Below are 143,084 nucleotides of genomic sequence, written 5' to 3' on the forward strand. Positions count from 1 at the left end.
ATGCCAATTCTGTTCTATAAATACACTTACAAGGCTCGGTTTCTGGCATGGCTCATAAGCCAGGACTAGCTGCCATTCCCCTAGAAGCTTCCAAAAAGTACCTTGAGCAGGGAAGGCCTTTAGAACAGGCGGCTGGAATCCCAAGTCCAAGGCTGACTTCCCTGCTCTGGACCCAGCGGGCGTTCCTGCGCGGGGCTGTAATGCTGATATTGTCCACTAGAGGGGGGACGCGTTCCAGGCCCCAGGGGAGCCTCCGCTGTTGCTCCGACAACTTTATAAAGCCCGCCCGGCGGAGCAGCGGCCGATCACTGCTCAGACTAGCGGAGCTGCTGGGACCTCCACAGAACATCTTCCGAGCGCTGCCCAAGGCTGACCGAGGTGAGGTACCAAGACAGGAACTCCCATTGGGGCACAAGCTTGCATCTTGCCTCCTGATCTGATCCTCCTGGAGAAGTCACCCCCGAGACACCGGGCACCATACCGCCTCTTTCTGTATGACTCCATCCGGACTTGGCTGGCAGTGGGGACAAGCTCTGAGGGGCTGCCTGGGTCTCGGGTCAGTGGCAGCAGCTAGCCCTCCAGCCACCATGGCGAACGCCAGGAACTGAGCCTCTCTGCAGCCTAATTGGAGGCACTCAGGTGAGTCTCAGCGCTAACTCTGTCCTAGCACCTGGGCATGGCTTCCTGAAGGTGGCCCGGAGACACGGGCACCGGCTTTGGGTATCCTCAGGACATGGAGCGGGGTACTAGGCGCTGGGTGGGGAGGTCCTAGCTGTCAGCCTTCGCGGGTCTGCTGGGCCCTCACCCAGCTGCCTGGGCTGGCCATGTGAGCCTGCCTCTGGGTGCTGGAGGAAGCTATTGCCCTGGTGGCAATTCTGCCTGGCTCGTGTCACAGCTCAAGAGCCTATTCAGGGAGCAGATGGCACAGGTCGCAGTCCCTCTACGTGTGCAGAGAGTGCGTGTGCATGCGTGCGCACGTGTGCCCAGCGGCGGAATGTATGAAGGAAGAGCTTATTTATAAAACATCTGCGCCTCTCCGGCTCTGGGTTATGATTTAGAGTAACCAAGTACAGTCAGAGGAGGAAAGGGCTTAAAACCTACTTAGCAATTCTCTCTCCAGAGAGGGCCACTTTCATGGTGATTTTTTAATTTGGTTTTGATGAGTTACAAGCCCTGTAGCGTTAGAAGATGGAACCCCAGAGACACCGTGTCTACAGCAGCAAGGCTCAGGCCACCCCTCAGCAGGAGACCCAACTGAGTCATGCTGCTGCCCAGAGGGGGACTTGGAGAGTCAGGGTCCAGCTCCCAGCCAGGCTCTGCAGTCACGGTTGCCTTTGCAAAGCGACCCAAGCAGCACAGTTGCTGGGGCTGGCAAAGTGCGAGGGAGGACTCAGGAACCTGGAGTGCCCCGTACCTGGCTGCTTGGCTGGATCAGAAGATGCTGGGGGTTGCTGGTTCTCACCGGACTCCACCACCAGCTCGCACAGCCCTCCCACGTGCTCCGTTCCACACGAGGCTCGCCAGGGCCGAATGGCTGGCAGATATGTCCTCCCCAGCACAGAGGTGATGGCCTGAGGCTGATTGGGCAAAGTTCCCCAGGGGTAAGTGGTGGTGCCAGGATAGGACCCATGTCCTCTGAGCCTCCACTCCCCACAGGTCCCTTGGGTGTCCACACCCTGCCTATGTTTCTGTGGCCCTGGTCTCCTCCCTTCCAGCTCTCTTGGCTCCAGGGGTCCCACCTGGCCTTCTTCACTGCCTCGTCTTGGTCCCTAAAGGTGGCCACCAAAAGGGACTGATACATGCTTCCTGGACGAAGCAAACTCAGGCTGAGCCAGTGCCCCAGGGTGGGATCACCCCTCTGATATCCATCAATTCCTGCTTCTCTGGGCCTCGGTTGGCTTATCGGTAGAATGGGAATGACAGATGCCACCTGCCCCCTCACAGTGCTCGTGGGAGGCAAGGAAGGTCCAGGCATTTGTGTGGAGGGGTGGGGAGTTGGGGGGTGGGCGTTGCTCCATCATCACACTCAGCAGTTAGTCGTGCAAACTTTTCCCAAAGGCTGTAAGACCAATGATCAGAGGGTCCAAATTCCTGCCCCCCATTCCCCAAGAAAGAAAAACAGCCCAAAATAAAACCTGGGGCAGACAGAACATTCTTAGGTTTCATTCCCAAGTAACAAACATTAGCAGAGTTGGCTAAGCATTTCCAATCTCATCGCACTCACATCTGGCCTCCTGCTTAGCCCAGCCCCTCTCCCCAGCAGGCTCCCAGGGCTCCTGCTCCACCAGCTGAGGGGTGGGGAGGGGGCCAGGGAGGGGCTGCCCCTACAGACACATTCCAGATAACAGCTCGCATTCCAGCTCTGGTCCAAGGGCTGATGGGCAGAGAGGAAAGGTACAAAGGCAGATGGGGAAACTGGTCCAAGCCCGGCTCCGCACCTCCACCCCCGGCACGCAGCGTCCCCATGGGCCCTGGGCGGCAGCTGCTGTTGTCTTTGGCAGAGAGATCTCTCAGAAGAGACACTGGCCTCCTGCTTCACAGCTCCCCAGGACTGAGGCCAGAGGGAGGGGTGCCGCACTGAGTGCTTGTGAAACGAGGGAGGGTCCCCTGAAGCTTAGCAGCAGTGGAGCTGCCCAGGGCCCCACCTAGAGGTCCTCCCTGGGTGGAGGACTTGGATGGAGGGTCAGTATAGTGAGACTTGCAAACTGGACATGACTGCAGCCTGGAGGAGCTGGGCTGGGAGCCGTCTCGGGGTTCCTGGGAACCCCTGGGGCAGGGAGGAGAGATGCTGGCAGAGCTGTGAGCTCCCCTCTGCCCACCTCCCACAGGCTGGAGGAAAGGCCTACAGGGTCTGGGAACACCATCACTGTGCGTGCCTGTGTGTGTGCACGTGCGTGAACACGTGTGCAGGGCGTGTGGCATCCCATTACTAGACGAGTCAGGAGCAGAAGCTCCATCCATCCCTCCTGGGTCATTCAGGCCTCCTCTCAGCCCTGAGCCCAGAGGTCTCTGGAGACAAAAGTTAAATTGTGGAAATAGGGGATTTGTGTTTGCTGTGCCCGGCAGAGGGATCCGGCCACCCTCCTCCTTCACTGTCCCTGTTTATTGGAGCGGGGCGGATGCCTCCTCTCCCACCTCCCTCTGAAGAAGCACTGCTGGGCGGCTCCCTTGGGTCAGCATTGCCACCTGCCAGGCCCTGCCCTCTCTTCCTGGCGGTAGACACCTGGCCCAGTGCTCTGGGCCTCAGGGTTGAGATGACTCCATGCTGGGCCTGGGACCCATACATCCTCCTGGGAGCTTTTAACTTCCAAATAATTCACTTTTTAAAAGCGGATTTGGGGGTTCAATATCCAGAGAGTCAAAGGGCATCAGTACCGAAGGGCAACACAAACCGATGGCTGGAACTGAGCTGAAAGCAGAGGACCATTTGTAAAATCACCGAGCGGATACGTGGGAAAAGCGTATCAAGTACTTTGTGTAAATAAATACTTTGCGATCTGGCCGGGCAAGTGAATTCTTCTTATTACATAAAGAATGCGAACGTATCGGAGAAAACCCAGAAAATCCAGCAAACAAAAATAAGCACGAAATCCCTGCAATCCCCACCAGAGGCTCATAATACTTCTCTCCTGCAGAGAAACCCAGAACAGCTCCGCCTGTCATCTCTCCAGTCACGTCCTCGGGACGTGTGTCGATAGCACAAAATGGGATCGTTGTGCACATAGTGGAAGCGGGGATGGTTTACTTCACACAGCATAGTGTTACCCCTTGTGATGGGTGCGTTCCTGGACCTCCACGGGGTCCACCCAGAGCCTCAGCAATCCAGCCTCAGGAGGCCATCCAGACCCCGGAGCTCTGCCCCGGTCTAAGGCTGCCCAGGCCTCAGGGTCTGGGGGACCCCACCAAGACTGCCTGCTCCTCAGGCTCCCATGGGGGTGAATCCCTGCTATGGTCCCCTGAACCCAGCTCCCCTCGCCAGGCTGGGTTTCGGAGCAGCCCTGGTCTCCGCTATGTTGGCTGATGGTCTCTGTACCCCATTTTGTGTCTCGTTTCCCCGCATTTCCAACACAGGGCAGAAGCCCGTCTCTCTGATGTGTCCGAGGCTCCGGAAGCTTGCAGCTACTCCACTTAGATCAGGAGGATCAGTTCTTCCTGGCACGGCTCTTGGTGCCCGCCTGGCCCCCCGCCCCAGCGCAGGGCTCCAGCACCACCCAGAGCTGTGGAAGGAAGGGGATGGATTGCACGATCAGAAAGGTCCAAAGAGCCTTGGCCTCCCCAAGCCAAGGAAGCTGGGGAAGGGGCATCAGGGTCCTGAGGACCTGGTGGATGATGCCTGTTGATGAGGGAGGGTCCCAGCATTTAGGGTCTGGGTCACCGGGTGGGCGCCTTGCTCTGCGCTTTCATTTCTGTCTCCACTTTCAGCTTACTGTCTCTCTCTCCCCTGAACCCTCCCTCTGCTCCCCGCTCACTGCCTCAGGACGCCATGGAGAACAAAGCCATGTACCTGCACACCGTGAGTGACCGTGACTCTGGCTCCATCTTCGAGGAACCCTTCGATGGCAGGAGCCTGTCCAAGCTGAACCTGTGTGAGGAGGGTGAGTACCTCGGGCGGGGTCTTGGGCACATGCTCGGCCCTGATCCCTCCACCCAACCTTTGCCTGGCCCCAGGGTGCTGCTGATCCCACTCCTAACACTGCGTAGGTTGAACTTCACTCTCAGGAAGGTGTGTTTACTCGTGGATGCATCTAATGCACCTGTGAGACCAGCCAGGTGCGACCTGTTTTACAGGTGAGCTAGCGGAGGCTGAGAAAAGCATTGAGCATGATGCAGCTCATCAGTCACAGACAGGCCCCAGCACTGAGTCTCCTGCCTCCTAGGGCAGCCCACTTCCCTCTCTGCCATCCTCTCCTCTGAGTGAGGCTGGGGTCAGGCAAAAAGCATCTGAACCGAGGAGCCCAGACCCTCCCAGGTGAGGACCATCCAATCCACTTCCCGAAGCGTTTGCAAGGAGGGAACGCATCTCTCCAGTGTACACATCCTCCCCCAGGTCTGAGGCCCGCCTGGCTCATGGAGCACCCCAGTGACCCAGATGGCACTGCGTCTGTGGGGGCTGGTCATTTGCTAACATGCTGGAGAGTCAACTGGTGCAACTTCTTCCAGAGGACCTCAGGGCACCTTGCCACAGACGACTCCTGTGCATCTAGCACAGAGCTCAACACTTAGTAGGTGAAGCCCAGAGAACCAGAGGAGCCAATGGTGTAAACCACAGTCTGAGAGCTGGAGAAAATGAGATGAGATGTCCCAGCTCCAGAAGGCAGGCAGGAAGCAAAAAGTGAATTCCTCCACCTTTTCTACCTTCAACTGATTAGACATGGCCCACCCACATGGAGGAGGGCAGTCTGGTCTACTGAGTTCACCAATTCAAATGCTAATCGCATCCAGAAACATTCTCACAGACACACCCAGAAATGAGGTTTTACCTGGGTACCCCATGGCCAATCAAGCTGATGCATAAAATTAACTATCCTAGATGCCTTTATTCACCTGTTTTCTCGAGCACCATGTTTCATTGTGCTCCATGCTGCCAGCTGCCTTTGTCTTGTAAATTGCTCAAAATTAGAAATGCCTCTCCCTCCTCCAACCTTGTCTTTCCTTCCACAAGGTGCTTAGTATAGGAAGGGAGGCTGGGTGGCTCAGAAAGGCAGAGGTGGGGACAGTCCCAGCAGGGAGAGGAGACAGGAGGTTTGATAACTACCCACCATCAGAGCTCTTCCTCTGGATTGTCAAACACATTTTGAGGAAGCCCTACAAGGGCTTCTGATCCCAGTGGAAGGAACTGGCACGGGGACAGTTACTCATCATGTAAAGTAAGTAAAAACATGTATGATTATTGAAGTCAAGCAGGGTGAAGCCTTTCTGGTAAAAGGCCTTAAAGACGGAATACAGTTTTATAAGAGAAGAGGTGGGTGGGGAGAGGTTTTACTGGCTGAGCTGCACTGAGCCAGACAAGTATTTCTGTCAAGTTAGTGACACCTAGGAGTGGGGAGGACATAGCTTAGTGACAGAGCATATGCTTAGCACGCACATGAGGTCCTAGGTTCAATCCCCAGTACCTCCATTAAAAAAAAATTAATAAAATAAAATAAAACAAAACCTAATTACCTACCCTCCCCCAAAAGGAAAAAAAAAACAAACCAAAAAAAAATGACAGCTGGGAAGAGAGGAAGACCCCCGGGAATCCGGGTCGTTAGCCGGGGCTCAGCACGGCCCATCAGCACATCAGCAAAGGTCACGCTGGCTTTCACATCCTTGATCTACTCTCTTTCCCCACTGGCCCATCAGTAAAGAGGCCTAGTTTGGCAAGAAAGAATTGGGGTACAGCACAGAGGGGTAACTGGAGGACCACCAGGGCCAGCCTGCAGTGCCAATGGGGGAAGGGCAGGGGAGCCCCGGGGGGTGGGGAGAGGCCTGGGGGGTGTCATTGGGTCATCATTCCCCATTCCCTTGACCTCATCCCCTTTTCTGAATCCAAGATTTAAAAAAAGACCCTTTGGACCAGAAGGACTGAAAAATAACATTAACCCCAGCTACTGGGCTTTCAGGGCCCCCAGTCCTGGGGAGATCTGGTCAAAGGGCAATTTTAGGAGTCCAGCAAGTGTCCTCAGGGGCCCCCTGAAGCTGGCACCCCATAAAATATGGACAGCAGAGTTTGGAAGATGTGGGCTGTGTGTGACCTGACCGGGGCACAGCCCCTCCCCTCTCTGGGCCTCAGTGTCTCCATCTCAGTGCTATTTTGGGGCAGAGGGGATGTCTCTGAGGTCCAGTCCGGTCCTAAAATTCTCTGCACAGAAGCAGACTTGGTTGTTGTATTTGAGGTGTGGTCCCACCTGGGTGGGACCAGTCTTGCAAAGCCCAGGTGGGAGTAAAATCCTAGGCACTGACCATGACCGAGGAGGCTCTGACCTTCACAGCGGGCCTGCTGGCATGCTCTCCCACTCTCTGGGGCCTCTGCTCCCCAGAAGGATGCTTTCTTGACAGACGCTGTGTCTAGACCCTCCTGGCTCCCCTCTTATCTCCTTCCAGCCTTTGCTCAAATCTCACCTCCCTGTCAGGGCTTCCTGTACCCTCTGCACACCCAGGCCCCCTTCCCTGCTTCTCTCTTCCCTTTTTCCCATAGTCCTCACCCCCTCCACACACTATGTCGCTTTCTTATTTATTATGTTTGTCATTTTCTGTCTGTTCCTCACGAGAAGAACACAGGCTGGACAAGGGCAAGCCTCTCTGTTCTGTGAATTGGTGCTTCCCAGCCTGTCGCATAAGGATCTGTTGAATGAACAAACACAGGGGTCCTTGAAATCTCAAGGTGGCAAAACAAAGATTTTCTAAATCTGATTTCCAAATTGTCTGGTCCTCCTCCCCACTTCACTTCCTGGATGCCAGACACAGGGTAAGGGAGTGAGGACCCCAGAAAGACCGAAGTGTTGAGATGAAACCACCACCTAAAAGCTCATAGCTTTCTGGTTTGATTTTTTCCCCTCCCCTTTCATTTCTAAGGGGGAAATGGTGAGCTCCTACTTGGGGAAATTCAAGCCAGACGGATCCGTTTCCCCAGCACTTTGCTGCTTTGGTCCTCATTTCTGGAGGTTGGTGGGGAAAAAGGGCAGGGAGAAGTGGGGAAAGGGAGGGAGACCCTGCCAGCCCTGGGGCCTTGGGGAAATTAAGTCAGTGTCATCTGGGGCTCCAAGTCCCTCCTAGGATTTTCCCCTTGAAAGCAGGGAGATGGGAGGAGAGGTGGTGCCCCCTCTTGGTCCTGGAGATACTGGGATCAGGGGAAGCAAAGTGGCAGAACTGCAGGCCAGATATTCAGCTATGACTCAGGTGTTAATGCAGGTGGGACTTTTAAGACCCTGAGGTGTAAACACGTTACTTATAGTCATGCACAGGCAATGACTTCCGCCTCTCCTCTCCCTGCCTCCTGTCTTCTGTCCTCCAGCCCTGCCATCCATCCCTTCCCTTCCATTCACGCACCGGCTGAGAAGGGAGCTGGGGGCTATTCTGAGCTTCGGTTCCCTGGTCCCCTCCACAACAGGACACCTGCCCTCTCCCACGTGGTGCCTCCACATCCTTCCAGTCTCTCTCCCTGGCTCCCCTCCTCTATGGTGACGCCTTCGGGATCTCTTCATCCTCAGGACCTCCGGCTGGGTCACCTCAGCACCCTGCCTCCTTCCTGGGTCTGAGCTGTCAGCATCTTCACTGCAGCCCCACTGTGGGTGGGAAGGCGCCAGGTCATCGTCACCGCCGGGTCTCCAGTGGGATAGCACGTGTTCCACCCATGTCACTGGAATTCATGGGTGGGCTCATTGCAGAATGTGACCTCCAAGGTCCTCTAGCCAAGCGCCCTCTGAATGCGATGCCCACTGACACCTCCCTTTGAGCAGAAACCCGAACAGGGGCCAGCTGGGCCTGCAACCCCTCCCCCACCCCTGGGCCTCCTTCCCCTCCCCCACCTCCCTGGGCCTGCCTTTCTCTTCCCGCCACCGGGACAGCTGGAGCCTCTCCAGTCTGGCGCCAGGAGGTGGAGTGCTGGGCGGGGACAGGTGTTTGGCTGGGCCTGGCTCCTCCACGGCCCCTTCAGCGGGCCAGAGAGAGGTGTTAGTGTCAGAAAAATACTGCAGCCATGCTCACCCCGTGGCCTCGGGCCTCCACCACGCTCCTCGCGTCATCCTGCGGCCCAGATGGGAGGCCCACGGAGGTAATGAGTTGCACATGCTCCTGGCCATGCCCTGACGCCTGCAGTCAGGCTGCTTGCTGAGTTGAGGGCCTGAGCTCCCCATTCCTGCGTTCCTGCCCCATAAAATGAAATTATTCTCCTTGGGGAACCCCCACATCCACTTTCTCATCAATCAAATCTCTCCGGTTCCTCTGGCGGAGTGGAGGGCTGCCGGGCAGCGGCCCAAGGGTAGGAGTGGATTTCCTGGGAGGGTCTGGCTGGGCCTCACAGAGGGTCCCCGCCCTCTACAGGTTGGAGAATCAGGCACCAGAGCAGGGGAGCAGAGATGTTAACTCCTGTGGTGCTGGGGGCGCGGGGGCTCTCGGCCCTGCTAGGTAACAGCTCTGCTCACTGTGGGCAGAGAGCCAGGTAGGGTCCTGGGTCTCTCTGGCCCCAGGGACCTTCCCTGCATGAGAGAGGAAACAGCCCTGGGAGGTGCTGAGAGCCTGGACGTTGAACTTCGGCAGATCTGGGCTTGGTGTGAGGTGTCTTCTGTCGCCTCTCCAGTCCCACGCCGTCACTCAGGCTCTCTGCCTGCGGGGAGCCGGTGAAGATGGGGAGTCGGGGTATTTATTCCCCAGCTCCTGCCCTGCTGTGTCCTTCCACCCGAGGTCACAGCCCCTTGTAAGCCGCCCTCCAATCAAGAGTTTTCTCCTTTTAGACTTGGTAATTGCTGCCCCCCGCGCTCTGGGGGCCTGGGGAGGTTACAGCTTCTCCGGCGCCTGTGGTATCTTACACCATGGCCACACTTTGGCACATATTCCCTTTATTAGACCCTGTGAAGTTTCTAATGTGACTGGGGCGATCTCTTTCTCTGGGGCCCTGACCCTCGAATCCCCAGCATCCTCATCTGCAAAATGGGAATAACGTCACTCACTTCGCGGGACCTGTGGGAGAACAGGGTGATGTAACCCTAGAAAAGTCCCTTGGACTCAGTCTACCCTCCATATGCTCGTAGTGCACCACAAGGACAGGGGGAGGCTAGGGGGCACCGAGCAGCTAGTGAGTAGGGTCCCCCCGGGAGCACCCACTCCACGTCTCAGAGACCCTCACCTGGACAGTGTTTTAAGGCTGGTTCTCACCTTCTGTGAAAGAATGCAGAGTTTTGGCTGGTGGGCTTCCCCGTGAAACCTGGGTACTTGAAGAAATCGAGCAAGTTCTTTTAGTCCTATTCCCCGAATGGCAGAATCTGTAAGAAATATTCTGGGTCCTGAGGGTACCTGGCTCTGTGCAGGTGTGCCTGCCCTTCCCCCACCCCCATCAGAGGCAGTAGGTCCTTGAGGTTTGCTGTCAGAGGAGGGAGCTGAGGGGTGAGTTACACTGCCCCTGGGTGGAGGCTGGCATTTAGTGCAGACTACACACAGCCTCACTCGCCCCAGGCACCTGGGGCCACACTTAACACTGGGACTGTCTCGCCTTCTCCATGGCGAGGGTGGCACTGCCAGGTGTCGGGGAGCACACTCAGGGCCAGGCTCTGAGTCTGACCCTGCAGCTTTCAGGCTGTATAAGCCCCACAGAGTCAGCCCTCCCTTCTCTGGAAAATGGGATAATAGTGGCCCCTGACTCAGGGCTGTTGCCAGGGCTACATGAGTTATCCCACATTAAGGCCCGCAGTGCCGGGTATACACTGAGTGCTCAAAAATGTTAGATCTTAGGGTGAGGGTCACTGTGGCCCTTCGGTCTGCCCGGGTCCACCCCGCGGCCCACCCACGGCATTCCCGTTCCTCCATAGGCTGTTTTTGGTCTCTGGGACAGTGAGCTGGTTCCCACCTCATTCCAGGTTTGTCTGTGGTGATTCCTGGTATCAGATAACAAGCAGCATGACTGAGGCCCCACATGAGTCTAGAAGCCCTGGCTTCCTTCCGCATCTTTCCTGGGCTAATGGCCCGGCCCCCCCAGCCCCTGTCAGCCTGTCCCTTCACACGTACCCTGAGTTGTGTGCTCTCCTTGAGACCAAACACCATGTGCCTTGGATTCATCCAAATGTCCCCAGTGCTCAGCCTGTGTCTTGCCCGCGGGAGGCGCCTCTGCTCACTGAATGACTGAACACATGCCTGTTCACTAAGTCGGGATGTGCCAGGATGAAGGAGGGCTGGGAGAGATGAGTTTAAGACACGAGGAACTGTGACGTCATTCATCCAAAAGTGGCACCGCTTTACGGTTGCTGCTGGTGCTAACAGAGATAAAAGGACTTGGTTCCTGTCCTCAAGGGGCATAAAGTCCCCTGAAGACACAGACAGGTAAACAGACCCTGCATTATAATGTGGTTAATTTTCTAATGGAAGTGCAGTTAGAGGCAGAATCTCGCAGTCTGCCCTGTAGCGACAGGTGCTGGAGAGGCAGCAGTGTGCCTGTTAGAGGGTCCGGGCAAGGTTTCCGAGGCCACAGGAAGCAGCATGGAGCTCAGGTGTGGGGGGAAATGAGCGCTCACTGGTCGAGCTCTGCTGGGCCAGGCACTGTTTTGAGCATTTTACAAGTATCAGCTCATTTGAGGGACGAAGGAGGGGAGGGCATGGAGGGGAGGGCGTGGGGAGATAGTGTATGACATAAATCAGTGAGGTTTCAGCATTTGGGGAGAGGGGCCAGGGAATGGGAGTCTGATGAGAAGGGAAGGATGGACTGGAGATGGGAGAAGTGGTGGAAAGGCACTGGGGTCCATACTTCGTAGGTCCTGGTGAGGTCAAGGAGTGCTGAGTCAGCATTCTGGAGGGAGGGCACCGGGAGGATGGAAAAGATCACCTTGGACGTGTGAAATTGGGACTGAGAAAGGGTTTCAATTATTGGTAAAGCCAATCGAACTGTAATGTGAGCCAGCCACGTGTGCAATGTTACATTTTCTAGTAGCCGCACAAAAAGGTAAAGAGACACAGATGAAATGAATTTAAATACAGGACTACATTTTATTTAATCCAGTATATCCCAAATGTTATCCATTTGATATGTAATTGATGAAATTGATGGAGATACTGACACATTTTCACTTGTGTGTATTTTGCATTTTGAGCCTATCTCATTTTTGGCCGCATTTCAAGTGCGTCAGGGTGGACGTGACCTCCGGGGAGGAGGGAGGGGCAGGCAGAGTGAGAACTGGAGCTGGAGAGAGAGCTGGACAGTGAGCCCGGAGACGGGAGGGGAGCAGGCGTCCCTTAGCAACAAGGAGACGTGTGAGAGCTGGGGAGAGAAGGTTCTGGAAGTAGCAATGAGGAGCAAAGAAAACCATCCATCGCACCCCTAGGCTGGCTGCCTGAGCCTAGGAGAGAGAAATTCACACTCGAGAAGACAAGGGAAGCAGGCTTCTGCTAGAACAAGAAAGTAAAAGAAACATTGGAGCAGAGGTTGAGGAAATCATCTTTTTGGATGACTGGCTGGGAGGTCCGAGGCCACAGTGAGAAGGTTTCAGTAGCTGGGGAGGGAAACCAGGTCCAAAGAGGATTAACAAGGTTGTCTGGGGGGTTACAGTGGGTGATGGGGAGCCCTGGGGCTTCTGTGGGGCTGATAAAAGCCAGGCTGAGGACTCAGTGAGGTTGGTGGTGCTGGACTCAGGCAGAACTCCTGGCAAGAGAGCATTCATGATGGGGTCTTGCCAGGAGCACGCAGAGTCCAAGCGCCCACTCCCCAGCTCTGACAGTGGTGTGGGGGCCAGGGGAGGGGGGCCTCGTCCTGGGGCGCCAGGAGCTCTGGACACCGATTTGGCTCTTGTGGAGGCAGGGAGATCGGGGAGGCCAGGGGAGGAGGTGGGTGGGTGGTGCGTGTCTAGTAGCAGTGGTGACAAGTGGTCCTGAGACAACAGCGCCCCTTGATGGAGCGCACGGCACGGGCAGGCTGTGCTCAGCGCTTCAACACATCATCCCCGGTAAACCTCAGAATGTATTATTATTCCCAGTTTGTCAATGGGAAGGTGAAGTTTCAGGTGAAGCCAGTTACCCAAGGTCACCCAGCTGGTCAGAGGCAGGGCCTTGAACCTCCCCCTGTTCACTGCGGTTCCAGTCCCTGGAGACCCTGTGCCTTCAAGAACCAGGCTGGCGGCGGCGGGAGGGGCTAGGAGAGCGGAGTCTTGGAGTTTGTGGTTTCAGAGGTGGAGACACCCTGGGCAATGACGAGGCTGGGGTGAGGCTGTGGGAAAAAGTGGCTCTGAAGCAGGAGACAGATGGAATGAATTACTCTAAGAGGTGGCGCTGGCAGGAAATAGATATAAATGGAAATAGGTTTGGACAGGACACAACGACAGGGCCTTAAGTGGCTTCTGAGGGAAGCCTGGGACACTAACCTCTACAGGACATCAGGTCAGAGAAATTCCCGCCCTCTCCAGTGCCCCCTCCCATCCGCCTCCTGCGGCTTCTGGCCTGGAATCAACCTCCACATGCAGAGTTCAGCAGTAGGATTGGGAAGATAGAAACAGAGCCTTGAAGAGGGGGCCCAGCAAGGTAGGGCCTGCCCGGCCCCTGCCCTGCAGATGCAGACGGCTGGTTACCATAAGGCCCAGCCACAGAGTGGATGGGGGACAGTGATGGTCCAGCCTTCTGCACAGTGTTCCGAAGCCCACCTGCTCCCTCGTGCCTGCTATGTGGCTTGAGATTGAGTTCAAGTCAAGATAACCCAAGATGTTCAGAGCGGGCAGAAGAGGCCTTGTCTTTAGGAAGCCCTGTTAAGAGAGGAGGCTGCAGGGAGGGGCTGGCACTCGGGATGGGTTAGCTTCCATCACCAGGGTCACCTGGGGAAGCACGAGGAATCTAAATGATGGAGGAGGGACTCGGAAGATAGGATGTGCCAGAGACCCGAAGGGGGCAGATGGCAGCAGTCAGGTCTGGAGGGGCAGATTACAGTGGGTGATGGGGCGGGGGAGGCTGGGGACAAGCTCCCCGTCTGAAGGGTGCAGGAGCCGTTTGGCTGCACTGTGCTCCCGGCATGTGGGTTCACAGAGCACTCTTCACTCTTCACTCTTCAAAGTGTGTCTGTGAAAACGATCTCATAGTTTGTCCACCAGTAAAAGTGAGCTCGATCTTGTCCCTTTGTCCGATGAGTTCTATCTTGGCCTCTGGGTTCTCCAGACCCCTTTGGACCTCAGTATGCTCTGCCAAAGTTAGGGGTTCGTTTCTTCTCTCTAGAGCTTCGGTGATCTCCCAACCCTGACCTAAGGGCATCTATTAAAATGTGAATGTGACATCTGAAGTATTCTGAGCATTTCCAGGGTGTCCAGGGGGAGCTGCCTTTCACATGTAGGTTTACGTGGGGGGCACTGAAGGCTGCTGATGGACCAGAGGTGGGAAAAGTGGAAGTGAAAACAGCCTGCCTGCTTCAGGCGCCTCCAAGGCAGCTGCCCGGGACCCCCGGCTCGTTGTCTGTGTCCTTTCCCTGCCCTCTGCAAATGGCCCTGCTGGTAAAGGAGTTCTGTTTTGTGATCAGGAATATAAAAATGGTTGTTCTCGCCACTCTGTTTCTAGATTTCAAAGTTTTCAAAGCCTCAAAGTTATTTGTAACTAGTTTAGGTCCTAGATTTTAGGAGACAAGGAACCTTTCTTGGAGGGGCAAACTCCATCACCAAAGGAAACCCTGAAACAGAACCACACCTGGACACAAAGGTGAGCTGTGTGGTGAAGAGGAGGATGGTTCCTATCCCGTGCTCCCTGGCTGCAGATCCTGTCTTGGGGTAAAGCAGAGATAGAGCAAACAGCCCTGGGGTTCTCCCTGGGGTGGGGTGGGCCTAATGCAGCCTTCCCCTCCAGGATGCTGGCCTCCCTGGGCCTGAAAGAAAGGGAGCTGCCTGTTTCACGGCTGGACTGAAAGGGCAGTGGAGGTGGAGTCTGAAAGCCAGCAGCCTTAGCTACTGCATGTTGCTCAAGAGATGGTTGCTGAATGATTGCAAGAACTGCCCTTCTTCCTCTGACATTCCCCCCCTGTACCCCATCTCCAGACCTCACATCTCCTTTCTGTGAGGCTAAAAAAATCCCAGATCTGCCACTTGCTTTGGGCAACCACTTTACCTCTCTGGGGCTCAGTTTTACTGGCTACAAAATGGGAGTCATAAAACTTATCTTCATGGTTATTTTCATGCTTAGAACAAGTATATCTAAGTGCTCAACCAGAGTAGGTGCTTGGGGAGTGGCAGCTGCTCCTCTGTTGCATTCCATTGTTGGACTGCCCAAGCAATTTCAAAATGTAGGTTTTCTTACTATTACTTACATTGAGCAGGAGATGACTGCCATTGAAAAGAGAGTTTGTTACTCCCAGGTCCTAAGAGGAGGGAGGCATCGTGCCACAGCACAGGGTGGGACACACGGGAAGGCACCAGTGTTGGTCAGGAGCACAGGAGTAAGGGGAAAACGTGGGCAAGGGTCTTTATTGTGGTTTCCTGGGGAGGGAATGGGTGAGGCAGGGGAAGCAGAATTGGGGTTTCATAGCCTGAATCATTCCAGCAGGCCCTGGGGCTCAGCGGTGTCCCTAGTTGTCTGGTACCTGGCCCTGGGGTGATGAGGGCAGATGGCAGGAGGCCAGAATGTGAAAGCCTGATGAAAGAAGTGGTTGTGGGCTCTGGCCTGGTTGATTTGCATTCAAAGTCTTGCTTACAAGCAGTCCTTTATTGTCTTTAGGACTGGCCAGCCCTGGGGTGGGGGCAGTCTCTCCAAAGCCCGCAAGACCCCAAGATGTCAAAGCATCAAATACAGAAACCAGAATTCATGGTTATTACAAAAGCCGAAGCAATGGCTTGGAGGGCCCAACAAATCTGGGTTCAGTTTATTAGTCTCCTTTATCTACAATCAGCCATGTGAACTGAGTATCTGCTATATGCCAGGGCCTGTGGGATCCAGAGAAGAATTACAGACCCTGCTCTGAGTCTGACACTCGGTAAATCTGTATTTTTGAACAACTCATTGATGGGTGCCATTCCGTTCACATGATTAGCTATATCATCACTGGCCGCAATTTCCCAGCCAAGCTCTGTCCCTGACAACTGTTGGTTCCAGGCCTTTCTGGGTGTTGAGGGTTCAGTGGGTCTGAGGTCTGTCGTCTCTCATATACGTCTGTGGCTCAGCCTGCTCTGCCTCCTGGAGGCTCCTGAGCCAGGAGGCGGCAGGGACAGTTCCAGCCAAGCCAGTACAGGTGGCATGGGCTGGAATCTTAGTCTGTCTTCCAAACCAGACACTCGGATGGCCCTTCCAAGTCAATTGGTGGTGGGAGCTGGGGAAGTGAGACAGGCGGGTACTAAACTTCTCCATCCCTACCCCGAGCGGTGACCAGTTCAGCACAGCAAGGAGGACCAGGGATGGGCCGGAGGTGGCTCTAACGGCCTGGAGAGAGTAATGATTTACAAATGGAAATTGTTGAGCCCTGGCTTCCACGTTGCAAACACGTCATCAGATGATTTATATCCTCTGATAAAACGCCAGGAGAGGAGTTGGGAGTCTTTTTGAGACGGGTCCAGGGCCACTCTGTTGGAGGGGGGGCGACTTTTGGCCCCAGTTTAGGCTGAACCCCGAGCCTGCTGTTGTGTTGAGTCTCTCTGCACTGAGACAGCATTTCTTCCAATCCACGCACTACCTGTATTGGGCCAGAGTACAGGCATCCTCCACCAGCCACAGGACTCTCTTCTTTCCGGGGACCCCCTGGTTCTTCTGTTCCTCCTGGGTTGCGGTGACCGGCCAGCCCTCATCTCCCCTCCCACCTGGCTTTCTCTCTCCATCCCTCAGCCCCGCTGCAGAATAATAGGCACACCAGCCAGAGCCCCTTTCCTACTGCTGAAATACAAGCACACAAGCCCCTGACTGTTTTTAAGAATTTTTATGCAGAGTAACTTGAGAAATAGATAGGGATTGAGAATAACAACTATTGCGGGGAAGTTACAAAAGTACAAAATATCTCTAGGAGGACTTGGAGAAACTGTGCTAGGTCATCGTAACATCTAACTTGAATTAGCTCCTTCATCCCTCCTGCCATCCCCCCTCCCTTTCTTAGAAATGGGATCCCATCTGATCTTGCAGAAGACCGCAGTCCCCTTTGTCTGGCGCCGTCTGCCTCCAGCACTCACCAGGTGTGTGGTCCAACGGGGCGGAGATGATTGTTTGGGACCCTCCCAGACTCACATCAGATGAAACCGCCCTGCAATACCCACCCCCTCCTCCTCTTCCCTTTATTGAGGGAAATAAACAGAGGTCCTCATTAAAGCCAGAGGTGGTGGCAGCTTCAAAGACAGAGGTTATTTGGGGCTGCCTATTACAATGTGGGGAATGAGTAACCGGAGTTAAGATGATGAAGTCAGCCTTGGGAGGGTTTCACAAGATTCTTGGATGAGATGAACTCCAAGGCCCCTCCTAGCAATAAAACCGCATCTCCACCTGCTGTTTATGAGCTGTGGGACCAAAGAGAACAAAAGAGAGAAAGAGTGTCTGTTGTTGTGAAAACTCCATTAGGTGACAATTGAATCATTTTATCCTGCTTTTTAATGTTGTTTAGACCTAGGTTCTTGGGAAATAAGTAAATACTCACTTTTTTTGTCGGGGGAGGGGAGGTAACTAGGTTTGTTTGTTTGTTTGTTTGTTTAAGAGAGGTACTAGGGATTGAACCCAGGACCTTTTGCATGCTGAGCATGCACTCTACCACCAAGATATACCCTCCCCCCAGTAAATACCCACTTTTTTCAGAGGCAATTTGTGAATATTCTTTTTAAGTGGGAGGAAAATAAATTCAAACAGATAACTCCCAAAATGTCCTAAAATTATGATTAAGACATTGAAAAAAATCAGTTTTTCAAAGGAAGGCTAACTGATGCAGGGGCTAGCTCAGAATGCTTTCTCTTCCTCTTACAGCCAGTATAGGACAGACACAGGCTTTGAGTTTGCCCCCACAGAGCCACAAACCCATGCATTCCCCGCCGGGGAGTGTCAGGGACCCTCCCCACGCCCCCGCCTGATACAGGACAGGGAAGCTGAGACCCTCAGGTTCTGACCCTCCCACCCGAATGTGGCGCTGACATTGGAGAACCATCTCCCAACTCATCCTCAGCTTAACTGTCTGGGGCTGAGTGGTTTCCAGATAAACTTGCCTTTTCTGTTCTTTCATCCTTGCTCCCAAGCACCTCTCCACCCTCAGCAGACAGTATTTTAGCAAGAGTTCTTTAGGGAGTACTCTTGTTCTCATGATTAAAAGGAACTCTTCAGAGTTTTAACCTCTGGGAATAATAAAATAATTTGAAGCAACCCCCTTTTGAATGTGCCCTATTAAAGAGAAATCAATGTTTAAAGAAAATTAAACCAAACAACAAGGTCCTACTATATAGCACGGGGAACTATATTCAATACCTTGTAATAGCAGGAAATGAAAATGGAAAAGAATATGAAAAGGAATATATACATTTATAGATGAATCACTATGCTGTACAGCAGAAATTAACACAACATTGTAAATCTACTATACGTCAATAAAAAAGTAAAAAATAAAAATAAATTAAAAAATTAAACCAGCTCTGATAATAGACTTCTCATTGATTTTTTCCAAGAATGTGTCTTCACGTTCTGTTTTGATATAAAAGCCTTACTCCAGAACTATGCATCTCGGGGCCATAGATGTGTGATTTCATCCTTGAATCAGAATCAGAACGTCCAGGATGGGACTCGGGCCCCTGGATGGCTAAGAAGGTCCATGCATTACTATGCTACTCAGCCTGGATTGAAGTGTCAATTCCTTTCCAGTGAATTGCTCCCACAGTTTCGCCAAATGGGCACTAAGTGGCAATTCGAAGTCATGGGTGAACAAGGAAAGCCAAGATTTTGTTTATTTTTTCAGAGCAAAATTTTGCTCAAAAATATGTTTTTTTTTTTTTTTGTCAGCCAACAAAAATGTGTCAACAATTTGCATAAGGCGAAGAGCCAGTCTTTACACCAAAAATAAATGGCTTACACATGTCTTTGCTCTTACAAAGGACCTTATTGCAGTTCTGCTCTGTGCTGGTTGAGGTAGGGAGATGGTGACAGAGGACCTTTATACGAGTAGGGCAGGCAGAGCTGTGAATGGACAGCTGTGAATAATGAGGTTAGTGCCGGAGATGAGGGTAAGGTTCTGACGTGGTTATTTCAATGGCACTTAATCCTTAACATTCTACCTTCCAGATTATTCTATACCTTGAACATCTGAAAAGTTTAGTTTTGCTTCTCTGTAAGTGAAATCTTCCATGGGGTGCATCACCCTTCCCCCTGCCACTTGTCACTGAACTGGGATTTAATCACTTTTACTAAAGTCAGTGACTCTCAGAATGTGACCATACACAATGCAGTGGTATTCCAGATGACTTTGACATACGGGTGTAAGTTTATTATTTTAGTAGTTAGGTATTTATTTTAATGTGTAATAGGAAGACACTAATTTTCCACTCATGAAGATGATATAAAATTTCCTTCTTACATTAATTTAAGTTAAAAAAAAAAGTGGAGCAAGAAAAATAACAGCCCAGGGACAGTCAGCTACGGCAGAATGTGCAGCCTCACGTGGACGGGGTTTCTAGCGGTGGGGAAGCCGCCCATCTGACTTCTTGTAGCCATTCACTAGGAAGCATGGCTCCACGCTGAGATAAACATCTCCCAGCCCGCCAGTCACTTTATACTTTTTTGTTTGTTTGTTTCTGATCACTCTCTTGGAGCCACTGTTCTCGCCAAGTTTCTTGAGCCTTCTTCTCTTGGCTTCGCGATCTCCTGAGATGCCACCCTCATTTGCGGAGGCCATTGCAAGATGGAAAAACTTTCCCTTGGATCTCCTAGGTCTTGGAAGATTTGTTGTTGTTTTGTTGTTTTGTTTTGTTTTGTTGTTGCCATTTTCTCCCTCGATCTGGTCTTGTGTGTGACCATGTCTGCAAACAACGACTATGTTTAATAACTACCAGCTTTGTCTGGTACTTTCTTCAGAACTGTTCTCACATGGAGGAAGAAAGTTTTCTTCTTAAAGTCACAGTTTTCAAATTTATAATAGCTGTAAATCTGACGGCAATGCTGGAGAGAAAGATGACAGATTTCAGCCCATTTCCAAAGGCCTATCCCTCAAAGCCCTGCTGAGTTGCTGCCTCCTCCAGGCAGACCCAGGGATTACCTGCCGACAAAGAAGGAATCACTGCCTCTGCAGTGCCACACTTTGTGCCGTATCGCCTTTCTACACCTCCATCATTCCCACCTGTGTAATAGTTACCCATTTATACGTCTTCTTCCCCTTGACATGAGCATCTGAAAGGCAATGATTGTATCTTCATCTCTCACTCAACAAATATTTTTTGAGTGCCTACTATGTGCCAGGTACCGGTCTAGGAGCTGAGAGGTTGGATGCAAACAATGTTGACAAAGTCTCTGCATCATGTAGCTTGTTATCTTTGTATTTCCCAATATCTATCAAAGTGTATTAGTTATCTCCTGCTGTGTAACAAATTACTCCAGACTGTAGCAGCTTAAAACAGCAAAAATTTACCTCAGCTCGTTTCTTAGGAAGCCATGAGTGTACAAGAAAATTTAAGATTTTGTTTATTTTTCAGATCTCAAATTTTGCTCAGAAATATATATATGTATAATCCAATCTGGCAGAAATCTGGGAGCAGCTTAGCTGGATAGTTCTGGCTCAGGGTCTCTCATGAGACTGCTGTCAAGAGCTCAGCCAGGGAGTAGTCATCTGAAGGCTTACTTTGGCTGGAGGATCTGCTTCCAGACTTATTCACGTGGCTGTTGGCTGAAGCCCTCAGTTCCTTACCGTGTAGCCTCTCCATAGGGTATTCATGACAGAGCGTCTGGCTTCCCCCCAGTTGAATATTCCAAGAGAGAAAAAGAGAGCAAGAAGGAAGCTGTAGTGTCTTTTGTCTCATCTCAGAAGTGACACAGTATCACTTCTGCCGTATTGGCCACACAACCCAATCCTGGTATAATGCAGGAGACTGCAGTGGGGGAAGGCACTGTCTGGGGCCATCTTGAAGGCTGGCTACCATAGTAGGGCTACCAAAAAAACAGTGGGTGTTCCATAAAACTCTGTTGGAGTTTATACCCCAACAATCTGTAAGTCAAAACCTTTAGTTGTTGTGTGTGTTTTTTTTTTAAATAGACTAATTTTACAGGCGTTACAGGTTTACAGCAAAATTAAGTGGAAAGTACAGAGAGTTCCCAGGTACCACCTGCCCCCACACATGCACAGCTTCCCTTACAACTGACATCCCCCACTAGAGAGGTACATCTTTTACCACTGATGAGCCCATGTGGACGTGTATTGCCATCCAGAGTCCATAGTTTACGTTAGGGTTCGCTCTTGGGGTTGTGCATTCTGTGGGTTTAGACAAATGTATCATGACATGTATCCTTCATTATAGTCTCAGATGAAGTTTTACTGCCCTAAAAGCCTTCCGTGCTCTGCCTATTCATCCCTCCCCACTCCCAGCCCCTGGCGACCACTGATCTTATTACTGTCTCCATAGTTTTGCCTTTTCCAGAATGTTATATAGTTGGAATCAAAAAGAAAGTAGCCTTATCAGATTGGCATCTTTTACTTAGTAATAAGCACTTAAGCTTCTCCATATCTTTTCATGGCTTGATGAATTTCTTTTACTTTTTTTTTTTTTTTACTTTTCTCTTACTTTTTTTTTTTTTGACAAATAAATAAGCATACCTTTTGCCCTGGTTTTACCGACTGTATTATTTTGGAGTATTTTTTAATCTTCCACTGAGTGTAAGTAATTTGAATTACTCAGCTAACATGCTACTGTCACATTATATTAAAAGGTCAACAAATGTGTCTTGGGTGGACTTGATCACTTGTCTTTCTCCTAAATTGTCCGCTTGCCCTTACAATCATATCCTCTAGCCATCTTGCCAGCACCATTCAGGAAAGTTCTGCTTGTCTAACCATTTGTGGAAAATCTCTCTTTGAAACACTTGCTACATTCTATTTAGAACAGATTTTGTTTAATGTACAAGGAATCAAGTCTTATTAAACGGACTGAGCTCTCTCAGAGGAAGGTCTGTGTCATGTGTGTTAGGTGACAAAGGGACCTGTCACCAGTGGGTGCTGGCTATTAAATTGAAGCTTCAGGTAGAGGGGAAGGAACTACTCTTTTTTTGAAGGGGGAAAAATAGAGCTATATCATTGCAGTTCGCTCCACTCTTACAATGAATGAGCAACACGCTTGTAAACGACAGAGCAAGATGCAAGCCAGCCGTATTCTCAGCTGTGTGATTTTCCTCCCCTGTTCTGCCAACAATTGAGAGTCAGTACAGACTGGACATTAAAGGGATGGTGTTCTAATTAGGGAGTAAAGGAAAAGTAGCCTTGCCTTTGTGACTGATTAGGAAAATGTTTTCATTCCTGGAGGAAGGAAGCAGTCTTGATTGTTTTGGTTTCCTCCCTAAGGTGAAAATTTAGGAGTTTGAAATTTATAAATGTTAGCCACTATATATAAAAATAGACTTAACAAAAAGTTTCTGCTGTATAGCACAGGGAGCTATGTTCAATATCTTGTAATAACCTTTAATAAAAAAATATGAAAACAAATATGTGCGTGTATATGCGTGACTGGGACATTGTGCTGTACACCAGAAACTGACACATTGTAACTGATCGTACTTCAGTTAAACAAAATTTCAAATGGAGTGACAGTTAGCAGTAATCTGACACTTTACAAATCTTGAAGGAGCCTCATTAGTCAATCTGTGAATGTATTTTGTTTGCAGTTAATCCTTAACTGTCTTAATGTTCAGCTCACTAAATGGACTGCCTCAAGCTCAGGCAAAGTATAATGTCTTGTTGTGCCCCCACAAAAAAAATTTATACGCAAAAAAAAAAAATCAACATTTTTTTTTGAGAGAGAAGGACTTGTTTTTATAATGAACAAGAAATATGAGAGTCCACTGAAACTGGAACAGTTAACAGAATATGGTTGAATTTAATTAAATCTTCAAGGGAAACAAAGAGGGTGAAACAAAGCTAATGAAAAGAGAAGCCCGAGATGGTTTGGGATAAACATAAGGATAATGGCATTTCAGCGTGGGTATCTTGTGACCCTCCCAGAAGTTAGGCTGCCATCATTCTCAGCAACATCTCAAGAGGAAGCATGGCTTAGAGCAGAAGAGTTGGAACAACCATCGTGATAATGACACTAATATTTGGATAATATACGAGGCTATGGTTACTGCTCTGACTCTCAAGGGAAATTAACTTCTCTCTAATGAGTTGCAACCAAACAGCCAGCCAGCAGCTTTCATGAGAAAAGGGAAAAGACAAATGGCTATGAGAAGCCTGCAGAGTTAGGAGAAAAATAGGTTATAGATCCCAGTGTGTGGAAAGGGATAGAAAATTCTAGGAAAGAAGATTTAGGGTGAGCTTAGAAAGGTCAGATTAATTTTTCGAAATTTGCTAACATTTAAGGGTTGATGCGAATGGTAATTGAATTTGTATTTCTCGACGTGTTCCAAATCGTACCCGATGTTTTGTGGAAATATTATGTAACAGTTCTATTTAGCTGTTTTAACAACAGTATTTTCAATAAAATGGAGTAAGTGAGGGGGAAAATGTGCCTCACTTAACAGTACCTCTGGAGAGCCAGGGTATCAGTGTGGTTGCCACCCTTCCCCTCGTGGTCACCTAACTTCCTGAAGGCTGTGGCGGTCGTGATGCTACCTGAGAGGTAATAAGGCTACCTCCCTTGCAAACCCAAAGTTACCAGGGATCGCAAGCCTCATACCAGCTTTACAAACGTCTTCTGAATATCCATTATTTCCACATTTGCTGTCAATCTTTTCTGGTTCCCACACTAGCCTCCACATACAACGCGCTCCAGTTGGCAGCACTTCTCCCTTGCAGAGGGTGGAGAGTGCGTCACAGCGGCATGCATATTTGAAAAAATGCCCTCCATTGATTCTTACCTGCCATTCTGGGCGATCCTGGTGGGACAGCATCCCTCCCTTTCCACTGTCAGCAGACAAAGCAGGTGGAGTTTGGGAGAGCTTGCTGGCCTCTGTGCTGGCCATCTGAGAAGGCTGCCTTGAAGGAGAAGTCCAGCTGAAAGATGACTGAGAGACAGGGCACCTGGGTCCTCATCCACAGTTCGCCACTAACAACTGACATCCTTTATCTGTGAACTGAAGGGGTTGGACTAAAAGATCCGTGAGCTCCAGTAGAGCTCTGATGTTTTGCTGTTCCATTTTGGCCAGAACCTGATAAGCCTTGAGTGATTTCACAGGATGAAGTTATGTACTGTGCTCTCCTGTCAATCTAAACCCAAGGTTGTCAACAGGTGGTCAGATCTGGCATGTAAATGTGTTTTGTTTACAGTCCCTAGTGGTTTGTTTTCTTTTTGTCTCCCCCCCCCCAATTCATTGTCAACGCTTAAAAATAGGGAGATGCCTCCAAATCACTCTGGCTTGTGTTGAAAATTTTGGCTATGGCAACATCCGGCCCTCGTTCCTACATGGAGATGGCTTCCAGGCTGGGCATGCGCTGTTGGCATCCCCAGGCTCACCTGGCCCACATCCTTCCTTGGCCGCTGTTGGAAGCTGGAGTTTGCAGCCTCTTTTTAAAATTCTCTCCAGAGTCTCCTGGTCACACGGGACATGACGCTTTGTCAAGGACACATACTCGAGCCTATTAGAGCTTTTCCTCTGCTGCTTGGACTGGCTCCGGGAGGGTGGGTTATGTGGCCACGGGAGCTGTGGGCACGCCTGTCTGGCGAGTTCGTGCACACAGAGCTAGAAGCGGAAAAGCTTTGTCGTGGTTCTGAAAAGCTCCCCGGTGTTGCAGCTGCGTCACAGATGTGCAGGTGCATGGGAGGCTCCAGTGGGGGAGGGGAGAGGTGAGACCAAATGAGAAAAAAGGCTTTGGGGGTTTTCAAATGTCTTTTTTCCCTCCTCTTCTTCCCCTTTCGGTCTAGGTCCTTGCCACAAACGACGGGTGGGTGGCTGCTGCACCCAGCTGGGCTCCCTGTCGGCCTTGAAGCACGCCGTCCTCGGGCTCTACCTGCTGGTCTTCCTGGTCCTCGTGGGCATCTTCATCTTAGCAGGTAAGAGCATCCTTCCTGTCCTGGGCTGTAAGGATGCAGAAGGAGACGAGCAGGAGGTGAGAGCAGGTAGGAACTGGAGAGCCAGAGTGGCTCTCCATTCCCTCCTTCAGGAGCCCAAACACTGCCCTTCTCACCATGGAAACCACGGAGGAGGAAGCGACTGGTCTTTCTGAATAGGCTTGATTCTGAACAGCATTGCCTGTTTCGTGTGGGATGAGGAGCTGGCAGGGGCTCCGTGAGCGGGAAATCTCTGAGTCCAGGAGCAGAGACCTAGCTGCTCCCAGTGGCTTTTGATTTTCTTGCTTCATAATGTGACACCGTGCATTACACTGGGTCTCCCTGGAGTTCTGTGCTGTGGTTTGAACTGGAAGGGCTGGGCCCCTTGGCCTTGGGGTGTGATGAAAATAGTTATGGGACACTTTGTCGCTGAGGCTAATCAGGGTCATGGTAAACCTGCTGCCCTTTTGTGATGATGGTGTTTGGGATGGTTTTGTCCCAGTTCAGCAGGATTCTTCTCCCTGGTTTCTGTCTGCAAGATGGGCTGGTGATGGGCTGGAGTTTGGGACACATTCTCTAGCCAGGAAGAAGCAGAGCTCACAGGACTAAGGAAGGGATCAGATTGGGGGTCCCATGCTTTGAGCAGCCCAGCTCATGTACATTGTCCCACCGTGATGGAGATGGTGGAGCAGATAAGGACAGAAGCTGTGATGGTCTCTCCTGTCTTCCCTCCAGAGGGAGGGGTGCTCAGTTCCTACCTGTCTCAATGAGGGTAGGTAAGGCTCGACACAGTAAAACCATCAGTTTATTTCAGCATCGCTCATCTTCCGTGAGTGCCTACTCTGTGCCAGGTTCCTCGTTAAGACTGGAGACACAGCTCAATAAGCTCCAGGGGCTCCACTTGGGGATCTCTGGGGGTCTAGGGGATGAGGCAGGGGCACAGAAGTGGAGTCCTGTCTCAAGGCAGAATGAGGCAGGGACTCTGATGAGGACGACGATGGTGACCACAGGTGCTGCAGTGACCCAGAGGAGATGCACACTGAGGAAGAGTGGGTGTTGCATGGAGGGGCGGGAGGTGGTCGGAGGAGGGCTGCTGGTCAGGCAGAGCTGACTTGCAGTGTGGAGGCCGGGGTCCCTGAGTTACCTCTAGGGCAGGAAGATGGAGGCTGAGCCCTTACAGATGACCCCTCACTAGAAATCCTGAGAAAGGTGCCCAGGACCTCCCTGGTCTCATCTCACTTTCGGTCAAGTGAGGATAGTCACTGGGCTCCTGTGACGGGGTGTTCAGTGCTGCCTTCACCCTCAGATTTCCACACTCAGGGCAAAGGGCATCGCTAGGGGTGGTGTCTGTCCCATCGACCATCAACCATTGACCTGGGGAGGCAGCCAAGAGCAACAGCGAGAGAAACTCATGATTCATCCGAGGGACCGAGGGATGATGTCCAGCCAGAGGATGATTTGAACATGTTCTTGGGCTGCTCAGTGAGAGATTGAGATCTGGGTTTTGTGGGTTTGGCAGCCGTGACCATAACAAATTTCCAGAATTTTTGGAAAGTGTTTCAGCCCAGCAAGAAAGCTGGGCTGTGGTATTACAACTACTCTGCTGAACAAGAATTTTTAGGTGAAAGAAGAGGGTCTGGAGGAGATAGCCAGGCTGGTGGGGACCCCGGAGCAGGTCTCTGGAGGCCTGGAAGGGCATCATCTCTCGGGAGGAAAAGACTGGCAGGAAAATGAAAGTTCTCTGTCTGAAGGACTGCCACGTGGGAAAGGGCGGACGTAGTCTGTGTGGTCTCAGAGGTGAATGGGTGGATTTTGTAAAAAGACAAGTTTCCATTCAAAACAGGGGAGAGTTTTTAACAAGTAGAGCTGCCCAGCAGGATGCAGAAAGGCTTTTCTCCTGGCTTGGAGGTTGAATGGGATTTACAATGACATCCTGAAAGTTTCAGGAAGAAGGGCGGAACGTGGTTTTCTAATCTAATAGAAACATCGCCCTGCTTCCTTAGCTGTTCCATGGGGAAACCTGGGGAGGATTTTGATCTTTATAATTGCCTTTGAACTTGAAGTTTATGAGGACCAGATTGCCTGCGTGGAGTGAAGACTTGGGATGGATTGGAAGGGATCGGATGAAACAGAGCATTGTACTTTATCTCTTAGCTCTGTGGCCTGGCCGCTGTCCCCGTCCCAAGTTCTTCTCTGGGAAACCATGTTGGCCTCTGGGAGAGGCTTGGTGAGGGTAGCCAATGACAGACTGTAGTCACCAGCTGCCTCTCCCCTAGGGAGGGGACTTGGGTATGCGGTGGACGGGTCTGGGGTTCCTCAGGGAGATCCGGTCTGACCTTAGGTAAGAAGTTTCTTCAGACTACCTTGACTGAGGACCTCCTGGGATGCTCCTTTTTGGAAAATACCAAAATGGTAGGGAGAGCTTGCCTGGCCTTCTGTTAGGTGTCCTGCTTCCTCATTTGGGGCAGAACATGCTCTCCAGAGTCCTTCTGAGGTCACCTTGCACAGGAGGTACTATGGTCAGAATTGTGTCCCCTCCACGTGGAGGATGGACCGAGGGGTTTCTCCAGGGTCACTCTGCTAAGGGCACTAATCCCATCACGAGGGCTCCACTCTTATGACTGAGTCACCTCCCAAAGGCCCCACTTCCTAACACCATCACTTTAGGGGTTAGAAATTCAACATATGAATTTGGATGGAACACAAACAGGCAGTCTATAGCTGGGGAGTAAAAAGAATCATGAGATGTGATTCCTGCTCTGGGAAGATTGAAAAATCATAACACACAGACACATTAGGACAGTATGACGTAGCTAGTGCTCTGGGCCAAGTTCTGCAAAGGAGCCTTATTCTCGCGAGCTGGAGGGTTGGGGTGGCCTCAGTGGGGAGCGCTGAACACTGGGTGACTCCAGTGTCGTTTGAACCAATCACCCCTTTTCAGATCACCTTGTTCCAGCCAGTCCATCCCCGACTTTGCACTCAGAGAACAGTGTGTGCCCAGAGCCCACATCCAGTTATACAGCAGGTGGCTGATACCACGACACATCCTGGAATTGAGAGCGTGATGCTCAGGCCTTTACTGGGACACCTGTCAGACACAGCGCCCTGAAAGTCCATTCCAGGCTTATCGCTTACTGTGAGGGAGCCCTTGAGGGTGTTCGTCCCGTGACACAACGTCGACTAAGAGGACCCATGGGGAAATGATTTTCTGTCTTATTCTCGGAAGGAGAAATACGATTCCTGAGGAATTAGTTTGTTCTCACCTGAAGGAGACCGTAGCTCTGAAAGTAATCAAGATCACTTGCAAGGAAGTAATTGATGCCAATGGAGAGATAGTTGTCACCCCCTTGGTAAGATGTGTGAATCTGTAGACAGTTCAGATGGAAAGCTGCAGACATCTCCAGTTCACCCACAGCAAGTGTGTAGACTTCCAGGAAAGTGTTTTCGTGTTTGTCTCATGCCTTCCTCCGTTAGTGTCTCTGGCTTGTTCTTCCTTTCACTCGTTCTCCTCTGCTGTTATTTTAGTGTACTTTATATATCCTCGTAAACTGTCATGATCCTTGTTGGAACAATAAAGGGTGTTATGCCCAGTTTTTGTCTTCGAAAAATAATTCTGCCTACCGTATTCAAGTCTGCGGGTGCGTGATGGTTTTTAAGATGTGAATGGCTGAATGAATGAATGAACATATGATAGAGACAATGTACCGTGGAGAGGATCTTATTTGTGGAAAAAGATGGTTATTTCAGTCTTAGCCAAGCATCTAAATGACATGGTAAATGACAGAGTCAGCAAGGACCTGTGGCTCATAGAAGTAGATGTGTAATTAATTGTATTAAGACACACACGTCGTGGTATAGACTATCGGCATGACAGCGTTTAGGGAGAACGTTAGGACAGGCAGGCTCATGCAGTTCTACCTTAAGCCAGTTAACTCCATGGACTCCGAGGCCAGCCCGTTTGCATTTGAATCACCCGTTCTCTGTGACCGGCTTTGTGAGGCTGGCCAAGTTACTTGAACTTTCTGTATCAGAGTTTCTTCTTCTGAAAAGGGGAGAAATGATTGCACCTGCCGCATCGGGTTGTTATGAGAGTTAAAGAAGCTGACACGTCTAAAGCACTTAGAGACGTGCCAGGCACCCAGCGAGCAGGGTGAAGGCAGGAGGATTGTTGTTACTGTAGTAGCGCTAACCCTGTGACCACATTATTTCTCTTGCTCTCTCTTGGTTTTCTTTGCAGTCAGTTAAGCTTGATAATATAAACTGAGAGTTAGAAAAACTTGGGTTTAGTCCCGGCTCATCCATTAACATCCTGTAATCATGGGAAAAATCACTTTGCTCTCTGAACCTTAATACCCTCATTTGTAAGATGAGCAGGTTGGACTGGATTAGTGCTTCTCGGACTCTTTGGCCGTGACCTATATTAAGAAATGTATTTTACAGGACAAGTAGCTCACGCACAGGTACGTAACTGAGATGATCTTAAATGTCTGATGGATGCTGATGATTTTCTAGTCTGTTTATTTTTTTAAGAATGGGCACCACCCGTATGTTTATTTCATGACCCACAAATGGGGTACAAGCCAAAGGCTGAAATTCAATGGGCTAAATGATAGTTCTGTTATTCTGTGTGTCTTTCAAACATTCTTAAGACAATAGCGATGTTCTATTTTGAGAGTAAACTCCTGGGTTCGAGGGCAGGTTGTGCCTCTGAATATTTCTCTAATCTTGGGGCAAATCACTTAACCTCTCATATCCTGAGTTTCCTCATTTAGCAAATGGGATGACCGTGGTACCTACGCCCTAGGGTTGTTGTAAGGATGAAATTAATTAACGCACGGAAACTCTTAGTGCTGCACATAAAAAGAAATCAATAAAATTAGATATGATTACTTGTTACTTTTAGTATTTTCATCATTATTGGAGCAATCAGAGGGACTTTGCTGTCAGAATAGCAAAGGATTAGAAACCTACTCATTTGACCTGCTCACCCAGTGCTCTTGTGTATAAACAGAGAGGACTTGGCATGCCCTCTGGCATGTGTGTGCTCATAGACCACACGGCTCCAATAAATTCAAGGGGAAGCCTAGATAGAGACTTTGAGGGATCCTGGACTTGATGTGGCAGTGCAGTGAGGACTCAGGATGCCAAGAAATAGGACACACTGTGGCTCCTTAGTGGGGAGATGGGCAAGCCAGCTCTGCGGTGCCACTTAGGAACTGAGCCCTGGAAGGGGCCTCGGGGACGCCTTGTACAACCTCCCTCCTGGGGCAAGAACCGCCCTCCTGACTTCCCAGACAGAAGAGGTATTGTACTGTTACAGAAGAGCAGCCTCAAGTGACAAGAACCCCGCCCCATTGTCCTTTAACCGTGCCCCACACGTAGGAACAACTCACATCAACGCTTTCTCGTAGTTCTCATGAGTGTTCTTCAGCGAGTTCAAAACACCAGGCTCAGCAAGTCCTCTTCCTTCAAAGCAGCTCATGTGACCTGGTTTGGGGGCCTCTGTGAGGTGCCCTATCTCGCCACGTTTTATTGACATGTTCTGTTGGCATATTGGGCCAGTCTATCCTGAAAGAAAGCTCCTTGCGATGAGTACTGTGTCTTGTTTCTCTTGTACTCCCAGAGCCTCACATAATGTCCTACATATAGTACGTGCTCATTTAACGCATAGCTTAAAGTGAATGCCTCGACACAGTGGCCATCCCCCTCTCCCATCCCTTCCTGACAAGCTCCTGGTTTTAGTGGTAAAAGGAATTAGACATAGTACTGCTGGTGTGGTCTGGCCAGGACGGGGTGTGCTGGGCTGGGACCAGCTTTGATCTGGACACTCCATGTATGCTGACGTAGCCTAAATTTGCACGATCCTTCCTAGTGGTGACTCATAGTTACACCAGACATTGCATCCAAACAATGGAATACTATGCAGCCATTAACAATCATGTCTGTTGCCCACCCACCACAACACCAGATTTCTCTCAAAGGAAACGTTGCCTTGTGAGGGCTCTTCCATGTCAGCAGAACTGACTCTTGTTGGTTTTGCTGTTGCTTTAACTTAAATGCAGGTCTTGTCATTGATGTGAGTTCAGTGTTGTCACGCTGCCTTTTGCCAAGTATTGCAACCTGTTGGATGAGTTGGAACCTGGACTCAGACATCTGTCATTTAGCTTTTCCTTTCAGCCTTGTGTCATCAGTCATGTCTGAGCCAGTATCCCAACCTGATCCCCATCCCACAGCCTACTGCCATGTGGACAGTGGCCAGGAGGACACAGCCAAGGACATGCCAACCCAGGCACACACACTACTGTCCTGTGAGGAAGGGCAGGGTGGGGACACCTCAGAGACCCCCACCGGCCTTCTTCCTTAAACCTAGACCTCCCCCACCTGAGAAAGCACCTTGTTCTTGCAGCCCACCTTGGCGGTGTGGGCCTCTGCAAGCCGTCAGCGCTTCCCCAGCCTCACCTGAGCTCCAGGGCAGTGGGAGAAAAGGGGAGGAGTTTGACATCCCGACTTCTCCACGAAAGAGTCCACTGCCCGGGATGAGGGGCGTTTCACATCTGACCTTGGTGGGTGCCTCTAACCACCCCTGCAATGAGAAAAGTGGGCATGCGGGAAGGTCACCTGCAAATTTGACAGTATGCTCTCTGGGTCTGCCTATTTTTGTCAATAAAGTTTTATTGGCACGCAGCCACACCCGCTCATTTCTGCATTGTCCACGGCTGCTTTTGTTCCACAAGGGCAGAGCTGAGCAGTTATAACAGAGGCCAGCTAGCCTGCGGTGCCTAAAATAGTTACTTCCTGGCCCTTTCCAGAAAGAGTTTGTTGACCTCCCCCTCTAGGCTTAGACTGACCCCTCATTAGCCCTTTAATCTTTCACCTCTGGCCTGTGCTTCATAGTTGTCAAAGAATTTTCACATACGTGATGTCATCGAATCCTCCTAACAATCAAAAGACTCCAGAAAGTTCATCGTATCTGGATGAGGAAACAGGCTCAGGGGAGGGGCCTGTGCCGGCCCGAGGTCCCACGGCCAGGCAGCGGGAGCCTGGACCAGGATGGTGGGGATGTGCGAATTCAGGACTTCTCTTGCCCCAGACTCCAGTGGGAGGCGCTATCCACTGCTCAGTGCCCCAGCGCCTGGGAGCTAGAGTCGGACTGCCAGGGTACAGATCCTGGCCTTGCCACATACTGTGTGTCCTCGGGCAAGTTATTTGAGCTCCCTGAGCCTTAGTGCCTTGTCTATAAAATGGAGGTGGTAACACTCTTCACTTCAAAGCATTGCTGTGAGGATTAAATTAATTCATCTGTGTGAACTGCCTATAATAATCCATGCATGTAGGTATCATCAATGTCGCTAGGTGATCATAATGGAATGTAACTCCCACCACCTGGACCATAATCCAGCCCTCGTTTCACCGTATCTATACAGGAATAATTAAGAGAGACTTGCTACTTGCTTTGATTTCTCTTCCTGGAGTCAGGATTGGAGGAGACTTTAGAGGCACTGTGAAGGCAGCACCCAGGTCTTGCTAAGAAAAGAGCTTTCTTGAGGGGAGGGTATAGCTCCGTGGCAGAGTGTGTGCCTAGCATGCATGGGGTCCTGGGTTCAATCCCCAGTACCTCCATTTAAATAAATAAAATAAACGTAATTACCCCCCCCAATAAAAAAAACAGAGCTTTCTTACTTAAGCAAAAAGAAGTTGGGAATGGGCTGGAGTTAGTCTCCTGCTTCCTTTCGCAGCTTTCAACTTCCTCTCCGTGGCTCAGACTTTGCACCTGGGAAACCTACCTTTCCTTCTGCCTTCTGACTCTGTCTTCGGCTGCATGTGCCCTGAGCTACCCCCTAGATTTCATCTCACCGATGCCTTTGAGTTTGGCCTGGGATTGAAACTGAGCCACCAGCAGGCTCTCGTTCTCTGCTCTTTTGGAGAGAAGAAGGTATAAACTCTCGGAAGTTTTGCAGCAATCCTAGGCATCGTGCCTCGCCAGCCACTGCCCAGGGGCCTGGAGCCGTCTTGCATCAAATCCATGAGTGCCAGAAATGTGCCTGGCATCGTGTTAGACCCAGCGAGATGCAAAGGAATGGAGAGAGGCCCCTGCCGTAAAGGTCTCACCAACTGGAAGAGCAGATGGGCAGAGATGAGCTATTAAACACGGTGCAGAGCAAAGACCAGAAGTTTTGGAACCAGGCAAACCTGAGTTCAAATATCAGCTTGATCATTTATGAATTGCTATCTAGGGCAATTATTTAAGCCTCACTTAAAACACACACACACATGTTAAATGGGAGATAATAATGATCACTTATCAGTATATGAGGATTCAATGAGGTAACACATAACAACACTTGCCTGATGCCTGGTTTATATCAATAAGTTTTTCCCTGTAAATCTCAAATTAGAGGCACTAAAACATTCCGAGATGTTGTGATTTAATTCAGTGAAACCTTCGCTTGGTCTCCCTTGCTGCTCCTCCCCCTCCTCCTTCATCTCTAAATTTTGGTTACTAGGAGCTCAGTTCTTGGCCTTTTCTTCTTTAGCTGAATTTTCCTCCTAGTGGCTCTCATCAGACTCCATGAAATTCCATCTGTACTCACCTCTGACTTTTGTCCTGAATTCCAGACTAATCTGTTCAGCTACCTACTTGCCCCACTCCTGCTTGCTTAGTTGATAAACACCTCAAACTCATCATGAAAACAGAACTCTTGATTTTCCCTCTGGAGTTTTTCTCCTCTATTCTTCTCCATCTCTATAAATTACCCAACAATCAACCCAGTTGTATTACCCCAAAACCAAGGAATCCCCCAGATTTCTGTCACCTGCCTCATACATTCACCCCAGCAGCCAGCCCTGATGGGCCCCATCGTCCCTCACCTGGATCCTCCAGCTATGTCCCATGGAGGGTTGCCAGAGGTAGCAAAGAAAATATAGGATGCCCTGATAAGTTTGAATTCCAGATAAATGATGGGTTGTTTTTCTAATAGAAGGACGTCTCAGATATGTGGCGGGAGGGCCGGGGTGGTAGGATGACGAGGCAGGGAGCCTCTCGCATCACCAGCCAGTCTGGAGTCTGTGGAGGCACTGGTGGTGGTGGTGGAGGAGGGGGTGAAGCGACCCTCTCTGGTCTCTCTCTGGTTCCAGCAGAGCACACCATTGCTGTGGCCTCCAGGCAGATCCTGGGTTTGGTTTTGCTAGGAGAAGCCGGCCTCACTCCATGCCGTCCATCTCTAAGACGTCCCTCAAAGATGGGAAACAGAGTTGTCCTGGCACCAGCTGCCCTTCCAGCCGAGCAGCCCAGCATGGCCTGATGGCTGGCAGGCATCCCTGGGCTCCTGCCCTTCTCTGTGCTCCTTCGTGAGAGCCCCACGTTCCCTGAGATCCTGTTCACAGCAAACCAAGGGATGCAGGGAACCGAGGTAGGGGGTGGGGTGTGGCCCCGTCGTGTATTCCCATCTCATCTTGCTGCTGTGGTCTGGTTCCAGAGCCTCTCCTCCTCGGGAAATCCCAGAAGAGGGGCAGGCCTGGGCTCTGCTTCAGCTCAGGGGGCATGGGTGGCCTCTGGCCCCCCGCCATGCTTCTCTCTGATGAGAGGACCAGTCTGGGTTCAGCTGTCGTCTAGTAGGCCACCTAGAGCCAGCCCGCCTTGTAACAAGACCCCCGTCTCTCTGAGGGGGTCTTTGGAACCCACTCCTGCATGAACACGGTGGGGGCAATGAGTGTGTCCGAAGTGATTTCCAGGAGACGACAGGGCCAGTTCCGAGGGTGGGAAGTGGGGGACTCACACCAAGCCCCAGCCATGCTGAGTCACTCTGGGCGGGCTGCCTTCTGCAAAGCGCTTTGTTTCTCCTTCCTGCTGTTGTCAATGACGACGGGGTCTGGCCCGTTGTCCTCCGTGTAACATTTCAACATATTATCTGCCAGAGTTTAGAAAAACTGCATCTTTCTGGGAAGAGCTGAGGAAAGGTATCTCTTATTTACCAGTCAAAGCTTGTGCCCCAACCATTAGCAGCTATTAAGCCTAGATAAACAAGCAACTTGCCGTGAGGAAGCCAATGTCCTTTCAGGATCTATAATAGCAGTGAGTACCCCTTGGCTCAGAAACCCTACTGCGTTTGTCTCAACACGATGATTGCAAAGATGGCAAAGGGCATGTGTACAAAACTCCTAGCAACATCACTCACGATCGCTCAAAACTTGAAAAAGCCTAAGTGTCCAACCTTAAGGGATTGTTTAGCGAAATGATGGCAAGTCAACACAGAGGAATATTACACAGCCATTCCAAAGGATAATTATGAAGCAACACGGAGAGATGTTTATGAAATAATGTCAAGAGAAAAAAGGCTACCCCGTTGCGTGTGTGCGCTCCAGGGCGATTGTGCAAGCAGATGTGCGTATGAGAGGAGAAAGGGTGGAAGGGGACTTGGAGAAATGAAAACAACTGTGGTTGAGCGAGGCTTATTGGTACACATCCTTCTTTCCCAATTTCCTCTAATGTTGTTGGTGATTTAATAAAGCCTCCCTTTTAAAAAGCCACGGGAATCCTTCTGTAACCCCAGGAACGCAGCACCCAGCACCTGGTCTAGTTCCAACTGCCCCGGGTTCACCAGCACACCCTTGGGTCGGGGTTGGGAGTAGGGGCTGGGCAAGCAGGTCTGTGCTTGGTGGCTCTCCCAGTATGCGTGGGTGCTGCCCCCGCCTGCGGCCACCAGAGGCTTCCTGGAGGCAGGGGCCAGAGGACACAGATGGAGAAGCCGGGCAAGGGCCCCACAGGCAAAGAGCAAGGGAGAGGCCGAATGACAAACAGAACCAGAGCTGGGAAGGATTAGTCCTGGCCTTGACTTTGTAGATGACAACGAAGCCCAGGGACTGGGCATCCTGCTCCGGGTTGCCCCTGCCTCTGTGGCCCAACTCGGACTTGCATCCGAAGCTCCAGATTCCCCCCCACCGACAAACTCCTGCTCCCCTAGGAAGCCCTGCCTTTTCGTGCACCTTCCTCAGGGGTCCCAGCTGTCGTGCAGACCCAGACACATGCTTTCTGGTGCCTCCCTTGGTTCTCAAAACTCACTGCTTTGTTAATTTTTTTATTTATTTGTTTATAACGTCTACTTTCTTTGGAAGTTAAATCAAATACTCCAAGTTTCCTTTTAAACTGTTTTTCTTTATTCTTGCTTTTAGCTTTCTCCATCCCCACCCCCCAGCTTTACTGAGGTGTCATTGACAAAAATTGTGTAGATTTAAGGTGTACAAAGTGATGTTTTGATAGACGTTATTAAATGATCACAATTGAGCCATTAACATATCCATCACCTCACATAGCTATGATTTGTTTGTGTAGTGAGAACACTTAAGACCTACTGTCAGCCCACTGCAAGCGTACAATGCAGAATTAACTGTAGTCACCTTGCTATACCTTGGATCTTGTGTAAGTGCAGCTTTGTACCCTTTGACCACCATCTCCCCATATTCCCTGCTCTCCAGACACTGGCAACCATTTGACTCTCTGCATTTATGAGTTTCACTTTTTTAGATTCCACATATAAGTGAGATCAGCCAGTACTCTGTCTGACTTATTTCACTTAGTAGGATGTCCTCCAGGTTCATCCACGTGGTCAAAAATGTCAAGATTTCCTTCCTTTTCATGGCCGAGTAATATTCCATTGTACATATACACCACATCTTCTCTATCTGTTCATCCATCCACAGGCTCTCAGGTTGTTTCCAGGTCTTGGCTGTCATGAATGACACTGCCATGAACATGGACGTGCAGATACCTCTTCAAGATCCTGATTTCATCTCCTGTGGGTGTACACCCAGAAGTGGGATAGCTGGATCATAGGGCAGTTCTATTTTTAATGTTTTGAGGACTCTTCCTTCTTGTTCTGCATGGTGGCGGCACCGGTTTACATCCCCACCAGCAGTGCGCAAGGTGGTCTGTTTCTCAAGGACTTCTCCCCTAATGCGCCCTGCCCCCTTCTATGTTAGGAGCATGCCTGAGCACTAGGACCTGGGTCTCCTGACGTATCCACTTTCATAGTTTCCACCCTCTCCTGCCTGTTCTGAGGACTCTGAGTCCCTACTGCCTTCCTTCCAGGCAACTGCCTTCTAACGAGCTCCCCGTGACGGGCACCCAGGCACCTCGGAGTCAACAGTCTAAAACCCAGACACTGTTTGTCCTCACCTTGGCCTCCCTTATTCTTCACCTTGGTTAGTGACATAACCACCGAAGATGTGAAGTCCACTGTGTGGGTGTACCATCATTTCTGTAACCAAAGCCCTGTTGTTGGACGGAAAAGTTTCCAACTCTGCCTGAGGGACAGGACACACCAGGTGATTAAAGGGGACATTGCTCTGTGGCTGGTGGAGTCTAGGAGGGCGAGGGGTGGCCCTTTGTACTTTAGGCTCCAAAGGCCCCACCGGGACCCCCTGGGTGGGAAGAGAAAAGGGCTCCCGCAGCGGCACGTCATCCAAGCCCACACACTCTGCACTTTGGGGCCACCTGAGTGTCCCTTTGTTAGCAGAGAGAGGGACTCCTACATTAGGAGGCCCAGCAAAGTGTGGGTCCTTGCTACTGGCTGTGAAAGATTTCACACAGCAGAGGCAGAGGGGCGAAGTGAAGTGAACCGCTGCTTAATTGCTCAGAAGGAGAAAAAGAAGGAACGAGCTCGAGCAGGGAGAAGGGAAGGAAGCTCTCCAGCAGGGAGCTGTCAGCCAAAGTGGCGGACAGAGATGGTCCCAGCTCCCGATCCGAAGGGGCCACAGGGTCTCTTTTTAGAAGGCTCTGCCATCCTTGTCTTCATTCCAGTGGTGGTGTCAATTATTTCCTGCTGCAGGCTCATTCCTCCCATGGAGCTCAGCCCTGAAACAAAAAGCAATTAGCAGGAACTTTGACAGGAACAAGGAAGAGATATTAGGGTGCGTCCTTGGATTTTTAAGGAGCCAGCTGTGGGATAAGAGAAATGCCCTGCCTTTTCATCAGCTGGGCAGCTTTTAACTGGAATGTCTGCAATCTGGTGGACCCAGCATCCCCCTGAAAAAAAACCATCTCCAAAGATTCTGTTCAGCCATGAAAGTTTTAAAGGGAAATGGGGGAGTAATCTCAGTTCATCGCTGAGATAGATGTCAGAGTCCTTGCTGTCCCCCGGCTCCTGCAGGCTTGTCCTAATCAACTGCTTGAGCCTGCTCTTCTGTGACTCAGGGAGGCCTGAGACGTCAGCTTTTCTATAAACAAGAGGCAGGGGTTGGAGGTGGGGCACAGGATCCTGCTCCATATCACCGTTCCTGACCTTTCAAGGAGCAACCCGACTACTTGGCCCCATGGGCCCCTCCCCCTAAGTCTCTTAGGTCCCTCAGCTCTGCATGCCACCCCACATCCCACCCCACCCTGTCCTGCCGCTTGTTCCTAGATGTCAACCTCCAGGCCGTCTGCCTTCCCTCTGGACCAGACTGCAGAAAGAGAGAATGGGATGTATCAGTCAGCTCAAGCTGCTGTAACAAAATACCACAGACAGGGTGGCCTGAACAAGAGCAACTTATTTTCTTCCAGACAGGAGGCCAGGGGTCCAAGATCAAGGTGGCGGCAGGTTTGCTTTCTCTGAGGCCTCTCTCCTCGGCTTACAGACGGCTGCCTTTTCCCTGTGTCCTATACAGTCTTTCCTCTGTGTGCACGTCCCTGTGTCTCTCTTGTCTTACAAGGCCACAGTCGTCTCGGAATAGGGCCCCACTTTATGACCTCATCAACTTTAGTTACATCCTTGAGGGTCCTGTCTCCAAAAACAGTCATGGGGAGGGGGAGTGTTAGGGCTTCAACACAGGAATTTGGAGGGGACACAATTCAGTCCAAAACAAGGCTGAAGAAAAGCTTTCTCTCACAGTTCTGCTTCAGGGTCAGATATCTACGGGCATCAGAGCTTCTCCTGCAAAACTGACCTGCTCTAAGCAAAGCCCACGCACTATTGTGTGAGAAAGGGGTTCCTGTCACCTTTCTCTTTGTGGCCTTTTACGAAAGGCCCCTTTCTATTATGCAGGCTTGGCCTTTGCTGGGTCCCGAAAGGAGTTGGGTATGTGTTGGCTGGGATGTCCCCAAGCATGGGCTGGGGCCCATTGTGGTGCAGGACCACATAGGGCTGGGAGGACAAGGGTTTCCTCACCAGACAGGGGCCTGGACCAGGTTCTGGGTAGACATACATATTCCTGGCACCTCCACGGTCTGGCTCTCATCTAAGCCCAGACGTGGGTGATTTAATGGCTACGAATGTGCTGGTGGCACTGCCTGAGACCTGAGGCTGGCCTCCAGTTGGCAGCAGCCATGTGCTAAGCCTGTCCCCTCTTTGAGGGCTCTGGACCTCCCCTAGCTGCAGGGAATCCTCTCAGAGGCAGCCTGTGGCGGGGCGATGCTCTCAGCCCAGGCCCCGCAGGGAGGAAGGGTGCTGAGCCAAACAAGGGACTGTGCCTGCCCGGGTCTCTGCTTCGGACTCTGTTGATGCCCCTAGACCTGCCCAGGGCCAACCTGCTTCCTCCAGCTCTGGCTCTTTCTGTGGCAGTGCTGCTTCCCTGGGCTCAGGCAGTGCCCACCTCCGCCCCATGGCCCCTACTCCTCTTCAGGAGCTGCACCTACGTCCAGCCTCCATCCTCACCCAGGCTGCCCGCTGCAAGGATGCAGACCTGGAATACGTCAGGCAGGAATGCTCCCACCTGCCTCAGTCACTGTGAGCATAACAGTTTCCCCTGGGAAGAGCTCTTTGATGGGATGCGGTCAGCACAAAAGGAGGTCAGGTTGGGGGTGGGGGCAAGTTACGTATCACGCTCCTCAGTCCCCTTCTCCCTTCCTCCTGCTCTGAGCTTTCACGCAGTGACCATGGCCTGATGTCCCAGGTCCCCAGTTGGTGGTGCCTGAGGCCTCCCTCTTCCCATACTGTGGCTGCCACCATCACCACCAAGGCCACCATGACATCACAGTTGTATTCTGTTTTATATCCACCATTTCCCTTGTGAAGTAGACACCAAATTAACCCCATTTACAGATGAGAAAACTAAGGCCAGTGAGATTGATAGATGACGCAGGTGAGTAGGGGTTCATGCAATTTAATTGGCACAGGTGGTTAGGGTCTGAGCTGGGCTCAGACTTGGGTCTCCTAGCCCAGAGTTCATCCTGCCTACACTTGGCCCCCAGTGAGGGGATGTGGCTCAGCTTGGAAGCGGAGCTCTGGGCCAGGGATGAAGAGCTCCGCTCACATGTGATCAAAGCAGGCCTGGGACTCAGGTCTTCCCAAGTTCACTGCTCTGTCCCCAGAGCTCATGGCCTCTGGACAAGTAGATAGGAAGACGGAGGCACCTGGTCGTGAGGGACAAGGAGGGTGGTTTTTCAGGAAGAAGGTTAGTTCCAAGGTGATTCACTGTTCATCCATTTGCATCAGTTCACACAGCCTGGCCACGTGGGTTTTTATGATATCTGCTTTTTTTGGTCCACATTATACAAACAGATCTCCAAAAAGGGCTCTAATGCACTGCAAATGACAAAGTAAAGCGCACGAACTCTCCAGGATGGATTTTTACATTGTCTCGATAAGACTGAGGGTTACGGAGAAGTTCCCTTCCTTTCTGCAGCCCAGCTCTCGATGTAACTAGACACTTGGGCTGGAATAATTTTTTTTTTCCCCTCTTGATCTTGGAAAGTGTCCCACAGCTGGAGCCGCCTGCTGTCAGCTGTTTGTTTTTCTTCCTCGGGGAGGGACTTGGGAAGGTTACCCACCAAACCCCAGAGTCAGTTTGAAGAGCTCTCCAGTCCCCAGGCCCACCAACCCCAAACACACAGGCCCCAGGCTGCAGTGTTTCCCCAGTGAGCCCAAGAGCTGGCTGCTGGTCCTGATCGCCCCCTCCCCCTGCCAAGCAGGGCCAGCCCAGGCCCCTCCACCTTTCTGTTGGATGGCAGAGCAGATGGGGGAAGGGCAGCCAATTACAGCCTGCAGGCGCCAGGCCAGGTCCTGAAACTTCAGTTGTGGCAGCTGAGCTGGGGCTGCAGCCGTGGCTCCCAGGCGGCTCATTTATCATCTGGCCTTGGGTGGGACCAGGGAGAGCCTGAGTAATGCTTGCTGGACCCAGCCAGACTCTCCCCTAAGTCCAACCCTCACCCCAGGGGGTTAGTCCCCAGACCCAGCTGAGGCTTTGCCCATCTTCCTGTCCCAGCCCCACCCCAGCTCCTCTCTTGAGTTCCCCTTCAGAACTTCTTTCTTATGATGGTGAAATATACATAGTACAAAACTTACATGTTAATCATTTTCAAGTGTACAGTTCAGTAGCATTAAGTACATTTACACTGTTGTGCAACCATCACCACCCTCCATCTCTAGAACTTTCCATCTTCCCATAATGAAACTCTGTCCCCATTAAACACTAATTCCCCATCCTCCCCACCGCCCTGGCCACCACTATTCTGCTTTCGGTCTCTATGAATTTGGCTACAATAAGGACCTCCTTTAAGAGCAGTCATACGGTATTTGTCCTTTTGTGATTGGCTTCTTTCACTTAACATAGTTAATGTCCTCAAAACCCATCCATGTTGGAACATGTGTCAGAATGTCCTTCCTTTTTAAGACTGAGTAATATTCCTTTGTGTGTGTCTCTCTATATACTGCTTTCTGTTTATCTATCAATCCATCAGTGGACACTGGGTTGCTTCCACCTTTTGGCCGTCATGATGACTGCTGCTATGAACATGAGTGTGCAAATACCAATTTGAGTCATTGTTTTCAATTCTTTGGGGGATATTCCCAAAAGTGGAATTGCTTGCCCTTTGGATTTTTAAGGCAGCTTGCACTTGAGAGTAGAAAAGGATGTTCTGATCACCTGGGACCTACCTCCATTTGCTGGGAGAGACAGAAGAAGTTATAGAAAATTAGAGAAGACCAAAAGCTAAGCAGATAATCAACTTTAATTATTCTACAGCTCTCAGCACAATTAAGTCACTAAAACAGAAACGGGGCAGGGTTGTGATTAGAAATGCAGATTCCCAGGGCCCCACCCATTCCTAAATCGGAATCTCCAGGCTATCAACTCAAAGCTACTTGGGTGCTTCTGATCTGCAGCAAGGTTTAGAGCCACAGCTTGAAAATTGGACATTCCACCCACTGGGTGAAAGATGGTGAAAGGGACCTCATGTGATCATCTGTTTTGATTCTTAGATGAGTGTGTGTGCTTAATATTAAAGCGCGTGCATTTCCCACATTGTTATGTAATAGACCTCATCGTTGTCATATTCAGGGCCTCATCGAAGTTCATCTAGTTCATGTACCATGACTTAATTATCCCCAAATTGTTCAGTCACCGCTTCTCCAGTTTTTCATGCTGCAAGTCAGATGGCAGTAACTTTCTCTGCGCTCTCCCATTTCCCTTCTTTTGGACTATTTCCTTAGGGTAAGTTCCCAGGGGGTGAGATGATTTAACCAAGGCTGTGAACCCTTTTATGGCTCTTGATACGCTTTGCCAAATTGCTTTCCAAAGTACTTGATACTGTCATCAGTACTGTATAAACACACTAGTTTTCACCCTCGTGTTGCCAGCACGATGGAGAACTGTCCCATTATTTTTAGAGAGATTTCATTTTGTTTTATTTCACATTTCTTTGGTCACTAACGATCTCATAAAGTTTTTCATGCGTTCGATTATTAAATTGTATCATCTCTTAAGACCATGGTGCTTTAAGCCTTTTGCCTGCTTGCCTATGTGAGGCCAAATCAGATATTTATTAACTATTACATGCTCATGGAGTACTAGGGGGTGGCCGACAATCAACCATAACTTATTTCGTTATTGTTGATTTCTTTGTACCCAGGCCACTGCTTTACACATTTTGTGCGCTCAATAAATTTTGTTGCATGTGGTTCAATCCCAGATAACAAGTTTATTGTTTCTTGCAGTTCACAGAGATCTGTATTCAATTTAAAGGAATGCAGAATCAGAATTCTAAATAAGCCTGAAACCCAGAGAGATAGCCCAGACCTGAGAACATTATGTGGATGGGCACGAGGTCCTGTATTCCATCAGAGGGAAGATGCACTGGGCAATAATTTTAAAGCAAGCTTTGGAGTTTGAGGTTGGCAGTATGAGTAACTGTGTGATACAGCTGCCCAACAAAAGCTATTGCAATCAGGGTCATGTTAATAGAGGTGCAAGTGTGTAGAATAAAGGAGGTGACGGTACAGTCTAGCTCCATGTAAATTAGACAACTCCACAGTTCCTCAGTGTTTGTCTTTTTTTTTTCTTTTCAGCTCTTTATTTTGAAAAATATTTTAAACCTACAGAGAAGTTAGAAACATTGTATCTATCGTGAGCACCCATATATACCCTTCATCTTGAACCATCAACCATTAACATTTTGCTACATTCTCTTTCTCTCTCCTGCTTTCTCTCTCTTTCTGCCTCTGTCTCTCAATCTCCCTCCCATTTACTACCATTGTTATTGCTATCTTTTTTTGGTGGTGTAACCATTTGAAAGCAAGTTGTAAACTTCACCCCTAAATTTCCAAGAACAAGGAAATTCTCTTATATCACTACTCAGAGTTTTTAAATTCAGAAAATTTAAAGTTGGTATAATACAGTCATAAATATACAGTCCATAATTAACTTTCTTCAATTGCTCTAGTAATATCCTTTATAGCACATTTTTTTTTTACCTGCTGCAGGATCCAAGCCAGGATCACCCATTTAGTTATCACATCTCTTTAGTCTTTTAGTTTTCTTTTATCTAGAATAACTCCTAGCCATTCATTGTGTTTCATGACAACGATGTTTTTGAAGAACACAGGTCTGTTGCTTGGCATAATGACACTCAATTTGAGTTTGACTGTTTCCCCGTGATTAAATAAGAGTCAAACATTCTTGGCAGAAATATTTTGTAAATCCTGCTCAGTGAATCATATTGGGGGCAGCTTATGTCATTTTGTTCCTTTATTGATGATGGTTAATTTAATCCCTTGGTTGAGGTCTTTAACTACTGTGAAGGGACCTTTTATTTCCTTTCTAATTAAGAAGTGACCTGTGGGAGACACTTTGATACTGTGTAGATATACTGTTTTCCAACCATCTTCCACCCAGTGATTTTATCATCCACTGATGATTCTTGCGTGAATCAGTTATTACAAAGTTGATCATAAAATGGTGTTTCTTTTTTTCTAGCCCACCTTAGTGCTATTTTCCTTTCTGGGCACTAGAGTTATAGATAGACGTAGACACTGGTGCTGAAGTCAGCTTCAATTACCTGCATCTTTTCCCAACTCTGAATTTGTGATGTCACGTCCGTCAGTAGCTCGGTGTTGGCCATAGCGGGATTATTTACACCTCAGAAACTGGCAAGCGCTCCAAAGTAGGATTTCTGTTTGTCCCCTGGAGAACCAGTTCAGCATTTGTCACTAGATGCAGACAAACTGAAACACAGTCAAAGAAGGATTGTGGTAGTGAAGGGCTTTGAAACCTTAAGGAAAGGGGGTCCTTCTTCAAATAATTAAATGACCACCTCGTGGTGAATCTTTGTTTTTTAGGGGGAACCTGTTAACCCCCCACCCGCTCTCCCACATGGTGCTTTAGCCTGAGCCTTTGAAGGACTCATCACCAGCCTCACCCCACGCCTTCCTGTGGGGAACTGAAGGGTGTGGCCGGGGAGGCAGAGGCAGCGGGCACCTTGGGGAGGGGGAGGGGCGCTTCTCACTCTGGTCCTAGAGGAAACAACGTGGATGCAGAAGGATGCGAGGTGCAGAGGACATAGAGTTCCTGGCTTTCGTGCTTTCATATCCCTGGTAAAGCCGGCGCAGAGTCACTTCTAAGAATGAGGGATAAAGCAGGCTTGGGTGTTAAGGAGCATAAAGAAAGTTTTGAACAGTGGCTTTTTTTCCCAGCCTACAAACCACTCCAGGCAGCGCAACTCCATGTATATTCAACGAGCACGAGAACGGGCCAGGTCAGCGCAATTCTTCAGCAGTGCTATGCGGTCCAAGAGGCACATCGAGGAAAGGAGTTGGATGCAGCTGCCCAGGGTCCATCACCGATGAGTACAAAGTAGGAAAACTCCCCCAGGGCTGGGGCCTTGGAAAGCAGCTCTGAATCCAAGCACAGCAGTGATTCAGGCGTGGCCAGAGGCGGGCTCATGGAGGAGGCCAGGTTACCAGAGCCAAGCTGTCCGTTGAAGACAGTGGCAGGTCCCCTCTTGGGGGGAAAGCTGACAAGCTTAGAGGTCATGGTAGAAAAGAGTCAGTGTTTGAGCCTCTTTGGGAAGTACTAAATGATTACCAGATCCGAGGTGGGGTAGTGTGGGGGTCCTGACTGTCTTCACCCCCAGTGACCCCGGAGGGTGAACTGCTGTGTGTTCAGGTCGCCAGAAAGTCACAAACACGAGGAAAATGAGGAGTAACATGTGTGTGAGGCTGTCTCAAGGCCCCGCTGTCACTGGCTTGTGGGAAAGCCATTTTTTTCTCACTGCCCTCACTTCTTCCTCTAATATAAATGGGGATTAAATGCTGGTCAAGAGTACAAAATCAGATAAGGTACGTAACAGTGCTTTGTGAATGTAACGCTCTGTATGACTGCTTGATGTTCCATTATGAATATTAATGCAAATGAATATGATAATCAATGAAAGAAGGGAGTGTAGGCTACTCTAATACCAAGAGTTTGAATTTGAATAGGGCTTCACAGTAGTTAAAGGGGGTTTCTTCCCATGCACTTGATTTTCTCAAGTGAGATGACATTTCCGTAAAACATGGAACACAGCGCCTGGCCCACAGGACCTGCTCAATTAGAGTCCACTCTTTCCTTCAGTCCTCACAGCCGCCCGCCTGAGATAGATATTGTTAATTCTATTTTTAGATGAAAAGGGAGAGACTCAGAATGATGAATTTCCTTGTCCAAAGCAGTGAGTTAAGTGATGGGCAGGATTCTAAACCAGACCTTTGGATTCCAACTTCTAAGGCAGTTCCTTCCTTTGTAATCTATGTGGAACGACCCACCCAATTTTCAGAGTCTCTGAAATTCTAAAATCCACTTCCTTTATATAATCTTCTACACTTCACATCAAGATGCCAATTTTTAAGGATTGTAAACATGAGATTCATGCAATGTTTTTTTTTATTACAATGTTAAAAGTTGTCATTAAATTTTTCCCCATTTGTAGAAAAGGCTTTGAACTCACATAATACCATCTCATGATTGGTGATTGTCACTGGCACAATTTTAGATGACTCTTTTGCAATACTAAATATTGTTGCAATACTAAAGATATCCAGTCTAATAATGCAGGATACTCTGGGGACCAATTAACACATTGAAGTAATGCTTGCTCTTGGTGTAATTGTTTTTAATTGGAAAAACTCTCCCTGTTTGGGTGAAGATTCTTATGCATTATTGTCAATGATGATTCACATGGATGGGTGGACGGATGGATGGATGGTTGGATGGATAGATGAACAGGTAGGTGGATACCTAATTCTGGTTTCCAGGACAGCAGTGTAGTATAGTAGAAAGGGATGTGAACTGGGTTTCAGGAAATATGAGCACTAGCCCTGTTTCTGCCACCACCTATTAGGTGACCTGGGACATTTCATATCACCCTTCTGAGCCTTCATTTCCTCATCTGAAAATGAAAAGTAAATGATTATTAAGATCACTTTCAGCTCAGAGCACCCATGATCTAAGTGCCCCATCAGTCTGATTTCTGAAATACAAAGATATAACAGATTTGACACATTGGCTGCAAACCTCGTGTTCTGAAAGAGGAAATCTGATAAGTGCTGAGATTGCTGGCAAGTCTGGCCCAGATTCCTTACATGCTTATTAGTGAGAAGAATTCCCAACCTCCTTAAAATGCTTTATGACAGGCTCAACAAGTGAAGAAAGATGGGTCTGAAAAAATCTGCCAATAGGAGAGCTCACACCACTCCAAACGAAGCCACGTGGAAACCCTAGGGGACCGATACTGAGCCGTTTGAAAACAAGCACTTATGGAACAAATTGTCCAGAAAGATAGAAGCAGAGAAACACGTTCGCTGCCCTCACTGATTTCAGATTATGGCCTCTTGTGACTGTGGCCCGGGGGCAGGCTGGAGAGATGGAGGGGGCCCCTCTAACCTGCTGGAGCCAGAGGGATGGGACCATGCAGTGGGTAGAGCAGAAAATCAAGTAGTCTGGGGTTTAAACCTGGATTTGCCTTCCACTAGCTAGTAGTGTTTTCTTGAATAAGCCACTCGATCTCTTCAAGTTTCATCTGTAAAACTGGGCATGTAAACATGTCCTGTATTCTTTTATGAAATAGTCAGGAAGGTGTGGCCACAAGAGGAGGCAGAGGATCAGGCATAGTTGATTGGACTTACAAGTCCCAGAGACTAGGGGGCAGGCACACCACGCAGGGCCACGTGGGGAAGCACCAGGGGTGGCAGGAGGCAGAAGACAGGAGTGAGGGCAACAAACGGTTAGGCCACGGCCTTTATTGAGGTTTCTGTGAGAAAGACAAGGCAGGGCAGGTAAGCAATTTAGGACTAGCTAGTTTGAATAATTTTGGTGGACTTTGGGCTATGGGAGTTGTCTGCAGTTGCCCGGCACCTGGCCCTGGGATCATTATGATAGAGGAACATTGCCTCTTGGGATCAGATAGAGGAAGCATGGCTCCAGGCTGGACAGCAAAGGCAGACTCTTGGCTGAGCCCTTTGCCATCTCTAAGAATTGGCTAGCTTCAGGAGGGGCATCTCTCCCAGCCAACATCATAATACACAGAAAATAATTGTATATACAGGCATACCTCAGAGATCATGTGGGCTCTGGTCCGACCACCACAATAAAATGAATATTGCAATAAAGTGAGTCACACGAATTGTTTGGTTTCCCAGTGCATATTAAAGTTATGTTTACACTATACTGTAGCCTGTGAAGTGTGCAATAACACTATGTCTAAGAAAACAATACATACACCTTCATTTAAAAACATTTAATGGCCAAAAATGCTAACCATCATCTGAGCCTTTAGAGAGTCATAATCTTTTTGCTGGTAGGGGGTTTGAAATATTGCAAGAATTACCAAAAAGTGGCACAGAGACACGAAGTGAGTAACGGCTATTGGGGAAATGGCAGTGACAGACTTGCTCAATGCAGAGTTGCCACAAATCTTGAATTCGTAAAGAACACAGTGTCTGTGACGTGTAATGATACAAAGTCTGCCTGAATACACACACTCACATACACTACAGATCATATCTTGTCTATGAAGCTGGACATATGAATGACAACCTCAGAGGATCACACGAGATAAAATACATGACAACACGCAGCCCAGTGCCTGGTATTAAGTAGACTATCATTAACATTCATTTTCCCTCAAACTACAATTTGAAAGGACAAGTGCACCCCAATGTTCATAGCAGCACTATTTACAATAGCCAAGACATGGGAGCAACCTAAATGTCCACCGACAGATGACTGGGTAAAGAAGATGTGGTATATGCATACAATGGAATACTACTTAGCTATAAAAAAGAATGTAATAATGCCATTTGCAGCAACATGGATGCACCTAGAGATTATCATATTAGGTAAAGTAAATCAGACAGAGAAAGACAAGTATCATATGATATCACTTATATGTGGAATCTAAAAAAAGATGCAAATTTTATTTGCAAACTAGAAATAGACCCATGGACATAGAAAACAAACTATGGTTATCAAAGGGGAGGTGGGGGGAGGGATAAATTAGGAGTTTGAGATCACCAAACCTCAAACAGAACGCTTAGCTTTCTTCCCCCCAAACCCACTGCGTCCCACCCCCACCTCCTTGGCACACCTGCCTTGCTGGCAGTGAGGTGCCTGATATATTTGGGGAAGATCCCCTGTCTGGTATTCATATCTGGAGTACCTTGACTTAACCGGCACTTTACTGTCTTTTTCAGGAACAAAAAAGACAATCACAGAGGAGGGAGCCAGCTCGGGGCCAGGGTGTGGGTGCAGAAGCTGCAGATGTGTGTGTGTGAACACCTAGTCCAGGGCACGGCCTGAGGCAGACACTAATACATTAATCCTATGTTATGACAAATTGCACACATTCATTAGTATTCAGCAATTAAGACTGAATCAGAATCTGAATTAGAATCCATGATTCCTGCCCAGTCTGACTCCGGCCTGGGGATATGACGGGGAGCTCACTACCTTAAAAGCTTCTTCCATGTTTGTGTGTCTCTGTTGAAACATTTCTTTTGTGCCTTCCACCCTTTCAGCAGTGTCACCAAGGGCGCTCTGGAACCAAACTGCCTGAGCCCAAAGTCAGTCTCCGCCACCCACGGCTGTGTGACCTTGTGAGTTACCCAACCTCCGCGCGCCTCAGTTTCCTCGTTTGGAATAAGAGGATAGTAGTGGTACTTATCTCACCAGCTGTTATGAGATGAAGGGTATTATTATGGGAAGCACTTACAACAGTGCCTGGCACATTGAAAGCACTCAGGAAGTGCCGGCTATGACTGTTGCTCCAGGATTTATTTCCCCCATTGTGAAAGTATAAATATTGAAGAATAGTTAAAGCACATTAAAAGTAAAGACAGCAGGCAGAGAGATAAATGGACTATTTGCATAAACATGAATTAAGAGAGTCACACTCAAGGAAGATTTGTTCCCTATTGAGGACAGCAAACATCTGGAAGGAATTAAATGGGAGATGAGCTGGGAGGTGGGGTGGGTAGTGTGAGCTCAGAACACACTGTGACTACAGGAAGGAGATAATTCATTTCTGGGGTGGGTAAGTCGTCCCCAAAGCGGGAGGCTGCTCTGTGCTTCTACAGCATGATTGGCTCCCCAAAGAGTGTTTATCCCTCCAAATAATTTCGTTCTGACTAGCCTGGGTACTACAATGCCTTTATCTTTCCTTTGAGTTAATGCATTGCTTAGGCCACTTCTCAAATGCAAATGCACTAACATAAAAAAATGACAAGGTACCTACCTATTGTATCTGTGAAATTAACAATATGAAAATTGTAACACTCAGTGCACTGAGGTTTCACTGAAACTGGCACATTAAAAAATCTGTAATGTACATATAAATAGGTATAACTTTTTGGGAAGTGATTTGGCTGGAACTGTTTTTCATTGTATGATTGCCTTTACGTAAACTAGGAAATGCAAGACTATCATTACAGATTGCTTGGGGACAAGGTGTCAGTATTGGCAGGGAAGTTTTGAGGGAGGATTCACTAAGATCCAGGAGAAAATTGGGGTGGTGGTGATAATGGATATGCCCAATATCTTGATAGTAGTGATGCTTCACAGGCTGGAATTTTTAAGAGTCATAAAAATGTCTATACCTTTTGATCAACTAATCCAACTTCTGGGAATTTATTGGTAGGAAATTTTGCAAAAGTAGGAGAGACCTTTCCGCATTTCTTTTCCATGATTGAGAATGGGTAAATTACAACGCAACTCTCAGGCAGCCATCAAAAGTATAATTATAAATGGCAGGGAGAAGGATGGGAAAATGTTTATGAAATAATTATATTAGGTTTTAAAAACCCAGAAATCAAACTGTTGAAGACTGATTATGCATATGGACGGAACTAGACGAAGAAAAGGGAAAGAAAACCAGTGTGCTTTGTTGGAGGGCATGCGATTGTGGAAGAATTTTCTTCTTTCTTTTATTTGGATTTATGTTAAAATTGGTTGTGCAATGAACAATAACAAAAGACGTAAATGAGCTCTGTGAGAGGCAGTAGCTGACTGTCAGCCTTTACCATATGGGCCAAAAAAAATTTTTTTTTAATTAAAACATTTTTCTTTTACATGGAGGTACTGGTGATTGAATCCAGGACCTCGTGCATGCTAAGCATGTGCTCTACCACTGAGCTACACCCTCCCCCAATATGGGCAAGTTTCAGTCCAGTTTTCTGGACAGAGAGAAGGGGCCTTAGGGCTGGTAGTTCTGAAAGGAGGGGGCTGATGGGCAAGGGCACAGGGCACCAGTCGGATAGGGGGACCCCCTGGCAGAGAGGGGGAGTAAGGGAAATTGCCTGCTTCATGGTGTTGCCTCTGGCGGGCCTGAGCACAGGGAGCCTTAAATCAGTCCTGGGACTTTAATCAAGTAGGTTGCCCTGTGCCTCTGCGTCACTCACAGTCCCAATTTTAAAAGCAGAATTAACAACACTCATAGTGTTTTACTACTTCTGGTAAGTTGCACTGTCCCTTTGAACTCCAGGGGCACCTGGAGCAGAGACTGGCACTTTCTATTTTCCAACTGGTTTTAAAATCAAATCTGGCAGACAACTCCTGTGGTTACTGGAGTTGTGACCTGGGACTGGGACGTGGATTTATTTCCCCAGAACCTTTACAAGTATCGACAATTCTTTGGCTAACTTTCCAGGGTAGTGGAGCAGTGGATGAACCACTGAACCAGGAGTTGGGAAGCATGCCAACACGCAGATCACAAATACTCTCCTGGCCTCAGTCTCGTTATCTGTAAATTGGGGAAACTTTCCAGGAAAGACTGCCTAGACTCCAATTCTATGATGAAAGCCTGAAAAGCTCCGAAGAAGCTAAATGGGGCCTGGTTTGGGCCATATTAGTAAAAGTCTCGTGCCCAGAATGACGCTGATGACCATACTTCTACCATACTCCACACAGTCTTCCCACACTTTGGAAAAACCACACTTAGATCAAGGACCGCCCTATAAGGGGATGCTGACACCCTGAGGACGTTGCAGAAGAGGTTAGCCAGGAGGTATGGAGGCTTAGAAGCCAGTCATGAGACAGTAGATGAAGGAACTGTAGATTTTAAACCAGAAACATCCACACTAAGGATGTGATAACTGTCTTTGAGATTCTGAACTGCTATCTTGTGGGAAGAAAAAGAAGTTTTCACTAGTTTTATGTGACCCCAGAAGGCAGGATCAGTGGATAGAAACTATATGGAGGCAAATTTCAAGTCTGAACAGAATGCAGAATGTTTCAACAGTTAGAACTAACTGAAGTTAGGGAGATTGGTGTAAGCAGAGACTGGGTGACCACTGGGCAGTGTGGTTTTCTTGGAGATTGAATGCTGGGTGAAGGAGAAGTTGAGGTGGGGCTCCAAAGCCCCATCTAGTGCTGTGAGCCTCTGAATCTAGTCTGAAATGACTGATCTCCTCCACAGTGGCCACCCTAAATGCTGTGTCCTTTCAGAAGCATCAGACCCAGCACCCTTCCTACCTACCTTCCCCGCTCCCAACTCAAGGTTCTGGGAGAGAGCCATTCTATCTGAATCTTCTCATTGCTTGAACAAGTAGTGTACCAAGTTCCCTGGCTCTCTCCAGTCCAAGATTTCCAAGGCAGGATGCCCCCACCTCCTATTCTGGTTTCCATTTCTCTCGTGTGCAGAGCAGAGAGGGAGACAGCTGTGGACAGAGTACAGCAAACAGCCAGCCAGCACCCCTAGGCATCCCAGCACTAGCATTTGTAGTGTTAAAGTCTATGAGATTCCAGGAGACACCGATGCTAGATTATAATTAAGATGCACACCCACCCCTTTGTATTGTGAAATAGCTGCTTATAACCAAGAAAAGGAAACCTTTCCAAGAGGAATGGGTGGGAAGTCACTAAGATGGGCTGTTTGCCTGAGGAGGGAATTAGGGGATCTAGAAGAAGAGTCGGAGGCAGAGAAAGGAGGGTGTGGATATAAAAGTATCTGTACCTGCCCAGAGAGAATGGGACCCTGAATTCAGGAGTCTGGGAGTGAATAGTGTTGCCCAGAGCCTGCTGAGTCCGCTGCTGACGCAGTCCCGTCCGGCAGTTCTGGAGCAGACTTGCAGAAAGCACCTGGGTTCTGGAGCAAGCCCTCTGGGTTGGAGCCATCCCTCGCAGTGCTGCCTGGGGCACCTTTAACAGCTCTGGCCCTAAAAGGGGATTATAATGGTACCTCCCTCCTCATGTTGAGAGGATAACACACAATATCGTAGGGTGAGCCATGTGAAACTGCTGAGATCTGATCATTTCCAAAATACGAAAAACAAACAAATGAACACAAAACCCCGATTTCATGCAGATCCACCTCACCCAGAGATGAGGACCTGTCTGCACCTTAGTATTATCTCGCGCTCTTTTTAAAATTCCAAAGCCCAGGTCACGTCCCAGACCAATCCAACCACAATTTCTGCAGAGGGGGGATGCCTGACCAGGTGATTCTAAAGAGCAGACGGGTTCGGGGACCACCGGCGGAGCACAGTGCCGGGACCCGTTCAGGCACTCATCCGTGGCCACCTCTGCTTGACCCCTCCGTTTGTTGTTGATCGAGCACGCGCTGCCTGCCGGGCTGTGGCCGGACTTGCTTCTTGGGCTCCGGGGTCCTCCCCAGCCGCCTCATTCCCCTCCCTCCTCCCCCGCAGTGTCCAGGCCCCGGAGCTCCCCGGATGACCTGAAGGCGCTGACTCGCAACGTGAACCGGCTGAACGAGAGCTTCCGGGACTTGCAGCTGCGGCTGCTGCAGGCTCCGTTGCAGGCGGAGCTGACGGAGCAGGTGTGGAAGGCGCAGGACGCGCTGCAGAACCAGTCGGACTCGCTGCTGGCGCTGGCGGGCGCGGTGCAGCGGCTGGAGGGCGCGCTGTGGGGGCTGCAGGCGCAGGCGGCGCAGAGCGAGCAGGCGGTGGCCCTGCTGCGCGACCGCACGGGCCAGCAGAGCGACGCGGCGCAGCTGGAGCTCTACCAGCTGCAGGTGGAGAGCAACCGCAGCCAGCTGCTGCTGCGGCGCCACGCCGGCCTCCTGGACGGGCTGGCGCGCCGGGTGGGCGCCCTGGGCGAGGAGCTGGCCGACGTGGGCGGCGCGCTGCGCGGCCTCAACCACAGCCTGTCCTACGACGTGGCCCTGCACGGCACGCGGCTGCGGGACCTGCAGGTGCTGGTGAGCAACGCCAGCGAGGACGCGCGCCGCATGCGCCTCGTGCACCGGGGCCTGGAGGTGCAGCTCAAGCAGGAGCTGGCCGTGCTCAACGGCGTCACCGAGGACCTGCGCCTCAAGGACTGGGAGCACTCCATCGCGCTGCGGAACATCTCCTTGGCCAGAGGTATCCCCTCGCGCCCGGGTCCCCAGGGCCTCTTGGGGCCCCACCTGCTCAGGCCTTCTTCCTGCACCTACCTCCCCGAGCTGACTTGCCCTCGCGAGTCCGTTCCCCGTTTCTTAAGTCTTGCCCTAGGGCCCCTGGAATGTTCTGCTAAATGGACTCCGTCCATTTCCAGTTCTGCGCAGGGTAAACCTCCTCCCTGCACCACCCACCTCCCCCCCACCCCTCACCCCAGACAGCGCACTCAGTGTCCACATCCCGAGGCTTGAGAATGGCCCAGGGTGGCTCATGGGAGGCGAGGTCATCCGAGCTTGGATGTGCCGGCGGGAGCCTCCAAGACTGTGGGGCCGGGGAGGAATGCGGGGCTCAGGCCGAGACCTGGGAGGCGCTCCCCCCGTGTCACGGTGCTTCACTGCTGTTCCATGATGTTCCAGTGGCTAGAGCTATGAAATGTTAGAGAATTCCAAATTTGAACGTGGCCTTCCAGGCTCTTATAAAGCTATATTCATTCAGGCAGAAGAACGCATTTTACTTTATTTAACAGTTAGTTAGCTTTATTTGTAATTATTTAAAACAACTGGCAAAAATCATGGGCCTCTATTTGGAATCTTGCTCGGGGTCCACGAATGTTAGCGCCTTTACAGCCAACCTCCCTCCCTCTCCTCCACCCCTGACTGACTGCTCCCTCCTCCGGTTCCCCTCTTCCTTCCTGCTACTACCTGCCCTGCACATCACTGTCAGAGGCACAGTTCATCAAATGCACTTTTCCTCCATGGCTCCCTGAGGTCTGCCTGATTCATCAAAAATTCCTCAACCTGATGGTGGACAATGATAATACCATTCTGAACACTAACTCTGTCAGGTACCATGCCAACTGTATCTCATATGATGTCTTTTAAAAACAACAGTGGCTGCACTGAGATTCTGGCGGCTGCTCGGTCGCAGGCTGGGAGATGATGGGGCCAGGACGTGGACCGCAGCTTTTCTGATCCCAGAGCTGATGTGCGTTCCCCTGCACACCTGGCCCCAGCCTGTCTCTCCTGCCTTCTCCTCCAGCTGTTCCCCTGGACCAGAGGTTGCAAACAGAACTGTCTGCCGGGGCCAGTGGAGCAGACAGTGAGGGAGAAGTTGGGGTGGAGCTCCAATGCCACCTGAGTAAAGTGACTTTGGTGTCAGAGGAGTAGTTGGGGCTATGGCTGGTCCAGCCTATTTTGGTCTGGCATTGACAGTCTTCCCGTTTTTTTCCAGAGAAACCAGAAACATGGAACGTTCTAGAAATTTTTAACTGTTTAACTCTGTGGGCCAAGTAGAACACATCTGTGGGTCATAGACTGCAAGCTTTCACCCTCTGCCCTGTGTGAAGCATCCAGTCCAATGGGTCAGGCCTTATCACTGCCCCAGGGACACAGCTTGCCTTTCCCACTGCCTTCGCTTTCCTCCAGCTGTTCCTCGCACTGCAGTGTCTCCTTCTGCCTCCTTGTCATCCAAACCCCACTGATCCTTCCGACCTCACTCCAGCCTACCTCCTCCATGAACCTGCTGGCCTCTCTGGCTCACTGACGTCTCCCTCCTCTGAGCAGCACAGTAGTGATGGAAGCTTCTATTTGTATAGAACTTTCCAGAGTGCTTTGGGTACATTTTTGTTTGTTTGTTTTAAAGTGGGTCTCCCTTGCCAGCTGTGAGCTTGGTTGAAGGCAGGTTTCACTATTGAGGGAGGGTAGGAGTCCTGCAGAAAAGCCTCTGAGGCTCCAGGAGGAAGTACCTGGCTCACTCAAGGCCACACACCTGGAAATGATCCAACCCCAGACTTTTGTTTCCCACCGCTTTAATAAGGTACGAGTTACATGCTGTCAGATTCACCATTTCCGTGTGCAATTCAGTGACCAGGCCAGGACTTTCAACCCAGTGCTCATGCTCCCACAGCACGGCCCACCCACCCTCGTCTCTTCGGCCCACGTTCCCCAGCGCCCGGCTGTGACTGGAACCCAGCGAATGTTTATGGAACAGCTCTTAAATCTTGACCCTGTGCAACCAGAGGATCGGTTTGGTCCTGGGTCACTTTGGGTTTCGTGTCTCAGAGATCAAAGGAGGGCAGGAGGTAGCATTTCTTCTTCTCAACTCACACCCCCGGGGTCTTAGCTTGTCTGGTCTTTTCTTTTCCTTGACCTCCCCAGTCTGTTCAGTACTTACTCTTGATAGCAGCGACACTGACTCATAACCTGTGAGCCAGACATTTTGTCGACATTAATTCTCTTAAGTAGACATTAAAGACTGCTAATCCTACATCCTGCAAAATGGTATTATTGAACCCATTTTATAGTTGAGAAATTTTAATAACTTTCCCAGTATTTATTACGCAGTTAGTAAGTGGCAAAGCCGAGGTCCAAAGTGGGTCTTTCTGGCTCAGAAACCATGTTTTTGTCACTGACTGTGGTGCTTTCCAGGGTGGAGAGAGACCAGCTCTGAGCCCTGAAGCCAGGAAGGAGCATGATCCTTTGGGGCCTTTCCTATATTTGGGGGGTAGTTCCTGCCAGGCACACCCTCTCCCTTCCTTTTCCAGTCAACAGACATCACCATGCTTCCTGCTGGGGCAGCGAACATGTCACATCATGGCTCTTTAATTTTCGAGTTTGCTCTCCTTGGCTCAAGCTGAAACTGCTCTGTGTCATGCATTCGCCAAGGTTCTTCTGGTGGAATCCTCCAAACAGTCCTTCTTTGGTTCTGGAACTATGTTTCATACTCGGTCCCCTTGAACTGAAGTTTTATCTCAGTTCTGCCTGCTAGTCTTCAAGCTTTGCCTTCTTAATGGGCTGCTGGCTCTTCAGAGACAAATCCACTCAGCCCCTGTAGCTCGCAGGACCACAACTGCGGCGGGCAGCTCCCTGTCCCACCTTCCTTGCTCAAGGTCGCCAGGGTCCCAGTTGGTACGATTAAAGAGAATTCTGCTTCTTTGCAAATCTGAATGTAGTTACCATTCAGCTTTAAGGACACGAAACTCTACCCCAGCTTTTGGAGAGGGAATGTTTTCCAGGATAAGCTTTGGTCCATTTCTATCCTGCTGTCTGTGTGGCCTTTCTGCACTAGTTTTGTACGGTTCTTCTCTTAGATTTTAAACACACACACACACACACACACACACACACACACTTTGCCCTTTCCTGGTTCAGAATCCACAAATACTCCACTATGTGTATTTTTCACATATGAGCTTGTTTATGTTATTCTTGAGCTTGACCCCAAATGGTTTCATTCTCTCACTTTGTTATGCAGTTTTCTATAAATTTTGTCTCCGGTTTGTCTTTTGTGTACATTCACAGCGGTGCTGTCTGTTTTCTGCCTTGGATTTTCAGCCTTTATCTGGTCTGTTGAGATCTCTCTGTGGCTCTGAAAGAAGCAGAGAGCTTAGGTGTCCAGAGAGGGGATGCATCCCAGGAGGGGAAGAAGTGCGAGCAAAGGCCCGAAGGCAAGGCTGTCCAGCCCTATGTAGAGGCTCTGTTTGCTAGATGGGTGTTTCATAAACTCATAGAAGGTTAGGGTGACAATAGGGGTCTGACATCCTCTAGTCCAGTCCCCTTGTTTTGTAGTTGAGGACCTTGAGGCTCAGAGAGGGGAAGTGACTTGCGCACATCAAATCCCCAGCCAGTGGCCCAGCTGGACTAGAAGATCCATCTCTCAATTGATGAAAGCAAGTTGGCAAAGCAAACTCACCTATAGGCTGTTTTTTCTAGGAAAAAAACCCCACCGTCTAGTAGAGAGTCTTGTTCAACAAATGTTCATAAAGTGGATGGGCCTCGGGTCCCAGGCTGGCCTCTGGTGCTTGGGGCGTGCTGGAGGTGTTGGGAGTCTCTGTGAGGTGAGCAGCCTGCAGGTGGTGTTTCTGCCCCACTAGGGACTAGGGTGGGTTGTGTGAAGCTCTGTCATTTCACCTTCCACATCTGACTGCTGGGACAGGAGAGGAGCATGTGCTGTGGAAATTAGCAGTTGCTCCCAGCGTCGCCTGCCAGCCCTTTGCAGGAGGCTCAGAGGAAAGCTGGCCTTGCAGGCTGGAGCCGTGGCCCCGTGCACACGCTCGGGTAGTGGAGAGGGTGCCCAGAATGAAGGCAGTGAGTTTGAGACAATTGTCAACGTAACAGCACTGAGAATCCAGAGGCCCAGGGACATCCGATGATGCAAAGGGAACAATGATTTGAGGTACGCCTCTTCCAGCAGCTGTCCTGGATTAGCCTGGTTCTACAGTGGGGGTTACGATTTTGGTCACTGTTTTGTCCGCTGCATTAGCTGTCATGATAATTTGTTCTTGGCAGATCACTGCCCAGATTACAGCATACACAAGTGCCCCACCCCATCTCCCATTCCAGGATCCGGGAAGGGAGAATGGATTTCTTTCCCTTCCCCATTGGCTGGTCCCCAGAAGAATCCTGGTGTTTTTTCCAAAGGCTCAGTCCCATATCCTTTGTTCTGCTCTTGAGATGCATCCAGCTGGAGCGGCTTAGGGCAGCCCGGCGAGGGCAGAACTGCCCTGGGGGCAGCGTGGGGGGTGGGCTAGACTGGTGGACAGGATCCGAGAGGGATGCAGGCACTGGGCAAGAAGGTTCCCGCACCACTCCTCCCACTGCCCCCACTTCCCATGCCCCACCCCTACCCTGTGGGGGGCGGGCGGGAGAGAGGAGCCAGCACCCAGGACTGGAGGCACCATGGAGGGGGCTCTGGGCTCTTTCCGCGATTGAGAAGTAGACTCTGCTCCTCCTTGTCTACACAGCCTACCTCTGCCCTGGCCTGCTCCAGCGATGGAAAAGGTGACAGTGACAGTGTCAATCCTGAGTTTAAAAACTCACCCAGGGACCACTGGGACCACTGATACCATAATGGTTTCTATAGCTGACGCAAAGTCCTTCCTTGAATCTCTCCTGTGTGCTGGATGCTGTGGGAGGCCCAGGCCACAAACGGTTGAGGCTGTGAGTCTGCAGAAGAAAGGGTCAGACTGGGAACGATGTGCAGGGGCCTCCAATGGAGGGCTCTGAGTTCATTTGATTCTGATGAGACTAATCGGACAGCAACATGCACAATGGGTTGGGGAGAGAGACCAGAAACAAGGAGGTCCTTTAAAAGGTTGGGAGTGAGGCTGTGAGGATCCCGAGGGGTGTGGTGGCGGTGAGCAAGGAGGTACAGCTCGGAGTCGGGAGTCGCCTGGATGATGGCCTTGAAAGGGGTGGTGGGGGCGAGGAAAGGAAGGAGTCAAAGCAACTCCAGACTGTCAGCCTGGATTCCTGAGAAATGATAAAAAGTCAGGTCCCAAGAGCGCATTCCCTACAGGCAGCAATATGTGAAGAAGTGTTGGTCCTCAGAGCTCTAGGCAGCCTGGTCCCATGAGACTCAGGTTGGCCACATCCCAGGCTCTTCTGAGTCTGCCAGGTCAGTACCACCTAAGGATGTGAATGGAAATCAGCACCCACCTGTACTGTCCACCCGGCTTCTGCCCAGTTAATCTCTAGTATGGGTCCTCCCTTGTTATGGGTTAAGTTGTGTCCCCCTTAAAATTCACATGTTGATGTCTTAACCCACCAGCACCTCAGAATGTGACTGTATTTGGAAATAGAGCTTTTAAAAAGGGTGATTAAAGTCAGCTGAGGTCACTGTGTTGGGTCCAAATTCAATATGATTCGTGTCCTTATAAGAAAAGACAATTAGGACACAAGACACGCACAGAGGGAAGGACACGAAGACACAGGATGAACGCCGGCCACTTGTTAGTGTCTTAGAAACTATATCCACATATAGGATGCTTTTCAGGCCTGACTCTCCCAGAATGATCCAGACAAGCTTGGCTGGGCGATTTCCAGCGCAGGTTAGAATAACCATACTCAGTAATGTCAAAGTAGTTCTGACGAAGCAGTAAGAAAAGTAGGGTACAGTACTTCAATGAAAAAAAAAGAAAAGTTGGGTACAGATGGTCAGGGATGGCCTTGCCACTTAAAGGTCACCAAGCCCCTTTATAGCTGCCATGTCATTGAATTCACTTACCCCTAAATGCCTGAGAAAGGAACTTCTACTCAGATTTTGTAGAACCAGGACCTGAACCCACGATCTTCCATATCCAGACTCAAACCCCGTTTTCCAAATGATCTCCATCACCTTGACCCCTCACCATCATCCTCTCTTTGCCAGAACTGCTCCCGGGAAGGGCCATATATTGAGTCACACGCACATCAGAGCAAATAGAACAAATGGAGGGCGTGGTTCACAGCATCCTTGACCTGCTCTGTTCCTGGAGCACTGGGTCCCCCAGGGGGAGGGGGAGGACAGAGAAGAGTGAAAAAGGGTGAAGTGTCCTGGGGGCAGGGGGAGGGGGACAGCCCAATGCAGGGCAGAGTTCTCAGAACTTGCTCTCAGGTGCCTTTGCTGCAGCCTTGACGTGGCCAGATCGCTGGAAAGGGACTTGTCAAGCTCATTTGCTTCTGTGCTCTGTCTTTTTTTAATTGTAGAATCAGGTGTGTTGCAAACAGGTGCTGTGTCTTAGTCCTGTCATCTGAAAACCAGGGTCGGCCTGGCCAGCGTTACTGTACTTTCCTTCAGAAGAAAGAGGAGGATGACTGCAACCCCCAGTCCTCCTTAAGTGATTTGTGTAACTCGTGCATTTTGCAACTGTCGATCACTTTTTCCCCTGTTTGTGTGCCATCGAATTCTTAATCGGCTGTCAACTTTGGTTAGGGTCTGAGGACGGTGCCAACTTTTGGACTGTATCAGTACATTTTGCTCTTGGCCGCGCAGCTGTTTTGTGTGTATTAACACCCTCTGATCTCATCTCCTTATTCATTCATCAAATATTTATTGTGTGAGACATTACTGCTCTGCTGTGAATGTACATGCTTTGGTGACCTAGGGCTGCCATAAGAAAGTACCCCAAACTCAGTGGCTTAAAACAACAGAAGTTTATTCTCTCACAGTCTTGGAGGCTGGAAGTCTGAAAACCGGTGTCCACAGGGCAACACGCCCTCAAAAATCTCTAGGGGAGGATCCTTCTTGGCCTCTTTCTAATTTCTGATGTTGCCAGCGATCCTTGGCATCCTTTGCCTTGTAGGCACATCACTCCAGTCTCTGCCCCCGTCGTCACAGGCCTTCTCCCCTTGTGTCTTTCTTTTCTTATCAGGACACCAGTTGCTGGATTAGGACCCACACTAATCCGGTCTGACCTCATCTTAACTAATTACATCTGCAAAGACCCTGATTTCAAATAAAATCATATTCTGAGGTTCCAGGTGGGGAGATCGGAGGGGACCCTCTTCAACCCAGCACAACACAAATTCGGCGTTTTTCTTGGTCCTTTTTTTTCTCACCCGAAGGGGCGTAGGGTCTGGATCTTCACGGCCGGTATAGGGATGTCAAGGATGTAATCCTGTCTCAGGGAGCTGGCAGTTCTGTTAGGAAAAGAACATGTGCCCCTGTGACTACAGGACAAGGCAGTGTGGCATCAAGGATGTGCGTTCGCCCGCTTTCGGCAGGGATGATGGACCGGAGAAGGTTTGGCCGAGAAGGTGGCAGTGGGCAGCCTCAGCGGTGGATCAGTGATGGGAGATTTCAGGGGGGGACACCCTGGTTCAGCAGCCTGGGAACAGCAGGCTGCAGTGCGGGAAGGTTCGGGTGCATTCTGGGAATGATGAGAGTCTAGCGTGATGAGCAAGGCGGCGTGGACAGAGCCAGACCGACCTGAGCTGAAATCACAGCTCGCTCCCTCCCTCGCTGGCTGGCTGTGTGGCCTCCACACCCCGTGTGTGGGGACTGCATCCAGTCACACGTGCTGGAATCCCTGCCGGGCTGGAGCCTCGCCTTGGAAGGAAGCCCCGAGAAGGAGCAGTTAGCAACCCCATCTTCTTCCTTCTGTCCAGGTACTCAAGCCAGAAATCCGAACACGGTCCTGGCTACCTCCCTGGCTTTGACCTATGTTCAGACAAGGTCTCTTCTACTTCCTAACAGTCACTCACCTCCCTCCCGACGGCCATGTCCCTGCTTCAGGGCTCCATCACCTCTCACCTGGGGTGCAGCCTCCTCCTTGACCTCCCCGCCTCTGCTTTCCCTCTGCTCCCATCCATTTTCCAGCACCCCAGCCCGAGCGGTCTTCCTCTGGGGCAGGTCTGATCACACTCTTCGTGCAGGCCCCTCCTGTGGCTTCTGGTGTCTTCGGGGTCAAGTTCAACCCTAAGGCCGGACCTTCAAGACCCTCGACTTTCTCCCCCTTCTTATCATGTCATGCCCTCCAGCTTCTCATCCCGTCCTGACTCACAGGTCTCTCTTATGTTTAATTGCACGCAGGGATGGTTCTCTCTGCCTGCAACTGTCCTCTTTCACTGTCCTAGTTAAGGCTGCTCCAACAGTACCGTATACTGAGCCTCATAAACAGCACAGATTTCTTCCTCACAGTTCTGGAGGCTGGACGTCTGAGATCAGGTTGGGTTCTGGTGAGAGCCTTCTTCTGGGTTTGCAGACAGCTGCCTTCTTGCTGTGTCTCCCTATGGCAGAGAAAGTGAGCGCCAGCTTGAGGAAGGGAGGGAGGGACAGGCTCTCTGGGGTCTCTTCTTACAAGGGCACTAATCCCATCACGGAGGCCCCACCCTCCCGACCTCATCTAGACCTAATCATCTCCCAAAGGTCCCACCGCCTAATACCATCACATGGGGGTCAGGGCCTCAGCACACACACTTGGTGATGGCAGTGGCAAGAGGTGGGGGGGGCGGGGCATGGACATTCAGTCCATAACACTCTCCCACTCCTCCCTTTACTTAGCCACCTTCTGTTCCTCTTGAAATTTCACTTTGGATGTTACTTCTTCCAGGAAGCCCTCCCTAATTCCCACCTCCCCCCTGTGCGCACGTGCATGCACATACACACACACACACACGAAGACTGGACTAGGTGGGGCCCTGTGTGTTTCCAAAGCATCATACTGACCCGTCCTCACTTTGGGAGGGAATTTTTGTTTCCTTTGCAGGTGACCTGTTCCAGAAAGCCGTCCCCTAACCTTAGTGCTGTTTGCAACCCTTTCAGGACCACCCGGCCCCAAAGGTGATCAGGGGGATGAAGGGAAGGAAGGCGAGCCTGGAATCCCTGGATTACCTGGACTTCGAGGTAATGAGGAGGCCCCTGGGAGGGACCTGGATGTACCAGGAAGGGAAGGGGCCCCCAGTCTGTCCCTGACCCTACTTTCTCATCGGGGTCAGTGAGGCTTCCGGGAAAGTGCTCAATCTGCTCAGCTGCAAAAGCCCTGCCCTGTTAAGAGACCCAGAGGCTGTTGGTGTGACAAGAGGGTGGAGCAGGTGCTTTTGCATAGAAGGTACCAAGAGCTGAAGAAAGAGGGTGCACGTGAGGCTCACGGCTCCCTGAAGTCACTTCCCACGCCAGGAGTCAGGGTCCCTGTGACCAGGGCATCAGAAGGAGTTGGGGGTGTTCCACGATCCAGACCAACTTGTCAAGTACGCTGTGCCCCTAAGTGTGTCCTGAATCCCCAACACCTGACTCCCCAGCACCTGCTGAACCCGCCCCTGTCGGTAGATCCCTGCCCCTCTCCTGACCTCTCCATCCTGCTGCGCACACTAGTGACAGCCCGGAAGGGCCGGTGGCTGGCGGGGAGGGTCCTTTTGGGCCTCCTGGAAACAGCATGTTCCCCTTAGACTTCTTGTCTCGGAAGTTCCCGTTCCATTACTTTGTCAAGTGTTGCACCCCAGTCTGTCCATTCTTGAGCCTTTGCTGTGAGCACCAAGCTCTAGCAGCGTATTCCTGTAATCTTCTAGGTGATGTAAGGAGGGGGAGGTATATGGGGGGAAAGAGGTCTGCTTATTTATGTCAGGAGTTATACCTCCAAACCATCCCCTTCCTAAATAAGGAGGCTGCAAACAGGAGACAGGGTAAGAGGATGGTGGAGGCAGAGCCCACGGCCTGGCCTCCACTCCCAGCCTCCCCCTCTCAGTGGAGCTCTCTAAACACAGAGTTAAGTGTTCCCAGAGGCTCCCAGAGCTGTGGAACCTCTTCTTCTGCCTTAGTTTGTGACAGGCTGGGGGGGTCCCTGGGCGTATCCTGCAGGAGATTCAGAATTCCGTGGCCGCAGGGCTGCTGGGCTCCAGGAACGTTGTGTTAGGAGGGAAAACAAAGAAATGAAGCCCCTCTATGAGGTCCTGCCACCCTTGTGGGCCGCCCCCCAGCCTCTTCCAGCCTTTTGACGTTTTCTGCAGAGGAATTATAACTGGGAGACAGATTTCTCCATGTTATGGAAAAAGGCCAAAGAAAACAGCTAACACTCAAAGCTGGAAAGAACAATTCATTAGTTAACGAGAGTGCCCTGCTTTGCAGAGATAACTGCCGGCTTAGGTCAGGCCCTGGGGTCAAGGCCCTCTCCGAGGTGAAAGCATTTGTTGACTCTGGGTCTCGCTGGCCAGGCCCCAGGCCTCGTGGCCAGGAGCCTGTCTGCCCCGTTTGCTGAGCTTGCTGACTCCCTCCATCCTCTTTGGCCTCCCATCCCCTGCTCTACACTTTCCAGTGTTTACAACGAGAAAGGGACTTTTCGGTTTTGTTTTTTTTTTTTTTTTGCCCAGGATGGGGAGAAATTTCATCTTCCTTCTATTCTAAGTACCAGTGAGTCCTTTTCCTCCAGCATGAGATGAAGCCAACCAACCAGGGCTGGGATCCTGCCTTCAACCCTCTCTGCTGTATGACCCTGGGCAGGTTACTTAACCTCTCTGGGCCTTCATTGCCTCATTTGTAACACAGGTGACATAGTATCTCAGCTTAAGGTGAGGCTTAAATAAGATACTAGTGAAAAGCATCCAGAACAGTGCCTGGCACATAAAAAAGGCTCAAAAAATTTCTGCAAAGAGGTAAAGAGATATCTCCCAAATGATTCTGGAATGTTCACCATCACCCACCATAGGACTGGACCCTTCCGGGGGAGGGGTTCAGCCTCATGGATGAAAGGTCCTGGCAGGGAAGCTTTGTGCTGACCTTTTGGACACTATTTTTGCAGCATCTTTCATCGAGAAGAATCAGGAAGCAGAGGCAAGAGAAGGATGCATGGTTGAGGCCCGTTGCTGAGCCAGATGATGGCCTCTGTGGGCCCTTTCAGTTCGAAGTCCGAGGCTTCACAGCTGGTCTCTTGTCCCCCAGGTCTGCCAGGGGAGAGAGGGACCCCAGGACTGCCTGGCCCCAAGGGCGATGACGGGAAGCTGGGAGCCACGGGACCCATGGGCCTGCGCGGGTTCAAAGGTAACAACGGACCTCGGTGTGCCCTCGCCCACCGCTCGCCCTTGCACACCAACGTGGGTGCTGGAGTGTGGACCGGTTTCAAATCCTGGCTCTGCCACTGACCAGCTGGGGGACCCTGAGCAAGTCACTTCATCTCGTTAAACATCAGTTTCCTTATCCCCAAACCGGAAGTCCTCATAAGATCTTGATTCACAGGGTGGTCAGAGGAAGTAAAAGGGATGTCTGTGCATGAAAACGCCGTAAACTCTCAAGTGCTGCTGAAATGCAGCAAGGGAGTGTTTCTCCTGGTGGCAGCTTGGTGTCAGCAACAGGGGAGGCCAAGCCAGGACGGCATCCCGGGCCCGCCACCTACCCTCCGGTATGGCCAGAGCAGTCGCAGTTGGTCGTATTCTTTTTATTCCCCAAATATTTAAAACTTTAATCAGTTCTCAGATTTCCATTGCCAATAGTGCTTCTTCTAATTTCTTCCTCCTTCCCGTTAAGAGCCACCTTGTTCACATCCAGGGGCGCCCACTGTAGAGTCAGGCCCCGCCTTTGCACATTCACATCCAGGGCGTCTAGACCTCCCAGCACTACTGCAGAAGAAGAAGAGGAAGTCTGACGCTCTTTCCCCAGGCCCTGTCTTCTCCCTTGCTAAAATGAAAACTAAGAAAAAAAGCACTGCTGATCATTCCCACCTCACATCTAAGATGACCTCTGACTCTTGGATCACTGGGAACTTTTATTCTGCTTTCTGATTGGTAATTAATCAGGCTGAGGTTTTCCTTCCTTTTGTGATCTACATTTAAAAAAATTGATTTTAAAACACATCGAAAAAGCAACACATGCTCATTGAAAGCGATTTAACAATACAGAAGCATATAAAGTATAAAGTAAACATGAGTGCCCCCCCTCCGTCACCCCGCCTCTGTCTCTTAAGCTCTTACTCTTCAGAATAACTACTGTAAACACTTTGGAGCATATCCTGCCAGACCTTTATCTATGCACATCCCTATTACATACATGGTTGCCTTCGTTTTTTTTTTTCCCCCAAAACTCTGATCACACTAGGCGTCCTTCCCTAGAACTTGCTGGCTTGCCTTTTCACAAGAGGATATGCTGTAAGCTTTTGATTTTCAGATATCTTTCTGGAGGTACTCGAAGAGAAATTCTCTGGTCCTTTTAATGTTCCCTTGAGTGGTGTCAGGACCTTCCTACTTCTTTGTAGAGTGAGATGCTAGCTGGGGAAAGAGCTCTGTTCTTTTAACCATATCCTGGGAAGGAAATTCCACAATTCCTTGGAAACTCTCCCTCATTTTCATAGCCTCCTCCCCCTGGTAAATCTGCCTGATTATAGCTGGAGACCCTCCCTCCCTCCTTTTCGCCCTTTGTGCTTATTAGAGCAACCTTGGACTTGGACTTCTAAAACTTTGGCTATGTAATAGGAATGTCTGTGCTTTGTCTTCTTCCTGCTGAATACCACGTGCCCCTTTAGTCTATGTGTGCTGCCCCTCTGTGCTTTAATTAAGAGGGAATGAAATTTCTCAGCTTGGTACCCGCCTACCCTCCCTCCAAGGGTGAGCAGAATAGGCAGCATCATTGGCTCAAGCTCTTACCCTTCCTGCCACGCAAGCCCTCCAGTGCTGTGGGCTCCAGCTGGAGGATTTCACTGGTCTTGGGTGAACAAGTCTCCTGCAGATAAGACTTTATTCACAATTAGGATTTATTTCCTTTTCCAATGCCAGTTTTCCTCTTCTGTTTCAGGTGACCGAGGCCCAAAAGGAGAGAAAGGAGAGAAAGGAGACAGAGCTGGGGATGCCAGTAAGGAAATTCTGTTGGGGTCATGGGGTTCTGTGTCTGCACAGGTGTGGCTGGTGCCCAGGCAGCCGCCAGTCAGGGTCTGGAGTTTTGGGGTCTAGAATTTTGGAGCCTGGAGGCTGGAGCCACTGGCCAGGGCTCCGGTGTCAAAGGAACTCCCTACCTGCTCCAGGGCTTTGCTGGTCCAGCAAGAGATAATTATACCCAGGGGCACAGACCTCATTTCCAGATGTGCTGTAAGCCCAGTGGTTGTACAGGAGGGCCTGGAGGCAGACTGCCTGGGCTCCCTTCCTGCTGCCTCACTATGTAACGTGTGCCTCAGTTTTCTCATCCATAGCACGGGGATAAGAAGTGTTCTTAACCTCATAGAGTCCTTGTGAGAATTAAATGAGTCACTCCATGTAACAGATGGTTAGGATACAGGGTTAGGATCGGACACATGGTTAGGACTCAGTTAATTATTACCATCCCGTGTATGCATCAATTTAGACAGACTTTATAAAGTCATTGGAAATACTCGCTAACATTCTTACTGACCTCCTTAAGATATGTGACCTCCCTGGGTAGTTACCTGGGGAAAGGCGTAGAGGCAAAGCAGAATCCTGTTTCTTTTCCTCCTCTGCCACTGACGGAGCAGTGAGGCTGGAGATCTCACTATTTGGCCGACCACCAAGTCTCATGATGGGCGTCTTTCTGACGAGGGTCCTTCCTGAGACTGCTGACGAGAGAAGCCAGCTGACCTTGTTTGCCCCTCTTTCCTAGGGTTTTTATTTCCCACCTCCCCCACCAAAGGGCTACACATAGAACCTTGGAGATATTGCCAGAGAAGAGTGAGCCTCCTGGCCAAGTTTCAGTAAATAAAATCTCCTAGCCAAGTTTCAGGGGGAAAAAAAAAAAAATCCTGGCACCAGCATCCAGTGTTGGTTGGGCTCCGAAGTGCTGCTGTCTGGGTGAGGGCTCAACTGGTTCGCCCTCTCCTAGGGCATCTGGGCTCTGGCATCATCTCTCTCAGGAAGCCTGGGCCTGGGAAAGGGGACACTGCAGATGCACATTTTGGACCCAGTTTGAGGGTTTCCCTAAGACTGATCTTCGGTTTCAGTGGATCCTTAAAATGCCGTTTCCATCCCAGCCATGCAGGATCAGAAGGAGACCTTGCTCTTGAATAGCGCTCTGCCCCAGGGTCCTTGAAACGTTACCTTCTGCTTAACTCCTGCTTCCTCTGCCCTTTCCTTTCCCAGGGCAGTGATTAAGGATCAAACAGGAAACACGTCTGTGACGACACTTTGTCACTCTAAAGTGATGGATGTACCCGCGGATGAGGTGTGCCTGTGTCCACCTCGGTCTCCACATGCCCTTACCTTAGATGTACTGTCATCCACAAAGCAATTTATGTGCTTTGCAGTCTTTCTAGAGTTATCTCGAGTCCCTTTCAAGCACAGCCAGGGGCTTAACTGGGAGTGTCCCAGCTAGATGAGGTCTGTTGGACCCTGCAGGAGCCAAACAAAAATTTTGAAGGCAGAGGATGGGAGTCTAGATCTGATCCAGAACATCTGTGTCAGATCTGAATCACACTTATCTAAGGGCTGGGCACCGTGCTTTGTCTCTGGAAGGCTGCCTTCTCCTGCTCTTTGTTGACTGGCTTCTGATGGGATGCCGCCAAGGTAGCTGGGAAGGACCGTGGCATCTAGCTGTGCGACATAAATAACTTCTGATGGGGGTGGCAGGAAGGGAAGAACTGTGGAAAGATGACCTTTGAGAGGGAGATCAGAAACGCTGCCCAGAGACCAAGCCGTGCTGGTCAGGACTCTTGGGCAGCTGTTTTTCAGCTGACTTGAGAGGATGGGGTGGGCTGTGCTAGCCGAGCCTGGGAGAGGTGGTGGTCACCAGGCACTGAGCATCCCAAGGATGCTTTATCACTGTTTACCTTGCCTCTGGAGCCCAGCTGGTTGGGTCTGCACTGGGACTGGGCTCTGAGGCTGGGAGCACAGTATGGGGGGTGGGGAGAGCTCCCCCTGGCATGGGTGGGGAGCTCTGAGGAAGGGGATCTAATCCACTTGGCCCTGGAGTCTACTGACTGCTCTGCAGGAGGCTGATGTCAGCCCTGGAGGGCCCCTCCTCGGGGACTGACATGTTCTTTCCTGCCCTGAGAGGCTGTACCTGGAGCCCAGAGCTCAGGTACCAGCCCCCTGACAAGACCCAGAAATGTCTGCATCAGTGATGGAGCTAGAAAATGAGGTGGCTCGGCAGGAACAGCCCCACAGACAGGCAGCCTTACACAGCGTGCGAGGAACGAGGCAGACATCCCCGGATGGCAGGAGCACCAGACTGGACAGCCAGCTGGCCACCTCCCCTTCTCAGAGGCCCAGAGTGGGGAACAGCGACTCCCAGGACAGAGGTAGAGGCTGAACCAGAAACCCAGGCCTCGGACTTCCCTGGAATGAGAGCTCAGGTCTCTGGTCTTGAAGAGTAGGGTGGGGCTCATTAAACCCCTCAGTGATGCGCTCACCTGGAGATGCAGGTGTCGGGCCTGAGGCTGAACTGGGGCCACTGAAGCAATGCGGGGCTGAGACCCGGGCCTTCCCACGGCCTCCGCCCCCTGGCCTGCCTCTGACCACGCCAAACCCACACTGTATTCAGACTCCTGGTTAGGTTTCCAAGAAGCTCCAGTCCCAGAGGCATTAACTGGATCTCTGGGACTGGGGTTCTGAGGAGGGAAGCAGGAATCAACTTTCAGAAAAGTGCGGAAATTCTGACAAACCCTGAGTGTCCGCTTCTGGGGGGTTCTGAGTCATCCTGGGGGCCCAGGGCAGCCCCACCGTGAGATCCACTGGGAAGAAGGAGTTCTCAGCACCAGGGCTCCACCCTCCTTCAAAAAGGGATGCTGTGGACGAGAAAGCCTCCTCTGGAACCAGCTTGTTCATGAGCCCTGGGACCTTTACCAAACACCTCTCACTTTTAGCAGCAAAAACCTAAAGTTCCAGCAGGTGGGGATGTTACTACATTAAAGAGATTGATGAGAGAAACACAGACACTCTGGTCAGAACGGGAAATGAGGGGGTTTCCTTTGAGGAGAGTATTACAGAAAAGACTTCTCAGGACCCATGCTTTAAGTCAATATTAAAATTCTTTATGAGAACAAGATCTTGCAATTGTTTGCCCATGTTTTGGTCTGGAGTCATAGAATTTTCAAGTTGGATGGTGTTTTTCACCAATTCTTCCCCTGACTCCCGAGCCCACTCCCACCCATTCACTGAACAGAGCTGGAGAGGGTTCCCACAGTGCCCCAGCGAGGTCATGGCCAAGTTGGGTCTAGAATACAGAGATCCAGATTTCTGCTTGATGAGAGGTAAAGGGTTTTTTTGTTGTTTCAGGCAAGAGTGAGATCAGTCATTCTGTTAGATGTTTGGCTTTTGAGAGTTTGGCCAGGAAAGGAAAAAAAAAAGTTATCTATATACATCTCAAGACAGAAGGACATTTGTTTTACCCTCATATATGGTCCATTGGCAAGAAAAATAAATAGTACTTTAGCAGCTAGGGAGTGGGTAAAGGATCCAGTTTTGTGTGAGCCCCACCACATGAATTTAAAGCAGGATATAAATTCAGATGGTTTAAAAATGCTTCCTCAATTTGGTTTCACATGGAAAAAAAAATATGCAGAATGACCCAGGGGTAAATTCCAAGCCAGTGTTTGCTGACAACTATCAATAGCATCTCAGAAAACTTGAAAAATGTTTAACACCTTGTGTGTGTTTTCAGTATTTCAGGAAGTAGGTTGGTGGGGGGAGGCTGGAAGTGGGGACCAGTGGGCTCCCCAGCGTGCAGTATAAGCTCAGAATAAAGTATTAGGATGGTGGTTTCTAGACAGTGTTTTCCTTTACTGCTGAGATGTCTCCATCTCTGTTTTAGAATAAGGAATGCAAAGACAGTACGTAGGAGTCTGTGAGTTCCCTTCCCTCATCCCGCAGCTGGCTGTGCCGGGTGACCCGGGGAACCTGTGTGAGATAGTGTGGCACCAGAAGGTAACATTTCTTTCTGGCCTGAGAGACAGAGCTACTAGAATTATATTTGTTTATGAACTTCACTGCATATACATCCTCAATTCTGGATACAACTGTCATACCCCAGCAACAATATGATTTAAAAGTAAACCACACTTCCAAGAAAAAGTAGCCACTCATGCAACATGGCTAACCAACTTGCACCTGGAGGTACAGAGTTTCCATGCGCGACAGTTCCCTTAATTCTTCAGTCCTACTCCGGAGACATAATTACATCGATGGCAGAGAGGTGCAGAGGCTGAGGGCAGAGGCTAAGGAACCTGCCCGGAGCCACCCAAGTTCCCACGGGGCAGGGCTAGGACTCAAGTCAGGTCTGGAGCCCAACTTCTGCTGCCATCTTGGATTATTTTTTTTATTCTTTTAAAAAAATTTTTGTTTGTTTTTGTGAGGGGAGGTAATTAGGTTTATTTATTCTTGGAGGAGGTCCTGGGTATTGAACCCAGGACTTCCTGCATGCTAAGCACACACTCTACCACTTGAGCTATTCCATCCCCCATACCTTTTGTTCTTATTCTCCCTGGCCTTTGACAGCCTAGGGTCCTCCTCGTGGGCTTCTGTCTATTCTTAGTGGGTTTCATATGATCTGCTCATTTCTCCCTTAGCAATGCTCACTTTTTTCCCTAAATTTACTTTAATTGAAGTATACTTGATATAAAACATTATGTAAGTTACAGGTGGGCCACAAAATGAGTCACAATTTTTAGAGGTTATACTCCATTTACAGTTATCCCAAAATATTGGCTAGATTCCCTGTCCTGTACAGTCCATCCCTGTGGCCTACTTAATACCTCACTGTACCTCTCAATCCCCTCCCCCTGAATTGCCCCTCCCCCCTTTCCTCTCCCCACTGGCAACCACTAGTTTGTTCTCTGTATCTGTGAGTCTGCTTCTTTTTTGTTATACTCACTAGTTGGTTGTACTTTTTAGATGCTCAGTTACTTTTAAGCTACTCTTCCCCATCTCAGAGTTTGCTGGTAAATACACCAAGCCTTGGCTGCCTCCCCTGCTTCGGTGGCTCTGAGATGGACCGGACTCAAGTTTTCACACCAAAGTCGGGTGGTTCTGCCTCTGCCAGCGAAGCCCTCCCCACTCGCTGGCTTCTTGCATCCTTCGTGCTTGTGTGATTGAGTTCGGTCTATGCCTTCGTCCGTCACTTCTCTTTGTCCTTACACAGTGAGTGCCTGACAGCTGCAAACATCCCGGGATGGGTGGAGAGGAGAAGTGATTTTCAAATGTTTCCTCTGTTTATATCCAGTGACTGAAAATACATAAGGACACACACCTAGCTCAGAAAAATGGTTCTGCAGCAAACACGGTTTCCAGTGCTGGCTGCAGCAGAGCAGGAGACACCAGAGAGAGAGACATGAGTGCAAGCAGGTGGGAAGTGAGGATCATTGGGAGCCAGATGAAAACTGAGCAGGACGGCAAAGGCCAGAAGCCTGCGGATCAGAAAACAGGCTTGCCCAGCATGGAGCTGGCTTTGGGAGGGAGCAGAGGCGAGACTGAGTGAGGAAAGACAGATGTGTGGAAGGAAGGAGACGTATAGGAAGAAAGCATTGTAATTCACTTATTTAGTGAACGTTTACTGAGCCTTTGCTGTCGACCAGGCGCTGGCTGAGGGCTGGGGAACCCAGGTGAGTAGGGCCTGGCCTCACCTGGAGGAGCTCACAGGCTGGCCGGTAAGAAGGACATGTAACAATCACGGGAGAGTGTCTTGAGTAGATGTACGTACAAAGGGGGTCACTCGATGAGGTGTCTTTGACCCGAGTCTTGAAGTCTTGAAGGGCAAGTTGGTGTCCCACAGGTGCATGGAGGAGGTGAAGGTATTCCAGGTAAAAAGAACTGTGCATGAAACAGCAGAACACTGTCTGATAAACCCAAATCGTTTGGCACAGCAAAGGTTTGGGATGCAGGAAGCAAAAAATAAGACCAGCGAGGTATTCAGGGATCAATGGTCAGGAGTTCAGGCTTGATTTCTGGGCACCGGGCAGCCCAGTCGGGCTGTAAGCAGGGGCTGACCTGGCAGCAGTGAGAGGTGGCTGACCAGGGGGAGACCAGACTAGAGCCAGGACCAAGGCCATGACAACGGCACCCCAGCCGTCGCCAGTGGCCCTCCGCACCTCTGCTGGTGCCGGCACCCGGCAGACGGGCCCTTCCTGCCACGGAAAGGTCGCTGTTCCGGGTCCATGTTTCTCTGCCGCTCCTGCTCCTGCTCCTGCTCTTGGTTGAGCTGCTTCCCTTGTAGAAAGTCCTGTTTTTCAGAAACACATTTCCTGAGAAGATGAACCACACGCCCCCGGGAGCAGCTGAGGCCGTGGAGCTGCAGTCCTGAGATCCGAGTCCCCTTCTGACCTGGCTGTGTGGCCCTGAGGCCACTGGCTGGGCCCCGCCCGGTGCAGTTTCCTCTTTTCTCTCCTGTTCCGCGCAGAGGATGGGACCTGGCCTTGTCGGCCTTCTGCTTTGCCAAGAGCCCATCTTAAGCCTTCCAAAAACAAATCCAGTGATTTTCCTGAAAGCTTCCTAGTGACCCCTTCCAGGAGAGCTTCAAATTGCTCCCTGCAGAAAGCAGCTCAGTTCCGATTAATCTGAGCCACCTTTGGTTTGATGGCTTCATGTAGATCCGAGAAAGCCTGAAAAAACACAAGACCTGGCTTCTCAAAGGAGAAGTGGTGGGGGGAGATGAAATGGGGGTGTGTGGTGAGGTCCGGGGGCTGCCTAAGAGTCAGGAACGGCTGAGATAGCCACTGACATTCCCGGCTTATAAAAGGGAGAGGAAGAGCTGCAGCCTGGGCCCTAGAGATGTGCAGCCCTCTTGAGGGAACCTGAGGTCTTGAAGAGAAGCAGAGAGGTGCTGGGAGGTCATTAACAGGCCCGCTAATATCTGTATCCTAGATACAGAGATGCTCAGTGAAAGCAGGAACCAGCTGAGGGCCACAGCGGAGGGCTAGGTGGAGAAAAATTAACATTTTCTACAAAAATGATGCCTTGGAATCACTAAAGTATTAAAGTTTTGGTGTTTGATGTGGGTTTTGTATGAATAAGTTTCTAAATTGAGACGTACATTAAAATCAGGAATGGTTAAACTGTTTATTGAGAAAGCAATTCAACAAACTCAGGAATTGTTCTTCATCCCCGTGACCCTGCACTCACTCATCTTAGGTTGGGAGGAAAAGCCTGCTGCAGGCACTAGATTAAATCCTGGAGGTCCCCGCTGAGTCTTTCTGATGTAACTTTATCAGCATTAGCTGCCACTGCATTAACTTCATGCCTCCACTCCCCCTCGTGTCCTTTGACCATGGAAAATCCCCCGGGGGTGTGCTTGGAACCCGTTAGCTAGATGGACTTACTTGCCTTAGCGCTGGGTTTCAGCCCCTCTTCTAAAGAGTGCTGTTGTGGAATTCTGGTGGAAGGAAGAGGGAGACAAAGCCTGTGGACATCCTGGGAGGTCCTGTGGATGCCGCCGGGGGTGGGGGAGGTCACGGCTGGCTTCCTTACTGACTCAAAGTCTGGGCGAGTCCCTTGCCTCTGTGCCTCTGTCCCCACCATGGTCCTTGAGGCTTATATTGAGTTCAGTACTGTTTATTGAGAACAGACCACCCCAGTACCTGAGTGCCTCCTATTTCAGAAGAACTCTTTAAGGTACATGTTATTATCCCATTTGACAGATGAGGACATTATTCTGAGCAGTTAAATCATGTGCCCAAGGTCAGAGAGCTGGAAAGTGGTAAATCTCTATGCAGGAATCCTAGGTCCTGTCTTTCAGGATTTATAATATGTTGGTGGGGAAGCATCCCAGCCTGGGGTCTCAGACCTTGAACTTGAAAGAGAGCAGAACCGAGAGAGGAAACAGGGCAGGGCGGGGACAGAGTGAACGAAGGCAGAAAGTGTGAAAGAGACTTCTTAGGAAAGGCCACTAGTCCCGGGCAGGAGCCCTGGAGGGAAAGGCGACAGTCCACGAGCCTTTAGAGGGAGGCCTATAAACATTAGCGCGTCCCCACAGCTATAGGTGTGGCAAGATCAGAGTTCAGCATCAGAGCCTTTCTCCCGGCTGCCCTGCATTTCTTTCTAGTCCTAATGGCTGACTGACTCGCACCGACTGCTCACCGCCCTTTGAGAGGCCCAGGAGCAAAAGTAAGGCCAAGGACTCACCGCTCCACCTGGGCTGCCCAGTAAATTCCCACAAATCCAGCTCTGAGCAGAGCCCCTGGGTGTTGGCGACATCCTCCTACTGCGATGGGGTAAGCCCCTGCTGCAGGACTGGGCAGGGGAAGTGCTTCATTTATTATTCCATCAGACACATTTTCATTGAACATCTGCTCGGAGCCAGGCGGTCGTGACTAGGGCATTAGAGAAGCAAAATCATCCAAGACAAACTCCCAGCTTCCAAAGACTATGCAGTAGAGCTGGGGAGACCGATGGGTGAGACAACAGTTAAAAAGAAATCCAGCATGAAAAGTGCAGTGACAATGAGAGATACTTCTGCTATTTCTTCTGCCCAGTTAAGTCCCGGGTATCTCCATGTGACCCCCAATCAGAGACACAGTTCAGTGGCTGGTGGGGCTGTGGGGCTGGAGACCCAGCTGTGACTCTGCTGTGGCCACTGCATCTCGTGACCTTGAGAAAGTCACTTTCCTTCTCTGAGTCTCAGCTTCCTCATCTGTGAAATGGGTATCTTACGCCCACCCTGGAGGAGGACTGCAAAGATCAAATGAGATCGTCTAACAAAAGTGCTTTGAAGCAGCATAAATCACTTTATTTAGAGTAGATTACCATTAGGAAGTAGCATTTGATAAAGTGCACCCACAGGCCAGACCACATTTCATTTTAAAAGTGATGCCCTCCGGCAGAGCCCGACCAGAAATTCCTTAGGCTTGTGGGATGGCTCCCGTCCTTCCCATATGGACCACATTTCCCGTGGATGTCGGGGAAGACAGCAGTGCCCTGTCTAGGCGGGCACAGAGCCCTCGTGATGCAGGCCAGCTGGGGGCACGGGGAGTTCTTTCTTCACAGGAGAAGAAAAGTTCAGCTTCCTTAATGGGCAGCTGGTCCAGATTATCCCTGGGGCTCGACTCTGCAGCTGCAGAGAATCAGAGCCTGTTTTCCCAGCCCCATGTGTTTATTTCTGTTCCCCACAACCTCCTTTCTTTCAACTTGTTTTGCTTTGGCAGGGCCCGGAAGGCAGGATAAACACACCTAAAGGAGCTGTGAGGCTCCGGGATGACACTCCTCGCTTCTCCTGAAAAGCAAACTTTCCTGGGCTCTCCAGCCCTTCTGGTGCACAGCCAAGCAGGTTCTGGGGGATTTCGGGGCCACTTCTGTTCCTAGAAGCCTTCATCCATCCATTCATTTATTCACTCATTGACTCACTCGTTCATTCAGTACCGTTTATTGATGGCGACATGCCAGGCCTCTGCCTGCGACTGGGACCCACAAGGGTGCTGAAAGCCTGTCGCTCCCACGGAGCTTAGAGTGGTGCGTGCATGCAGATGCGGCAGAGGGAGCGGTGCTGTGCTCTCTCTCATCTGTGGGGAGCCTACACGGGGGCCACAGGTCAGGGAGACCCTCGAAGAGGAGGTGACAGTGTGCTCACCCCCCAGGCCCCGGCTGCGGTTCAGTTGTGCAGCCCCGGGTGGATCCCAGATCCGCCCTCTCCAACAGTGCTTTTAGCCCTGGCTGCGCGTTTACATCACCTGCGAACTCCTCAAAAATACGCCCCTCTTCCCCACTGGCGGATTTTAGAGCACCCCAGGTCATTCTTACATGCCACCCAGGGCCAGGAACTGCTGCTTTAAGTCTCAGGCGCTTTCTCCTAAACACATGAATTTCTGCAGACTCAGAGGGCTGCTGGGAGGCAGATGAAAGGTGCTTCACGTATAAGGAGGGCTGTTATTAAATATCTGTCTTAAGTGATCACTCCGCCCGTTGGCTCTGTGGTTCTGAAAATGAAAGGCCTTTTCTCTTCTCCCCGGCTCCACCTCGGAGCAGCTGTGTGACCCTAGGCAAGTGATTTGACTTCTCTGGGCCCGTTTCTTCCTCTGTGAAGTGAGAGTCCTAATGACTAAGTCCTGGAGCTCTTGTGAAGAGTGGAGGAGAAACTGTGGGCTTGGAGCCCTCTGCATGGGGCCTGATGGGTTGTGGGGACTGAGTGCACATTGATTCGTCTCCCTCCCCATCCATCCTTGACTTGCAAGCTCTCTCAGGTGGCATCCTGAACCTGCCTCTGTTGTAGCTGGGTTTGGGACAGCTCTGAGCCAGGGGTGGACAGGCCCCCCAGGCAGTGGGTATTTCTAAGGCTATCCCAGCCCTGGAAGCCGGTTCTGAGGTGGTTAAGCTGTCCTTCCAGACCCACTGCGGGGCCGAATAATGCAGCGGCTCCCTGGGTTGGGCTCCGACAAGACGCTGGAGAAAGAGAAAGATATTCCACATCTCGGTGCCCAATTATAAATGCAAAACCTAAAGCAAATAGTGTAAAATAAGGTAGGAAGTAGCTGGATGAGAAAATGCTGCAGCTGTCTAGAGATGCCAGCGCCCTGTGAACGAAACCAGATGCCGGTTCTTAAATCCTGGGATGGGTTCCCAAGAGATACTGTCAAGTTCCCTTCCACTCCCAGAGGCAGAATGAGTGGCTGTCAGATACAGAGTGGGGAGGATTCCTGTATTTGAAGTGGGAGAGGGAGGGTTCAAGGCCAACGTCCAGAGCCCCTTCCAGCTCTGGGGCTCAGACTTCAGTGCCAGGGGACTCTGGGGTAGACCCAGCCTGCTTTATCTGGGACCTTGCTTTTCCTACAGATATATTTACAAAGCAAAGAGAGCAAAGATATTTGTTTTGAGAAAAGAATCCCCACTTATTAGAATTGTAAGATGTGCACGCAGAGCCCCAGAGTGGCCTTAGCCGTAGCGCCGCATTCCTGGACCATTCTGGAGCTGCCTTGCCTAATGAGTTAGTGAGCAGAAACTTGCTGACAGCAGGAGCCAGTCTTCTGCCAACGCCCCTGTCCCCCTCCCCTAATATGCTAAGAAATTAGGAACTGTGCCCTGAGGAGAGCAGAGGAGGTTAGGGGAAGAGTCATCCAACTGGAGGAGGGCTGAGCCCCGCTTGCTCCTGCTCCCTGGGCAGCAGCCTTGCTGTGCCCGGGAAGTAGAATCACCCTGGACATCACTGAATACTGTCACTTCTCTCAAAAGCTAAGGCTGGTTTATCCCTCCCTGACTGGAAACAGCAACATGTTCATTTTCAAATACAAACTCGGCAGTAGCCGTGCTTCGTGAAGTCAATCCTGCCATCTTCGTCCTCCTGTAAGACTTAAGAGAAGCCAAACTGTTTCTATGCATTTGGGGTAGAAGGTAACAGTTCAAGGGTTAAATTCATTGTTTTAAAAAATTTTTTTTTATTATTTATATTTTTATTGTTGTATAGTCAGTTTACAATGTTGTGTCAATTTCTGGTGTACAGCACAATGCTCCAGTCATACAGGAACATACATATATTCGTTTTCATATTCTCTTTCACCACAAGTTACTACAAGATACTGAATGTAGTTCCCTGGGCTATAGTTATGAACTTGTAGTTTATCTGTTTTATATATAGTACTTAGTATCTGCAAATCTCAAACTCCCAATTTATCCCTTTCCACCTCTTTTCCTCGGTTACTATAAGTTTGTTTTCTGTCTGTGAGTCTGTTTCTATTTTGTAATAAGTTCATTTGTCTTTTTTTTTTTTAGATTCCACATATAAGTGATGATATATGGTATTTTTCTTTCTTTTTTTGGCTAATTTCACTTAGAATGACATTCTCCAGGTCCATCCATGTTGCTGCAAATAGCATTATTTTATTATTTTTATGGCTGAGTAGTATTCCACTGTATAAATATACCATAGCTTCTTTATCCAGTCTTCTGTTGATGGACATTTAGGTTGTTTCCATGTCTTGGCTATTGTAAATAGTGCTGCTATGAACATTGGGGTGCATGTGTCTTTTTGAGTTAAGGCTTTTTTTTTAATAGGGGTGATGCCTGCGGCCCACAACTGAATGTGAGGAGTTTATTATAGATATCCTCAGAAAATGCAAAGTTCCGTAGTCCGGACACCATGCCTCGTTCTCCTCCCATCTGTGCCTCACCTGCAGCATCCTCATGGAGGGGCCAGGTTAGGCCTGGTGTGGACCTGGGGTCCTGCTGCAGAAGGGTGGATGATGGCCACATGGCTGGAGCCAGGAGAGGCCTGGGTAATGCGCAGGGTCAGCAGAGCAGGTCAGGGGATGAGGAGGTGGGTTCTATGGTCTGGGCCTGCAGCCAGGCAGAAAGCTCCAAGCAGGGATTAGAACCACTGATGCTCTGGAAAACTCGTTGGTGAAATGATTGAGCCCGTTGATCTGGGAGAGAGTGAGGAGGCTGCCCAGCTGGAAAGGGCCAGTCTCCCGCCCTGAGTTCCCTGCATCAGCTTCCTTCCCTGTGGTTACACAGCCAGACAGGAAGTGATGCTTCTGGTGTAGGCTCTGATTGAAGGGACTCTTCTCTGTCGGCTTCTCTAAAAAAAGGGAGAACCTCTGACCCCAAATCTGGGGCAGCAGGGATTAAAGAAGCAGAGGCCCGGTCCTAAGAACATCAGTGTCCCTTCCCGGGGCAGGTACGCAGAAAAGCTCTGCCCAAGACGTAGTGGGTGGGGCTTGGGGAGGGCTGTCAAGTCATGAAACGCTCCACTCTGCCCCCAGGTGTTCGATGGGGAGCAGCCACTGGTATTTGCCTTCACCTGGGGTCTCCCAGATGAGAGGTGGCCCACTGACAGTGCTCTTCCTTCAGAGAGCTGGGTGGGGACCAGGCTTGAGTTGCTACTGTCCTCTCCGTTTGCACATGAGGGGCACATGGCCAGATCGATTCCAGCCTGCAGGGAAGGGACCCCAGACTGAGAGAAAGAGTTTGATATTGTCTTCACCCAGGGGGCCCCTTTAAGACTCCAACTCAGATGTCCAAACGGGGAACGTGGTGAGGGGAGGGTGGGGGGGGTGAGGGGGCAGTGGTGTCTGCAGGGCTGCTGGTCCCCATTCTGCTCAGGAAGAATTTCCTGGGGCTCACTGAGGTGGGAGGCAAAGAAGGATGCAGAGACCTGTCAGTCAGGGGCCGCTGTTAAGGGAAGTCACGTGCAGCTGTGAAAACCTGAGGTCTTTTTGCCCGCCCCCCACCCCACCATCCCCTCCATCTCCTGGCCTAGGAGTACCTGGGTTTTGTACCATCAGATCCCTGCCTTCCATCTCCCTCTACAGTCATGTGCAGAGAGAGGCATCTCCTTAACCCCAAATAGCCCCACACACTCCTTGGGGACCACTCTGGGTGGACGTCTAAGGGATAAGCTCCCTGGACTTACAGGAAATGTAAGGAAAGGGGTGGGGGGTTGGGTTGGGGGTGGGGCGGGGTGGGGTGGGGGCAGGGGAAACCAGGCCGAGGCAGCCTCTCAGGCACCGCATCTGATTATGTGGGGCTGACACAGCTGTGGGGTGAGAGCGTTTCCCAGTGATGGCTGGTTGCTTGGTGGGAAAGCTTTGCTTGAGGGCAGACACTGCTGGGAAAAGGCAGAGTTTACACCCTCTGCCCACAGAAACCCAAACCTTCTTAGCAAGGCGGGCCGTCCTGCCTAGGCTGGAGAGCGGGTCAGCACTGCCGTCATCGAGTGATTTCCCAAGTGCATTCCAGAAGGTGGCATTATTATGGCTCAGCTTGGGAAAGTCCTGCCTACAGCTGCCCCTGAAGCTCTTTAGGTCAAAGGTGGCCAGAGATACTGTTCATGCGACAGCCCCTTGGACTGTCTGAGTCCCTGAATGGGGGCAGTTTGCATCAAAATCAGATCAAATCAGCCTACAGTTTATCCTGAGGGAAGTATCCACAGAGATGAGCTTTTGTTAGGGGGAAGAGAGAGGTGCAAAACTCATTGCTTAGTGCTGTGTTCCGTAAAATGGAGCTAGAACCAAATGTGCCTCATTTGGATCCTCTTGGGGCATGCAGCAGCTGCTGACCCCGTGGGCAGATGACCATGTTCTGCCTCCATTACGGGGAGAAGCCCTGAATCTGGGGATCTGGGAACAAGTGACAAGGAACAGGCTCCAGTGCTCCACGAGCCAACCCTGGGGTCTGGGTGTTGGGGGAGAGTTCTGGGAGCTATGACCTTGCTCAGTGTGTGGGGAGCATGGTGCATAGACCAGAAACATCTTTGAAATTGACACTATGAGTCCCATAATTACGGTCAACATGTGTTTCCAATTTTTGGAAGTTGTCCTGTTTCCAGATATTCTTTTGCCACTTCCATATACATTGAAGCCTGCTGGGAATTCTAATATTTCAGCATCCAAATGACAGTTTCCAGATTTCCTTCAGCGTTCACCGTAATCACATGACAGACCACATCCTTATTTTCTCGTTTGGAATGTACGGCCATTGTAGTAATAGCTTGAATTCTGGGTCCAGAATCCAGACCGTCCCACCAAAAGAAGCCATCAGTGAGGGAGTGAGTAGAAGAGCTGTGATGTAACAAAGAGGGTGTTGGGAGCATGGGAAGCCCTGATGCTGGTTCTCCATTCAGAGGCTCCCACCCCATTGGCTCTGGGGAGCTGCGTCCACCAGACAGGACCTGCCTACCTGGGTGTATACTGTCTGAGCTCATTCATTCATGCATGCCTGCATTTGGCCCAGCTCGGGTGTCTTCATGTACCAGGCACTATGTGAGGCCACATGCCCTGTCCTCAGAATGCTCCCAGTGTCCTAAAGGAGTAAATAGGCAATTATTACATGAAGTGACCAGTATGTCCACAGAAGGGGCCCTGGCCACTTATGGGGGACCAAGGGAGGCTTTTGGGAGATGGAACATCTAAGTTGAAATTTAAAGGATAAGAAACTCTTAGGCCAGAGTACAGAGAGGGGTTTTTTGAGGTGGGGCAGTCCATATTCTCCCTCAGCTCATTCAGATCTCCACTCAAGGCTTTCCTCGTCTCCCCTTCCAAGATGGCACCTCCCCTCACCCTCCACCCACCGCCTCGTCACCCCGTCCACCTCCCCTCACCCTCCATTCCCTTTCTGTGCTCTGTTCCCATCTACGCACTCATTACTAAACGGCCATAGTTATATTTTTGTTTGTTTCCCAGCTTTATTGCTAGTCTCTCCCACTAAAACACCAGTCCATGAGGGCAGAGACTTTGCGCCTGGATGCATCCGAAGGCTCCTAGAACAAGGCCAGGCCCCTAACAGATGGTCAGTCACTAAACAAAGAAGAGAACAGAGTGAGTTCAGAGAGGCCAGGGCAGAGAGGATGAGGGGACTGTCTGAACATCAGCCCTGGCTCCCCAACCCCACCCGGCCTCTTCCTGTTATTCTGACCCTGAACTCTGCCTGGCCTGCTCTGGGACACACAGCATCTTTCTGCCACTTCTCCCTCTACAAATGACCACACACTGAGCCCAGTGTGGCCCGCTGTCCCCCTGGCAGGTGCTGACAGAGGCGAGGCAGGTCTGCGAGAGATCAAGGCTGTCATCTCAGCCTCGGCCAGCCCACCCTGGCCAAGCCCCACCCCAGGCCAGGCCTCGCCGGCTGCTGCGGCTCCGGGCTGGCTTGTCATATGCTCCCAGGGGACCTTCCCTGCCTCAGATCTGGCCTCTGCATTCCTCCTTCTCTCTGAGTGTTCCGTCTCCAAGATTCCTGTGCTCTCTTGCTCATTCTGTCTTTTCCGACAGCCCAGCTGGAGCTAAACCCATGTGGGGAGAATGGTCAGGGATGAAGGATGCATCCAAAATGGCACCGAGCATTTCAAGGAGCCTTTCAAAGCCATCACACTGCTCTCTCTCTGCGTCTCGGGAGTGGTGTTCCTTTCTGGTGGCGTCTTTGGTTCCTCTGGGCAGAATACTCTGGGGTTTCCCTAGCCTGGGCAGCTCAAAACAGACGCATGGCCAATTCTGACTTCTCTCCTTTCTCACGTGGCACAGATGTTGGGTTTGTGAATTCTGCCACTTCCTCCAGGGGCCTATGAAGGTCTCTGCCAAGTCACAGTCACTAGACGAGGGAATCCCCTAGCCTGGCTGGCTGAAAAAAGAAAGAGAAGTAAATAGCCCAAGGGTGAAGTACTTACTGGGAGCAGAGCTTGATCGGGTTTGCTATTTTCTATGGTTAACAGTTTACATAAGGAGTTTTTGGTCACCCGCTTGTCGCTGTGTCATGGTACAGTGTCCCCATCTCCACCCCATGTGTCCAGGTGGCTTCTGGCTGCAAGAAGCGACAATCTAGACCTCTTGCCTAGTCTTGGCATCACTGAACAGCAGAGCTCGAAGGAACCTTACAGATCACCTCATCCCATCGCTCCCAAACGCCACGCCACACATAGATTACCTCCTCATCATGGGGAACCCTTTAGAAAATACAGATCCCCGACTCCTGCCACCAAGATGCTGCCCCAGTAGTCCTCAATGGGCCAGGGACTCTGCCTTTTCACAGGTGTTCCTAATGATTTTGATGTGTGGCCGGACTTAAGACTCAGTGGCCAATATCCAATATCTTGTCAAGTGAGGAAGCTCAGGTCCCAGGGGGTGAATAACCCCCCCCCCCCCGCCTCCCCGTGCGTGGCAGGACAGGCGGGATGGTGAAAGGACATTAGGCGCCATATCAGGAGACCCCAAGCTTCCAATCCCAGCAGCTCTGGCACTAACCCTTTGTATAGCCCTGACAGCCCATAACTCTCTAGCCAGACCCTGGCTCTGAGATGCTAGGAAGCCTTTTTTCGGCTGTTCCCCTGGGAGAAGTAGCACCTTGCTTTGTGATGCAGAAGAATGAATCTGCTCTCATTCATCGATGTGGCAAACGGCTACTGTACATTTCCTACCGCCAGGCTCTGAGCTGAACGAGTTTATAGGTGAACGCTGATGAGGTTTCAGTCATTAGAGAAAGGGGGGCAAACTTGGATTTTCTGAGAGCTTACTGTGCGCCAGGCACCACGCTTGGAGCCTTGCACAGGTCATTTCACTGAGTCTACAAGACCGCCCTAGGCGTTGTCCCCACACCGCAGTTGGGGAAATGCCCTCAGAGAGGCTGGGAGACTTTCTTAAGGTCATTCAGGTGGAAGGAAGAGCCTGTGTGGACCACACGCCATTCCAAGCTCTCTACACCTCTTGCTGTATTTCACTGATGCTGTGATGCACATTTTAACGTCTCTGAAACCTGGAAGCATGTAGCAGTTGGTGTAACTTGCCGTCGGTACTGGCCAAGCTTTTTCCTTCTTCGTAGCATAGCAAATAGTGATGGTCCTTAGGAAGACTGGCATCTTAGATTTGATGAACTACTGGCTCCCCCTTACAGAGAGCCAGCGGCAGGGTCAGAACTCGCACCCAGGTCTGTCTGGCTTCAAACCTTTTCGTGCTAGTGGGAAAGTGGACACAGATGATGGGACACAGGGCTGAGACACTCCCTAGAGACCTCTCCACCTACGGAGCTCCACAGCAGGGCCACCTGCCCACAAAGCCTTGACCATCCCTTGGTTTCCTCTGCTCCCCTTCACCCTCCTCCCTGGCAGGCTGCCTGCTTCCCACCAGGTCTCAAACGGTGGAGAGGGATCCAGCCGTCCTGCTCCTTGGTGTTAACCCAGATGAGTTGGAAACATGTCCATCCAAAAATCTGCACAAGAATGTTTCTCATAGCTTTATTCATAATTGACAAAATTTAGAAGCCACCAAGAGGTCCTTCAGTGGGTGAATGGATAAATACACTGTGGTACATCCAGACAATGGAATATTTATTATTCGGAGCTAAAAAGAAATGAGCTATCAAGCTGTGAAGTGACATGGAGGAGTCTTTAAATGCAAATTACTAACTGAAAGAAGCTAACCTGAAGAGGCTACGCACTGTACGATTCTAACTAGATGATGTTCTGGGAAAGGCAGAACTAGGGAGGCAGCAAGAAGGTCAGCGGTCGCCAGGGGTTACAGGGTGGGGAAGGGTGAGGTAGGCAGAGCACAGAGGATTTGGGGGGCAGTGAAACTATTCTGTCTGAGACCATGCTGGTGGAGACATGTCCTCACACATTTGTCCAGACTTACAGGAGGGACAGCACCAAGAGTGAACCCTGGTGTAAAGGATCGACTCAGGGTGATCGCGATGTGTCAGTGCAGGTTCACGGGTCACCTCAAGTGTAGCCTCACGGGCGGGGTAGTGACCCTGTGCTGCTCCCGGCAGGTGGCCTGGAAGCCGTGATGGTCCGGCTGGTGAACGGCTCGGGCCCGCACCAGGGCCGCGTGGAGGTGTACCACGACCGGCGCTGGGGCACCGTGTGCGATGACGGCTGGGACAAGAAGGACGGGGACGTGGTGTGTCGCATGCTGGGCTTCCCCAGCGCCGAGGACGTGCACCGGACAGGCGCAGTTCGGACAAGGTAGGGCGCGTGGAGGAAAAGGCGGTGGGGGGAGGGCCCGGGAGTCCTTGGGCAGCAGTCCTGGGAGTGTCACCTGATCTCTGCCCCAGTACTTGCCCCAGCCGGAAGCTCACCTCCCCAGGCAAGCCGCTCTACCTTCAGACTGCTCTGATTACTAGGACATTCTTCCCTTCCTTGAATTGATTCCTTTCTCTTTTTGTTTCCTGTCAGATCCCTGACTGGCCCCTGTTCTCAGCCCTGCGTCACAGGGCTCGCATGTGCCCTGGTCCATTTTTGCCACTACTTAATGCTTATATAGCGTCCCTTGTGTGCCAGCTCGGTTCTAAACACGCTCCAAGTGTTCGCTTGTGTAATCCTCACAACACTAGGAAGTAAGCATTGATATCATCCCTACTTTCCAAATGAGGAAATGGTGGCACAGAGAGGTTGAATAACTTGCCCAAGGTCACACAGCTAGCACGTGGCAGAGCCTGGATTCAGACCCATGCAGGTGGCTTATCCACTCTGCTGGACGTCCTGCGCCTCTTGGAGTCTTTTTTTCTGCAGATGGATATCTCCAAATACTTCATCTCGTCCTCAGAGGACAAGACTTTGAAAGCCTTCACCATTTCGGTTGCTTCCTTTAAGACCCTAAAGCACATCTCCTTTCCTATAGACGGTACAAGAGACTTTGAGGGAGGGGCGCAGACCCTTCCTGGACAGACAGCTGATTTGAACCATCCATCCCATTGCTGTTGCAAAGAAGATGCCACAGGATGCTGTGCCCCAGCTCCGGTCTTTATCCACAGCGCCGCGCTAGTTCTCTGTGTTAGTCTGCTCAGCTGCTGGAACAAATGCCCCAGCCTGTGGGCTTGAGCAACAGACATTTATCGTCTCCTGGTTCTGGAGGCTGGAAGTCCAAGATGTGTTGGCAGATCTGGTTTCTCCTGGTGCCTCTCTCCTTGGCTTGTAGATGGACACTTCCCTCTGTGTCCTCACCTAGGCGTCCCTCTGTGGGGGTCTGTGTCCCTTCCTCTTTAAGGACACTAATCATATTGGATCAGAGCCCACCCTGATGACCTCATTTATCCTTGCTCACCTCTTTAAAGGGCCTGTGTCCAAAGACAGTTCACATGCTGAGGTCCTGGGGGTTAGGACTTCCAGGGATTTGTGGGGGGGGGGCACACTTCAGCCCGGAATGCCCTGTACCTTGGTGTGCTTGCTGTGGCCACCTGCTCCTGAGGCTGATATGAGGGTCTACATGCAAACTGAGACCGCTGGCCCACACCCACTAGCACGTGCTGAGTGTCCCCAGCATCACATACTGTCACACTCGTATACAAATGTTCACCATCAGACATGCTCTGTCCTCCATCAGACCTCGAACTTGGAGAAGCTGTGTCGGCTCACAGCTAAAACAATGGTCCTGCCATTGCACCTGAGCGCAGCACTCCCCACGCTTGTGTCACCGTGTGCTGCCCCGGCGTGTGCTCTTGTTGCCTCTCCCCGGGTCTCGGTGTTCCTGTCTGTAACTTAAAGGGGCTCGCAGACTCTTTGATGTGCTTTCCAGCTTGGGCCCCCTGGCGTTTGAAATGCTCCTGCTCACCTGTCACAGGGACCTGAGTTCTGGCAGGTGTGGGGAGGGATTTGGACTGGCTCACTCATACTTGGTTGCCAGGTCCCCTGGTGACCCGTGGAGGGACAGCTGGCCCTGCTGTAGGGGCTCCTTGTGTCATGGAGTGTTTGCTGTCTGGCCTGAGATGGGGGCGGCCCAGCCCACTGTACTGAGTGGCCAAGGGACTCATGGTGAGAGGAGGGGTGTCCTTTCGGATGGGGACTCACTCAGAGCCAAGTCATCTCCACTGACCGTGGAGACCTCCACTCCTCCCAGCTGCCTTTCTCCTCATCTCCACCGTGGGCTTCCACAATTCATGCTTAGAATCTTGTCCCTTAGATCTCAGTCACTGTTGTGGACTAAATGGGCCCACCCCCACATTCATATGTTGAAATGCTGACCCACCATGTGATGGTATTAGGAGGTAGGGGCCTTTGGAGGTGATGAGATCACGAGCCGAGCCCTCATGATGGGACTAGTGTCCCTATAAAAGGAACCCCAGAGCGCTCCCTGCACCTCCTTCTGTGAGGACACACAGAGAGGTCAGTAGCCTACAAGCCAGAAGACGGCCCCCCTAGAACCGGTCCAGGCTGGCACCTTGATCTTGGACTTCCAGCCTCCAGAACCGTGAGAAATAATTCTCTGTTGTTTACAAGCCACCCAGTCTGAGTAGACTAAGACAGTTGCGCTCACTGAAGTGACTTATGAAATCTGTTGTGACAGCTGGCAGAGAGCATCCGATTGACCCCACACATCCTGGTCTCTGCTTAAAGGCCAGTGCACGGGGAGTTCAAAGGGTCCAGCTCCACAGAGGGCAGCCCACCGGGAGAGACCATCTTCCTCCCACCTGAAGCTGTGTGCTGGGTCTCTGCCTGTTTTCATCCAGAAAAACTGCCATTTTTGCTTGCACGAGGGACAGGAACAGTAGGAACAGTCCTCACTTTTCCATTTTTGGCTCCAATGAGGATTTCTCCCTAATAAGTGGGAGTAAAACCTTTTGGGGGAAAGATCATGAACCCTTTTAGAGAAGCTATGTTGGGGAGTTTGAATGCCATGGGCAGTGTTAGCCTGAAAGTCTTCCATTCTCCATTGAGGTTTGTATTGCATGGCATCAGGGGAAGCTCTGCAGTGGCCACTCGAGTCTTTAAACCAGTTGGGGGAAGCCAGGCTCGATTTCATGTCCGCCTCAGATTTGCACCGTTATTTCCCCATCATCGTCTGAGAACTTAGGTCATGTGATGTCTGAGACCTGAACAGGTGGGTGGGCCAGGTGTTACTCCTAGGTACACGGAGGAAAACGGGGACCGGGGAAGGGAAGGGACCGCCCCTTCCAGGCTTGCCTGGTGCCCATTCTCCTAGCCCCGCTGCACTCCCTTCTTCCCAGGGCAGCTTCTGGCACCTTCTGTGGGCAGGCACGGGCTCAGCCCTGGGGCAGAGTTGAGTCAACCTAGCCTCTGACCTCAGCACGTTCCATTTAGAGGGGGAGGCAGACGTGTTCATAGATTCTACACGTCGGGAGGGCTATTATGCTGTAGGAGCTATGGGGCGGGGGAGGGGATGCCCGCGTCTCCTGGGGAGGGGGCCGGGGAGCTGTGCATCAGAGCCGGACGACCCCATGACCACAAACTCCCATCACACAGGTGCCCTGACTCCCAGTCGGCTCGCCCTCAGCCTCAGCCCCCAGCCCCTCGGCCCCGCCCGCCACGGGCTCTGTTTCTCTCCTGGATGTGCCAGCCAGGACTGCAGGCCTGTCCCTCCTCCCCTCCTCACACCCTCCCCCGTACCGTATCTGGTGGGTCCCCGGCTCCTACAGACTCTACCAGTGTCAACCTCTCTGGTCCCAGGACTCTCCTCCTCTTTGTCCTCACTGCTCTTGCCTTAGGCGCTCGGGCTGGGTAGAGCAGTGGTTAGGAGCTCCGGCCCTGGATCAGAGCAGCTAGCATCCTGTAACTGCCACGTACTAGCGGTGACCTGGAGCGATTCTTAACCTCTCCAGGCTTCAGTCCTTCCACTTTTGCAGAGTGATTGCAAATGTGAGACGAGATCACGTGGGGAGAGCAGTGAGCTCAGTGCAGCCCTACGGTGCGCATTTATCTGCCACACGGTAGGTGGAGGTGGGTGTGGGAGCAGCTGTCACTTCCCTGAGCTGCTTCTGGCACTGCTGCCCCCCTCCCTCTCCAGGGTGGCTCACGTTGCCTTCCTCCCCCTCCTGGCTGCCAGGGATCTTTCTAAAAGGGGCTCCTCCTTGGGTCACTCCGCTGCCTGGTACTCAGCAGTCTTGCTCTCAGGATCAACTTTGGTTTCCTTTGCTTAGTTCCCAAGGCCCATCCTGATGTGCCTTCTGCATCCTTCCGCCCCAGGTGTCCCTTCACGGTCTCTGAGCTCTCACAGCTGTTTCCCCGTCTCTGTATGGTCTCACATGCTGTTCCTTAAGTCTAGAATGCCTTTCCCTCCTCTTCACCTTGCTAATTCCTCTTCAGCTTTTAAAGTCAGCTCAATTATCACCTCCTGTGAGGAGCTTTGCTGGCTCCTTCCAGCCCCCCTCTGCCCCCACCCCTGATGGAGATACCCCAGCCCGTTCCCATGGCGTTTTCTCGGCATCCCTCACAAGCTGCTGATCTCTGAGGTATGTGGGAACAACTTGAGAGCAGAGCTCCAAACCCCAGAACTGTGCCTTGGACATGATAGGGACCGGATAACTGTGGGAGGGAGGAGGGTGGGCCAGGAGTAGGGGGCGAGGAAAAGGAAGGAAGGAACTTCTGTGCCTGCCTACAAGTGTTGTATAAGAAACAAGAAACTGCCAAGCACTGGCAGTGCTCTCAGTGGTCTGGCACCATACAAGTTTTCCTGGATAGGGCTCAATAATCAAATGATCAGTTTCCCTGGGAAAAAAGCAAAGGAAAGACTCAAATGAGAAAGACTTGGAGAGATATATATATATATATTTTTAATTTTAAATTGGTCCAAGAGCTGTTGGAGGAGGAGTGAGTACAGATAGAAAAGTACAGAAGAGTGAGTACAGAAAAGAAAAGATGGGGGCTGATGGCTGGAAGGGTGTCCAGGAGGAGTTGGCAGGGGGTGAGATCTTTAGAGCACAGCTGGGAATTGGTCCTGGACCTGCGAAGGAGATCTTTCTGTAAGACAGGCAAGAAGAGGTGAGGGGGGGTACAAACGCACATGGATTTGTAGGTGGGAGTGGGCAGGTGGAATTGGGAGTGTTCACTTCTAATCATATTGTTATTACAATTTTTGCCCTTTCTGTCTAAGATAAAATTCAAATTCTGGGAGGTGGCTTAGACCAAGGATCAGCAAACATTAAAGGGCCAAGAAGTAAATATTTTAGGCTTTGTGGGCCAGGTGGTCTGTCTAACAACCACTCAGCTCTGCGGTTGTAGTGTGAAAGCAACCATGGGCAAAATGGAATCGAGTGGGAGAGCTGTGTTCCAATAAAACTTTATTGACAAAAGTGGGCAGGGGCTGAATTGGGTTTGCCACCTCCTGGCTTGACGATCTGTGCTGTGCACTGTGTACTGTGGTTCTCTGGAGGACAGGGACTGGACTGGCTGGATGTCAGAGGTCTGGGTCATGATCTTGCCCCCTTAATACTTGTGGGCCAAGTCACTTCATCTTTCTGGGGCCTCAGTTTTCCTCTCTCTTAAATATCTGTTTGCGAGCCATCCTGTCTGCTTCTGTGTGAGGGTCTGCTGTCAGCCTGTAGGAGTCAGTGTAACTCATTCCTTCTGTTAATATTACTCAGAATAAACATACAGCAACTCAAATATTAGTTCCATGGAGCAGAGATTTTTGTTCTTTTTTGTCTCTGTTTTTTTAAATACAATTTTGAAAAGTTGCTTTCCATTTAGAGTTATTATAAAATGTTGGCTTTATTCCCCGTGTTGTACATACATTCTTGAGCCTGTCTTACACCCAGTAGTCTGTTACCTCCCACTCTCCCTGACCTCTGTAGTGCACCCCCACTGGTAACCACGAGTTCTCTGTATCTGTGAGTCTGCTTCTTTTTTTGTTATATTCCCTAGTTTGTTGTATTTTTTATATTCCACATATAAGTGGTATTACACAGTATTTGTCTTTCTCTGCCTGACTTCACTTAGCATAATGCCCTCCAAGTCCATCCATGTTGCTGCCAATGACAAAATTTCATTCTTTTATATGGCTGAGTAGTGTTCCATGGTGTGTGTATAATATATATACACTGCATCTTCTTTATATATAATGTATACCCTATCTATCTTTAACTGTTGATGGATATTTAGGTTGTTTCCATATCTTGGCAGTTATAAATAATGCTGGTATGAACATTTATCTTTTCGAATTAGTGTTTTTGTTTTTTTCGGATACGTACTCAGGAGTGGAATCACTGGGTCATATGGTCGTTCAATTTTCAGTTTTTTGAGAAATATCCACACTGTTTTCCACAATGGCTGCACCAATTTATATTCCCACCAACAATTTTTTTTTTAAATCATTTTTCATTCACTGATGTAGGGCAGACACCCAGAATAGTGCTGAGCATGGAATAGGCCCTCAAATATTTGTTGAATGACTGAATGATAAGGAGGAAATAAAATCTGCACCTACTCATCGCAACGCTATCACCTCCCACCATCCCCTAGTGCTCCAAGTGTCAGAAGACCTGGGCTCTCGTCCTAATTTTTGCCTCCTCAGGATAAAATATCATCCTGTTTCTTCATCAAATGCCACCCTGTTTCATCATTTTTCTGACTGTCACGTGGGGAGCAGAGTACCTCCCGCTCCTCCCCGCTTACCCGGTAGGGCTGTTTCGGCGCTCACAGACGGAACCTGGATGGAGCCGCGGACCTCCTCTAGAGCGGGCTCTTCAGACCTGAGTGCATGCGGGCGATCTTGTTAAAATGGAGACCCTAATCAGGTCTGGGTGGGCCCAAGACTCTGCATTGCTAATGAGCTCCCAGGTGCTACTGACCTCCTGGTCCTCCGGCCACACTTTGAGTATCAGATGTCAGCGCTAAAGCTAAAGTGATGATAAAAGTCATAGGAGTTCTAGCTTCTCTGATGTGGCGAGGAACAGAGATGGTCTGCGGGTTGATTGGTCCCTCAGCGGTACCCCAGTGACAACAGATACTCAGTGTCACTGCTTTCACGACCCCGTTGTCATCTTATTAGCTCCTCCGTGACCGAACGTTACCAGGGCCCGCTGGCCAAACACCAGCTAGGCTTGCTTTGGAGTCTTCGTGATCCTAGATACGCATTTGGGCCGGTAACCCTGGGCTGGTTCTGTTTTTGTCAGTCTCCTCCTTTGCTTCTTTATTTGTTTTGGGTGTGACTAATCCCACAGAGCTCTTGGGCTTATAGCCTTTTCCTGGGTAATTTGTAAACTGATGTGTTTTCCAGGAGACATTTAATCTGAGAATTTCGCTCAGCCTCAAAGGGCTTATTGTGTAAGAGACACACTGTATCCGGCCAGGGAAGAGGCTCTGGTGAAGAAAAACATCCAAGAAGACAGCGGAAGGAGGCCTCTCCTCCCAGCTCTGTCCCCAAATCCACTGCTTGGCAATCCCATGACAACAGACGCTGAAAATCTCAGCATAACAAAATATGTCTAAACCACTTCGTTCATGCAGGAGATTTAGTGGGGACCAAAATGGTTTAGATGTTCCCTGGATGTTCTTTGTAAAGGGATTTCCCATGCAGTCCAAGGGCGAGTGACGGTTTTCAGGTTTTAGTACTCAGTCTTGACAATTCCTCTAAAAAGAGATTATCTGGCTACTGAGAGATTGGACAGGGAGGAGACGGGGCTGGGGTCAGGGTACAGTGCTAATCTCTCAGATACTGTTTTGAAGCATTTCAAAACTCTTTAAAATACGGGAACTATTAACTCATTTAACTTGCTCAGTTTGACGCAGTAATGTTGGAACCCAGTTTATATGACCTTTAACCCCATGATTTGGGGGGCCAGCTCATAGACATGACAAGTCAGGATGCTGGAGTGTCCAACCATCCTGGTTTACCCAGAACCAACCCAGTTTTTGCACAGAAAGTCTCATATCCCAGGAATCCCTTCCCAGTTTTAAAATGGAAATGGTCCTGCTCCATGGGGCTCCAAGATTTGTCCTGCTTATTGCAAAGCCCTCCTTCTTCCACTGCACTGCTGCTTCTCAAACCTCAGTGCATAGTCACTTGGTTCAAATATACGTTCTGGTTCAGTGGATCCTGAGTGGGACCCGAGGTTCCGGCTTCCTAACCAGCTGTGGGTAGTTGCTGCTGCTGCTGGTCCAGGACCACACTGAGTAGTGAAGCTCTGAGCCGCTGCTTCCAGGGGAGCCCCGAAGCTCCCACTGTCGGTGATCTGGCTTGGCCGTCAGCCCAGGGAGCCCACCAGAACCAAGGTGATGGCCCTGCTGGTTCATCAGCGGGGGCTCTAGGTGACTTCTAGTGTAGCCCACTCCCTTCTCCACTGACCGCCCCCAACCCCAAACAAGCCCTCTCCATTCCCCTGCAGCTTCACCCAGCTGTCCTTTCCCTTGACGTTCACTGAGGGATCTCAATGCCAAGTTTATGTCTCTTGAGGCTTAGGAACAATCCTGGGAAAGCCAACCAAAGACGTCCCTGCACAGATACCTTCAGACCAACAGGCTGATCCCCTTAGGAGCTGAGTGAACAGGGCAGGATAAACAGGCAGACAAAACTCAGCTAGATTGTCTTAGGGACCCTGTGTTTTGGGGACTGACTTAATTACTTACAATTAGGGATACTTCTGCCGGTCATTAAATGTATGTCTGATTATAATAAACTGGGGTCCCGTGTCATTCCAGTAACCAGTTTTAGGCTCATAGAATGGGACCATCTGCTCTAAATTTCAGAAGAGTGGAGGTCATGTTAGCACTGACATACTGGTTATGGGGCTCTGGATCCGTCCACCCCAGGGTCTATCTGGCACTTGCCCTCTGGTTAGGCCCTGCTCGAATAGGCATCAACACACACTGCAAGATATCCTATCTCAAAAGCTGTGATGTGTCTCGTATAAAGAGTGAGTTCAGACTCTGCCACTTACAAGCTGAGCAGCCTTGCACCAATTGCTTTCTGAACCTCAGTTTTCCTATCTATAAAAAGGGTTTATTAATACCTATCTCACAGCACCATGGTGAGAATGGAGGAAAATCGTATGTGTAAGATGCCTGTTACTCAGTAAATTCCACCATCTCCACGATTAATTATCCTTAGTCTGCCTTCAAGAAACTGATCCTGGAAAAGAAAGAAATGTTTGGTCTTGGTGGATTGGAGAAGGCAGATGGGAGCCACTAGATTTGAGAACTGACAGCAGAGCTCAGCACAGCCAGGTCATGGACAGACACAGCAACGCCCCTGTTCTGTCCTGCTCTCCTGCACATCAGCTAAGAGAGCGTGTTGACTTGTCTCCACAGGCACAGGGAGGATTTGGATGGATGATGTCGCCTGCAAGGGCACAGAGGAAACCATCTTCCGCTGCAGCTTCTCCAAGTGGGGGGTGACGAACTGCGGACATGCTGAGGATGCCGGAGTGACGTGCAAGAGACACTGAAACTGGGCACAGCCCGAGGTCCGGGCCCTGCTGCCGAGCCTCCTTCCTGCGTTCCTGGCGTGGGGGCATCGCTCAGGGCTACCCGGACCCTGCCTCTGCCCTCCCCGTCCAGCACCCCCTTCCCCCCGTTCCCATCCCAGGACCGTGGTAGCCTGCATCCTTCTCCTCTTAGGCATCTGCTCCAAAGTACAACTCTGGGATCTACTGCCCGTCTCCTTCCTGCTCCAGGGGTTCCTGGTCAACCGGATTGCCATTTTGCCTAGTCTTCTAAACACCGTGCATCAAGCCTCAGTGTCTGTGTTCCCTGTGGTCCATAAGTTAGACGAACGCTGAGAGTGGGTTGGAGGCAAATGCAGCCGTGAAGATGGGAGGGAGGCATCACAGATCCTTGACTCTTCAGATCATTCCCCAACCTCAGGCTGAGAGTTTTGACCTCTTCTTTCCCAGCAAGAGACAATGCTGAATGATTCACATTTCCCTCTTTATTCTGCCTCTGCACAGCGTTTGTTAGCTTGGGGAAGGGACATGGAGGAGAGGCCAGCTGTAGGAGGGAGAGGGAAATGCGGGTCTCCTGCAGGAACCAGTCTTCCTGGAGACGGGGAGTGAAATGAACCATTGCTGAATGACAACCATGTGTGCGACATAGTATCTTGGGTGCTAAATTCACTGATCACGCCGCAGCATTCCTACAAGTCACCCAAGTGTTAGCCTGGGTACGACTTCACCTCCAGGTAGCACTCAACTGACCCATTCACCTGGCCTGCCAGTCAGAGTGAGAGTGACTCAGACCCTTGTTTCCACCTGAACTTCCGTGTGTCTGCTAGGTTTGAGCCAGGAGCCTGGGTGTAGGACATGGGTGACTAGACGGTTACATACTCCAAACCCTACGGTGTGTGAGTGCAAGGTCGGACGTGACTGGCTTCCAAGGAGGCCATCCGCAGAGGAGGAGAGCTGATGTGGAGGGTGACATGGGGGCTGTCTTGGTTAAACTGAGACCAGCCCTCAGTCATCCGGCAGCCAGGGTTAAAGCACGTGGCCTGTCTCAGAGCTGTCTGGAGGTAATGGTACTGACTGAACCTCCTGGGCCTCTTTGGGTGCGAGCCTGTGATCAGGAGAACACGTGTCCTTCTGGGTCCCGTACGAGTGGAAGGAAATGAGGGTTCCTTATAACGTCTGGGGGAAGAAGGGGCTCTGGGCCTCTGCACGTCTTCAATCTGCACCCCCTTCCTAGTGATGGGGAGCTCATACCCTGCTTTTGACGTGAGAAGGAGGTCAAACTGGGCCATACATGTATTCTAGGACTGGGGAGCGACATGGTAGCGAGTGAGCGCAGACCCACCTCCCTTGGGGGAGACACAAACTCACAGTCAGGCCTCAGATACGCAATCACCGGTCCTATCTGGTGAGCATCAGCTTGCGTGGGGCCCTCTGGGTGTAACACCTGCGCCGATACATGTTACCGGTTGTTCTTTGCTTACAATATGCTTGTTCTTCGTTAGTGTGCTAATGACCGGAGACTCTCCTTCTGACCGATGGCTATGTTTACATAACACGCATGTACTCATGCATCTTTTCCAGGGCCCATGTATGTATGCATATATAAACATAGCACACTTTACTTTATAGCGCAGCACATTTGCCAAGTTTGCATTAAACGAAGAAAATGCTAAAGGTGAAAAGATGTCACATGGAGCGACATGAATTCCCATCTATTCTGGCCAAGAATCTAGTTCCTCCCATCAACGAAGACCCACGTAACTTTTCTACTTGGTCTCTCCATTTGAGAAAACACAAGTCTTGTTTTCCAGCAAATAAACACAGTGGTGATAAGTGAACCTTAAAAGTCTACTGGTTTACATACCTACTTAAGAGGACATGGAAATCGCCATGGACCTGTATTTCAGGGACTAAAGGATATTAGGCCAGGCCTAAAATACATTAGACCTTTTGTAAGAAAGATTTTCAATAAAGCAAAAAAACAAAAACAAAAACAAAACAAACTTGTCACTAACAGGCTTTGTCTCACATTCTTTTTCATGGAAACCCAGTGAGCGTGGGGAGGGCTGGTGAGAACTGGATGGGCTGATCACTTTTCAGTGGGGACGGGTAGAATGGGTAGCTTATGAGAAGCTGCCTTAATACCAGTGGGGTACCGTGAACACCGTCTGGACCAAGAACATGGAGGCACATGATGTCTTTAGCCTTATTAGGTAACCTGAGGAAAAGGTCCCAAGCAACAGAAAAATAATCAAGGCCCAGCTTGTAGGAGAATTGCTTCTGTATTCATTAAAGGAAGGAACATGTATGTCTTCACATCTCCAGAATTCTTCCTTGGGAATGTGACGTGCTCTCCTCCGGAGTTCCATTCACATGTAAGAAGGTCGTGCAGAGTTGGGTACAAGGTGTGTGAAGTCGCTGGGTCTCACCACCTAATGAGCGGCAGGAACTCCCAGGACCCGGGCAGTGGGTGGGGACAGCCCAGGCCACCACGTAGTCCTGGCCACATGCTCGTAGCTGCACCTCTGGGAAAACCTCGTGGCCCCAGGCTTGCCATGCACCGTAATAATTGGCCAGAGGAAGTCAACAGGGAAAAGTGGACTTCTTGGGCAAGCAGCAAGGAAAGCCTGGTGATCCCCACCCCCAATCCCTGTGGTTCCCAATCTGTATCCAGGCCCATGGAGAAGGGCCCTGGACCTTCTCCTCTCTAATGTCTACAAAGTACTGCTTTTCCCACATCTGAAATGCCTGAGAACGGACCTTCGGGGCCTCCGTGTGCGGTGTAAGCCAGCCACTCTGGCGGACTTGAATCACGGGGAGGGACTGACACCGTTCCCCCCCACTGGCGCCCCTTGGTTTCTTCAGCACCATTTTTTATAATTATTCTAACATTCCTATAAAATATCAATTGTGTGAATTGCCTATCTTCCTCTTCTTAGGACAACTCTCCCACCGTCTGTAGAACACCCTTCTCTTCCTTCCTTCACACTCTTGGCTTTCAGTAACATTTATACATTTTTACTTTTTTTAGTGGAGGGACTGGAGATTGAACCCAGTACCCTGCAGAGGCTAAGCACGCGCTTTACCATCGAGCCGTGCCCTGCCCCCACCCCACCCTTTACTTTTGGGAGCTGAGATGGGTTCTGCCCGACTGGAGCTTTGTTATTTAATCCTCTCCACCAGCTCAACCCCAGCTCAGAGTGGACCAAGGAGCTTTCCAGGAGGACTTTCAGTTCCCCGGAGAATCCTCCCACCCTAGCTTTCTGGAACTTTCTCTGAGGAGCTCCCTACCCTCGGATCCTGTGCCCTGCAGATTCCAGCCCACTTGGCCTTCCCACCCCCAGCCTCTGTCTCCTCACCTCAGCGCCATCCCGGCTGAGCTTGGCCGGGGCAGGCTCCAAAGTCTGAAAACACCTTGTCGAGTATTTGGGGCAATTTTCTCGTTCTGGTGAGTACTCTCTCGTGGCCCAAAGCGGAAGTCCTCCCTGTGGGTGTGTCCTGGTGGGAGAGAGTCGTAGTAGGGAAGAGCCATCGTGGGGACCGCCCCGCACAGCGAGGAGCTGGCAGGGACCAGCTCTGCGGAGAGACACTTCGCTGGGGGCGCGGGGGCCGTCCCCTGCACAGTCGCTCACGGCCCCCGCTCACACTCCTTCCAAAGACCAGCTCCCCGAGGCTCTTGCTTGGTTCTCCTTAATACTTGGCTGAGTTAAGCTAAAGATGAGAAACAAGGAAGTAATTTCAGAAAAAGACAAACAGTTTTAAAACAGACAACCCTCCAAATGGAAGTCTTAGATCTCTCAGTAAGTACTTGAGTTGTGGTCCCCGAGAGCTGGTAGCAATGTCCTGGCTCCTTGCCTGGCCCGCTTCCCTTTCAGCCCCTGCCTGTGTCCACACCGTGGGTGCTTTCTTACTTCCCATCTTGTCCTCAATGAGTAGAAAAAGAGCGTGCTGGCTTTGTCGCCCTTGGGGACTCCAGTCACTGGGACTGAGGGAAGACCTCATCTTTCTGCAGCTGACGGATGAAGGTGACTTGAACAGGCACAACGAACCACCTTTCTCTCCGGGTAGAAACCCGTGCCCCTCCCACGGGATCTTGCTCTTCATTCATTTGCATATTCACTTAGTATGAATTTATCCAGTCTCTGCCAGTTTGTGCAAGGCCCGTACTGGGCACTGGAGGCATAGGACCAGACTGATTTGGTCCCTGCCTTGGTGATGCTTACATTCTAGCTCTGTATCCTTTTCACAGGCTTTCAGTATGACATTAACAACACAAGAGCAATAATATCTAATGACAGGAAATGCCCAGGTGACAGGGACACCTTGGCTGCTTGCCAAGCTACTCCTACAAAACACAAATAGCTCAATTGTTTAAAAAAAATTTCATTGCTAGCAACTTAACAACAGCATAGGTGGCTCTGGTTATGCAAATAATCGACACAGGAAATGGTGGTGATTAAACACAAAGTACATGTGCCCGTTCATTCAAAATAGCAGCAGATAAGCAGACATATCGTATGTCGGAAACAGTAAATGTCCCTTGAGCATTTACTGCGGGGCAGGCTCTGCGGGCTTTACCAGAATGAACCCCCTGAATCTTATAACCGCTGATTGTGTTCTAATCATCTCAGTTCTGTAGGGGAGACTCAGGCACTGAGAGAATTACACAGTAATGGAGAAGTTGGGACTGGAATCTGAGAAATCTTAAACACTACACTCTAAGGAAGGGAGGATGTAGCTCAGTGGTAGAGCACATACCTCGCATGCACGAGGTCCAGGGTTCAATTCCCAGTACCTCCATTAAAAACAAACAAACAAACAACAAACAAATGCTATTACCTCCCCCTACCAAAAATAAAAATAAAAGTTAAAAATTAAAAAAAAAAAAGCTTTGCATACTTCCCACCAATCCTTTAAGACCGCTATTGGCTCTCTGGTGACATCTGCAGGCTAATGAGAGAATGACAATAGAAAGCCTTAGGGAAAGAACACAAACTGTTGAGGGCCATTATCAAGCAGATTTCTTTCTTTTCTTCTTTTTTTTTTTTTTTTGAAGATAGTATGGATTTTAATGATAAGATATCAATTTTGATTCATTGTCTAAAGCAGATTTCTAAAGACTCTAACGTGCATATGAATCACCTGGGGATTTTGTTCAAATGCAAATTCTCATTCAGTGGGTCTGGATGGGACCCAGGATCCCGCAGGTCTGTCTTCCAGGTAATGCCCGAGGCTGCCTGGCCACTCCACGTGCTGAGAGGCAGGGCTCTAGGCAACCCCAGGGCCCTGAATGTCAGAGGTGGAAAGGGTATTAGAAGTTATTCTGTTCAACCTCCTTATTTTATAGCTGAGGAAGCATGAAAGCAGAGGGAGAAGGCAGGCACCACCACACATGCAGACGATGTGAGATTGTTTCATTTCTCTGAACCTGGCTTCCTTGTCTGTAATAATGACCTGCGTGAGCTCAGAAAGGCTTTCCAGCGCTAATGTTTAATGATGATATTACTGGCCCAAGGTCTAGTCTTTGCCTCCTCTGATGAAATCAAGAGATCAGGATGTTGGGCAGAGGCTGCCAAAGATTAGTCCCATCACCAAATGCCTCGGGTGTAAAAATGGCTGTTTTGTACAATTGGATGACTTTTTTTTCCCCCTGATTCTCTTTGACCTTCTCATGCTCCTGGCCGGGGAAGTAACCAGTTCTAGATGAGGTAGATGCTTCTGGTTTCCAAATGAGATAGATATTTTCCAGATGGTAAGAGCCTAGTCCAGATTGCTGAAGGGGAGTCCAGGTCTGAAAACACATAGGTTCATCTCTGGCTGCAATAACAGGGAAAGGCCACCTCCCTAAACAGACGCTCCAGCACATCACCCCCCAGGTGACAGCAAGGTTGCCTCAAGCCAGACCTTACATTCCCCAGAGCATCCACTTCCCCAGGTTCTGTGGACCCCTCCTCCCCAAAGCCAAAATTGCTCTCTGTGAGCCATGCTATGGGGGAAACAAATGGGACCACTGATTTTAAATTCAAGAACATTTAGAGACAAATTCAGCTAACTCTGAACTACATTAGGTGTAATTGGTCCCAGCTTTGGAATGAATTACCTTGAAAAAACAGTTGATTCCGCACTTTATCATCCAGGGCCTTGGAGCAGATTACACCCAGACCGCAATTAATTGGCAGAATATGAAAAAAAGTGCTGATTCATGGAATTCATTAACATTACCATTTAAAGTCATGGTCGGAGCTGTATGAAATTAGAAATGCAGAAATTGACACTTGTGTGTATGGTCTGGCATGGAGTAGTGGAAAATTTCCTGATTGGGAAGCAGAAGATAAGGACTTTTTTCCTGAATCTGCCACTTGCTAGATGTGTGTCCTTGGGCAAGCTACTTAGCCTCTCTGGGACCCAGGTGCCTACTTTGTAAGGTGGAGGGGCTGTGTTAGATGATCTCTCAGTTCGCCTCCAGCTCCAGTTTTTTATGACCTCAAAACCTGTACAGGTTTCACACATTCTACAGAAAAATGCTAGTAAGAGCTCTCTTATACCCTAAGGCCACACACAGAACTGTCTATTCTTCTCAGGAACTGTATACAGTCCGCCCTCAGTATCCATGGGGGATTGGTTCAGGATCTCCCATGGATGCCAAAATCTGAGGATGCTCAAGTCCCTTATATTAAATGGCATAATATTTGCATATAACCTGTGCACATCCTTCCATATGCTTTAAATTGTCTCCGTGACACTATAACTTATAACACCCAATACGATGTAAATGCTATGTATATTTACATAGCATACAGCTGACCCTTGAACAGCTCAGAAGTTAGGGGTGCCAACCCCCCTCAAAGTCGAAAATTAGGTGAACTTGACAGTGGGCCCTCTGGATCTGAAGTTCCACTTCTGCATTCAACCAACCTTGGATCGTGTCATACTGGACCATGTATTTATTGAAAAAGATTGCGTGTATAAGTGGACCCATGCAGTTCAGACCATGTTGTTCAAGGGTCAGCACTGATAGGAGTTGATTGGTTGGAGGTGGAAGGTGGAGGAGAGGTTTCTGGAAGCGTCAACAGAAAAACATCAGCACAGGAGAGATTCTTTGGGTGTGGCAGGGAGTGGAGGTAGGGGAGGAACACACTGGTTCAGTTTGGGGCGTGTCTGAATTTGAGATGCTTCTGAGACATGCAGGCAGAGGAGTCAGGAAGGCAGTCCAACAGTTGTCTTTAGCTAGAGATACAGAATTAGATGCTGTTAGCACTTACCATATATCAGACAGTACTAAAGCCACGGGGAAAGAATATGAAAATGAATATATGTATATTCATGTATGACTGAAAAATTGTGCTGTATGACAGAAATTGACACAGCATTGTATACTGACTGTAACTACTGACTGTAACACAATAAAAACTTTTTAAAAAAAAGATTGTCTGGGAGATAGTATAGAAGGAAAAGATAAAATGACCTCAGATCTAAAACCAAGCAACTGACTTGAAATAACATTTTAACTTTGTTTTCCTCAAAGTCACTTAAATATTTTTTACAGAATGGTTTAAATTGGAGAGTGCAAAAAGTGTAGATGGCTGATAGTAACAAGCTGTAAAGAAGTGTTTTACGTGCAAGTAGCACCTTGGTAGTTGCATTGGAAACATTTTTTCTAATAGAAAAATGAAAAGCTGTTAAGAATTGTCTCTGGGTTAGTCTCATCATAAGGAATTTTACACTATATGATGACTCTTTGCCTTCTTATTTATGCTACTTGAAAGAAACCCAGAAGTAGAAAACTGAGAAAGATATAATGTGTTCCTCTTGGGAAAAAAACATTTTTAATAGTTACAATGAGGGAGCTGCAAGGGAAAAAAGTCAGAAACCCAACAATTGTGTTAAAGAAACTAAGGAAAATTTGATAACAAAATGTGCAATATTGTATATATACCACTTCTGACACAAAACTGACCAGAATTGTGTCCAAATTTAACTCCCAGGTAGGATGTATTATGCATTAGAATGATGTAGGCCAGCATATCTCAAAACTCATTCAAGGGTCTGAGAAGTAAAGAAATTTGTTTAATTTTATTTGGACTTTATTTCCCAAACTTAAAAAAGAAATCCATATCTGCCTTTGGCTGTGTTGTTTAACCCTTTTACATTTAATGTAATTATTGATAAGATAGGGTATATGTCTACCATTTTGCTACTTGTTTTTGCATAGCTTATGTCTTTTTTGCTTTTCTGTTCTTCCATTACTGCCTTCTTTTTTGCTGAATGTTTTCCAGTATGCTATATTAATTCCTTTTCCTCTTCTTTTACTATTTTTTTGAAGTTATTTTCTAAGTGTTTGCCCTAAGGATTATAATTAACATCTTAATTTATAACAAGTAGTTTGAATTAATGCCAAGTTAATTGCAATAATGTATGAAAACTTTGCTTCAAAAAGACCCATTTCCTCCACTCTCTTTTTGTAGTTATTGTCATTATACAAATTGTATTTGTATCCATTGTGTGCATAAATCAACACTGATTTACAATTATTGCTTTATGCAGTTACCTTTTAAATCAAATAGAAAAAAAACATTTAGGAACAAAAGCAATACTTATGATGTGCTTTTATATTTACCTATGTAGTTACCTTTCCTGGTGCTCTTTTATTTCTTCATATGTACTCAAGTTACTGTCTAGTACTCTTTTATTTCAGCCTGGAAGACTCCTTTTTGTATTTCTTGAAGAGAATGTTTACTGGATAAAGCAGTTAAATCAGCTATTACAAAATATTTTTAAAGAACTAAAGGCAACTGTGTTCAAAGAACTAAAGGAAAGTATGAGAACAATGTCTCACCAAATAGTAAACTTTAATAAAAAGATAGAAAATACTAAAAAAAAAAAAAAAAAAAAAAAAAAAAAAGAATGAAAACAAAATAAGAGAGCAAACATTCCCTTAAGTGAGAGCTAGGAGAGGAGGGGTCCCCGTGTTCTTGGCTTCACCTGCCTGGAGCAGAGTTTCTGTCTCATGCAGCTGGGAGGAGGGAGGAAGGGAATGAGCCATGGTTCAAATGTGACAGACTCACTGTTCTGAGTTTTACTAGGTTCTCTTAAATAAGTATTTCTTTCTTTGCTATATACCCTAAAGACAATTTCCAGAGACTTTAAATATTACAATTTAAAAAATAATTTTCACTAGTTATGCTTATTTTGCTGGGGACTGTAGAGTTCATCATGCCGGCATCCTTGAAGTGGAAATCTAAACATCTGTTGTTTAAAGCTGTTCTAAGACTGTGGTAATTTGTCATACAGCATGGAAAACTGTTACACAGGGAACTAGTGCTCTACAAAATCTGCTGAGAAACACTGATGTAGGCTAATCCAGTACTGGAATAAACTGAGAATAGATTAGTTTGAAAGTGATAATACCTAATGATTAATGGAAAATATATTGACTGTACCTATTTCAACAGTGGCATATTTTGATACACAATTTCAAAAGGAAGAGCACATTTATCTCCTTCCATGGATTATGCATAGCCAAAGCACCACTAGTACCTCATGCCAGAATATATTAATTACAGGCAAATGCATTTTTATTTATTGTGTTTATTTTTATTTTTATTGTTTATTTCTAGGGCAAATACTTTTTTATTTTTATTTTTTGTCCTCTATTTTATTTTATTTTATTTTTTTAAACATTTTTTACTGAGTTATAGTCATTTTACAATGTTGTGTCAAATTCCAGTGTAGAGCACAATTTTTCAGTTATACATGAACATACATATGTTCATTGCCACATTATTTTTTGCTGTGAGCTACCACAAGATCTTGTATATATTTCCCTGTGCTATACAGTATAATCTTGTTTATCTATTCTACATATGCCTGTCAGTATCTACAAATTTTGAACTCCCAGTCTATCCCGTCCCACCCCACTCCCCCACAAGTTTGTATTCTACGTCTATGAGTCTGTTTCTGTTTTGTATTTATGTTCTTTTTTTTTTTTGGATCCCACATATGAGCGATCTCATATGGTATTTTTCTTTCTCTTTCTGGCTTACTTCACTTAGAATGACATTCTCCAGGAACATCCATGTTGCTGCAAATGGCATTATGTTGTCACTTTTTATGGCTGAAGAGTATTCCATTGTAAAAATATACCACCTCTTCTTTATCCAGTCATCTGTTGATGGACATTAAGGCTGTTTTCATGTCTTGGCTAATGTAAATAGTGCTGCTATGAACACTGGGGTGCAGGTGTCTTTTTGAAGTAGGGTTCCTTCTGGATATATGCCCAGGAGTGGGATTCCTGGGTCATATGGTAAGTCTATTCCTAGTCTTTTGAGGAATCTCCATACTGTTTTCCACAGATGCTGCACCAAATTGCATTCCCACCAGCAGTGTAGGAGGGTTGCCTTTTCTCCACAGCCTCTCCAGCATTTGTCATTTGTGGACTTTTAAATGATGGCCATTCTGACTGGTGTGAGGTGATACCTCATTGTAGTTTTGATTTGCATTTCTCTGATAATTAGTGATATTGAGCATTTTTTTTATGTGCCTATTGATCATTTGTATTTCTTCCTTGAAGAAAATACATTTTAGAAGACTAAGTAAGACAGTGGATTCCACACTTCTGAGTTTCACTGACCAGAAAATATTGGAAGGCTGTTGTAAGTTTGCCTACTTTTAATATCTGCCACATAAGGACATCTTTGAAAAACCATCTACACAAACCGTCACCATTTCAGATCTGAGAGGGCATTTGAGCATCAATAAAGAAAGGTCATAATCTCAGGATTACGAAGGATAATCTTTGAAACTGAATGCATTTGGCCTTCTAAAATGTCATCCCCTCCCCTTTTTACTCCTTTAATGGTAGCCCTGTGGAAACTTTGTTATAAACTGGTTGGAAAATTGGCATTTTGGAACCATCAAAATTTGCAAGCTAAAAATGGCAAACTTAATGGGCTCCCTTGTTTGGGCAAGGCACCCCTCCCCAACTCATACATTTTTGGATAAAGCCATGACTTGATTCCTGTCAATATGTAAAAATCAAAATAGACTGAGTGAATATTCACTTTACCAAAACAGTTAATAAACAGTCTTCTAAATACATAGCTATCAGAGTATATTTATATTTTTAAAATTCAAATACTTGCCAAAGAAAGTTGGAGAAGTAGAGAAATTGAAAAATAACCATATGCACATTGACATTCAGCCATAGATGGAGTTAATCTCCATTTCAGAAATGATATATTGAAATGGGGAAGCAGGATTGGGTTCGAGACATCAGATTCACACAGCAGTTTTCAGGGATACAGCTATTTTGTAAAATAAGGAGCACTGATGTGCGTTATTAACATAATTTTGGGTTAAATCCCAGGATACTTTTCTGGTAGCATACTATATCTCTGAGAAATTCTCTTGCACTTGAAGACTGGTACAGCTGCTCTGGGCTTCATCCAACTTAAGCTAATATCTCTATAATTCTTTATACAGCTAATGAAGTTTCTGGAACTTTCTTACTGTGTTTAAACACAGGCAGAGTCTGTGCCAAAGACACTCAGCAAAGAACTGGCATTGTAGGCTTCCAGTAACTGGCCACAGGCAGTCACAGCAAAGATCAGCATCAGATTCTGTGGAAAATATGTCATATTTGAGAAGAGGAGTCGGCATTCATTTCTGGCATTGTGGATCCTGTGGTCAACGCGTCCCCTATGTAGTGTTTGCTGGAGGTAACTGGAATGTATCACTGGTGCCTCCTTTTCCATTTTTAATTCCATGTTGCTTCTTCAGGGAATTATAGCAGCTGTTTTTCTCTTCCTTGTTTCCTTTTCGCAAGAGGTATCAGGTAATCCACTCATCCCACACATTATTTGGAAGATGAGGAATAACTCAGGCAAAGCAAAATAACTTCCAAAGCAAATAACGTGTCTTTTTTGTTCTCTTCCTCAGAATAGAAAATGTTTTGAAATAAATAATAATTCTGGTAAAAAGGTCTCCTCCCTGGACTTTAGGTTGGGGAATAGAGCTTAGCTTCCACCAAGCCGGAAGAGATCTGGGTTGATGATCTTCCATGCTTCACAGACAGATGAGGATGGTTTTATCCTAAAGCTTCCTTCCTGTTTGAGCAGACCTACCTGCTTAAAGGCAGCATGTTCAGGGCTTGCTCAGCTATAAGCAGTTTCTGTTGCAGCTTACAGTTGACCAGTAATCCCACCTGGTAATCAGGGCTCCAGGACCAGTCAGTCAACAGTAAGGTTAATAACCAAGAAGGGACTCTAACTGTGACAGAATCAGAAAGTCCAGATCAACCAGACATGTGTTGAAACTCAGGGGGGCACAAGGTCAAAACCTAAATGATGAAGCAATTGCCAGAGAATTTGCAAGTCAAAATCAGGAAGCGAGGAGAAATAAAAAGTGTCTGGGAACAACTAATCCCAGCATGTCCTGGACTGTCCCATTCTGTCAAAAGCAAGCCCAGGAGAGGGTAGTTTTCTTCCACAAATATCTCCTAAGGAGTAATGACATTTATAGCATAATCCACTCCAAAGTGCAGAGTATACCATTTCTATACAAGCCCATGGAAATTCCTGTGATATAGATGAAATGTTGGGTCATTAAAAATAAGCATAAATAATTTTCAAAAAAAATCTTAGAGAGTATGTTCTCTGACTAAATGGAATTAAATTAGTAATCAATAATACTAAGATCAAAAAACCCTTCAAATATTTGTAAATTAAAAGTCATACTTCTAAATAACCATTAAATGCATTAAAGAATTAATCACTAAGGAAATTAGAAAATATTTTGAACTAAAATATAATGAAAATGCAATATGTCAAAATCTACACGATGCAGCTAAAACAATGCTTAGAGGAAATGTATAACTTTAAATTTTACATTATTAAAAATAAAATGTTTAAAATCAGTTATCTAAATCTCCACCTTAAGAAGCTAGAGGGAAAATTAAAGTTAAAGAAAAAGAAAATTAAATCTAAAGCAACTAGAAGGAAAGAAATAAAAAAGCTAAGAGTGATAATGAAACATAAGATAGACAAACAACAGAGAAAATGAACAAAGCCAAAGTTTTTTCTTTGAAAAAAATTAATAAAATGTATTATCTCTTAGCGAGACTGATCAAAAAAATAAGGGGGAAAACACAAACCATTAAGGTCAGGAATGATAGTGGGGCATCATTACAGGTCTTACAGATCATAAAACGATAAGGGAATATTATGGACAATTTTATATCCATTAACTTGAGAAGTTAATATGCTCCCTGAAGGTAGGTTGGGTTTTTAATGTATTTTGCTATTTTTTCACCTCCAGCACCTGGCTCTGTATCATTTGTTCAATGAATAAACGAATGAACGAGTTCACCCACTTCTGGAATTTTCGTGAGCACTTCTTAAAAGTGCAATCTGTCTTACCACACACAGGGGGAGAGCCTCGTCAAAGTCCCCTTAGCTCAAGCTTACAATTCCAATCAATCAGCCAATCTAGCTTCCCCTTCCTCCCCTGGTCCTGTTCATTATAGCAGCCATTTCAATAAGCTATATACCTGTATCAGGACTGGTCTCTGATTCAGGATTGCTGAATTTGTGCTGACACTATGCATAGGTACATGAAGGGCTACAGGTGTTGAGGTTTTGGGGGGGCCTTTCCCTTCTGATATCCGCCTAGCTCTTCATGTAGCCTGAGGAGCAATTATTTCAAAAAACTTAAAGAAAAAACAGGTGTATCATATTGCTGGAAAAGTGATCTCTGGTTAAGGGCAGCCTGGTGCTAATAAGCTCTTGGCTTGTTTCTCTGGCTCTGCTTCATGGGCTTTATTACTTGGTATGTGTATACAGCCTGATCAGCTTCTCCATTTAACTATCTTTCTGGAAGAAAGGCCCTGAATCTATGGTTTTCTTATGTCTTGAGAACATCTGGTATGTTTCCCTTCATCCAGTCTGTTCAGTAGACGCTGTTGCCTTGGTTACAGGATCATTTCTAACAGCGTGCAGCAAGCAGAAGGACTTCCACTCCCTCTAAACTCTCTCTGCATTCCAGGTAGGTATTGAGTAGTTGAAGTATAAACCACCAAAACCTCTTTCCTATTACTCACTGTATTGATTTACTCTAAGAAGTTGAGAATCAAGAAATTGTTTTCTGGGTGAATTAGAAAGCGAAGTCCATCGTAGTGCAAAAGCAATGTCAGGGTGCCGAAACTGTGGCCAGATGTCAGAACGGGCCCAGGAGTCTTACACAATCATAGAGGACGGAATACTCATCCTTGTTAGGCATTAAGTAGGCGTCTTCCCTTAGGGAGGGTTAGAATTCTCCGTTACATCTTCCCAGTTTGCTAGACCACAGTGGAGGAAGGAACTCATCAATTACAGGCCACTTAAATCCCAGCACATTTTCCAAAGCCCTTCTTGTTTTTCAAGCCCCATATTCCCAGAACAAGCAAACTTTCATTTCTTGTTGGGAGGTAGGAAAAGCTGAAGCTGCAAGTGGAAATCTTTAGCCACTGAGGATGAGTAAAGGCTGGTGGAGTCCAGTCTTCCTGACAGGCAGCTGTGTGGAGGACTTCCCAGCTCCCACTCCCATGCTTGCAGCTGCATCCTTCTCCCAGATTCCCAGCATCAGGAAGCTACTCCAGATGACAGCTCACCTCTTAGAGTTCATTGATATTCCCATCCCTGTTTTCTCTTTTCTGTCCTTAAATGTTTCCATCTCACGATCATCATCGAGCTGAACCGACACACTCTTTTACTGTCCTTAGGGGGTAAAGGAGCAGAGTATGAAGCAAAAAGTAATTAAACTATAATAAATGTAATATTTGCCCGATGTTTTACCATTTTCCTATTTCCGCAGGTGCATCCATGAAGCAGATGACAAAAATTAGGCCAAAGGCTGTTTCTCTGCAAGATAAAGCAGAAAGGGCAAACACAATAGTCAAAGACATCTTCTAAGAGGCAGCAGCAGGCTTTAGCAGGTAGGTATTCAGATTCTTGTGGGATGAAGAGCGTGAGTGACAGGACTGGGGATAATCTCTTCTTTACCTCTTCCAGCTTCTGGTGACTGCCAGCATTCCTAGGTTTGTGGCCACAAGGCCACATCTTTAAGGTCAGCATCTTCAAATCTCTCTCTGCTCCATTTTCACACTGCCTTCTCCTTTGTATGTCTGTGTCAGTCTCCTCTGCTTCCTCTTAGAAAGACACTTGTGACTGCATTTAGGTCCCACCGGATAATCTGGTATAATCTCCCCATCTTAACATCCTTTAACTTAATTCCATCTGCAAGGACTCTATTTCCAAAGGAGCTAATATTTACAGATTCCAGAGATTAGAACCCAATGGCTTTGGGAAGCCATTATTAAGTCTATTACAATGTCTTTTGCCCAGTTTCCATATGGACTGTTTCTTTTCTCTACTGGTGAATTTTGGGAGTTCTTTGTATAATAGTCTACATACAAATCCTTTGCAGCTACGTGGTTCACAAATATTTTCTCCCATTGTAGCTTTTTTTTTTCACCCTCTTCACAGGGTCTTTTGCAGAACAAAAGTTTTTCATTGTGATGACGTTCAACTGATAAATTTTTTCTTTTTATAGAGCATGCTTTTAGAGTCAAGTCTACAAACTCTTCTAGATTTTTGTTCTGAAGATTTTCTGAGTATCACTATTGTTTTTCTAAATTTTTGATAATTTTATGGTTTACACCTTTTTGTAAAAGTTTTATAGTTACATGTTTTACATTTTTGTGTTTTATGTTTTTTCTAAAAACTTTATTTTGTTTTGTATTTTCCATGTGAATCCATGGTTTTCCTGCTGTTTACCATGATGAACTGATTTTTCTCATTTTATTTTTTTTTTTGAGGAGGGGGAGGTAATAAGGTTTATTTATTTATTTATTTTAAATAGATGTACTGGGGATTGAACTCAGGACCTCATGCTTGCCAGGCATGCGCTCTACCACTGAGCTACCCACTCCCCCACTATGATGAACTTTATTTCACAGTTATGAAGAGTTCTAGGATACTGTGATGGACTGTATTACTATTTGATTTATTCACTCTCCCTCTTCCCTTTATGAGGATTACATATCTGTGCCCATTGCCAGGCAGGAAACTGAGACTAGGAATACTGAGAATAACCACTGAGGCCGTGACCCAGGGGTTGAGAGACCATCACTGCCAAATGCAGACCCACAGAGTGAGTAACTGGTACTAGAACACAGCTACTGAAACCCCTAAATCCCCCAAATCTCCTTGCCTGGGGACATAGGTGAAGGGCAGGAAAGGAGTCCTCTCTCCCTTCTGCCTTTCAGATTGCACCAAGTACATCTCATTGGCAATTTCCAGTTTACAGCCAGAGCCCACTCACGATGTCCACTGTCAGGCTACCAAACATCCCAGGCTCCCTTCCATCATACACTTTCTTCTCCTTCCTTTACTTTTTTAAAAGCTCCTTTATTGTAAAATATAACAAAAATACAGAAAGCACTCAAAGCAAAGCATTCAGCTCAATGACTCATCAAAGCAAGCCCTCATGTGGCATCACCCAGGTTGAGAGCTAGAATGTCAGCATTCCAGGAGCCCTCCTGGTTCTCCTCCCAGTCACTTTTCACCCCCTTCCCCCTAAGTGACAACAAATCTAATTTTTATGGTCGTAACTTTGATGGTTTAAAAAAAATTTTTTTTTTGCCAGTTAAACATGCACTTGTGGGGTGGGGGCAGGGTATAGTTCAAGTGGTAGAGCACATGCTTAGCATGCACAAGGTCCTGGGTTCCATCCCCAGTACCTCCAATAAAAAACTAACTAAATAAATAATTATCTCCCCACCAAAAAAACTCAAACAAAACAAACAATAAAAAAAATGCACTTGTAAATAGTATGGTTTCATTTTGCCTGTTTTTGAGCATTCTATAAATGGAATTAATTCTGCAGTATTATATTTTCGTGTCTAGCTTCTTTGTTCAACACTGTGAGGTTAATTGGTGGAGACAGTGACATTGCTGTATAATATTCCACTGTATAAATATACCACCATTTATTTAGCCTTCCTACTGTTGATGGACATTTGAGTGGTTTCCCACTTTTGCTATTACAGATAATGCTGCTATAAGCAATTATGTACACGTCTTTTGGTGCTCACGTGTATGTATCTCTAGGGTGTGGATAATGTTCTTTTGAGTTAATTTTTTTATAAGGTGAGGTTTAGGTAAAGATTCTTTTTTCCTTTTTTTTTCTTCTTTGCCTATGGATGTCCAATTTCTCCAGAGTCATTTTTTTTTAAAATGTTCCAGCCAGAGTGATCCTCCCAAACTAAAAATCAGACCATGTCGTTCTTCTGTTTAAATTCTTCAATGACTTCTTCTTGCACTGAGGACACCTACCTCTCCAGCTTCATCCTGGGCCACTTTTGCCCACCTCCCACTGTGTCCCTGGAACCCTACATTCTCCTCTGTCCCCCACACGCCAATGCCTTTGCTATAGCCGTCCCCGCTGCTTGGAAGGCTCCTCCCCTGGCTCTTCATGAGACTGGCTCCTTCTGATCCCTGAAGTCTCAGTTTAAAGCCACCTCCTCAGATAAAGCATCTCTGACTAACTACCCGCTACACAAACACCCATCATTCTCTGTCAGAGGATCCTGCACATGCCCTCTTCGGTCTTGATCACCATTTGCAGGTGCTTTAATTACTCATTTTGTTACTAAAGCAAAATTGTGTCTACTTCCCCACGGGCAGTAAAGCCAATATACTGACCCCGAGTTGTGGTGAAGGAAAGTGCAGCGTTTATTGCAGGGCACCAAGCAAGGCGTCCAGGGCAGCCAGTGCTAAAAGGCCAGAACGCCCTGCAGGCTTTCAGGGAAAGGTTTTTAAAGATAGGGTGAGGGAGAGGGGGTCATGGGTGTGTGATAAGCTCGTGGACATTCTTATTGGTTGGTGGTGAGGTCACCAGGAATCAGCATCATCAACTTTCTGGTTCCAACCAGTCTGAGGTCTTCATGCTTGTGGGCAGCATACAGTTAACTTCTGCCACCTGGTGGGGGTTTCAGGATCTGCAAAACGCTCAAAGGACATGACTCAAGAGTATTATTTATAGATAGCCCTTAAGGAGAAACTAAAGATCCTTGACTTTGTTTAATGGCTAAACTCATTATTTTGTCTTGCTTGAACTGTTTTCCTTTCTTTCTGCATTTTCTCATTTCTCTGGTTAAATTTACTTTTTGGAATTTGGGGAAGGCCTAGAAGGCTAAAGTTTTCTACAGACAAGAGGCAGGTGGAGGACATGGGGGATCTGTCCTGAGAAGGTCCCATGGGGTCCTGCTTGGTTACCATATACTGTCTACCTTCTCCAGATGCTGTGGAAAAAAAGGGCCAAGTTGTTGATCTCACCTAACGTGGGTCTTCCAGTGTGTAACCCAGTGTCTGGTGTAAAGTAGTTGCATTAAAAATACTGTTAAATGTTGCCATTAAGCTAGAGTTTGCAATGATATGTCTAGTTTTATTCCAGTATTAGGAAGAGTTTCCTGAAAGCTAGGACTGTGTGGCATGTCTGAAGTCCTCTCCCTGGAATGGGATGATGCAGAGGCATTTCCACATCTCAAAAAGCCCAACAGGTCCTCTCAATGCTGAGAGCTCTCTTCCTAGCTTGCAGACAGCCACCTTCTCACTGTGTCCTCACACAGCAGAGAGAGAGAAAAAGAGAGAGCTCTCTGGTGTCTCTTCTTACAAGAACACTTATCCCATTGGACCAGGGCCTCACTCTCATCATCACATCTAAACCTAATTATCTCCCCAAAGGCCCACCTCCAAATACCATCAGAGTGGGGGTTAAGGCTTCAGTATATGAGTTTTAGGGGGACACAAGCATTCAATCCATACCAGTCAGCAAACATTGATTCAGGGACCATTGCTAAGACATTTAAGTTATCAGCTTGGACCAGTTTCCCAGGTTAACTGGCATATTCTGTGTCACTGAAGGACAGATGAAATTCTATATGCAACAGTGTTTATCCATCTTGCCATTCACTAATGTATTCACCAAGCATTTCTGAGCACTCACTTAGGCAGGTGGGGGAGGCATATAGAGCTGGTGCTCTAGTGGGAGAAGACAGAAGTAGAGAGGAAATTCCAATGCACTGAAATATATGCTAAGACAAGGAGAATTGGAAAGCATTCTGGGAGCTTGGAGGAGGAATAACATAGACTGGGGGCTTTAGAGAGTGTGTCCTAGGGCAGGCAGCACCTGAGCTGAGTGCTGGTGGATGAGGAGATGCTGATCTAGTGAGGGAGAGGGAAAGGGCTTCCTGGCAGAAAGGAATTCACGTGCATGTGCTGGAGACATAAGAGAAAACCTGCGTGTTCTGGAAAGTACCCTTAACTTAGTATAACTGGAGACCGGAATAGGAGCTGGAGGAACTCAAACTAGAGACATTCAGGGTCAGATCCTAAATGTTGTTTGTTGGTTGGTTTTATTTTTGTTTTTTGTTTTTGTTTGCCCTGAAATTAATGAGGAACACTGAAGGATTTCAAGCAGGGGGAGTGACATGACCAGATTTACGATTTATAAAGATTAAGCAGGCAGCAGTGTGGAACTCTACTGGAAGAAAGTAGTGGCCGGAGGCAGGGGGGCAAATTAGGAGGCTGCTGAAGTCATCAATAGGAGAAGTGAGAGTTTATAGTCCAAGGGGGAGGAAGGTGGGAGGAGGGAGGGGATTTTAGAGATGCACAAGGAAGAGCTGTCAGAACTTGGGTAGGTGAGGGAAGGGAAGCTCTGAGCTCAGGCTATGGGGGTAGATGGAGATGCCATTTGCTAGAACTAGGACCCAGAAGAGAAGCACCGTGGTGGGGTGGGGGTGGGGCACTCAGGCGGCCTCAGCAGTGGACTCAATGGCTTCAGGAGGCCAGAGCAGCACCCTAGGGCCAAGTTGACTGGTGGGATATACAGATGTAACAAGATGAAATTTTGAAATCTCCATTTTTTCCCCTTCCTCTTCCCTAAATGTTCCCACTGTCCTTCTAGCCAATCAACAGCTTCCATACGGCCTCAATGAGAATTTAAATGCAATAGCAGTGGAAAAGAGGAGGAAAAATTTTACCATCCCTTTATTTTTTTTCCCTTAAAACTAGGCTCTTGAAAGCCAAGAGGGGAGGCCCTGAATGGAGCAGAAGGTGGAGTTTATGCTGTAAAAATGCAACGATGCAGATGTTCCTTTGGGCACAACCAGCCAAGAGTCAAATACAGAGTTTGGGTCTCCTTTGCCTGAGCCAAGGAATCCAGGCTATTTATACATACACTGGAGAAATAACCAATTCAGGCTGGAAGCTGTTTTCCTGACAACTGACTGGTGTGCAAGATTTTGAGATTAATGATTACATTTTACAGGCAGTAACATTAAGCTTGTAAAGTTCAGATGTTTTTTCAGATAATCCCTGGAGGTACTTTTATGGTTACAAGATGGGGAACAGGATGGTTATAAGTCTTTACCCAAGGGCCTTCATTCCTGTGAAAATTTTCTGCCTCATCTTACACCTGTGTCAATATCCTCATCTCCCTAGAGTTTCTTGGCACAAGCGGTGGTTAATTAAGAAGCTCTCAGGCTCTGGCTTTAGGCAGGACTTGATTAGCCTTGAGAATAGAAAACAGAGGGCTTGTAAAAATGGAGGACTTAATAAAAAGTATAGAAAATTATAGATTTTTTAAAAAGATGATACAGTCTCTATTATGCCTCCGCAAAAAAAATTAGAATGAGAATAGAAGGAAGGTGCAGTGAAACCATTTCTTCTTAGGAGAGGGTGGTGACCAAGAATGGCAAGGCTCTGGAGGTGGAGGGGTGTGTGTGTGTGTGTGTGTGCGCGCGCAAGATGGAAGAAATCTTGAACACATTTGTTAAAGAGGAAGTCCAAGTTTAACATGAGTTTACATCCTGGTTTTATGGTTTATTAGCTCTGTGACTCTAGGCAAATTACTTAAACTCTCTGTGCCATCTTTTCCTCATTTGAAAAAAATGTGGTTTTTGATCATAGTGACCTACTTAATGGTCTCTTTTGTATTATGCTGTGTGTGTGTGTGTGTGTGTGTGTGTGTGTGTGTGTGTGTGTGTGTTTGTGCGCACGCGTGTTCTTTTCTTGGGGCGCTCCCGGCTTCCCCAACCTGGACTGCATAGACTCTAAGTTTCTCCTGAACAGGAGGAAGGTCTGTAATTTACTCATCTTTGTACCCCTTGGAATGACTACTATAGTATATTCTCTGCAGTGGGCATTCGATACACACCTGGCACTTAGAAGGTGCTCTGCAAGTATTTGTTGAATAAATGAACAAATGTTGAACTGAATGTGGTGATTACAAGAGTTACCAAAATTTCTGAATATCTGTTTTATTCTCAGCCAAAAATGATTGCTACCCGAGGCTAATGCATCTTTAGTTATAGTGCTTCAAGGCCAAATAAATATGTAATAACATTTATATAATAATCATTACACCTTCGGGACACAGTGTTTGCAACTGGGGAAGCATTTCAGCCTTAAATGCAGGCATAAATTTTGTTAACTAGTATTGTCCCTGTGAAGGGCTGACAGTGGCTGTAGAAATCACTTTGTCTTCTCTTGCGCGTCTCTTCCTTTCATTTGGCTTCAAAATACCCCTATTGGGTAGTATAACGGGACCAGCAAGCGACTGGAAAGAGCGGAAAAAGCAGGAACGGCTTGGTGTGTCCTTCGCGCTGCCCCGTAGTTCGCGGCCGACGCAGGGGCGGAGCGCGGGCTTTTCAAAGCTGGGAGGGTTCTGGTCGCGGCGACAGTTGCCGAGAGCGTGTGTTGGTGGGTGGGGCGCTGAGTGAGCGGCGGCTTGTTGTTGGGGGCCACTCGGGACCAGTTTGCAAGACAGCCTTGGCCTGGATCTCTCGTCGCCGCCCCGCACGGCTCCGGTAAGGCGAGCTTCTGCGGGTCCTGATGGCGCGCGGGCCCGGCCGGGGGCTGCGCGTCCCCCTCCAGCCGAGGACTCTGCGTTTGCTTTCCTGACAGCTGGGGGCCTGGAAGGAAGATCAAAGACGTTGGGAGTATGGGGTTGAACTGGGGGTTATCTTAGAAATCATGTTTGCAACCCAAACCCGAACGCGCATCTGAATCACGGGTTAGGGTGGGGATTTCAAGAAAGAAATTGCCCTTTTCTCGAAGCGAAAGCTTGATAGCCTGTACTTTTTACGGAAGCTCCGTAGGAGAAGACGGTGTTGAGACGGGTGGGGGAAGCCCTGATCTCTCATGCTGCTATTGTTTTTAATGGCTTTGCAGATGGATACAGGGAGGCCCAGGTCTCTGCTTGAGCCGAGGGCCCAGTCTTTAGGGGATATATGTATTTGTGGACCAGATCCGAACACTGGGGCTTGTGCCTGATGGCTGTGGTTCCTTAGCTCAGCCGAGTGAGTCTCGGTTCCAGCTCATAGCGGAGGCGACGCCGGGTGAAGGATTTCTGGTGGGAATGGACGGGGGTGGGGCTTGAGAGGGGTATGAAACATAGTGACCTCCTTTGAACCTTTCAACTACCTTTGCTTCCAGTTTTCAAGTTAGGCGACTGAGCAGGTGAAGGAAGGATTTTTAGCAGCCAGCCTTCTATAAGCTTCTGGGCCCCAGGATAAACAGTATGCATCTACCTTAGGGAATCCTACTGAGGGTGTAAGGTGTAAAGGACCTTAGAAATAATCTGATCTGAACTTTTTTGTTCTTGTTCATCCTACTTTTTCTATTATGCTTCTCTTTTCTCAATGTCTTTATTTTTTCTCCCATTTTTTCCCCTTTTCTGCTGCATATCTACACTTTAGCTTTGCCACTAGTATTCATGTATTTTTTTAGTCCTAAGGGGACTTAGGGTCCAAAAGTTGTTGACTTCTGATCCAGTAGATCTGTGGATTAGCTTGCTGAGCCCTGTTAACTGTTCAGTACTGCTTCTTAAACAGTACTTGACTTAAAAAATATCCTAAGTACTCAACAAACTATGAAATTCTGCCCACGGTCATATAACTCTCATTTCTAACATATCTTCATCTAAGATATTCACAATTTTGTGCTTTCTAAGAACCTCGTCTTTTAGAACAGTTTGGTTGTTTAGCAGTTGATATATATAGAATGTGTATACAGTGTATACAAAGTCTGAGATGGAGTTTGGGCCAGTGGCTAGAAGCCATCTGTCAGAAGACTAAGGCCTAAACCGTGAAAACAGCTGCCTCAGACAACTGTGAAGTGCATAGGATATGATATGTTTAGGTGTAAGTAGGTTGGAGTGGAAGGTGGGACTGAGTTCTACAGCATCCTGAATGTAATGAAATGTTAAAAGGCTTCTGTTTAAACTTAGGTATTTTTAATTGGAGAGAGATTTTACTTTTAGCACTCTCCCGGGTCTTTGGACTCTTTAATCAATAGAAATTGATGAGCGAGGTCAGGTCAGATGAGGAATTCTGGCAAGGCTTTATTGGAACTCCTGCTACAGCGCCAGGGAGTGAAAACAAGTAACAGGTGGCCTTGCTCACTCTCCAAGGGGGGCAGGTTGGTTCCTTAAACGGAGTGAGGGTGAGACAGATCAGAGGGTCAGGCCGGAGGGGTGACTTAGGTGGTCTGCCCACCCTTGGTGGTGCTGTGTGCAGGGATCATGCAGAGAACCCTGCTTTTGCTCCCGGCACCTCAGAAGCGGCCGTTGGTTTGCGGCCTTTTTGCATCTTTTTGTTCATGATTGCCCCCTTGTGCAAGAGCAGGCACTCCGGTAGCGGGTCCCGGGCCCCGGCCTATCTCAGTATCAAATCCTCCTTAATGCTGAGGGGGGAGGCAGTGGGACACAGACGGCAGTAACATTTCCAGGAGGCCATACTTGCCAGGTTATTTGCATCCTACTTTTCTGGTCCCTTCTCAGGCTGCTGCTTTTGTTCCTCATTTCTCCAGGTGAGATTCCTCAGGGCTCTGTTTTCTAAGCGATTTTACCCAGTCTCTTGGCTTTAATACCACATACATCCTGATATCCCACAAATATGTATCTTTGTCTTGGATTCCAGACCCATATCCAGCTGCCTATTTCACATTTCTCCTTGGATGTCTAATTAGGCATTCGAAATTGAGTTCCCGGTTTCAACAGAGGCACCTCTGTTCTTTCAGTTACTCAGTCTGAAAACTTGGAGCCATCGTTGACTTTTCTCTCATTTCTAACAGTCCAAACAGGAAATCCTTTTGGTTCCAGATTCAAAATATCCAGAACCCAACCATTTCTCACCACCTCTACTGCTACCATCCTGATGCAAGCCACCATTCTCTCTCCTGATTGTTGAAATAGCCATCTGATTGGTCTGATTGCCTCCATCCTTCCCCTTCAGTTAATAAACACAAGTCAGAGTGATCCACTTGAAACATAAGACAAAGTATATCACTCCTCTGCTCAAAACCCTCTAATAGCTTCCCGTTTCTCAGTAAAAGCTGAAATCCTTACTGTGACTAAAGCTCTGAATAAAAGCCAAGGTCGTGATGGCGGCAGGGCTCTGTGTGATTTGCCATCCTCCATCCCCAGACTTTGACTTCGTTTCCTTCTCCCTCCTGCTAGCTCTGCCCTCATAGACTTGTTCTTGAACATTTCTGCCTCAGGGTCTTTGTATTTACGGCTTCCTCTGTCTGGCCAGCCTGTTTGGGCTTGCTCTCTCACTTCCTTCAAAGAGACATCCCTTGACCACCCTAACTCAGATTTCAAGCCCCTTTGCCTGCCTTCATTGGTGTATATTTTCCCTGACTAGGTATCATTATTTTATATATTTATCTTACTCTTCGTTTGGGTCTTGTTTGATGCTGTGTCTCCAGTGGCTAGTGCGGTACGTGCTGTGTAGGTGTGTGCTGACTGAGGGAACAGTAGCTTCCCACGGGTGGAGAGAAGTCTTAGAGCCTCAAGGTGCTCCTTCCCAGCTTCCTCTGAGGAAGGCTGGAGATGGAAGAAGCGGAAGCAGAGTCTCGCAGGGGAAATTAGTTCCAAAGTAGAAATGCCTCCTCCAACCTACTCTGTTAACATAGTATATCTTCTCCTAAAGATCTGAAACCTGTTCTTTCCTGTTAAACGTGTCACTTGATTAAATTAGAATGTTTTTGGCAAATGCATAAGAAGGGGATCTTCAGTTAAATTCAGGGAAATCTGAAGACAGTGGTGATTGTAGCTACATTTTAAAAAGTGAATAGGCTCCTGAATAAATAGACAATTAAAGCTGGGCCTTTGCTGATTTTTTTTTCTTGGCACAGAGTTTTTAAAGATGCTATTATTAAGGGGTCTTAGGGGCTCTACACAACATTTAAGCAAATATTCTCTCTGCCTCCCAGTTTTTTGTAGACAATCCAAATGAGCTTCTAGGCATGTAGGAACAGTTTGCTTTACAATAAATCTAATATGAAACCTAACTTTTTTTAAAGAAAAATTAAATTTAAAAATAAAGATTCTTTAAGAAATATGTTACAGAACAAATAAAAAGCTTGGACTAACTTGCTTGTGTATGCAGTCTGTAGATTTTATTTTCATAGACAATTTAAAAATAACAGCTTGTTGAGATATAATTCACATATCATAAAATTGACTCTTTGAAAGTGCACCATTCAATGTTTTTTTGAATAGTTAGAATTGAATATATTAAACCACTACCTAATTTTAGAACATTTTCATCACCCAGAAAAGAAAGCCCACATCCACTTACAGTCAGTCCACATTCTCTCCTCCCCTCGGCCCCTGGCAACTACTTACTTATTTTCTGTCTATGGATTTGCCTATTATGGATACTTTGTGTAAAAGCAGTCATGTATGTGGCCTCTAGTGTCTGGATTCTTTCACTGAGCATAATGTTTTCAAGGTTCTTTCACGTTGTAGTGTGTATCAGTGCTTTATCCCCTTTTACAACTGAATAATCTTTTTTTTAATCCATTTATCATCTGATAGCTATTTCTGTTTCCCCTTTCGGCTGTTCTGAATAATGCTGCTTGCATTGACATTCTCTTTAAAGGATGTAAAAGACCTGTTAATAACTACTCCCAGGAGGTGTGGCAGGGTACTAGGTGATTTTTTTTAACCAAGTGTGTCTATTACTTATTAATTAAAACCAAAAAGCCCCACAATCATTAACACCATGACCTTGGGTATGTAATTGTACTTCTCTGGGTTTCAGTTTTCTCATTGTAAATAAAATTGGACTAGATATTTGTCTTGTTCTTCTTCAGTTCTCAAATTTTATGTAAATGAGTGATAGTATTACAGGAATTTGTTCTTCATGAATGAGAGAGATGTTCTTTATAACTGCAGTGTAACGTTTCTGTTTATTTTCATCATAGGACCTTAAGTGATCGTTACAATGGAAGAAACCAATAATTTCAAGACACCAAGCAAATTACTTGAAAAAAAGAAATCTGGTACGATAGATAGAAAACCTTTCTTCATGGTCATTGCTATCAGAAATGTTTTTGTATTATTTTAGTTTGGTCCTTTAATTATGATCTTTCATACACAAGCCGTTTTAGTATGAGTCCTCTTTATAGTATTGATCTTAAGAAATAAGACTTATTTTGTAGGCCAGGGTTTGATCATCTACGAGCTCATTTTACTGACATTCTAACAGACTTGTAGGTTCTCTTTGGTGAAGAATCAACTTCACTGGGACCAGTAAGGAACTACTGTACCTTTCCCCTCTTCTCACACTTGCATTGCTCTTGTGAGGGAAAGATATTTTCCAAGGTAGTTCAGTGGACAAAGGATAATCTTTTCAACCAATAAAAACAATTCTATATCCATATGCAAATTGACCCTGAGCTCACATCATATGCAAAAATAGCTAAAATTATAAAATTTCTAGAAGATAACATAGGAGAAGATCTGTGTTGTTCATTTTTAGTATATAGATTTTTGTATATTAACCTTGTATCCTACAACCAGGCTGAACTTACTTATTCTATTAGCTTTTTTGTAGATTGCTTAGGATGGTGTACATAGCTGGTAATGTTGTAGATGAATAAAGACAGTTTTTTTCCCCCCAGTCTGTATTACTTTCTTTTTTCTTTCCTTATGGCCCTGGCTCCAGGATAATTTGAGTAGAAGAGGGATGGTGGACATACTGCCTTGTTCCTGATGAAGTGTTATGTTAGATGTAGGTTTTTCACAGATTCCCTTTATTGGTTTGAGAAATTTTTCTCTTATTCCTGGTTATTATCATGAATGAGTATTGAACTTTGTCCAGTGCTTTTCAGATTCTATTAAGATAAAGTTTTCTTTTTTATTTTGTTCACGTGGTGTTCACATGTTAATTTTCAAATCTCAAATCAACCTTTCATTCCTGGGATAAAGCCAATTTGGCCATGATGTATTTTATACATTGCTAGATTCAGTTTGCTAGTATTTTCTTTGAAATCTAAGGATTCAACCAGGAGACCTTCTTTATTTTTAACAACCTTTTAAAATGTAAAAATCAATTCTTAGCTTGTGGGCCAAATAAAAACAGGCCATTTGCTGACACCTGCTTTAATGTTGCTGTAAGATAGCGCCCCAAAACTAGACTTAGTCAAAGGGCATCCGTTTAAAATGAGGACAGATAGTGTCAAATTGCTCTCCAAAAGCCTTCGCCAGTTAACATTCTTAACAATAGATTCAGAATGTTAGGATGCATTTGTAGAGGTCTTTGCAAATACTAACTTTATTTTTTATTTCTCTTTCCAACATTCAGCATTATGTTTAACTCCATTTATAAACATTCCTGCTTCTCCGTTTATGCAAAAGCTTGGCTATGGTACTGGGGTAAATGTCTACCTTATGAAAAGGTAAGTGTAAGATTTCAGATTAACGTTTTTACATGGAACTATATATAGTTCCACTGTACTTGAAGACAAAAAGGAATGTGAAAATTCAAATATTTAGACTTGAGGTATGTGCATAACTTTACCAGAGCTCTGCCTGGTATACGTTCTCCTAGCTTCCTCCTGAAGTTAAAGGAGAAGTAATTTTACCTTATAATTTTTCCTTGGCTTGGGTAGGAAGGGATGAGAACAGAGGAAAAGGGTTCCTGTGTGATAATAACACAGGATTCTCAGTAGGAAAACTTCAGAGAGTTGTGGGGGGATGTCAGTGACCATTAATCCCTTCTGCCTGGAGAAGGCATTCTCTTCTGAAGAAGTAAAAGTTTTTATTTCTTGTGTCATTGTTTACTAAGAAGGACAAAAATATGCAATTTTAAAGTACGAAAATTGTATTAAAAGAAAAATGAAATAGTAGAGTAGGTGCTAATAGCTAATAATATTATACATGACAACAAACACATTTTTTAAAAAGTTCTTTCTTTTATTCATTACTCTGTACCTAGTAAGCGGTGAACAATTAAACCATTATGTATTGCTTAATGCGCTCTTGGAACACCCTGACTAGTCCAACCCAGCGTGCTGTTAGCTTCTCTAAGTTTATATTGTTTCCAAATAGAAATACTTATTTTAATAAAAAGCTAATGAAATGAGAATAGCATTGCGTTCATATGTAAGTGGATATTCTTGAAGCATTTTTGCATTCCCTTTGTGTGTTTGTGTGCTATTAGTTTTGTGAACTTTTCACTTTTTAATGTCCAAGACTCTTGTCTAAGTTATTTTGAAAGAAAAGATTTCTCACAGGTTCACGGCTATGCTCATTCTTTTCCTTTTTAAAAAAATATTTTAAAATGTGAAATGTGTTGTTAGCAAAGTTATACTGTATGTGACTTAATTAGAAAGCTTCAAGTGGCTGACGCTGAAAACAGCAGTTCCTGCCTGACCCTCCCAGTTCCCATGGTGAGGCCCTGGCAGCCTGGGATTTTCCATTTGCTGGTAGCCTGGAGATTTCCTCTGGTTCTCTGGTGAATTGGATCCTCTGTTTTTCTGTATCTTATGTCTTAGTGTTTCTTGGTTTACATCTCAATTTGGTTGAGGACATCTGGTAGCTCCCCATGAAAAGATGCATAGGAGATACTTTTTTGAGAATTTGCATTTCTGAAAATGTTTTCATCTTACCCTCATACTTGAATGGCCCTTTTTGTTTTTCTGGGTTAGAATTCTCTTTTGGAAATAATTTTCCTGCAGAATTTTGAGAACATCGTTCAGTTGTCGCTGTTGAGAATGCTGAAGCCCTTCTGATTGCTGATTCTCTTTATCTGGGAATTTTATGTTATCTGTCCTCCCCCTGTCCTGGAACCTTGTATGATCTTTTGTTTGTCACCAGTATTCTGACTTCCACAATGACATGCATGGGTGTGGGCTTCTTGGAATCTGAAAATTCCTGTTCTTTAATTTTTGAGAAATTATTTTTTAAAATTACTCTGATCGTTTTCACCCCTATTTTTCTGTTCTTTGTCTGTAACTCCTATTATTTGGATGGATGTTGAAATTACTGGACTGATCTCTGATCTACCTTTTATTTGGTGGGGAGAGTCCATTTTTCTATTTTTCTCTTTCTCTTTTGGTTCTATTTTCTGGGAGATTTCCTCAACTTCCTATTCTGATACTTCCATTGATTTTTTTCATTTTTGTCTATCTTGTTTTTAATTAATTATCTGAAAGCTTTCCTTTCTAAGATGGCATCCTATGTCTTGTGGGGGTTCTATAAGTGTTCTGTCTTGATCTGGCTGTTGATGGCACAGGTGTACGTGCGAACTCACTGAGCATTGAGTTTGCATGTGGTCATGAATTACTCTGTTCCTGTGTGGGTCACAGCTTCTCAGCTATGTCACTCAACCTCAGGCTGAAGAACTGCTTTTTCCCCCTCTCAAGGCCAGTCTTCAGTCTTCAGAAGCTGGGGACTAGAGATTGGCACCTACCTGGTGATATAGAACTGGGAGGGTATCTAGGAATCCATCTGCTTTTAAATAACTTTCAAGAAGTTCATTGGGCCTTTTAAGTCAGTTACTGTCATTTGCTTTTCACAATTCCAAAAGTTTGTTGCTATTGTCTCTTCTTCATTATTTCTATCCTTGTCAATGGACATATGTCCTAAAATACTCATTTGCTTTCATTTAAGTAGGGCTTGCGAGGGATCAAAATATATGTGTGTGTTCAAGCTATCATTTTAGTCCAGAAGTCTATATTTTTTAATGTTAAATCAAATTTGCGTTGCTAGATTAAATCCAACATGGTTGTGATATGTTATTTTTAAATAAACTAATGGATTCATTTTGCTATTTGTTTAGAATTTTTGCATCTATGATATAAGTGAAATTAGCTTGTGATTTTCTTTTTTCTGCTGTCCCTGTTTGATTTTTTAAAAAATTAACATTATACTAGACTTATAGTTCCTTTTCATTCTATTCCCTGGAACAGTTTATATGATATTGAATGATAGGTTCCTTGAAAGTTTAGTAAACTCACATATAAAATTATCTAGGCTTTGTATTTTTTGTGGGAAAATTGTAAGCTCTTGATTACATTTCTTCTTTCATCAGTTTTCTTAGATTTTTCTAAGAATTTGTCCATCTTGTCTTTTTAATTTACTGGCTTAAAAGTTTTAGTATTTATTCATTTATATTTTTAAATCTCTGAGTGTGTAGTTATGTCCCCATTTTTGTTTGCAACATTATTTATGCCTCCTTTTATTTTTTTTCCTTGTGCAATCTCAGTGGAAACTTGCTTGTTTCATTAGTATTTTCAGTGAACCAGCTTTTAGCTTGGCAAAGTTTTGTTCAGATTTTGTAAATACATTTTTGCCATTCTGTAGATTCGGATATGTTATGGCAAAAGTGAAGATGGACTTGTTCACTGAATTCTAAGTATTTGAGAGCTACAGAGTACTTGCTGAAAGTTGAAAAATATATTTTTCATATAAAAATGACATGGAAGAGGTCATCCTCAAATGCAATTGATATTTAGAACTGGAGGTTTAAGAATAGTTTAGATAAACTTACGCATGATAGATGTGTATGAATTAAGAAATCTAGTGATGCTTTGAATATGTTTTTTGATTTTGAGAAAAGGTCTTGCAAGCACAGAGCTGTGCTCATGAGGTAGTACAGAGCTAAGTGGATTCTTGGTTCAGTTTGTTGTTTCATGTTCTTATGGTTGAACTTTTAATCTTTAACTTTTGAGGCTCTTTGGCTAGCTCTTGTGCTCGTATGCTGCATGTACTTTGTCCTTCATAATTTGCTGTACTCATAAATGCCTGCCTTCTCAGGTGCACAGACTTCCCCTGACTGCTCTACCTGTCTCTTTATTTAGGCCTCAAAACATTTATACCTTAAATATTCTTAAAATGGCTGAGTTTTCTTAGAAAATAGGCCATTTACATTTTTTCTCATTTGTTTGTTTATTATTATTGCCTTAAACACATGTCTTTGAGGATTTGGTGAGAGGTATATAAGATGGATTGGTTAGTCTGTTGAGGTGCAGTATTTTTTGGTGAAGAACAGTCTGTTACTCTTTGCATGATTATATATGAGCCAAATGTTTTTTGTACATCTCTTCATTTAAGTTTCTAAGACGTTAAAGTTTATTACTTTAACATTCTATAACTCATATCTGGTACATGTGGTTAAAAGCTTTTTAAGGAGTTGGTAGTGTGACATACTTGAATGGAAAAATTAGAAAAGTAAGTTTAGAGTTGAAGATTTATAACATTTCATCTTTTTCCTTCTAGTTTTCTCTTTTTAACCCTTCCCTTCCAGTAATAGATACTAGGACTTTTCTTTGTAATCAATAGATTTATCAGCTATATGTATCCCAGTTAAAAAGGATATGTAACAGAAGTGGTGATAGTCTAAAATATTTTAAATATATATATATTTTTTTAAAAAGCAAATTGCTGTCGAGTCCTTGTCAAAATTTGGAAGTTCTTATTAGTCATTTGAAATGTATTATGGTTATTAATCTTTCTGTACACTTTTGATTATTTTTTAAGATCTCCAAGAGGTTTGTCTCATTCTCCTTGGGCTGTGAAAAAGATCAATCCTAGATGTAATGATCATTATCAAAGTTTGTATCAAAAGAGACTAACTGATGAAGCTAAGATTCTGAAAAGCCTTAATCATCCAAACATTGTAGGTAAGTTGAGATTTATTTGGTAGCAGTATCTGGTATAGTATTCTGTTTATCCAGAGACAGTTTATATATAATTTCTTAACTGGTTTCACTAATAAAAATGAAGAGGATAGTGATGGAGTTTGTCAAGAATCAAATTAATGTGAACATTCTAAAATAAAAATAAGTGTGCATTTTTAGATGCTGAAGTATATCTTTAAAACTTCACGGGAATAGATATAGTTATCATCATGCTGGTACTATGGGGAACTGAGGAATAAAAAATGATCTTTGTTTATGTAATTTCCTTGTTTTCATTTTTAATATAAGTAGGGCTGGTGAAACTTATATTTAAGGAAGGCATAGAGTATTAAAAAATAATTCAATTTGTGTTACTATTGGCAAACATGAAGGCATTTTACATCAGATCTACTTAATTCATTTTGTAAATAATAGCTGTTTCATTGTATATCTGTCAGTGTTAATCCAGATCCATTTTCAATCACATTACTGTTAAAAACTTAAATGCTGTTCTTCCCTATTCCAGTAAGGAAATGTCATGTTTTCTTAAGGTTATCGTGCTTTCACTGAAGCCAGCGATGGTAGTCTTTGTCTTGCTATGGAATACGGAGGTGAAAAGTCTCTGAATGACTTAATAGAAGAACGAAATAAAGATAGCCAAGATCCTTTTCCAGCAGCCATAATTTTAAAAGTTGCTTTGAACATGGCAAGAGGGTTAAAGGTAACTGTGTGGTATATTTTGAATGAGTTTTGTGGAACATGAAAAAACTAAATACTTTATATACATAATTACAAGGTGGAATTCTTTTTTCCCCAAAAGAGGGTGTTGGCTTAAGTTAAAGTCTTTATAGAATCTCTCATATTGAAGAGTGCTCTATTTACTTGCTTTGATCAGCTAAGTATTGCTTGAGGCCTTCACATAGCCTGAAATATCCCAAGTCAGGTAGTTTTGCTACTAGAGATCACACATTAGGTTTAGTTGGATTAGTTAATGTAACACACATTGAGTCACAATTCCTGGGGATGTACTCTGACCCTCTGTTGTTGTAAACAAGTCTTTCAAAGATTGCTTTGTGGGATGTTAAATTTGGGACATCATGAATGTACATCTGTAGGTAAAATGAAAAGCATTCTCAGTGTTATGCAAATAAATTCTTGTGCCTTTGCTTAGACACACTATAAGAAGTAAAAGTATTCTGTATCCTAAATAACTGAAACAAGTAATTATGGCTCCAGAAAACTGTTAGATGACTGAAAAATGGATTACCTAGTGATACTGATGTCAAAGTTACATGTTAAGAATTGCAGGTTGATTCATGAAATGTGAAACTGGAAAAAGGCAATATTTCCAAATATATATAGTGTGTATAGAAAAATCAATTTTAAATGGGGAGGATGAGCTATGTTAATAATTTGAATTATTTAATAAATAATTATTTCAAATGTATGTATATAAAGGAGTTAATAAGTTATGCTATATATATATCTGAACATATTCAATTTATGATCAGAAGCACTTAAATACAGTAAGTGTTCCAAGTTAAATACAAAGAATTGTCTCTGCGTCATTTTCAGGCCCAGCTCACAAAGTAGGTGCTCAAATGCTGATGAATGAAAAAAAAAATTTTGCAGGACATTTTTGGTTATGGAAGAATGTCATCACTTGTCAACGTGTCAATTCTAAGAAAGGGTTGATATAGAAAACAAAAATCTTAAGATTATGTGAATGCTTCCTCCTCTGCTTGTGAATTACGTGTAGCATTAGCTTAACAATTTGTTTGAGGGAACTCTGTGTCAGTTATGAAGTTTACAACCTTATTTATAAAAATTACTAGCCTAAAGTAAAACTGCAGTGTGTTTTGAAATCTGCAGTAGCATCTTTGATGTAAAAGTATGTGAGAATGGTTTGAAAATTAAAAGTTAGCTTATCTATAAATAGACATTAATTTCCAAAGAATCCTTCAGATTTCTGGTCAATATGGCAGAACTAGATTGATTGGGATGGTCCCTTTTCTAGCTTTAAATAATTTGAAAATGATGGACAAATACAAGCCTATAGGTTAGGAAGGGAGTTTAATTTGTTATTTTTGTTAGACGGTTTTCATATTTTTTTTTTATTAGTTGGTATTTTTGCTCAGATGTGTTAAAATTTCCACTATTTTAGTATCTGCACCAAGAAAAGAAACTACTTCATGGAGACATAAAGTCTTCAAATGTTGTTATTAAAGGTGATTTTGAAACAATTAAAATCTGTGATGTTGGAGTCTCCCTACCATTGGATGAAAATATGACTGGTAAGTAGTTTTCTAATTTTTAAAATTGTTTTTATACAATCTGTAAATTTCCAATTTTTATATTTTAAAAAAGTAATAAGCTCACATTCTTCAGAAATAAAAAATTATTTATAAAAATAATCCCTTCTTTCCTGTCCCTCTTCCACTCAGCCTCCAGCCCTTCCCTTGCCACATATATAATATAAATGACTGATTTCTTATTAATACATTATTTTAACTGAAGAAACATGGGAACTATTTCTAACCTGGACTGGGATTTTTAAGTGGTAAAGATCTGGGAATGGAAAATAACATTTTTATAAGATTTTATGAAGGAATTCATTTAGCATCAGCATAGTGACCAGATTTGGGAAACTGCTAGAAGACCTGGAGTGGGAGCAGGAAGGAGAGGTGCTGATAAAGGCCCCCTGCCCCGGCAACTCATTCTTCTCTAAATATCAACCATTCTCTTCTCAGGGAATTTGATATGTTCCTGATGAGAACCAAAAGCCAGCCTCCAAGAGAAAGCCTCTGATTTCAACATATTATTTAATAAGTAACATTTAAATTTGCCTTTTATGTAAATATAAGGTACAGGAAAGGCTAATGATATGGTTTAGAACTTTATATACTCCTTAATTTCTAGCTAAAGTAAAAGTTTGCAAGTTGAATTGAAAGAAAAAGACAAGATAAATAGATGACTTTATAATGATGTCTGTAATTGCTAATAAAGAGAGCTGGCGTGGACCCTGAGGCTAGATAACTGCTACAAGGTTGAAACTTTAGGAAATGAAAGGAGAAATTGTCAAAAAAGAATAAAAATAAGGATTTTAGCATAAACCTTTTCAATAAGGATTCTCAATCCTTAATAGATCAAATAGACAAAACTAAGATGTTAGAAGAGGTAAGTATTAATTTCAGCTTCTATGCATTAGAATATTTATTAAAATTGACCATATATTAGGTTATAAAAGAAAACCTCAGATTACTAAAAGTAGAAATAGTCTAATAGTTAACATTCATTAAGCTCGGTGCTATAAATCTAGGAATTGGTAGTACAGCTGGAAACAAAAACTCGACTTTTTCAGGAATTTAAAATAATTGTAAATAGTTCTTGGCTGAAAGAAGTCATATTCCAGTTACATAATATTTAGAAAATACTGAGGCTGTAAGAACAAGTCAAAACCTGTTTGATGTGGTTAAAAGTACTCAAAGGAAACCTTTTTTATTATTTAACCTTTTTGAAATTCAACTCAAATCAGAAAAAACACGAAGCCCTAAAAGAAGTGGAAAGCAGAAATGAATAAATTAGAAGATGTATAAATTCTACAATATCCCAGTATGATCTGTGTTATTTTAGAACCATGTCAAAGCAAATGTAAAGTTTATCCTTGAGGATACATGTTCAAACACAGCCAGGAAAATTCCGTGGAAGAATGTTGAGTGGGGATTTTCCTAACCAGATGTTAAGTATTATAAAGCTACATTAAAAAAGTAAAGACCTCTTTACTGAACACCATAAAACATCACTGAGAGAATTAAATAAGATGCTAAGTAAATGGAAAGAGAGTTTACAACTGTGGATTGACAGACATGATACTATTCGTTCTTCCTGAATTGATCTAGAAATTCAATTCATTCCCAATCAAACTTCTAGCTGACTTTTTCAATCAAATTGATAAGTTGACTCTAAAATTTAAATGGAAATGTGAGTGGACCTATGTCATTCCTGGGCAGAGAAGCTTTAAGAGCCCCTACGCTCTCCCTTTTCGCTGATTTAGCAATCAGGAGCAAAGAAAGACTTCTCTTAGCTGAAAGAGAGCATACTGTGAAAAATGAACAAACTGAGGCACGGAGATTTAGTGATCTCCTCAAGGTCACACAGCTTGTCTTCGAACCCAGGCAAGGCAGTCTGGCTCCAGAGTCTGCACTCTTGACATCCACAGTCCATGTTCCTACCCCTTTCTAAGAGAATTGCTTTCTCTACCCCCTTGCCAACTGACCAGCTTGTTGAATGTTTAACAATCTGATGGGGAAAAGGTAGTTCTTAAGACATTGAGTGTATTTCTATGTTTACCGGCTATATTTACTAACCTTTCAACTACCTGTTAAATCGCTTGCCCATTTTTCTTTGGCTTGTTTGCCTTTCTTAGAGGTTTCTGGTGCTTGCCCTTATGACCATTTACCTGTGTTTTATTTGTTTCAGTGACTGACCCTGAGGCCTATTATATTGGCACCGAGCCTTGGAAACCCAAGGAGGCTCTGGAGGAGAACGGTGTTATTACTGACAAGGCAGACATATTTGCCTTTGGCCTCACTTTGTGGGAGATGATGACTTTATCTATTCCACACATTAATCTTCCAGATGATGATGATGATGATGAAGGTATGACTACACATTTTTAACATAAACCCCAGTCTCTTAAGTTTGAACTAAAGATTAGCTTGTGAAATGGTATTTTCTCTATTAAGTTAAAATTTAAAAGAGCAAGTTGCTTGATTCAGTGGCATGAGATACAGATTACATTAATACTGATGATTAATTTGGTACCATCTTGGTTTAATCTCATACAAATGAGATGTAGATTAGTTGAGAATAGAGAGATAAATTGAGAAAACCCAGAGGAGCAAAAAGTTACCCTAAAAACTCCCCTTGCGGAGAAGATTGGAAAGCTACCACAGGAAGGGAGTTGGGGTTGATGACCTGTCCGCGCATGACAAGAGCTAGACTACTTCAGGGCAGGGCAGCTGGAGAGACGGCCTGTGTGAAATGAAAAGCATACTGGATGCTGACTTCTTATTTCACGAGGGTGAGTCTGGGCAGTTGCTACGCTTTTCCATGAGTTAAAGTGATTTTAATTGTTTCAACCTCCAACTCCTTCACGAGCAGATAAAACTTTTGATGACAGTGACTTTGATGATGAAGCATACTACGCAGCTTTGGGAACCAGGCCACCTGTGAACATGGAAGAACTGGATGAAACGTACCAGAAAGTAATTGAACTCTTCTCTGTGTGCACGAATGAGGATCCTAAAGATCGTCCTTCCGCTGCGCACATTGTTGACGCTCTGGAAATGGATGTCCTGTGATGGATCACCTCATACTCGTGAGTGGCGGGGCTTCAAGTATGGCTCGTCTGCATAGCTGTTCTGTTTACTGTAATACATGTATAGCGTTACTATGATAATCCACAATTATTAGACTTTTCAGAAGTGGCCTATTTTAGGACCATAGATAGCATCTTGTTAACATTTGAACAACTGTTTCTATTATACAGGTAGTTCATGTGTGCTTATGCCGAGAAGCATTTGAGTTGTAGAAGGTTCTCTATCAAGTTTAAGAAACTAGCTCCTCAAGTATTTGAACTTGTTTGTACAGATTTAAAACACTAGCAAAAAAGTGCTGTAAACACTGATGTCTATCTAACATTAATATGGATTAAGTGATCATTACTTTTATTAATGATCTTTCTCATGTACTCTCTATTAATGGATCTGTTGAAATTAGCACTTTGTGTATTACAAAATTATCTTTTAAAACATTAAACCTTTTGCTGGCCTTTCTTGGCTAATGTGCTAATTAAATATGGTCACTGGAAATCAAGAGCATTTGGCTCGAAAGAGTAGCTCCTTGGGTATTTCCAAAAACTTTTGGTTAAAGGCTTGTCTTGTTCTCTTGGCTCTATCCAGATCTTTGATTTTTGTTTTAATTTATTAAATGTATTTTCTGTACTGCTATCTTTTATTGTCTTTTATTTACTAATCTATATCTTCAGCCTTTCACAGTATTGATGTAAAAATAATAGTACTCTAATAGGATAATATAGAATAAACGACAGCTTAGTTACCAGATGTATTATCTTATTTTGTGCTTCATTGATTTGAGTGTTGTCATTAAACTTAGTGAATGTGAGTGGGTTTCTTTCTCGGCCTAGTTTTGTTAATCTGTGAAATGAGAGTGATTTGAATCACTAGTTTCTATTTGTGAGCCACAGCCCCCTGGGATTTTTCAGTTTTGAATTGTGCTGTGAATCTAGGTGGTATGCCTAGACTAAAAACTACTGTCACAGAGGGGACTCTTAGATTAGGAACTGCTGCACTCGGAGCTTTAAATGATTCTAGAATTCAATAGAAGGTTCCCTTTAGTATGAGATTGTACCAGGCAATAGTACACAGGTCATCATTAATGGCTCACCTTCTATCAAAGTATCATCAAAGTGCCAAGAAAGTAAATGGAAAACTGACTTAATTTATGGAAAAGTCTTAACAGTTTTGCATCCTGACATTCAATTATCCTCACTTTGACTTAACACAGTGTCATTTCTTACTGGATCTGCCAGGATGACAAAGGAATTTCTCTCTCTTAGCCCATTCTCATGAATTGCCACTTTTTAATAAATACATATTTTTCTTTGAGTAGTTTGTTTCCAGTTTCTATAGTTGGAATATCTAAGTGGAAACAAACTAAGACCCAAGGATTGGGCCAGCAAACGCACAGCACTTGTCTATGGCAGACTTTACAAAGAGATCAGCCTGCTTCTGCCCTTGGGTCTGGATAGGGCCTTGAAACCCCCAGCACAAGGTTGTAGGTAACTTACTACCAACTGCAAGAAAACTTTTTTTATTATTCTTTTGGAACTTACTCTTTAAGTCTCTTTTAAGTTACCTTCTTTTTCAGTCATTTGCTCATTCTCAGGAAAGACTTACGTGTGATGGGTTGAGGATATAGCAGAACTAATCTTTTTGCTGAATTAATTTTAATTGGCAGATCAGAACAGGCTTTTCCCAAGTAGCTTTCTCACCTGCCAGAAAATCTCCTCCAGGAACCTGTTTGCACCTCTATAAAATGGAGGTAATAAGCAGTTTTTTAAGGCTGTTCTTTCATGCCTCCTGATACCTACGTAATCTTCTTCAGTTTGTTGATGAAAATAAAATTAGAAAAGATATTTAAATAATAATGAAAATACTATATGTAAAAACTCATGGCATGGAGCTACAGTTGTGCTTACAGAGATTTATAGTCTTAAATGCTACATTAGAAAAGAAGGGCTGAAAAACCGGTGAGCTAAGAATCTAGGAAAAACAAAAAGTAAGACCCCCCCCCTTTCCAATAGGAAGAAATAAATGAGCAAAAATTTTAAAACAAAACCTATCATAGAAAAGAGAAATACAATAGTAGGGCCAACAATGCCAAAAGCTGGGTCTTTGAATATACGAATAAAATTGATAAGCCCCTAGCAAGACTCATCTAGAGAGCAAAAAAGATGTCATAAATTAAAAGGGAAAATTACTGCAGATCCTACAGATACCCAGTCTCCTTCATGAACACATGAACAATCCCAAATAAAATATTAGTAAGCCAAAATCCGTTACATGAAAAGGTAAAACTTCATCAAGACCAAGCTGGGTCTATTTCAGGAAGTCTGAGTTGATTTAACATTTAAAGAACAATGTTGTGGGAGAGGGTGTAGCTCAGTGGTAGAGTGTATGCTTAGCATGCGTGAGGTCCTGGGCTCAATCCCCAGTACCTCCATTAAAAAATTACCTCCCTCCCCACAAAACAAAAAACAAAACCAATATGTAATGAAGAACAATGTAATCATATTAACACCATGAAGATCAAAAGATGGAATACAAATTTTCGATAAAATCCAGTATCTCTTCAAGATGTTTAGAAACCTGGCAACAGAGAAGAACTTCCTCAATATAAGAAAGGGTGTCTGTATCTAACAAGGAAACTATAGTAAACATCATTTTATAAGTAGCTATGGATTGAAAGTTTGTGTCCCACTATACATGTTGAAGCCTAATTCCCCGTGTGATGGTATTTGGAAGTGGGGCCTTTGAAAGGGGATTAGGTCATGAAGGTGGAGCCCTCATGAATGGGATTAGTGTCTTTATAAAAGAAATGTGAAATGAAATTAATGAAATTCATATTTTATAGCAAGACAAAAACCATCTAAACAAAAAATGTTGCCTCCCCTTTGGCCTCCTCTGCCCGCCCCCTCCCATGCATTGTGTATCTGCATTATGCATCAACCAGCCCCCCATCAGCAGAATTACCTGCTCAGCCATAAAGAGCAACATTCTCCCAACATCAGCAAGACGACTCCTTAAAGATTACGTTCCTTTCTGATCTTGTAAGGGGTCATGATGACACTCAGATCTGGATTTTGTGAACTGTCAATAATACATCATTTAATGTAAAGCCCTGTGTCTCAAAAGACATATAACTGTGTTTTGACTTCTAACAGGTGTAACAGTTCTTGGAGCTTTGTGAGATGCTATTCCTGGGTTATAATTCTCAATTTGGTTTGGATAAAATTTTCCATTTCTTTCTTGAATCAACTGATTAATTTTTCATCAACATGCATGGCATAGCTGGCAGGGTATCAGAGATGCTCACCAGGGGCATCTGGAGTCTACCCAGAACCTGTGCTCAGTTCCGGCATGGGCTCACTGAGCCCCACCAGCTACTTGGTACTTCTCAGGTGTGCTGGTGAGTTCTCCTGATATCTGGATCTCATTTTTTGAGTGATGATCCTCAAAATTTTATTCAAGCTATTTCATTTAAGACTTGGAGTCTTAAGGGGCACCAGTGCATTTCCTAGGCAGGACCTATGGATTCTGGGCGAGAGGCCCAGGAAAATATAGGTGGCTGGGTTTTTGTTAAATTTGGCTTAAATTTTTTTTTAAATGAGTTGATACATAGTCTGAATGAAACTTTTGCTAGTGAAATGAGAGACTGAATTATTCATCTCAGAAGAATAAAGGAGACCCACTACAGCCATTAAGTAAATACTACTTGTCCAGGAGATGCAACAGAGGCTGATAACCTAGTGCTCTGAGCATCCATGGTGGTTTTAGACAGTCACAGGGAGAAACTGAGCCTTGTGAAAGAGACCAAACCCATCCAAGGGTAACTCCTTGGGGAGCTAGACTCAGAAGCAGCACACATGCAGTGCACCACCCTGTCCTTGGAAAGTTGTTCAGACCTTATCTCATATCTCATCTGAATTAAGCTACAAAATTAATTCTGGGAAATTGTGCCTCAAAGGCCAAGCAGCTCCCATGCAACAAACCACCTATGGGAATAGCAGCTGAGTTTATGTATGCTTGCAAGTGCTTAAATGGGAACTAAAATTGGATCCTGGAATGGCCAAGTTGGGGTTCTTTTGGCACTCCAGAACAATTCTGAGCGCGCAGTTAAAGCCAACAGTCTCCTGGATCTGTGCCTGCAGGCTTCACTGGGAACAACAGCGGTAAGTGTTTTTCTCTTTTCTAAAATGAGATTAGCAAGGACAAACTTGTAGGGCTAGCTCCCTGGATCCTTTGAACTGGAGAAACTTCTGAATTGTTAACATTTTAGAGACCTTTCATCTTAAGCTATTGTACCTGTTTTAATTGGTATGTGGAAGTTCCAAAAGGTTTCAAAATTCCAAAATAGCCTCATTGAAGGATTTGTTGTAGAAGGCTAATGAAAGACTAATGATATAAAAGTACCTAAAACTTTGACTTTTGCTCCCTTCTTTTTTTTAAACTGGAAATTTTTTTTGTATTTTTTTTTTTATTAAAGTACAGTCAGTTTACAATGTTATGTCAATTTCTTCAGTCATACAGGAACATACATATATTGGTTTTCATATTCTTTTTCACCATGAGTTACTACAAGGTATTGAATCTAGTTCCCTGTGCTATACAGTATGAACTTGTTTATCTATTTTATATATAGTAGTTGGTATCTGTAAATCTCGAACTCCCAATTTATCCCTTCCCACCCCATTCTGCCCCGCCGTAACCATGTTTGTTTTCTGTTTGTGAGTTTGTTTCTGTTTTGTAAATAAGTTCATTTGTCTTTTTTTTTTTTTTTTAGAATTTACATATTAAGTGATATCATATGGTATTTTTCTTTCTTTCTGGCTTATTTCACTTAGAATGACAATCTCCAGATCCATCCATGTTGCTGCAAATGGCATTGTTTTATTCTATTTTTATGGCTGAGCAGTATTCCATTGTATAAATATACCACAGCTTCTTTATCCAGTCATCTGTCAATGGACATTTAGGTTGTTTCCATGTCTTGGCTATTGTAAATAGTGCAGCTATGAACATTGGGGTGCATGTATCTTTTTGAATTAGAGTTCCCTCTGGATATATGCCCAGGAGTGGGATTGCTCGATCATGTAGTAACTTTATTTTCAGTTTTTAAAGGAATCTCCATACTGTTCTCCATGGTGGCTGCATCAAACTACATTCCCACCAGCAGTGTGGAAGGGTTCCCTCTTCTCCACACCCTCTCCAGCATTTGAATGATGGCCATTCTGACTGGTGTGAAGTGATACCTCATTGTAGTTTTGATTTGTATTTCTCTGATAATGAGTGATATTGAGCATTTTTTCATGTGCCTATTGGCCATTTGTATGTCTTTATTGGAGAATTGCTTGTTTAGGTCCTCTGCCCATTTTTGGATTGGGTTGTTTGTTCTTATTAAGCTGTATTCTAATAATCTTCTGTCTGATTTGTCTTTCCACTCTGAAGACACTATTAAATGGTCACCTTTAGAAATGGGATCACCTGAGGCTGCAGGTGAGTTGAGATCAAAGGCTGAACTGGCCATAGTTAGAGAATTTTTTAAACCCAGGGAGGATCCTCAAATGTGTTTGTAAAAGGATTACCAAGATAGAAGGCCACAGTCTGACCAAACTGACCATAGCTGATATTAGGAGCCTGATAGGAATTTTTGGAGGGGCTTCTCCTCTAAGCTAAGTAAGGGAAAGTAACACATCTCAACATAGGTGCATTGGTAACCCTGTCAGTCCTTTGTATCACTGAGGTTGCTGCCCAATTCTTTGAGGAATTAAAAGCAACCGTCCTTGCTTTACAAATCTAGTCTTTACAAGACCAGAGGTGTGGATCCAGAAATAATCCAAACCCCACCAATCCCTTTACCATGCCCCAAACTTCCCCTATTTCTTAAGAGGCTTGTAAGTATTGGGAAAAAAATTTTTTTTTCTGGCCTTAAGGGAACAAAGTCATTCTACAAGGAACTTGCATTTCTTCTCCTGTGACAGAGATGCAAATACTGTACCTGGTTTTCTCCAGGAACCCTTATCTCCACCATCTTTTCAAAATGCAAATTTTAGGAAAGTGCCTAGGTAACATGGAACTTGACTTGTCAAGGGCAAATAGAAATCTTTTGTTTCCTCCATAAATAAAAGTAAAAGGGTTTAGCCATCTCGACAGGCGACCTTGAAAACCCACCAATCTGAATCCAGCCTCTTTTGTAACTTGGTGGGTTTTATATTGTTGCACCTGATTCCTAGCTGAAGTTTTGGAATGAGAACTATGAGGTCTCTGTGTCTTTGTGTTTGTGCTTATCTCTGGTTGTGTGTTGTAGATGTGTCATGTTGCCAAAATTAATTTGTAAAAGAGCTCTATTTAATTGGCTTAAAAGAAATTAAGTGCTTATATAAATACTCAGAAAAATAAAAGAAACTGGCCAAAATGAATTTTGGGTTCATATGATTTGGGAAATATTCAGTACTGAATGCATATCTGGTATTGAAGCTAGCTTAAGCTTGTTGGTTTGATTAATACAGACATGTCTTTAGAGTCATCAACATTAAATATAATACTTTTATTTAACCTAAGTTTACTAGAAACTGCGAACGAAAAATAACAAAAAATACTGCAAACCGTATCAGTAAAGAATGCTGAAGCCATCAAGTCATCAGCCACTGCTGCCACCCCCCACAGTGAAGAAAAGCCTGCGCCCCAGCCTCTGCAGCCACTCACAATGGTGCAGTCTGAGCGGACTCAGAATAATAAAGGACAAAATAAAACGCCCTGGATAGCTAGATGCTTGTCAAAGGAAAGAATACAATGAGCCCAAATGTTTGCTTCCTCTCATATATAGAAAAGCACTAAATTCTTGAACTTGAAATGCCTGGTTTTCTTTAGGTAACAAGTAATCTTTTATTGTTCCAACTACCAGGTCTTTGTTGTAAAGCTCCTATATATCCTAGCTCCTCCCCTACCTCTTGGGAGCAGTCCCTCAGAGAATCTGAGAGGCTGTCATCCCAGCTCCAGTCCTCCCGCCAAATAAAATGTATCTCTCAACTTTTAGGCTGCACATTTATTTTAGTTGACAAAACCAAGTGAGACCTTATTCCTGTTACAAAGTTTGTTAGCAAGAAAAATGACAATATATGAAACTTTTTAAGGTAAATGAGCTAAAAGCTTTTAGGTAAACTCTGAGAATAACTGGGTTTGGGGAATGTCTGCTTTAAGGATAATAAACTCCAGATTTTGGTAATTTGAAACTAAACTAAGTTAAATAACAAGAATTTGTTCACTATCCATGTCATTTCGAATAGGATAAAATACTGGAACATTAATTGCTGGGCAGACCTAAGTCTACCTACTTTTGTCTTCTTATGAGAGAGAAACTAAAGATGTTTGGGTTTATTAAACACATATCTTGCATAAGTTTTCCAATCAGGAAATGCTGGTATGATAAACAGTTCACAGTTACTTCTTGGTTTTTGCTATAGATTAAGGATGTAAGGTTAAGAATTATAAGGGAGACATTTCAGTATGCAAGGAAAATGGGAAGCACGTTTTCAGTAAAAGAAAGCATGAGGAAAGGGAATGCATTTTGTTAAAGGAAAAAGGCAGTTTTGTCCTCGAGCTGGTTGTTTCTGAATGGAAAAGAAAGTGAGGGATAGAGTAATGTGGCTGGAGAAAGTTATGGAAGGTTTGTGGAAAAGGAACACAGGAAGTTTTGTACGTGGTCAGGCTTGGCTAAGATAAGGTTGACTTCAATTAGGAAAATGAATTTTAAAGGTAAAGTGGTACCAAAGCCTGAATTTAGTTTTCTAAGAAGGCAGTTTTCTTTAAGTATTGAGCTACTTTTAGTACTAGATTGTGTGAGCTTCTTTGCCTTTAAGTGATTTATCAGAACCTTTGAGATCTTTCATTGTCACTTTGGTTAAGTGAATGGATATTGTTTCAGTGATCTATGATTGATCTTATTTGACCAAGTGTTCGGAAGTTTTTGGAAACTGGCAAAATTTCCAAAGATCAAATTCTAAATGAAGCTTATTTGACCTCTAGCTAACTTTGAGGTCCAAAGGGTCCCTGGAACACCTCAAAATATTTGATTTTTCTCCATCTCAGAGAGAGGAATATTAAACTAGACTTACTTGGTATGTTAAATTACATGGGAAGCATTTCAAATGACTGCTGATCATACTTGTTAGGTTGTTGTGGGGAAGGCATAGCTCAAGCGGTGGAGCTCATGCTTAGCACGCACAAGGTCCTAGATTCCATCCAGTACCTCCTCCCCAAAATAAAAAAATAAAAATAAAAAACCCCACAGAACTTCTTAGGGTGCATCATGTGGGTAAACTTTATGAATAGATATTCTAGAACTTATATGGAACCCCTAAAATTCTGGTATGTTCTAATTCTAGTCATTATCTTAAATTGTGTATCACAGCAGTAACCAAGTGTGTCAGCTGCATTGTGATCAGGTTTTTAACCTTGACTTTTTAAGTCTTGTCATTTATAGACAGTTACTATATTACTCTGATGTTTTTGTAAAAATGCTTCATTTTCAAGAAGATACATAGAAAAGTTTCTGATAACGTTCACTGCTAAACTGGGTAAGAAATTAAAGAATTCTAATGGAAAACTTGATGGCTTCATAAACCTGTTAACAGAAGATTAATTAAGGTCAAGGATTAGTCACATAGGACTCAGTGAACTTATGAGTATGGTTATAATTTTTGGTTTTTGTCTAAAATATTACTGGATTTTAATCTGTGTTTTCCAGATGGAAGCAAACCTTTTCACCTCTGGAAGCAGAATTGAAACATTTATCTCTTCTCTTTATCCGATCCCTTCAGAATTTGGAAACTTAGGTTCCCAGCAGCTTTCTCAGGTAGATAAGGAGGGCTACCTCCTAACAGGTACAGGAATCTCAAGGTATTTGGGGGAACTTGACGTATTCTGGGGACCTCGAGAAGAGAGGAATTGACCTAAATCTATCGATATCATAGGCAGAATCTATGACATGCCCTTGGTATGGCTTTCCTGGCCTTGAGAGCTTTTTAAAAAGTCAATCTGAGATTCCTTATGAAAAGTTCCAACACAGCCAATTTAAGAGCCTATGATGAATTAACCAGATTTATTCTGCAAATAAATTAAGTCTTAATTTGGCTATATTTGGTAGAAATGAGGGTAACTTTAGAGAGAAGATTACGTTTTAGTGGATATTATGTTCTAGTTTTTTGTTGAGGTCTGTATTTACTGCCTTAGACTCATTTCCCAGATAGCTACTTGTTATATTATTGCAAAATCTAGTTATTAAAAGGACACACTACTATATATAAAATAAACAAGGACCTACTATCTTGTAATAACCTATAATGGAAAAGAATATGTATAACTGAATCACTTTGCTGTATACATAGTAAATCAGTTATACTTCTATAAAATAAGTAAAATTGAAAAAATGCTTAAAAAAGTAATGAGAAGTGACAATGTGTACATTATTGTATTTTTTTTTCATATATCAGAGACCAGCTATACTTTTGTGTGGTGAAAATAAATAGAAATTATATTTTGGAGGCAGATCTCTAATCAAAATAAAATCATAAAAAAATTTTAAAAAATACATTTGGGAGACCAGCAGGGGAAGCTCTCATGCCCTGTGAAGACTGCAGAGCCCAACAGGAAGCAGACCTCTTCCCGCCTGGCAAGACTCAGCCAATGAGAGACTGCCACATGATAAGCATGGACTCTGTTTGTGACAGCCCTCCCAGTTTCCTTTCCCCTGTATGGAAGAGTTCTAGTTTTTGCTGAGGACTTGAAAGAGGTTACCATAGCTGCAGATCTTGAATTGTAATTCTTTGCTGATCTTGAATAAATTCTCATTTTTGCTCTGGCAGTCTGTTTGTTTTAGGTCAACAGCTGCTATAAATATACATGTGCAGGTTCTTGTCTGGGTATAGTTTTCAATGACTTTTTTTTTTTATAAAGAGCAGGTACCATTTTTATAACCACAAAAAATTTTTAAAAGTGAAAATCAGTACATTCAATTATTCAGGAGAATAGAGGAAGAATATTGAAAAGAATTTTAATTGATGCATTATAAAAGCATTGAGCAAAATAATGTTAATAAAATTTTTAAAATAAAATATTTAAAACAATTTGTAAACACAGCAGTCCAGAAAATAGCATTAAAATGTTTGTATAATTATACACATTTGAACACTTCCAGTCTTTTTGGGAAGTAGGCTTTAAAATTTTGGAACCATTAACTTACAGGCAAATAAAAGAATGCAGAGGAACAAATTCTACATAGAGTTACAACCTGGACAACTATTTCCCTAGAGTCTTATTGCCAGACAGTAGTTAAATGATTTTGTCAAAATAAAAATAGTCTCAATCATTCTTTGTTTTTCAAAGTAAGTATTCAAGAATTATACTAGAAAAATGTGTGCATACTTAGCTGTATTTACATAATGTCATCATATTCTGTGGCCCATTAGCCTAGATGTATTTATTTACTAATCTTGGTCCTGTTATTATACATTTAAAATGTAACCATACGAATCATCTAATCCAACTGGGTATCCATTTTGTTAGGTATCAATCACCAGTAATAAGTTCACTAAAGTAGCGTTTTCAAACACCAAAAATTAATGAAACGAAAATAGTGCAGTTACAAAGTTTAATTTTAATTAAATCTGATCACAGGTGTGCTTTTAATGATTTTTAAAAAGACTGAAATATTGAGCTACAGAATTCTGTTCTATATAAAAGGATATAGAAATCTTTATCATCTTTCCCTGTTACAAATTAGAAACTTGAAATACTTTAAATATACTCAGACTGAGTTGCTATAGCCAAGTACCTATAAAGTGAGAATTTTGTATACAAATTCGGGAATTACCTTCAAAAAAAATGGAAATAGAAATTATTTGCCTGGCTTTTAATTTTCCTGTTTGTTTCTGATCAGGCATGAGATAATTCTGGCCCACAAATGCTTTATAGATGATTAAGTGGCCACATTTCTGCAGAAAACCACCTCACTCTGTCCATGTTTTTATGTAGGATCCAAGGAATTTTCCAGTTATAGCTGCAAAGTTTCATAATTAAGGATTCAGAGTGCTAGTGAGTATACATCATCCAAAGATTTTTTCCTTTCTTTGAATTCCCTAATAATTATCAGCAAATTTGAAAAACCCATGACTTTTCAGTTCATAATGAACAAAACTGAGGCAGGTTTCTATATATGTGTGTGGGTTTTAGAATTTTTACTTTGATATTTGTTAAATAAGTTTGTGTT

The 143,084-nt window shown here is 46.6% G+C and overlaps 3 protein-coding genes and 1 long non-coding RNA gene across 5 annotated transcripts in view; 2 read left to right on the forward strand and 2 right to left on the reverse strand.

Moving 5' to 3' along the window:
• Positions 1-290: 290 nt before the first annotated feature.
• SCARA5 (scavenger receptor class A member 5) lies at positions 291-96,460 on the forward strand. Its single transcript, XM_032471043.1, is given in 10 exon segments — positions 291-639; positions 4,478-4,595; positions 24,645-24,773; positions 53,129-53,803; positions 62,840-62,920; positions 64,949-65,047; positions 66,791-66,847; positions 85,102-85,280; positions 85,282-85,297; positions 94,313-96,460. Coding segments are annotated over 9 exon segments (1,485 nt in total). The 5' UTR covers positions 291-639; positions 4,478-4,483; the 3' UTR covers positions 94,450-96,460.
• Positions 96,461-96,481: 21 nt separating this feature from the next.
• Positions 96,482-98,455, reverse strand: LOC116660796. Its single transcript, XR_004316432.1, has 3 exons — positions 98,358-98,455; positions 97,806-97,944; positions 96,482-96,878 (listed from the first exon to the last, which is right to left on the reverse strand). It is a non-coding gene; the product is annotated as an uncharacterized LOC116660796 (long non-coding RNA).
• Positions 98,456-116,194: 17,739 nt separating this feature from the next.
• Positions 116,195-132,630, forward strand: PBK (PDZ binding kinase). Of its 2 annotated transcripts, none has more exons than XM_006194008.3 (8): positions 116,195-116,350; positions 120,756-120,833; positions 122,138-122,231; positions 126,316-126,458; positions 127,007-127,176; positions 128,620-128,749; positions 130,935-131,114; positions 131,619-132,630. In XM_006194008.3, the coding sequence occupies exons 2-8, from the start codon at positions 120,776-120,778 to the stop codon at positions 131,816-131,818; spliced, it is 975 nt and encodes a 324-aa protein (XP_006194070.1). In that variant the 5' UTR covers positions 116,195-116,350; positions 120,756-120,775; the 3' UTR covers positions 131,819-132,630. The 2 variants fall into 2 exon arrangements, with proteins under 2 accessions (XP_006194070.1, XP_032326798.1); XM_032470907.1 differs by having other exon boundaries at positions 130,935-131,109; positions 131,617-132,628.
• A 9,337-nt stretch (positions 132,631-141,967) lies between these two features.
• Positions 141,968-143,084, reverse strand: part of ESCO2 (establishment of sister chromatid cohesion N-acetyltransferase 2) — a 22,950-nt gene continuing 21,833 nt past the window's right edge. Inside the window, exon 11 of the mRNA XM_014567062.2 lies at positions 141,968-143,084. This exon is cut by the window's right edge and continues 194 nt beyond it. The gene's annotated coding sequence lies outside the window, so the exon portion shown is untranslated.

This window comes from Camelus ferus, chromosome 31, assembly GCF_009834535.1.
Source record: "Camelus ferus isolate YT-003-E chromosome 31, BCGSAC_Cfer_1.0, whole genome shotgun sequence".
Lineage (NCBI taxonomy): Eukaryota > Metazoa > Chordata > Mammalia > Artiodactyla > Camelidae > Camelus > Camelus ferus.

What these genes read in the sequence shown, in the direction of transcription:
- PBK (XM_006194008.3), top strand. Translation starts at nt 120,776, where the DNA reads ATGGAAGAAACCAATAATTTCAAGACACCAAGCAAATTACTTGAAAAA. An exon ending in ACTTGAAAAAAAGAAATCTG is followed by an intron (nt 120,834 to 122,137) that starts GTACGATAGATA and finishes TCCAACATTCAG; the next exon opens with CATTATGTTTAACTCCATTT. An exon ending in ATTGGATGAAAATATGACTG is followed by an intron (nt 128,750 to 130,934) that starts GTAAGTAGTTTT and finishes TATTTGTTTCAG; the next exon opens with TGACTGACCCTGAGGCCTAT.